The following is a 144,179-nucleotide window of genomic DNA, read 5'->3' as shown; positions in this document are numbered from 1 at the left end:
ACCATGGCCTGTGAGCTCTGGCCCCTGCCCATGTTGGCTACTGCTTTTCCTTCTCACTGTACTTCACTTAGTTTGCTCTTGCTTGCTTGCTGATCTTTGAATGTTCTGTACTTGTTGTCACCTCAGAGCCTTTGTGCTTACATTCCCTCTGTCCGAAACGCTCTTGTGCTTTATCTTTACCTGGCTGTCTTCAGGTCTCAGCTCAGCCAGCCCCTCTGAGAAAGACCTTCCTTCACCATATTAAATTTGCTCCCCAACACCTGCCATGTTCTATCACATAATTCTATTCATTTGTTTCAGGAATTATTTACTTCTTTTTGCTCTGTCTACCTCTGTAAAAGATAAGTTCCATGTTATCTTTTTGTTCACCACAGTATTCCTAGTGCCTAGTACTGTGTCTGGCACATAGTAGGTGTTCAATGAGTATTTGTTAAATGAAGTTTGAGTGAAAGGATTGACATAATCAATTGACATAATTAATCCCTTTGTAAAATGGGAACTTTATAAGTGAAACTACAGTTCCTCAGATCACTCCAAATTGTGCTTTTCCTAGCCAGAGCGCCTTCAGAGCTTACAAGAAAACATGACAGTAGAATTCCACCATCTCCCAGTTTCCCTGGCCCCATATCCCACCTGCCACTCACCTGTAATTACTGTAGAGCTCCAATTTGCTTTAGCCGAACCAACAGTTCCCCACTCTGCTGCATGTTTATTAGATCAGTACATCCGCCTATGCAGTCTTTACCGAGAAAGACTCGAGGTACCTAAAAAAGCAAACCAGCCAGGGTGTTTAAGGAACTTAAATTATTAGGCTAGAGAGAATGACATTTTATCCTTCCTCTAAACATTTCTCATGATCTAAAGCTTTGCGAATCACTTTGCAATCTCCTCATATATATGCTTTCAGGTCAGAACTTTATTCTAAGCATAAAATTATCCATTAAAGAATGTTTTTAAGCCAAGATGTTTTTCGAATTGAGTGTGCTGTACATGAGATTGTCTAACTTGTCAAAGTGATTTAAAAATTTTGCTCCGATTTCCGTTGGCTGCAGCTAGAACACCATGATTGAATTATCTGCAGCTGGGACCACACCTGAGACTTTAAAGTGAGCCACGGTGACCAGGAAGGAGTTTGTTTCTAAATGTAGCTGGAAAAATTTTGCATTAGGTCTCTGTCCCCGAATTTTACATTCAGTCATCTCTCTCTTCCATAGGCTCTGTCCTCAGCTGGGAAAAGGGTGGTGGTATCTGAGACTCCTTCTTTCATTTCTGGCCTGTCATCATAAGCTGTTTAAGTGCTGCAGCTCTGGGAGAAAGGCCATTCTTCCACTTTAGTTTCACACCTGCATGGGTGGGGCACCCAAGACAAGCCACGCGGACACAGTCGTTATACTTGCTAAATGCATTCAATTCCAGTCATACTCAGGTTCCCTCCCTGATGCTTGGTACAGGCACATTCCAGAAGTCCAAAGGGCTTTTGGAATTCTGAAGGAGGAGGCAATTCTCTCACTGTGGCCCAGACAACTTCCAGGCCAAGGGTGTCACAGAAAAGCTGACTGGCAGTGAAGAAACAAGCACAATAGGTCACCTGAGTGGTCAGAAGCAAGCGAGTCGTCTTCCTGAGCGCTAGAACATACCACAAGGGGTGGGAGAAATGGAAGACAAGCAGCAGTAAGAATATTTTCAAAGCTTTTGGTTTTCCTCAGAATCATGATAATCAAGTGATTTTTTAAGAAACAGGTGAGACAAAGGGCTGAATTATTTTGGGTAAGTTTTTACATTATTTGTAATAAGGGGGTCTGGGTAGATGTGGGCTTTAAAAATCAAGGCCAATTATTAAAAAGGAAACCCATCACCACATTTCCACAGCTATTTTCTGTACCTCTAAAGGGGGAAAGGGTCCTCATAACTGCATTCTGGAGAGGAAGCCTGGTAATGCCTTCTTAAGTCACAGAAGGTGCTGCCTGCTCCCCCAGCACCACATGGCTGTGTGGGGACTCTGCAAATGGAACGTGCCATCAAGGCAGCATTGCTTTTATCGGGCTGAAGGAATAGCTGTAGAAAATCGAGATCAGAAACTTAAGTTTTCCCTTGGGTCCTAGCCATAATTTTAGAGAAAATAAAGCTTCCCCCACAAATTGTTGGGGCCTTTTGGCTTCTATCTCCCCAGGGACACTTGGCTGTGGTCAGTTGTAACAGTAAATAGAACAGAATCCTAATGTAGTTCTAATATAATGACACTGCAGAACTCCTGTTAAGGCAATGTCTGATGAAATAAAAATCACCTGATCTTTAAATAAGGACGAGATGTATTTATCCTTGAACTTTTATTTTTTCAAAAAGAATTGAGCAATTATCACCATTCATACATCTTGTGCAGTCTCCGCCTTTGACAAGGGTGTTGGCCAAGAGGGCCTGAGTTAAGTTATTTGGAGACAATGCCTTGAGGGACAGGCGCCCTCATCTCAGACTGTGGAAAGTGCACCAGAACCGCCAAAAGGCTTGTAAAAACATAGATTTCTCCCCGCCAATATCAAATTTCTGAGACAGGATATCTGCATTGGGGCCCAAGAATTTGCATTTTTGACAAGTTCCCAGCTGCTGTTGCTGCTGCAGGGATCTTGTTTGCAAATGACAGTTAGACACTGAGCAGTTGTTCACTCCTCCCATGGTAACTGAGGCTTTGAAAACCAACAGCCTTCCAGCAGCCCCCAGACGCCCCAGGCAGGCCCCAACATGTGGTCAGGCTTTCTCGAGGGCGGAGTTCTGTGTACACTCTCTGGCAGAGAAGCTGATTTACCTGAAGACTGAAAGGCCCCTTCACCCTTACACCCCCTCGTTAGTCTCTGTAGCAGCAAAACCACATTAAAGCCACCAGTTAGTTACAGGCACCCCCAAAGGAAACTGAATTATAAGCTCCATAGGACAGTGTGGGGAGCTGTGGTGACAAAACAGGAAACTTGATTCAGTTGAGAAAAGAAGGGGAAATGCACCTTCAGTGCCTCCCCTCCAGGCCCCATCCCACTTTTCCTGTGAACTTGAGTCTTTACTGTCAAGAAGCGAAAGAGAGCTGCCACCATAAACAGTCTTGGTAATATCGGGCCCTTATGCTCCTGGAGTAGGTTTCTCCAGTCCCAGCCTCAGCAAGGTGGCATCATCTGTGCTGTAAGGTTCCTCGGATGCAGCTACTCAAAGCTACTTCCCAACACTCCTCGCCACCTTCTTGGCTACATCCCTGGCACAAGCCACCATCATTTCTCATCGGAGTGAGAGCTATAGATAGCCTCCAGGTGTCTCTCAGCTTCAACGCTCACCCTGTCCTTCCTGTAGTTTCTTTTCCCCACAGCCACCAGAATGATCTTTTCAAAACGAAGGCAGGCCATATCATTTCTCTGCTCATCTCATCACCAGCCACAGTCCTTATGATAGCTTGAACGGCCTTCCCAACCTACACCTCATTATCTCCCGGACTGTGTCTCCTGCTGGCCCCCTGGCTTACAGTGCTCCAGGCACGCAGGCCTGCTTAGCAGGCACACTTGTTATAGGACCTTTGCACTTGCTATTCCCACTGCTGGAAACACTCTTACCCCTAAATTTCTGAGTGTCTTGCTCCTTCACCTTCTTTAGAGATCTACTGAAATTGATGAGGTCCCAATGGCTCCATTTAAAACCGTACCCTGCTGCCAACTGCCTACCTCCCTCTCCTTAGTTTGTCTCCTTAGCACGTACACTTTACCACCTTCCAACACTCTATTTTATTTAGGGTATTTACTAGAATGTAAGTTCCACAAAAGCAGTTTTTGTTTTGTTCATGCAGGTGTTTCCAATGTTCAGAAAACTGCCTAGTATTTAGTAAGTGCTTTAAAATATTTGTTGTACCAGCAAAACTATCCTCCAGAAGTGAAGAAGAAGTAAAGACGTCCTCACACAAAAATCGAGGGAATTTCTTGCCAGTAGACCTGCCTTGCAAGAAATGTTCAAAGAAGTTCTTTAGAGAGAAGGAAAATAATAGAGGTCAGAAACTCAAATCTACATGAAGGAAAGAAGATTTTTAGAGAAGGAATAAATAAAGGCACTGATTTGGGAGTTGTGGCTATAGCAAAACCGAGACAGGTTTCTCCAGGCACGTGGCCTGATTGAAGGCATGTTTCTGCGATCAGTCAAATCCTGCTGGGCCCCTACTATATGCAGGGCACCATAGGTCGTTACAGGATAGGTACAAGATAGCCACGGCTTTCAAGTTGTCAATCTCTTCAAGTATAACCCCATCACTCCTGGGGATCATGGAGCATAAAACTTTAAAGGGTTTGTTCTTTCCCTTGGAGAAATGCATTTAGGACTTAAGAACCTGTGGAAAATATTTTTAAAAATTCAAAAATAAGCTTAAAAGACCATTAGGAGAAAAATTGTTGCTTTACAAAGAAATGAAAAAACACCTGCTGAATGAATGCATAAAGAGGTTTATTGTTCCTGCTAGAGAATAGATGCTGCTCAGGTGAGAGCCACGGCTCCCAAAACTTACTGCACGTTGAGATAATAAATATGGGAAATAAACTCTTCAATTTTTTCCACCTTCGCTGAGGAATAATTGACAAATAAATTTGCATATATTAAGGTGGAAAATATCATGGTTTGATATACGTAAACATTATACAATAATTACCACAATCAAATTAATACATTTATCACCTCACATGGTTATCATTTTTATGTGTGCAATGAGAACACTTAAGATCTACTCTCTTCTGAAATTTCAAGTATACAATTCAGTATTATTAACTACAATCACTATGCCGTACATTAGTTCCCCAGAGCTTACTCATCTTATAACTGAAAGTTTGTACCCTTTGACCTACTACTGAGGCCTGGTTCCCACCTCCAACATGGTGATTGAATTGATATGGGGTATGACTTGGGCATTGGCATTGTTTAACAAGGCCCTCGGGTGATTCTAACGTGCAGCCACATTTGGGAGCCACTGGCCGAGAGGGACCCATCACAGTGGGGGGCATGGCAGTACTGATACAGTCCTTTCCCCCTCAGGGCCCAGGCAGCCTGGACAGCTGGTGGTCCAGCTAAGTAGCCAAAGTCCCTCTCACATTTGTGTCCCCTGCCCCAGGTCCTCCCAGAGACTAGAGTCCTCAGCTCGCAGCTGGGGCCCTGGAGGCAATGGGGCAACATGCTTAGACTCCCTTTCCACCAGAATGCTGATTTGTCATTGGAGAGGGAGAAACAGCCTGCCGTGCTTTACACTGAGAAACCACAGAAAACCCTGTAAGCCAAACTAAAACTGAACGAGGATGTGTGCTCTGCAGACCCTGTGTCCTAGACTGTGCATCCTGAGAGAGTACTAGGTGAGCGGGCAGAACACCATTCACCCCAGCCAGACCCGGAACGGACACAGGCAGTCTGCGTGGCCTCACATCCCACAAGAAGCCGTGGGTCCTGAGGACGTTTCAGAGAGAAGACAGCAGCTCTTAGAGAGTCCTTTGGTCTATTCATAGCAAAGGGGACTTAGAGCTTGCCTACTCTGGTCTGGTCTTGCAGCCGAGGGGGTCCTTGAGGAGCACAGAGTGGTGACTTGCCCAGGCTCACACGACAAACCACTGCGAGAGCCAGGCTGGAACTCTGGCCTCTGAACTTCCTGCGGTGACCTGGAAATACCCACAATTTAGAGCAAGGGGCAAGTAATGAGCCATTAAATTTTTCCAGTGGGAGGAGTTAGATAAGAATGAGTGGAACTGGTGAGGGCTAAAGAGAGCCTCAAGAAAAGATGGAAGAACAGCGAATCCTACTCGGCCATGTGAAATGTAAGAAAGAATGCACACGATTCCCATGTCGACAACAGAAACCTACGATCACACTTGGCCCCTCCACCCGCAGCCCTGCAAGCTGAAAACTGTCACTTCGCAGCGGTGCTGAAAACAAAGACACCAGATAACTCCTTAATGACTCTGGACAGCTACTGGGCCCATGGACCCCGATGTCCAGCACAATCAGCTGTGTCCCCTCCTAGGTTCTAAAAGGACCATGGGCTGCAGTTCCGCCGCCTATTCAAGGGAGCAGTGTCTTCTCTCAGGCGCCCTCCCCCACCCTGCACAGCCCTCCCTGCGACTTGAGCAACAGAGCCCGAGCCCTAGCGGTGTCGTAGAGAAAGACACAGGCAGAGCCGTCCACAGCCCTGACAAGAAAAAGGAACGGGAGAGCCTTTCCTCTCGACCTTTTAGGGCAAAACCCCAAACTCACCGTTCTGGCTCCTGTGAGCTGTTTCAAATAATCTTGAATCTTTTCAGTGTCATCGGTGGCTGTGATATCAACGAATTCCAAAATTCCTTCTTTGAAGGGAAATTGACTGAGGATCTCTTGGGTCTGTCTGCAGTAGGGGCAGGTGGGCTTGATGAACACCACCACTTTCCCAGGCTGGATTTTGCTGTTCACAAACTCCTGAGCCATGCTGACAAGCTGCTGCCTCCTGGGGAGGAATCCTCAATTGCAGGTATTGCTCTGGAGTAAAAAGAGGCCCAGCCAGCTGGCTCTCATTTAAAGGAACCTCCCTGGAGGAGGAGTTTGTCTGGTAATGTGCTCAGTTTTTAAAGGGACAGCCCCAAAGTCATTCCACTGTGGTGCAATTCACCAGCCGGTGATGCCAAGGAAGAGGCATACTTGCATTTAGTCATCAATACCTGTGCCTAGCTTGTCATTATTGTCCTTAGACCTTTCAGGAATGCCTGCCCTTTGACAGAAAGCAGGGTCAGATCGCCCTTTGGAGAAGCACAAAGCACAAAGACCAGGCCCAGGGAGAGTTCCGAGTGAGCAGTGACCTTCTAGGGTAAAACATTTGCCTTGTCAGAGATGCCTGTTTAAAAACGTGCTGGCCAAAAAGAATCATTCAAGAAACAAATCTCTTTAAAAGAAGTGAAACTGCAATTGTAGCTTGGCATCTGTCTTGAAGTTGCTCCCAGGGCCTTTTGCTTAGCCTGCACAGGGGTTTTGTTGTTGCGATTGTTTTTAATGGATGTAGTTCCCAACATTTAAAAATCTGGAGATTTCACAAAAGAATCTGGACTTGCGCTTCCCTGAATAGTCAGGCCTGACAAGACAGCTTGTATTCCTTGTGGCAGCAGCTGGTGCTGAAAGGCTGTTGTCCCCTGTGGGCGGGACAGAAGGTGGCTAGGTTTGCCAGAAAATCTTGACTCTTCCCTGGGGTCCCCACGTTTCCTGGTAGGTGGAGTAAAGCTTCTGTTCTAGGACAGTTCAGACCCCCTCTGTGTGCGGTAATTAAATAAACAAGTCAAGGAAAAGCCATTAAAAGCGAATCATCCTTTTGCCCAGGAAGTTTGACACTGAAACTAGAGTACCTTCAGAGAGATGGGAACTGGACTTCTCCCTTGACTGCCATGTTGGTGAAATCCCAAGCATAATGTGATTTCTCAAGAAAAGAAAGTGACTCCCAGAACCTCCTCTAACTACTACTAAAATTAAATGGCAAAATGAGAAACACAGATTCTGAATCTTGGAGAGAGAGCTAACAGATGAGATCTCTGTCAACAAAAAGATTATGCCAGGGCCAGGAGGCCTGAGGCTCTTGTCCTGGTCAGGGCTTGGGACTTCTCTGTGCTTGGCTTCACTTCCCTCCTTAATAAGTTCACAGAGGAGGCTGTGTTGCCTCTCTTCTTCCTTTAGCTCAGACTTCTGCAGTGGATCCCGCCCTGAGGCCTAGGGTCCCTTCAGGACGCTCAAGGCTGCTTCTTTCCACTCACCCAACCCATGGGTCACTGGGCCATTCCCTCAGAGCCCTTCTCTCTTCTTGGCGTCTGGGGTTCACCTCTCCTTCTCCGTTAGCTCTTTTCCCCCAGCATGTGATTCTGTGCACATCTCTCCCTTGTCGAAAACCACCACCACCACCACCACCACCACCACCATCTCCTATCTCCTTTGGCCCTGCTTTCCAGCCTCTGCCCTTTTCATAACAGATAAGTGTTGTGAAACTGGCCGTTTATGTTTGCTTTCTGTACTTTACTCACCTTCAGTCTGACTTCCTTCTCCACCCTTCTGCTAAAAGTCCTTTGGCGCACACCACTCCTGCCCTCTGCATTGCTAAATCACCTTATCGGGAGGTGTCCTGACTCAGATTGAGAAGTGTGGGTGTGGAGCTTTTGGTAAACTAGTGGAGTGAAACTTTCAAAGGTCTGTTTTGGGGGGTTGGGTACCTGAGGCAGAGGCTGGGGCACAAGGGGACTCCATCACCTGCCCTATAGCTCAGCTCCAGGGAGTAGAGTCTGAAGCCTTAGGACAGATGTCCACAGAACACAGCTGAACAAGGCATTTTCTTGAGGAACTGTGAGACATGGAACACAAACAGGTGACAAAGAGGGGGTGCCCATTTCATTTCTCAGAAAATGCTGTGGCTTCAGCTCAGAGAAGAATTCAGAGCATGGAATATTCTGCTGCATTGGCATCTTGAAGGTTTGTAGCCTTGGCACGTCAGGAGATGGAAACCACAGTCCTGAGGGGCATCTCGGGGTGTGGGGGGAGGGGCTGCCATGGAGGGTCCAAGGGGGCCCTGTCCTCAAGTACTACAAACAATCAAGAAGGGGTGTGTGTGGTGGTGTGTGGAAGAGCCCATAAGACACCCCCAAGCAGTTCAGGCATACTGAGAAATGAGGACTTTTTTTAAGGGAATGGAGGTCCTGCTATGCACATGGTTGACAATGAGTTAGTGTAGAGCACAGGTTATTACTGTTAATATGATCTCATTTATGCCCACAGGTTGATGAGGGCTGGGAAAATTTGGCCACAAATGAACATTTTCAGGCTTTCTCTTTATTTGCACACTTCGCCAGACTTGACCTTGTAGCTCACATCTCCCCGGCTTCCCAAGCTGTTTTCTTCCCAATATCATTTGCAACGTAATCTTTTTTATTCTTCCTGTATCCCTGGGTATTCTGTCTCAGCCTCTTTCTCAGGAATTTGCCTTCCCATGGTATATCCTGGGGCTTGATCCTCTTCTCACTATGTACACACCCTCCCTGAAAGATTTTATCTACACAGCTGGTTTTGATTAGAGGGGTTTGTTTTTCTTGGCTGTTCAGGAAGCGGGAGGTGGGAAGTCCAGCTGTCACCTATTTTTGATAAGCATCATATTTATTTTTCTTGTCTAGACCTCTCTCCTAAGCCTCAGGAGTGAATAGTAGCCCACTGCCTACTGAGAAGACTCATCTGGGGGTTACTTGGGCCTCTCAGCCTCAGTGTGACCAAAACTGAAGCCACCCTTTTCTCTTTTCCATACCTGCTCATCCTCCAGCAAGTGCTGTCCTCTATGCAGTCTAGTGGGGGTTGGGGGGGGGAGGTACAGACAAAAGCAGTGGACATATGGCATAAAATGGTCTAGAAAGTATAATAGAAGTACGTTTTGGCACAACGATAACCAAAAGAGAGCAGTCATTCCCACCTGGAAGCCTAGGGAATGGTTGAGAAAGGTGAGCTAGGCCGAATCCCGAGAGAAGAGATTTGGTGAGTCTACAAGGCAGGGAAAGGCACTGCAGGCAGAGGAGAAAGAAAAGCAAGAATGACATGAATGGTGCTTGGTGCTAGGTGTAGTTGCATGTGGATAGAGTAGTAGGGGTTTGAGTAGGTAGAGCAGGCAGATGCTGGGTGTTCTTTGGCAAGCTACAGAATGAGGACTTTACACATAAGCAGTGAGGAGCCATAATAGGTATGTTTTAAGCATGAGTAGATTGCAGTTAAATATTTGATGAATTAAGGACTTTGTCACATCTCCCAAGGAATGCAATGAATGCTAAATGCAATCTGACTATAGAAGGGCTCTAAGGAGCAGTAGGGATGCTTTGGGGCATACAAAACTTTCAGGGTCCCTCAAATTTTACCCTGAGACCAGTCCTGACTTCCACAAGTCTGTAAGTGGTGCAAAGGGGTAGCTGCGTAGGTGGTGGCCCACCGTTGTGCTATGCTGCCCTCAAGGCTCCCTAGACTGGATCATGGCTGCCTTGGCCCTTTTGATATGGCACCGTAGGCGTTCAGGTGAGTGAGCCATGTTGCCAGCAGCCCTTTCCAATTTCAGACACATGAAGATTCTAGTTTGTAGCTGTGCCCATTTTCAGAGTCTGATCCTGTTTGATGCTCTCTCTCTCTGGACCTCTCTAGATTCAACCACAGAGGACCATAACTCTAGATGCTACCTCCAGATTTGACCATGGAAGACTTCTGACTGTGACTAGCCATAATCTTTCTGTTAGGACTGTTTCCTCATCTTCCATCTCTATGCGGAGCTGCTCGATGCTGAACTCAGTGATAATGACAGCTGTCATTTATGATGTACCTACTGTGTGCCAGGCTCGGTGCTAGAAGCTTCATATTCCTTACCTCAAATCCTCACAGCAACTTTGAAAGGTAGATATTTTAGATTCCAAACTGACTAGAGGACTAAGGAGAGCATCTCTGACTTGGAGGACCTGTAGTTCAACCAAGGTTATGAGTCTGGGCTGCTTTCTAACAGGTTCCACCATATATTTGGAATGTCTCTCTTGTTGCCATCTTTTGTAAGATGTTTAGGAATGGCATATCACCTACGAATACTAGTGACCTGAAAGTCCCTGGATCTCAGTGAGGTTTCTTGCTGTCATTTAAGTTCGAGACTCTATCATTGACCTTTCTAGGTGTTTCATGACACAAAGATCTCTTACTCTTGCTTTTGGCTTCATGGGAGAGAAATAACCCCTATTCCTCTTCTCTCCTTAAGCTAATCATATCAGACAAACTAAACTAAGTCATTGATTTAGTTTGAGTTTATTAGGAACCTCTTCATTAGGAATCTCAAACAGAATTATGTATCTCTTTCTTCCCAGCCCCTGATGCCAAAGGAGCTCTCACAGGGTATCATACCCGTCTCCTTTGGGACGGATATGGTTAGAGATAGATGGAAGGTGAAGGATTCCTCTGGGGCTGTGATTGGGTTCCCTCTAAGGGCTCTAGGGAGCTCTGAGGGACAGCACATAGATTCATATTTCAGGACATCATCTGAACAGCAGAATATAATACCCCTGTTTTTGTAACCCCAGCCTTTAACCAAGTTTATCAATTCAAATATTTTAAGTGGAAAGTAACAGAATACTCAATTAAAATTGGTTTTGATTAGAAGGTTTTGTTTTTCTTTGCTATCAGGAAGTCGGAGGTAGGAAGTTGCCTCAGAGGCTCAGTGACCCAGGGAGGGGCCTGGGTGAGCGTCATTGAGATCCTCCTGGTCGTCCCCTCATGACTGCAGATTGGCTGCAGCCAGTCTGAGCACCTGTTTCATGCAACTATGGTCAAAGGTAGGAGGCAGAGGCTGGCACAGGTAGGGCATTCCTCCTTTCATGCTTTATGACTGGCAGACTTCCCTTATATTTCCTGAGTTGGAACTGGTTCACATGCACACTCTCCAAGGTCAGGGTCTCTCTTCGCTAAGCCCATTGATGTGTGCTTAATGCCTCAATTCTCTGGGCCAGCAAGAAGAGATGGCACACTTGGCTGTAATTGGAGCGCTTACGCATTATGACACATCATAATGCCCCAAAGTTCAGAGTTTACCTCAGGGTTCCCTCTTGGTGGTGTACATTCTATGGGTTTAAACAAATATATGATGCCATGAATCGCCATACAGAGTAGCTGCCCTAAAAACCCTGTCTGCTCTGCTTATTTATTTCTCTCAGGTAAAGGCTTTTATTTTTCCATTGTATACGTTCTTCAGTGAATTTTTACCATATGCATATATTATGTTTAGTTTTTTACTTATCTAAAGCCATGATTGGGCAGTAAGAAAACAGAGAAAACCAGTGCAGAGTAACCTTTAAAGAACTTTGGCAGGAGAAGGAGAAGTGATCTAGTGATAACTTAAGGAAACAGCAGGGCTGGGAAAAAGTATCTTTAGTATAAGGGAGTTTGAGTAGGGTTTTTGTTGTCATTGTTGTTTGTTTGCTCACTTTTGTTTTTGTGAAGACAGCCACCAACCGATGGAGGAAAATATAAACGTGAGTGAAAGGGGATGCCTGTTGGAGCAGGGCGCAGACACAGCTGAGCACAGGGAACAGAAGGCCGGGCAGTGGGGCTAGGAGAGAAGGAGGGGAACGTCTTCAGTGGAAGTGCTGGGGTGCAGGGCACGGATGCGGAGGGGCTTCCAGGGCTGAGGATGGACAAACAGGGCAGCTCCAACGAGACAAGAGACTAAGAGACAGGGGACTCTTGACTCTGACATGTGGCTGGAACAGCCCAGCGTGGGCTCCAGACTGGAGAAGAGGCAGGTGAAGCCAGGAGAAGATGATGCAAGAGCAGAATGGAGAGTGGTTCATGTCAAAATAAAGGTGAAAAACTGGTTCAGTGGCTGGGATTTAAAAACCGTAATAAAAAAGAAGTTATGCTCAGCAACAGGAAATTCAGGCTCATAAGCAAACACTTGGTGGATGCGTGGCTGGTGTCAGAAACGCTGAAATAAAAGTTTTGTTTTTTAAAGCAATTTCACGCCCCTCTTGGGAAAGATGACTTGGCTTTGGCTAAAATGACTCTGCAGCTAAACGAGGACTCTGTGACCAGGGAGGCAGAACCAGAAGAAAGTAAACCACCTGGGGCCAATTGGTTACAATGCATCAGAACATTAAATTAATATTTTCAAATTATCGGGTATATGGCACCTGCCTTACACAGAAGTGGAAGCTACATCTGTGCTCACCTGGTTGTGAAAAAATTCCTTCCCCATGAGGAAATGAATCACTTGGGGACAGAAGGACAGCTTTTCCCACCCAGAGACAATCACTGGGCACATGTGTATGGAGCTGCCATTTGGAATGACTTGTCCAAAATGCTTGCGATAAAACTGAAAGGAGCAAAAACTGGGAAATAAAGATCTGGGCTGAACAACGTCACCTTTGAGTGAAGTTATGAATTCAGAGGGCGCACCAGGCTCTGAGTTCTTCCTCGCCCAGGAATCTTCCCACCATGGTTTCTGTTAAGCACCTTTCCCCACACAACTCTTCTCAGGTCTCGTGGGCCTCCACAGAATATGAGGTGCCGTTATAGATGCAAAGTGTACTTGTAACAAAAATGTCCTTCGGTGGGCTTCTGGTTAATAAATTTTGGCACATCCAAATGCTGGAAAGGATGTCATTAATAACGAAGGAGATGAGAATGTGCTGTGTTTTCTAGGGTCTAAAAATCAAAGTGTAGAATTGTGTGCAGAACAGTCTCTTTTGTATGAATACAGAAATGTAGGGTATAAGGGTATTACATGTGTGTGTGTATTTTCTATCTATCTATATCTATCATCTATCTTGAATATCTATATGTTCTAACATGAAAGATTTTCAAGTGAAAGTTGTATTAATTTTTAAAAGTTACAAAATAACATTTATATTTTAAAAATGAGAAATAAAGCAACGATATGTGTGCATGGATCCACATACTGTATGACGTAAATGCTCAGAAAGGGGGCCGGCAGGTTACACAGCAAATTGTGGGCACTGGGGTCTCTGAGGGGGAGAGTGGCCGAGGAGCGGCTGTTTTTAGCTTTGCTCCATAAACTTTTATATTATTTGAAAGTTATACAATAAGGATATACTCATGTATAACTTAAGAAAAAAAGAGAAACGATAAAGACCAAAAACGAAAGCTATGTGATCAACTCTTGATGCGCTCCTGGGAAATTAGAGAACCAGAAAGGCAATAAAAGACACATGAGGTGGCATGTCCCGGGTTTACTGATCATGACGACGCTGGGAGACCACGAGACCACCGGCAGAGCACCCCAAAGGGGAGGGAACGGAAAGTTTGTATCCATGCCAGCCCCAGTTCCGCAGATGTGGGGACTCCCAGAGAACTGTGAGGAGACTGAGCCTGCGAGCGCACGTCGAAATGCCGTGAGCCCTCAGCAGCCCCGTGGCGGAGGGGCAGGAAGCCACGTACGGCCTTACCAAGGTGGCCGAAGAGGGGTCTCTCTACAGTTTTCAGGAGAATCTGGAATCTTAGAGCTTCTCTTTTGGACTCTGAATTACTAAAAAATCACACTACTTCTGGAGAAGGCCGACTGTCACCCTGTCTGGGCGCAGGAGCACAAGCGCCGTGGCCTTGAGGTGAGCAGCGACACGCAGGGACGGCGACAGCCCGCGTCAGGTTGCATGTGAGGGAAACGATCGACGATCGGAAACTGAGGGTATTTTCTGAGGATGGAACTGTCATCCCAAAGGAAGAGACGTCTGAATCTTGGCTCACATTCAGATTCTGTAAGAGCGACTGGTCTCAGGGGTGACATGACAGCCACTGACGGAACGTCTTCGAGACCCAGCCCTCGAAGTCCTTCGCGGGCCCCAGGTGAGCGGTGCCCGACTCTGAGTTCCCAAGGGGTGAAGTCAGCCTTCTGGACCCCCCACCAGAAATCAAGGAGGAGGTGTCTTTCTAAGCACAAAGGTTAGAAATATTGGTGCAGAGAATGGTCATTAGGGAAGGTTAGGAGGCCAACCTGGGGACCAGGCCGGTGCCTTTACAGTAGGACTGACAGGGCCATCTAGAGTGACAGCTCCATATTCCCACCCAGCCTGACTGACTGTGGCCCCTTCCTGAGGCTTCACCACTCCTGGAGGAACCAGTCCCGTTGTCTCAGTACCAAGAAAGCAGATGTTGAAATAGCAGCTAGTCGAACCGGTGAAGGAAGGGAGGACAGATGAAGTGCTTCTCTATTGCCATGGCTGAAGGGGGTGCAGCGGTGAGGTGGGGGCCCAAGCCCTGACAGCTAGGGAGAGGGAGTGGACCTCGCAGCGGTAGAAACCCTGGACCACCAATGTGCAGCTTTCCCAAAGCCTGCCTTGGCACTTCATCCCTGTCTTGCTCTCCCGCATCTCACTGGCTACCACGGCAAAGGGGGCTCAGCGTTCTTCTCTGTGATGCCTAAGGATGGGTCACTGGCCGGCGGCGGCAAGCTTCCCTTCCAACATTCAGGACAGCACCAGGGGGCACAGGAGGAGGACGGGCCCTGACATGAGAGGGAAACATCAGCGTCTGTGTGGCACGAACACTGTGTGGAAAATTCAGAGAACACACAGAGGGTGTTTATCTGAGGATGTGCTATGGGGAGATGGAGATTGGGGCTGCGAAACCAACTCATAGCCCTGGTGAAATTCAAAGCCTTAGGCCGCCACACGTTCAGCTTTCCATTTTGTCTGTATGTGAGACTCACCTGGGGATCTTTAAAAATACCTGCCTGGGCCCCACCCCGCCCCACCGAATCAGAACCCATTAGGTTCATGTTCCTGCCAAAGACCTTCCATCCTCAGAAGAAGACCCGCCCAAAGATATTCTCTCCATCCTTTGTGCTCAGACTCACCTGTCAAACCTCACGAAGCTTACCAACCCTGGGAGGTGCTGTTTTACTGTGAAAGTTACCCTCCTGTGATATTAAATTCACAAAACTGGGTCTCAAGTGCCCTGGCTAAGCAGGGCCCTTGCCTCCCTGTGGAAGTCTTCCTATTTATTTATGGAATATACTTCCCCTTATAAAGCACAAAGAGTTATTGAGAGGAGGGTGGAACGGAGTAGTGGGCTGATAATTCCCATGTGGAGTTTTTAGTGATGCAGAAAACATCCCCTTTACAAAAGACTGACAGGCCTTTGTGTTCTGAGATTGGATGCCCTCATCCAGGATGGGGAAGGGTCCGGTGTTAGCTCTTTTGCATTTTAGAAGTGAAATATTAATTTTGAAATGTAAGGGGGAGCCAGACAGAGGAGAGGATGGGAAGTGGGTTTCAAAGAGAAGATGGCAATGGCCTGGCTCCAATGATAGAGAGAGGGTAGCAGGCCTTGAGTGGTGGGAACCCGTGTGCCCCTTGCCATCTAGTACCCCGAGCTGTGACACACCTGGGGTTGAGTTGAGTGAAGGAGGCTGTGGAGACCTCGGGTGAGCCTGAGTCTCAGGACCTGGGAGCCAAGGGAGAGGGCCCTGGGCCTGGCCTGGCCGCGACAGAGGCTGTCAGAGTAGATAGCCAGTGGCGCCAGGGGGCTGGGCCGGGGGCAGGGAGAAGGGAGCGCTGTGCAGTGCACCCAAGGTTCCCGCCCAGTGGGCGCAGATTCTGGAAACTAGAATGCTAGGGTTCTCTGGTGACCCCAAAGGGGGAACTGGGACAGCGTGCCTGGGGACTGAGCCAGATTCCTTTTTCTCCAGAAGAAACTAAGAAATGTGGCAATTCTCATGGTCTCAGGTAGTGGAGTGATTCCCATGGTGCGCAGAAATTTTTTGGTAGATCGCTGGGGAAGGGAGTTTCCATCCAGTGGCTTTAAAGGAGGGGCATAATTGAAGTTTGGGCGTGGAGAAAGGAGGACGCATGAAAACAGACAGCAGAGCTGAAGGTGTGGTGGGAGACCAGCAGAGGAGCTGCAGTAGCAGGTGTGTAAAAAGGGATTTGGGGGCCAGAAATCTTGGCAGCTTTCTGTGGGCATAAAGCCCTCCCCGCCCTCCTCCAAGACATCCTGGGTGAAGCTGAAACTTGTTACTAATGCTTTTGTGAGGGTAGCTTTTCTCCTTAGAAATGTTTTTAAAGTAACTCTGGTTTGTTGTTACAAAAGATGATACACTAAAGAGATGTGCTTCCTCTCACTCCTGACCTGTATCCAGTTCCTGTATCCACATGTAATCACGATTACCTAGTTCTTTCTGGAGATGGTTGTTTATGTATTTTTTTCCCTAAATCTGCCCAGGGTCCTGCCCTTGCCTTCATCATGTAACAACTTACCTAGAATATGTGTAGCTCCAACTCATCTTTATTAATGCTACTTAGTATTCCAATGATACTTTTAACCATTTCTTTTGTTGGAGTTTGGGTCGTTTCAGTCTAGCGGAACCGCTGCCTTATGGTGTGAGTGTTGCTTCCTGCTGGAGCCACGGTGTTGCAGAGATAGCCGGAGAGGACTCAGGAGCTTGAAGTCAGAGGACTGAGAAAGATTAAATCACACAGAATTGTCAATGCTGGGGCACTTTGGGGCTTTCCAGCTTGGGAACTGGCGATCCTACACATCTCAAGGACTGATGATTGAGTTTCTCCCTCCTCAGAGTCCCAGAAATACCTGACTACCGCCCCTACCCTCCCGCCCCACCAATATGCTTGCAGTGGGGCCTCCAGCAGAAAAACTCGCTTTAATGTTTCCCACTCACCCTCCATAAAATTTGATTGAACTGAAGGTTCCTTAATTTTTGTGAACAAAAATATAGCATCTCTTTCATGGTTTTTGTTGTTTGTTTGTTTGTTTGTTTGTTTTTGGTCTCTGAATCTCCCAGTGGAGAATGCAGCCCTTGCAAACACCTTCCAATAATTTCTAAGATTCAACAGGGAGTATTTCTCATAAACTCAATAAATCTTTTCAGCAGCTGCATGATTTCTCTGATATTTTTTACCTTCTTCCTGACTGACCCCATCTATTTTGGGTCCTGCTACTGTTTTGCTGAACAGTGTTCCTCACTTTTAGTGTCACCCAAAGGCTGTGAGCTGTGTTCACTTTTCCACAGGAGGAGCACAGGACTTAGTTTTTAGCCATGTCATCATGCTTTCCTTCTAACTCAGGCAAGAGCAGAAATGCTCAGGTTTGGGCGTTGGCTTCTTCCAGGCCTGGGTCAATGTTCGAAGATAACGAAATCAAGTGCTTCCTTTCCTCATGACCTCATGAAAAGCCAGTGGAGATTCCTTTGGGAGAAATAAATGGGCGGCTGTTGTATAGACACCTGCTGCGTTTCATAATAGCTGAATCGGCAATGAGCAGTAGGGCGATGCCACCTAATAGCTCCCTGATGGATTTCACAGTCTCATGCTGACACAACAACACACCTGGATGTTGTTTCTTACCTTTGATAATTCCATCCCCTATACGAGAGAAAATTGGTTAGGAAGGAAGGAGAAAGAGAATTATGCAGTTTTCATTTTTGTTTCTTCCTTACCTAGTGGAGTTCTGTGGTAAGTTAGCAGAAACACTAGGACCTCTTTCAGTCATTCTCAGCCGCGGTGGTGGGCAGGGTGCCCTCAGGAAGCCCCGCAGGACGCCCGGGTATATGCAGGACCCATGTTCTGCTGGTATTTGCCACTACGCTGTAAGGACCAGCAGTGTTCCGATTGGTTGGGGCCCATGTCATCTGAGGTGTTGAATGTTTTCAATGTGTTTGGGTTTATTCTGAAAATCATATTAAATAGTACACAAAAATTTTATGGATGGAAAATAAAAAGGAGTTTCTTTTGTAATTCGAACTACAGTAAGTGAAGCTCAGCAAAATCCACTGGTTGGTGAGATGGAGAAACACAAAAGGCAGAGTGGGAGGGAAGAAACCACTGGGGTCATCCCAGAGTTTGGCACCATGGTAGGAAGATGTTTGCACTGACCAGAAGGGTACACGGATAAAATAAGGTTGAGAAACACTCAACTACCGAAAATAGAGGTGATTCCGGTTAAGTGGGGGTAACATGAGAAAAAAAAAAAAACCCTATCTTAACCGTTTCTGTATATGTTGGTTGGAGAGCATGTGTTGTCAGACATTTAGATTGAAATCACTCAGCCTGTGGTCATCAGAGGTGCCAATGTCCTCCTTGTGTTTTGGGGGCTCCTGAGTGCTCTCTGATACGCCGTGGCTGGTTCTTATCATTCTGCGGCTTCGGGTGTCCCTGCTGGGAAAGAACTTCCTGAAGCAGAGGTCTTTGGAGGCTGGTGTGTCGTGGTCAGCAGCGCTGGTTCCAGTCCCTTGGTTGCCACTGACTGACCTGCATTCAGGCAAGTGACTTCATCTCTCCAGCTTCCAGTTTCCTCTTTGGTGGGTGGTATTACATTGGATGGTATTGGATCCTCCCTCAGAGGACAGGTGAAGATTACGTGAGGTAATACACTGAGGTATTTCCCATAATGCCTGGCTTGGAGTGAATGCTCAGTAAATGGTAGCTGGCATTGCTAAGACACAAGGTGGGAGAGAGATTCTGGGAGTTTTACTTCACGCGCAAGAGACAGAAACGTCATGAGGTTCAGGGACTCCCTAAGGTTAGGAAACTGTAAAGGGTGATGACTGGAAATAATGACCACGAGAAAACTGTAAGGTTTCTGAATCTCTGAAGTTTTCCCAGTCCTCAGTGTATCCCCAGTTCTAATGAAAAAGAAAACCTTGTTTCTTATTTTTAAGAATATCAAATGTAGCTGGAAAGACATGTCCAAGGCTTAGGCAAATTTACGAAAAGCAAAACTTCCAGGGAACAAAGTAGGCAGAAAAACAAAATGGCTGATGCTCTGGGACCTGCAGGGAAAAAAAAGTAGTTGACAGCCAACCAATGCTCAAAATACAGCCTGGGGCCTTGGCTGGCCCAAAGCCTGCTGTACTTCCTGACACACCGGCTCCTGGAAGCCAGTTTATCCAACTCACTCCCCACATGTGCTCTGTCCAAGTTTGTGGTGTACTGCAAATAAGCATCTGTTTAAGGAACACATCATTGAATGGGCAGGCTAGCTTAGCTAATCACGTGTTACTTAGCGGCTCTCCAGCCCACCTCAGGTGTGTGTTATCTGATCAGCACAGAGCACAGCATTGCTGGGCAAGATGAAGCGAGTCCATAGCTGTGGTTTTTCTCTACTCAACAGCCCTCTTCCAGCAATGGAACCTGTCTTTTCCTTTTTGGGAAACATCCCTCCTCTACTCTTAGCCCTTGGTTTGAGTTCCATCTTTTAAGGTTCAGTTCTAGAAGAATGTGACCTCTGGCAAATTCTCAATTCCCAAGGGTGGTCATGTGACACAGGCTGACCAGCTGGAATCAAACCAGTATGTTGAAGGAGAAGCATATGAGTCCAATTCAATGAGATGCTATTCCCAGTACCTGGAGCTATTGGGACACAGGTGTTCTCTGCCTGGAGGGCTTTAAGTTTGTATGCCTGCAACCGTTAGAGTTTTGCTATCCCTTCGGGAGAGCCTGGCGGGGATGAAGTCCATAAGAATTAAGCCGAGGCAAGAGACAGAGTGAGAGAGAGGCCCGATGACATTTGAGCGCCTGCCTCTGGTTGAGTGTGATCCACCCCTGCATTTTTCCATCGCCTGGGCTGGTAAATTCTCTTTTTCACTTAAGTTGGTTTGAGATGGGCTTCTTTCACAGAAATACAGCAAGCAACTGAGGGGACGCCTGTTTTCTTTTCACCAGTCAAGTAGAAAAGCAGCAGGGGCCTTTTCCTTGTGACCCGGGTTATAAATTTCCCACCACTTTTTAAGAGTTAATCTCTTCCTGCTGATCCTTGGTTTTCCTAACTCATTTCTTAGCTCAAGCTCTTGAAGCTAGTCTGAAATTAATTCTACATTTTGTAAAATAAGGAGGAAACAGAAGTTGGTAAGTAAGTAAATATTTTACAATGAGATAAGACTTGGGGCCAGTGTCTACCAGCACACCCACTGCCAAGCCTGGATTAGAGCCTGTTACATCACCCCAGGAGGGAGTGCTACCTTTTTCTTAATTGTATTGGAGGCATTTTGACAAAGAGTAGAATATAACTTTAAGATAGTAAGTGAAAAGAGAAGAGAAAAAAGTCATTTATACAATGGAAATAAGTATTCACTTGTCAAGTTCTGTGGGTATGGTGTGTGTTGCATCTGAGGCTCTATGTTTCTCTCTCTGGTAAGAGAAAATGTGTCTCTTAATTGAACCGGAGAGGCAAATATAAACTGCTTTTACGTTCACATGGTTTGACAAACATGCTGTTCTCATCTGCGAGTCAGTTGAGATGTGGCTCTTTCTTATTTTCATGTAGACACCCTGTTCTCCCTTCTTCATCATATTCAAAAATTTTGAAAAAAGTCCCCAGTGTGCTTCAACACAGTGTACATCTGTAAAATGAGCAATTTAGACTAGATCAATTTAAAACAAATGAAAACAAAAAACAAAAAACAAAACCAGCAGAATTCTTTTTTTCAAAAATAGCTTGTGCAGAAACCCACCAAAGTGGAGTTATTTGGGCTGAGGTGGGGGTGATGGGCTGGGACTCCTCCCTGCTCAATCTCCAGGTGGCTCCTGAGGGAGCTCCCCAGATCCCTAGGACTCCGAGGGACCATTTCAAACACTCTGTTCAGATGTTTGCCAAGGCCCTTCACAGCTCCAGACATTAAGAGTTCTGCCATTCTAAGTGCCACCTTTCTCACAAAACTTTTCTAGTCCCCCAGCCTACACGGATCACTTCTTTTTATGTGCACTGTAACATTTGCTAGCATATCACACACCCCAGCCATGTTTGTAAAGTGACCTGGATATGGAGGTTTGTCTTTCTTTGAAGCTGGCACATTCATGTGCTTCTTTTGGGAAGTGGCTCAAAACTCACTTGGGAAACTGAATGTAACTGAAAAAACTCCAGGAAATGGGGAGAGAAGCTTTGTTCACAGACTGGAGAAATCTGGATCATTGCCTCCTGCAGTAAGTCACCTATGCTGACAAAAGCTGAGCTGCTAGTCCAGAGTACATACCAGAGAAGAGCAGGGTGCCCACCCACCTACGAACCCCACATTGACCCTCCACCCAAACCTTTACCTACTGTGGATGTTGGCCAGGCCACGGTAATTGGAAGGCCATGGAACATATCTGTATGAACTGGGTCATGGCCTCACCTTTCAGTAGTACTGGGCCATTCCCTGGCGTGGGAGACTAAATTTCTATTGAAGGCATCACCAGGAGGAAAAGACCGGACTTGTCTCTGGTACCCCACCTGCCTTAGTCATTTCCTTCCCACTGTGGGTAAGTTCAGGTTTCCTGAATAGAGTACTTGACCACTGTCATCCTCACTCGAGGGTTCTGTGTAAACTTTAGTGGTTTTAGAAATGTACGTCACATGGTGTGATTTTATTCAAGGCTAGATTTGTCCAGTGTGGCCTGTCCTAGGAAGGTGTGCCACAGATTCCTGAGGCTCAGGTAGAGACATTGTGGTTGGAGCACCACCTAGTGGTAGCAAAGAATAATGCATATGATTAATGGATCTTTTCAAGGGGCGGATAAATAGCACCCAGGGATCTTTGATTTCCAAAAAAGTTCCATTGAAACTATGCTTTAAAGCAAAATTATACTGAATATAATTTTTAGCCTTTTATTAATGATTCCAAAGACATGTCAGTGCCATCATAATGAACACTAGTCATTATTGTAGAGTGTTGTAAATGTAGGAGATTGGGGAAAAAATCTATAAGAAACTTTTCATCCCATTTAAGTTTCTATTTTTAAAAATTTGGTACACCCAGAAGTAAGATACTGTGTAACCATTAAAAGGAAAGAGGCTTATGTATGATATTAACTGGCTAAAAGAAAAAAGGTATAGAACAGTATCAATAGAATGTTATAATTTATGTGAGAAACACATTAGAAAAAATATATATATGCCACCTCTTTATGAAATATATATTATATATAATGTTTCATCAAACATTATATATCTCTATCTCTATATGGTATTTTACAATATATCACTATATTCTTGTTTTGTTACCTTGGAAAGATACCTAATAAACTAATAATTACGGTGGCCTTAGGCCAAACCAAGAGCCTAGGGAAAAGAATGGGAAAAAACTACCATATACATACATACATGAATACATACATATGTAATTTGCTTCCTTGTTGTTTTTATTTTTATTTTTTTTAGATTTTAATAAGTAATGTGTTATCCATTCAACCAAAAAAGTTTTAGTACAAAGTCCTCAATAGTACTTATCAACAAATTGTAGACACTATTATTATTAGTAGTAGTAGTAGTAGTGGCAGTCACAATAGTCATAATATTGTCATTTTGTTCTTCCTTCCAGAAAAGCTGAGTGCAGAAAGTACCCCAACCCCGCCCCAAGCCAACACTTTAAAAACTCTGACGTTTTCCTTTCAGTGGACTTAATGAATTTCTTCACTCGCTGATGCATCTTTATCTGGCCAGTCAATAGACTTAGCTTTTTATTTTTATCTGTCAATTAATCAATTGATTGATCTAACCATCCACTCACTCATCCATCCATCCATCGTAATCCATCTCTTCACTTATTATTTATTAATGCTGGTTGTCTTTATTGACAAAGAAATAAATGAATAATGTTAAGTACTGGTATGCGATAACTGTTCTTATTCGCTCACTGGTATCCTGTGCATATCATAAAAACAACATGACTGAAATATTTAAATTTATCTCATAAAAGTATATGTGAATGATAATACATAGACTTCAGATGATACACTGTTTCTAACCCAAGTTTTTAAGTAATGATGTAGTACTTGGGATGTAGAGAAATGGCTGGGAAGATTTTAAGCCCCTCCAGTGGGAAAGAGGCTGATATATTCAGGTCTAAGTTCAGGGTCAGACACTTTGAAGTTTGGAAGACCATTCAGATTCTGATTTATAGACTTTTGAAAATTATAACTCTTTAAGGAAACAGGGTTAAACAGTGGTTTGTTGGTATATGAGTGTCTGCAAGACTTGTTTTAAAAGCTCAGCCTGTGCACACACATTCACACATACACATATTTATTTGGTCTTACACTGTAAACTCCATCATAGCACCCAAGGCAGGGCCTGGTTACCAAGGAAATGTCTCTGTTTCTCGGAGCAAAACAATACTGAGGACACTTCTCAGTAAGTGATGCAGAACAAGGCCCTTTTGTTTCCTAGACCTGCTGTTCGGTGTAACCTGAAACTCTGGGTCCTGTCCCTGCCCACCAGGTCAATTGCAGCAACAGCCTCCAGCCCAGGCTGTGCTGGGTAAAGTTCGGCCTGTAGTCAACATCCACACTCCCTTCTTAGCCACCTGGGCAAATGTGTTTGAACTGACCAATGAAGAAATGTCTTGGACGGGTTTGAATTAGACACCACGTGCTGCAGAAACAAACACAGAAACGGATGAGGTCAGTGAGCTCAGGGCTCTAGATGCCACTGCCCGGTGGTCAGATCATCTGCTCCTGCAGGTCAAGCGAAAAACCACTGGGGACTGCATGACAAGGATGATAGCGGGTCACTCAGAGCCAACAGTCCAGACCATCACGAGCTGCGAGCCAGCTCTGCTTCCCATGTGAGTTATTCCTTTTATAAATGTGCTTTTAGTTGAAATTAATTACTTACTTGGAATTTCTATGTTTGCCAATTGTCCAACTGGCATGGCTGTACCTCCCTTCCCCAGACCAACACTGAACAAACTATGGAATCAAGAAGTAAGCATGGATCCTTAAAATTAGCAACAAACCACCCACCCTGGTTATACTTCTCCCTAAGGTTAATGGCTCGAACTCTCATATTACTGTTAAGAAAGTATTCAAATGTTCTTTCCCCCTTAGACTTTCTCCCTCCTGCGAAGAGTGCAAGGAGCCCCAAAGGCCGCTTGATCTGGTCGATTTCCAGTGGCCCCATCTATGCTGCTCTGGGCCTTGTGGGTTGTACCAGGAGTTGAACTCAGGCCCTGCTCCCTGCTGTGGGGGTTGAGGCACAGAGGTGAAGTTCATCCTGAGCTGTGGCCCTGACTGGTCCGGCAGTGAGAGAGAAGGCCCTTCTCCCCAGCCTCTTACTGGTGTTACAGCTTTTTGTTAATATCTCTTACACACACATCCACACACAGCCATTGCCTCCAAGGTAACCCCATAGTTCAGAGTGTCTAGTTCTAGCTCCAACACATACTGGGACAAGCCCTTCCCGAGAAGGCCCTGTCCAAGGATTTAAACCTGGTCAGCAGTCCAGACTCCACCATTCCTCATGAGCCTCTACCCTGATGTTGCTAGTCTGTTGGCCACACAGGGCTGCTGCGACCCACTGAGAGGTTCTAATAACACTGAACTTAAAAGGGAAGGGGTCAGGGGCTCCACCTGTACACCCTCTAGAAAACCAGCTCCAGATGTATGCTGATGGGCAGCCTTCATGACATCCTTCCCCCATGTCCTTTTTCAGTTTTCTATCACAACAAACTTACCTAGAAGGAACCTCTGGAGGTACCTGCTCTGGAGCAAGGATCATCTGTTTCAAAGGCTCATTGTAACATTTGAGTGATCATTTCTCTTGATTAACATTTTTCTTCACCAAACAATCTATGATATGGATTATCATTTAATGTGTGTCTGTGGTCATTTTTAAACTTAATTTTTAGGAACAGAACTATTTTTCCAAAGAAAATGTAAAGAGAATCGCAGCATTAAAAATATTAAAGTGGGAGTGTTTTGCCTGAATGTGGGGGTGAGGGCCCCGAGCCCTGATCTCTTACCCTTCTGCTTCCTCTCTGCAGAACCCTGTACTCTGAGAACATCACTTCAAGAGTGTTCACACAGACCTCTGAGTGTAGGATAGAGAACGAGAAACCTGAGTGTGTGACCATAGGTCAGTGCCCCAGGCTGTAAGCAGAAAAGAAATTTAGCTCACCACACCCCTGGGAGAAAGAGAAGACAGACTTGGAAGCAGGGACAATGGCCTCGAATCACAACACAGCGATGATACTGCTGTGGCTGGGCTGGGCGCGGAACTGCAGTTTACCTCACTGACACCTGGATATGAGACCCTGATGCTGGAGCTGTGGCCTCAGGGACTCTGGAGGGTCCATGCTGTTGAGGTTACTGCTGCCACCACCCGCATCTTACTGTGACGGAGCCTGAGAAACCCTTGCTTCTTTACCAGTTTCTGATTTATAGTCTGGGACAGGAGTTTCTAACTGGAGAGTCTTGCGTCATGTGCTCCTTAGCTTGAAAAAAGACTGGGGAAGTGGGTGTTGGGTATATTCAGCCTCTATAATGTGAGATGGATCTATTTTACAAGTTAGGGAATTCGCCAAAAGGAGAAGGAGATTCAGGTGCTGAGGGAGGAGGGAGAATGACAAATGTCCTCTCTAGTAGCTTTGACAAGTTGCTCTATCTCCGAGCATTATTTCTCTAGAAAAGACAATGGCCCTGCTAAATCATCCTTCCATTCATCCATTCATCCATCCATCCGCCCACCCACCATCCATCCATTCACCCACCCATCCATTCATCAGCAAACATTCATTGAGAGCTGTTCTAGTTATCTATTGTTTCCTAACGAAACTATCCCAAAGCTTAGGGGCTGAAACAACCATTATATTATATCTCATGATTTTGTGAGTTGGAAATCTAGGAAGGGCTGAGCTGAGTGATTCTTCTGCCATGTGGAGTCAACTGGGATCCTTTGGGACATTCAGATGGTGGCTGATCTAACTTGGAGGGTTCAAAATGGCTTTCCTCACTTGTCTGCTCTTTGGCGAGGATGGCTGGAAGGCTAGGCTCAACTGAGCTTGTCTCTACATAGTCTCATGTCTCTCCTCCTGGGCTCCCCAGCAGGGTACCTGGACTTTTTACATGAAAAGGCTCCAAGAGCCTTAAGGCTGGACTTGGAGCTGGCGTAATGTCACTTCCGCCATGTTCAATTGGTCAAAGTAGTCACAGGCCAACCCAGATTTAAAAGGAGGAGAAAGAGTCTCCATCTCTTGATGGAAAGTGTCAAAGAATTTGCAGCCATTTTTAATCCACCATAAGAACCAACTATGGGCCAGGCATACCTAGAAGCAGGGCATACACAAATATTTAAGACATAGCCCTGCCTTTAAGATGCTCAGAGTCATATAAGATTAAGTGACCAGGAAACAAATAAAAGCTGTAAATGAGATCTACTCGAAGATGCATTGTAATTTGCAAAACAACTCTAATAGGAAGGATTAGCTCTAAAACTATGTTAAAACAAACTCCTCAAACTCCTCTATCAGAATCCATTGATCGATGAGTTTGCAAAGAATCAGGAACTCAGCCAAAAGTTTTCCTCCCATACTCACCCCCAATTCTCAAACCAACTCTACCGCTGCAACTTCTACACAGTAGAGCACAGCAGAATCAGTGCTTCTTGTTTATTACGCACCATCTTGAGACCTCGTTTTATATCAGCACCCATCACTCTCTGCTCATTGATGCCATTTGGTAGATGCTTTTCAAGATGCCACACAGGCCTCTAGCTACTTAAGAAGGGATTTTAAATTGGAATGACCCACCCAGGTAATCCTCGAGGGCTCTGATTTCTTCCTCTCACAGTTATTACTTCAATCTGCTACCCTCTCCCAAGCCACACAGCAACAAATCTTCAGGGTACAGGGTGACAGAGTTGAAGACATATTTAAAGGTGCTTATGTTTTATAGCAAAATTTATTAAGTTCCTACTGTGTACAGAGAATTAGACAGTTGACTGCTTTGAGCATATACAGATTTTGCCTCAGAGAGTAGTTGCCCAGACAAGATTTTAAAACTGTGCCTTTGTTTGACCTGATTGATCAAGTGACACATAAAATAGACAAAATTAAAATGTAGAAAATCTGAAAAGTGAAAACAAGAATAGTCATCATTTCCTCATCCAAAAACGGCACTATTAACATTTTGATTTATTTTCCTTTTTTGTTTGTTTTCAGTTAATGAAAATAATAGAATTCATTTTTTTAGAACGGTTTAAGGTTTATAAAAAAATTGAGCAGATAGTATAAATATTAATCATGTGTTCTTTCCTGCACACACCTCCCCTATGATTAAGACCCTGCATTAGTTGAAATGGTCGTTACAATTGACAAGCCAACATTGAAATACTGTTGTTCAAGATTCACCCTTCCTGCCGTAAACTTCTATGGGTTTTGAAAAATACATAAGAGCATGCATCTACCATTACAGTATTGTACCAATTAGGTTTACCATTTATGTTTTATATTGTCAGACCATACCATGATACACTTCGGCACACAGCTTTTTCCCTGTTTTTCACGTCAGAGGCTAACACAGACCTTTCTTTACGTTATTGCACGCTTCCTCTACATGCTGACAAACTCAGAAATGTCATAGGAGCCTCTAGCCTTTATTTAACCATTCCCCAAAGGTAAACATTCATACTGCTGATTATTTTTCACTTATGGGATATTTTAAAATCAGTTCATGGAAATAGATTTCCAGGATCTAGATAGCATTCAGGAAAAAAAAAAATTAATTTCGGAAGAAAGAGTCCCCCAGCACCTCCCAGACAAAGGCTTCTGTGTGAAGGCGTGGGGCCTGTGCCACCAGGCGAGGGCCAGTTTCCCCGTGGCTGCCCCACACCCGTATGGGAGGGCGGGTCCTTCCTGCAGGCCAGGGAGGGGAGAGCCTGGCTGGGTCTAAGTGTCTCTGTCTCCACTCCTCCAGGGGGAACAGGTCTTCTGGATCTGTTCCCCTCTCACCCTCATCCAGCCAGTGGCCGTCAGAGCCTTAGACGGAAAACTGGCACTGCAGCCTTTCCCCCTTATCCACAGCTCTGCTTTCTGAGGTCTCAGTTACGCTTGGTCAACCGCGACCTGAAAACACTAAATGGAAAAATTCCAGAACTGCACAATTTGAAAGTTTACAATTGCAAGCCGGTCTGAGGAGCATGATGAAATCTCACGTCATCCACTCTGTTCCGCTCAGGACGTGAGTCACCCCTTTGTCCAGCATGTCCATGTGGTGCATGCGCCCCACCCGTTAGTCACTTGGTCACCATCTGGGTTATCAGATAGATACAGCTGAGGTACTGTAGGGCTGTGTCCAAGTAACCCTTAGAGTTGCCTTATGCCTGTCTGGATGCCTATGTGATTCACTTCACCTCTTCTCCTCATGGGGGCATTGCAGCCTCCCACAATACGAGAGGGGCGGATACAGTACAGTAAGGTATTTTGAGAAAGACGAGGCCATATACACATAACTTTGTTACAGTATGTTGTTATAATTGTTCTATTTTTATTAATCTCTTACAAATTTATAAATTAAACTTTATCATAGGTATGTCTGTATAGGAAAAACACAGTATATATAGAGTTTAGTACTATCTATGGTTTCAGGCATCCACTGGGGGTCTTGTAACATTTCCCCCACAGATAACAGGGCACTACTATAGTTTCTTTTGTCGTGAGGACTGGTTGACTTGATAGGAAAAACAGCACTGCCGATGATGGAAGTGAATTTGCACTGTGCAGGACAGCTTTGATGAACACGGCGTTTTGATTATCCAGTCAGGTCAAACTGCCTCATGGAAACTTCAACCTGTGTAATTCTGTCCAGAAAGTTTTAACCAGAAGGCAAAGGACTGCAAGGATAGTAGTGTCCCTTTGCCATTTCTCATGTGAGTGCTCCCCAGAATTAATGAGAATAATAGTCCTTTTTCGCCCCTGGGGAACTGATAGCCGGAAAGCTCAGTACCGGAGGCCGAAGCGCAGCAGCGTTTTCTTGTACATTTGCTCGTGTCACCCACGACCATTTAGCACAGTTGTCATTTGCAGCACTTGACAGTGAGAAGCCTTGGAATCTCCGAAGTCCTCAGAGAAGACACTGCTACATGCTGCTTTTCATGTGTGTTCCCCAGTTCCACAGCTGGTATGTGGCAGAACTGGAAGTCGAATCCAGGCCGGTGTTTTGCTCATCTTCCCCCAGCCACATAAGAAGGGGCCAGGACGCCCTTCAGACCCAGTGCATCCCACTCAGAGAAACGTGCGCAAGCCTCAGCCCGTGGGTCCCCACGTGGTACCGAGAGCTGCTGTGAGAAGCCTGTTTTGGTTTTGCTGTACTTGTGCAGTCTGTCCCCTGACCTCTGACCTAGAACTATTTGTTCCAACAATTCTCCAGTTTGTCATCCTGGCTCAAAACAAATAAATAAAAACTCTTTCCTCAAGCCCTGTTTTCATACTCAGGGGGTCAAAGAAAATGAGTGGGATGGTCATGTGGCTGATGAATCATTTTGACCCTGAAATAGACTGTAAAATATACTAGTTCAGGGCCTAGCAAGGCACGAACAGCTGGGAAGCAGTCGAGTAAACATTAGGATCATAGTCTTTGGGCAATAGAGACCTACCTTTATTCCTCTGGGCTGCGTATTCTTAGGCAGTTCACTTAACATCTCTGGGCTTCAGTTCTCTCATCTGTAAAGAGGGCTGATTACAGGCAGTTGTGAGGATTATGTGAAGAAAAAAAAAAAGGCAAAGCACTTAGCCTAATGCCTGGCAAAGTAAGCCTTCGAGATACTGTAGTTTTTGTTATTCAGTCATCAGGAAAATACAGAAGAATCTCTCTGTTGGTCACATGTGGTCCTGGAACTGTCAAACACCTGCATACCACACAGTGCCTTTCAATGATCACCTTCGCTTTGCCTTTCAGGCCTCCTGCTTCAACAAATGTCCTTGGTTTTAGGGTAGGAGCCTCTTAGGCGGGGAAAGTCACCTCACGATTGTGTCATATGTGAGCTCATCTCTAAAGAGCCAAATTGGTTCTGACAAAAACCTACTCATGCCCACTTGTCTGTTTTCTGCCATACCCACTCCCAGCTGCCTGGAAGCTGCTGAGGTCTGATTTCAGACTTCTCCTTCCCACAGATGGCTGGAATTTACTTCGTCTCAGAGTCAGCCTTGATCTCCTGCATGCTGACGGGCCATTCTGCCTGGCCAGGGGGTTGTGACAGTCTTTGTTTCCAAGAAGGCAAAGTCTTTTGCAAAGGTGGAAAGTTCATTAGTTAGCTGTGATCATCAAACATGATTAGGTTATGAGGAGTTCTGCCGGAGAGGCAGTTCATTTGCTTGGGACTATTTTATCCACTTGTAATAATAGTGAGAGTTCAATTAAATGGGATAATTTATGTAAAAGTCTGCCAACTACAGAATTCCTTATAAATCCAACAAGGAGGATGTCACTTATCCTACTTTTGTGAGATGACAAATATGTGTGTGTGTGTGTGCACACCCCCCCCCCCAAATGCACAACCACACTCACCTCCACACACATGCACGTGCTCACCCACCACACCACATTCCACAGTGAGGAAAGACTCGCATGTGGCCCTGAGGGCTGGTTTGGATAAAGGATGCTATTTTGACCAGTGTTTCTGGTCTCCTTCCAGGCAGGCCTGGCTGTTGCCTCAAAGCAAACAAGGCCCTGGCAGGACTTTTTGGTCTCTGTGGTCAACTCCAGTTTTCCTCCTTTTCATCACTCAGCGTCCAGCAGGTGGCGCTGCGCCCTGCGGGGACCGGCCCGTCTGCCTTTGTTCCGGAGGCGGCCAAAGAGTTACTGGGAAGTCGGGAAGTGGGTCTGCGCGCGTCCCCACCGAGCTGTGGCCCTGGCAAACGCACATGATGACACACCGCTTTGACGAGGGGCTTTGTCAGAAGCAATGGGGATCTGGCGTCACCGCACAATGGAAATCAAAGTGCTTCCGCCTGCCTGGCCAGGGTTCACATTTACTCACCATTGATTCTGGGGCATTTACAGGCAGAATGAGTGCATGTGAAATTTCAGAACTTTGCCGTGACTCAGATTCACCTTCTGTAAACCAGGGTCAACATTACGCTTCCCCTCGCTTTGGGCCATTGCTTGAAATTTTGGGTCACCAACTGTATTTGTGCTAACTGAAGAGATACGAGTATTTCGTAAACATTCTTTTTTGAAGGACAAAACTAATGGAATAGATTTGTAGTTTGAGATTTTTGTCACCCTTGGCTCCAAAAATTGGTTGGCCTTATATATTATTTATATGTTTGAAAGTATGGCATGTAGAAATATTTTTTTTTTGCAAGTAAAACCTGCAAAATATTATTCTGTCAGGAAGCCTGGAGGAGATTGGTATTGGAGACAATGGTGGCGGGACCATGCATGGGGGCAAGAAGTGTAGGTGAGGAGGAAGTGAGTGGAGGATGCCGGCGCAAAGTTTTCATTTATTTCTAAATTGTATTTATTATTTTATTTTATTTTGCATCTAGAAAGTGATGTAGATGACTGGAGTTGATCTGTTCTGAGAATTACGGCAGGATTTTGCTATTGAGAGAAAGATGAGATGGTGTTAGAAGTGTAGAGAAACAACAGACCTGGGAGGGTTTGAAAGGGTTTGAGCAAGTGAGCAAGAAGGCGCCTGGATAAGCCCTGGGTTTACATCAGGTGCAACACCTGAAGAGAATTACCTTGGGAGGAGGAGGGGGCATGGGAAAGCTTCTCTGAAGAAAGTTAGGAGAACAGCAGCTGGCCTGAACTTGAAAGCACGTCAGGTAGCGTTCCTGGGCCACGAAAAGGTGGTTCTCATACCTGCCTCTCTCTACCGTGCTGCTCTTGACTCTTCTCTACCACATGTAGAGGGAAATGCATCCCCTGTATCCCCGTTCCCCTAAGATTTTTTCTACTGGATAGCCAATCACCTTTCTCATTGTGTGAAACCTCAAATCGCATTGTCTCCGAAACATTCTACAGAAATCTCTATGCCTGGTTTAATTTTTTGTGCTTTTAATTATCCTTCCTTCCTTCCTTCTTTCCTTCTCCCCTCGCTCACCCCATCTGTCTTTCTTGTCTGTCTGTCTGTCTTTTCTTTTTTTCTCTCTCTCCTTTTCTTCTTTCCTCAAGAAGAGAAGGTAGGAAACTGTCTGAGGCTTCTCTTGAGCTCACTTTACCTTCCAAACCTGGAGCATGGGGGCTCTTCAGCTACCCTGCTGATCTCTTGCTTTAGTGGAATTGAGTGGGGGCCAGCAGGAGGGGTGTGAGTACATACACCGAGCAAGAAAAAAGCACAAGGATATGGCTGTTTCAGGTGAGCGAACAAGCAAATGAAGAAACAAACAAAAACCCCAGAGTTTTAAAAACCAAGTCCAGCAGGTTTAGCTTTGTCCAACCAAACTCAGGCCCATCCCCATCCTCATCCCTCAAGGCACACGGGAGGATGATATTCATTTGCATAATAGAGTCTCATGGATGTATGAAATGTTATGGGTAATTCTTGGCTTGTGATGAAAATTGTATCCTTTTCTTCCTCACTCAGAGAAACATTGAGTTTAAAGAAAATGAAAGAATTCTGCTTCTTCATGAGTATGTGTATTTGTGTTTTATGTGAGAGAGGAAAGAAACACAAAATGAAACTGCCAGCAATAGATTATGGCTGATCCTAACGCATCAGGGTAGGAATAGTAAGGCCGACAAAAAAATAAATAAATAACAAAAACCCCAAAACTGTTATACACAGACACTCTCACACACACTCACTCACACACACACATAAAGAACCTTGCTTTGCTGTGGTATTTTAAATATCTGACTTTGCAGATTTACATCATTTTGTAAACTCGCAGAGGATTTAAGTGAATTTAAATACCCGAGACTATGGTATGTCAGGTGCAACTAAGTCTTTTGACTTCCAATTTAAATCTTTAAACTCCTGTCTCTTATCCTTTGCGAGGTAGCTGGGGAAGAACAGGTGCAGGTCTGATAAATGCCTCCTTCTATTTTCAGAGTTGCCGAGGTCAAGTGCCTCCTACGATTTGAGAAGGCTTGCCAAGAAACGGTGGCGTTCCTCAGCGCTCAGGTGAGTGTTCCTCCCTGGGTGATAGTGCCTGAAATGCACAGGTGGGGAGACTGCCTAACTATTACTCAATACTCTCTGGTTGACAGCATGGATTTTATGTCATTTGAGAGGAGCGTGGCATGTCAGCCAGGCTTTTATCACACACCCCTCTTCCCATCGTGAGGATTGTTTGCATTGTGGAGATTTCCTGTCTATATTTTTAGTGTCTAATTCTCCATGGTTGCTCAAGTATCTGTGACCACCCTTCACTGACTCAGGCAGACGCCCTGATGCCCCTGGTAGAACTGATGACTATTGAGTGGAAAGTAGTCAGCGCGGAAAGCCCAGGGATTGTCTCATAGTTTGCCTTATTGGTTTCAGGTGATTTTCCACTTGCTTTGCAGATATAGTTTTATCTTTCACAAGTTTTTTCTTCCAGAATTACAGATTTTTCATTAGCTACCTTTATTCATGCTGAATCAGGAAAATAATATATTTCGGGATAAAGAAAAGGAAATGGGTGCAGCAAATATTTATATACCTTTTTTTCCAGTGGCCTCTCTCCCTGCTGCTTTTTTCTTGCCAACTGGAGGTCTGAAAACTGTGTCTGTGGGCAAGGCCACATGGTGAAACAGCTGAGTCACAGCTTTGCTTCTCTGTAATTACACAGTTTATCACCTCATCTGACACAAAGGGTGTTGGTTGGAAACGAAATATACATTAGAAATAAGCTCTTTAGAAACAACAAGAAAAAGAAGACTACGAGGAAGAAGAAGAAGCAAAAACAGCAAAAAATGGCTTTCATAACATGAAAGGTTTTTTCCAAAAGTCTGGAGCTAAGGTTATGAAGAGACAGGAGTCATCTCTTCTTCCCACCTGTGCAATCGTGACAATTAAAATGTCAAAATAAGCAACACTATAAATTTCTCAATCTATCAATACATCTTCCAGTTATTTTGTTTCCTGTTCTGTCTCAAGACCTTATTCAAAATCATCCTCACTATGAAACCTTCTTGTCTCTCCACTAGATATTTCTTCAAGATATGTTATTTTGCTTCTAAAACTTAAACAAATTGTTCTCAGGCTATTCTCTGTCTCCGTCCCATCTCCACCAGATCGGAAGTTCTTTCCGGGCAGAGGCAGTGCCTTTTCAGGCTTTTAACTCTCCCTGTGCTTCTTCCTGCCACGGGGTAGCTAGCCTTCAGTACGAGCAGCGCCCAGTCTCAGTGCTCTCTCATTTTCGGCTTAGGCCAACCACATGCCCCCTCCACCGGGCTAGGAGCAAAGCCCTCTTCCCAAATGCACAAGTAAACAGCGCCCTTCCCCCGCCCCCCCCAATAGCCAGGACATGCAAACTAATTAACTTTCCTCCTCCATCTCTACCCAAATATGACCTTGCCAACACCATTTCCTATTAGATGATAGATCTGGATGTTTCTATTACATGGTTGCTGTTTGCCACATGCTTCCTGAGCAGGTTTCCAGGTAACCTTAATGGCTGTGCTTCTGGGGAAGGAGGAGTAGGAAATAACTCACCTCATCAGTAAGTGGTTTTAAAAATATAACAGCATTTAAAAGCTTTTAAAGAGCAGCTCTCTCCTTCCGGCAGCTCAGGCCCTGTTTGCTGATAGGAGCCTCAGTAATGCTTCATGGCAACCTCTGACTAGGACAGAAGGCAGATTTAAAGGCCAGAAGATTGATTTTTCTGTGGAGCGCTTTCCATGAGGGACATGGGGAAGTGAGGCTTACTTCTCCATATGCTCTTCATTCATGTGTAAGGCTGAACAAACTCATCTCCGTGAGCGAAGCCCGAACCATGGAGGGGAGGAGTTTTGCCTGAAGGTCTTAGGGTGACCGGGACCTGGAGGATAAGAGGCTGGGGCTGTCACAGCCGTTCCTTCCACTCGAATTTCCATCCAAAACTGGCAGGAGAAATGTTCCCAAATTGCTTGTGTATTTTGCTTTAATGTGGCCTCCGTGTGGCCACCCAGGCGTCCTTCGGTGCAGCTGGATCCCATGGTTCAAACTAGGCCTGACTGTCCAGTTTGGGAAACTGGGAGGAGTTTTTCCCTCTGCCAGGGATGGGGTTTACCTTCCCGAGAGCATTGAGCAAGAACCTTGTGTTTATAAAATTCCAGGCCCCACGATTTCTTTTTGTCAGGGCAATAAGAGAAGTAAGCACATAATGTCAAGTAGACCTTGCAACTTCTGCCCCTTCTTCCTGCCCAGTGCACGAAGTTACCAGGGAAAGGATAGGTATGGGTGGGGTGCGAGGGTGAAGGCATGTACTGGTTGTTTGAGCTCTGAAAATAAAATTTTAAAATTCTCATTGTAAATCAAGTCATTAGCTCTTCTACATATTGTTTTATTTTTTTCCAAAACTATTCATAAAAGCTGTATATAAATTGAATTTTAAAACCTAAAGTATATTTTAAATGCTCTATGCAATATAGTGGTTTTTTGTTTTATGTGTTTTTCTTTCTAGAGAAGTGCTGTTGTAGATACTCTCCACCTGGTTTATTTTTGTGTAAATTCACATATTTTTTAATATATCAAAGGTTTTAAAAATCAAGCACTCACATAGTATTGGATGATACCTACCAGCTGCTAAGTCAACCCCTTGAACAAAAAACCACTTCTGCATGCAGCCACATCCCCATCTGAGTTGAACATATTGGTGGTGGGCTTTTCCACCATGGGGTGCAAACTGCTTGTCACGGTATAGGAAGAGCTTGTTTACATAGCACCTCCCAGGGCTTAAAATAAAAAATATCAATGTCCTTTTTATAGAGTGGGTCTTGTGGGACCTAATTAAAATATGCATATGTCTTTTAAAGGACATGAGAGGTAGGGGGTCATACAATATTTTATATTTGTGAAGAGATAACCACACATATTTTGGTGTTCATAACTCTAAACCACCATCAAATTATTTGGCTTTAAAGACAAAGTATTGGGTTTCTACAATTTCTGTAGGTAAATGAGGCCACGCAAGGGTTGAATCGTAGGAGCTAAATAGTTCATTTTATAGAAGACTGAGGCTCAGCAAGTCCCAGATTCCAGCAGGATTGAATAATCTGAGTCACATCAACTTTGGGTGGAAGTTTTACTGGGGAGCAGGGAATGGCAAAAACCAATCTGTAGGACACTGGAAAGCAGGGCTTGATGAGGACATTCAGAGTCCCCATGAGTCAAAAATATTAAATTTCATTTCCCCCTACATCACCATATATAATGCAAAATAAAGAGCACTCAACGCCACAAAGAAATGTAAAAATTCTCCCAGGGCAACTACCTGGTTGGGTAAAATAGTTTTAATTTTTACTTTCTGAATTGCTGCTGTCCTAAGCACATGCTTGGTTTGCCTGTTAGCTACCTTAGCAAAACTAGCAAGGTAGGGCACTCAAGGTGGGGGACGGCAGCTATGGAGGTGATCATTTGAGAGAATGTAGGTGTAAGGCCGTAGACAGCTCTAGCTAGAGGGTAACACACCTGTCCAGCCACAGGGCAAAGAGTAAAGAGACAAATCCAGCAAGAGCTCTAGTGGGGGTAGATTTTAAAATGTATAGAATAACTCCTTGTAAGTCTCAAGTGTTCGGTACTTAATTAACGATTTGCACACGTTTATTTTCTGGCTGGAAGTCTGAAGGCAAACAGATAGTTCATTAGGAAAATAACCAAAGAGCTAAATATATTGGAGGAAGTAGGCAGCAGATCCCAGACAGATGAGCATGGCTGAGTCCTTCATGGGAGATCAGAGGCCAAGCCAAAACCAATGTGTCTGCCTCTCAAGGTCAGTCATGGAAGGCTTTGTCAGCTCAGGAAGGGAAAGTTGTTTGAAAGGGCCTTTTGTGGAACACACACAGCTCAGGCCCCTGAGATTCAATTCAGGTTCTGGAAACGTATGTAGCAACACTTGCACACACAGTGCTTAGAGACCAACCAGGACTCTCCATCCTCTTTCTTTTCTTTTTTTTTTTATGAACACTAAGGCTTCTCTGTAATTGGGAAAGAGGTCATTAAAAAACAAACAAAACAAAAATAACCAAAAGATGAAGTTATTTATTTTTGAATCAAATCAAACAATGTTACATAATATTTTTTGTTGGACATTATTCAGACAACTATTTAAGAAATATATTTTAAAAACCATACAAGACATTATTATCTGGATCATAGATCATACTGTCTAGTGGGTAATGCAATATACATTGCATATATATAAACATAGGTTTATATATATATATATAAAATCTCAAAATAAACCAAATCTAGGAGTAGAGTAGCAATCAACTTGTTAAATATTGAAATATAATTTAAAGTAGATTCTGAATTGTTTTTAACCTCCAGTTTCTTTTGTTGGATCCTATTATCTATATATATTATCATTTCTTTCTTTTGCTTAGAAGAGCAATAATGCTTCTCTATTCTTTTCTCTTTTCAGTATTTAAAACATCAGGCATAACCTTGCTCAGAAAACCTGGGAATTGTGCCTATGTTTGCTATTTCGCTCATGAGTCTCATTTAGTTTTTAACCAGCACACAGTTTTTGTTTGTTTTATTTTATTTATTAGTTTTCTTAGCACAGCACCCTCAAGGGCTCTAGGCTCTTCAGATTTTGTGTTGAGGAGAACTCATGTCCAGGGAGCAGGAAGCCTCCCTCGCCCCTTGCCTGACTGGTGCCCCATTTCCTAGTCTAGGGCCTATGGCTGGTCCTTTAGGTTCTCTGAGATTCAGCTTTTGTAACTGTTTACAGAGTTGTTATGGACATCGAACAAAATAATGATGCTGAAAGCATTACCCAAGGTTAAATTCTGTGTTGTTATTAAAGTTTCCATTTTTTTCCAAGACAAAGGAACGCTGGTAGTCATTCATTTGGTGTTTCTTTTATTCCTAGCATTCATTGCACATGTTTCCCTCTTCTATTTCTGTCCATGGTCCTCTTCAGATTTTTTAAGTTTAAAATAATATCGTCATTACTGAGTCATGACTCTGACTCAGCCACTGAGAATATGAATCAGCTGAAATTAAGGGAAGAATCATCTCAAGTCCAGTAGGACCTGACTCTATGGAGTCAACTTCTGTTGAAGACAAAAGAACCTTCTTTCATTGTAAAGTTGTAAATGAAACCCTCAAAGTAATAAGCTAGAACTCCTAGGGCAAGAATTAGGGAACTCAATAGGCAATGAATAAAGAGTCAGACGAATTTACAAACAGCTGCAGAGAGCAATTTTAAACCTGTGGGCCCAGTAACCTATCATCATCTTTGAAGACAAGAATATCATAATAATCTCAGCAAGCTGAAGGAGGTGAACCAGTGAATCAGGCCTGTAGTTACGCAGTGGCTTGCCTTGCAGTTCTGAAAGCTTGCTGACAATAGTTTCTCTTTCTCTCCACCCTTTCATTGAAGGTTCTTGACCCAGAAGGGTTGAACACCTGTTAGAAGCCCATACCTAAATTAAATTCCTTGAGCATTGATCATTATCATCTGCCATGATTCTATACCAGCAATTCAAGTTTGTCTGTGAAACCCTAGGGAGAGCGCTTCGATCTTTGATTTTAAGCCATAGCCCCTTTGGAACTCTGGTAGAACCTATGGATTGCTTCTCAGAATGGTGTTCTTAAAAGTATAAAACAAAATACATAGGATACTAAGGAAATCAGTTAGATCTAAAAATAGTTATCGTGAGCAAACACTTTTAAAAACTTCTGATATAGTAACATAGATGCTTTCTTATTAATACATTACATAAGATCTGTTGGTGTGTTTAGTAAGTCTAATACCTTCAAAATAGTGATGAATGTTAATGATATTTCAAGGTACTGGCAAGAACTATTGAGGACAAAATTACAGGTAACTATTGTGGTTTGTTACCTATTTTCATAATTGAAAGAAATGCTGAATATTAGTTACAGGTTCATTAAAATAAATGAGTTAGTTTTCCACATCCAAATTTATAGACCCCTGGAATTCTATCCAAGAGCCCCTGGGGTATCTGTGGACTCTAGGACAAGAACTCCTACCAGAGTGGCTTCTTCACTACTGGTCCAAAGGGTAGCCACATGGACTAAGAACACCATTACTTAAATCTTCTTGGTGTATCTATTTATAAAACCCAGGTTTCACAGCTCATCTCCAAATGGCATATTTTTTTTTGTTTAATGGCAAGATATGAAGGTACAATTCATTTGGGAATTAGAGTCAATGTATATTTGTGCCTTGGTTAAGGTGACCAGATATCCTTACAAGAGGTAGCAAGGTTTTAGAGTACTTGTCTAAACATTGAAAGTCATCTTTATTTGAGGGCTTTCAGACCCTTTATGGAAGCCACGAAGGCTAACACAAAAGTTGACTAATAGCAAGATCAAGATAAGCTGAGGCCCACATTAAGATATGACATGAGAATGGGAACAGGAAGGGGCAAGAAATGTTTGGGCTCAGGCATTGAAATGAGCCAGGCTGGGCAGAGTTGTGCACAGCGTCATCCACCGGCCATAGGACTGGGGCAGCCACAGAGCGTGGGCCAAACAAGGTGTTTTTACCAATCTCACAGTGGGCACATTTGCAATCCCTTCCTCGGCACAAACTAAGTTACCACATGAGTAGAAATAAAAACAAAGCCTACTGTTGTTTGGTTTGAGGGAACTGGTTTTATTTTAGAGTCTAAAAGCAAGCAAAGAATGTACTGATGTCCACAATTAGGCAATATCTGATGTAGAATGTGTGCTCAAGAAAGCAAAAGGATTTAATAGATCTTTAGAAATAATACGCTTTAATCTTTCAATGGCATAGTTTTTAAGTTCGTAATTTTTTTAGATGTTGCTACAATGTTTTTCTTTTAATATGCACAACTATTGCAGTAAATTATATTGGCATCAGCCCAATTTTATATACATATATGTATAAAATAAGTATTATATATGTATATATCTATGTATGAGTATACATGTACATAGCCTTGTTTTTGTATGCATTATTAGTCAATACCTGGATAATGAAACATCCCTTTTAGAAAATATAGGGTAATAAAGCAAAGGGATGATGCATGAGTGCTCATGTTTATTTGTTTGTTCCTGAGTCACATACACAGTATTTCCAGACAAACGTCTGAGGGAATGACACATGCTTTGATAAACGTTGAGTCGAAACTGGATGAGGAAACTGCTATGAATGAAAAAAAGGGAATTTGAATTGTGTGGTAGTGTTAGGAAATATACAGAGAAAAACAAATTTACTTTTCAATACGGCCGCTTTTCTGAAGTGGTAAACAGTGTGTCATCTCGCTGGTGGACAACAGAACCGCCAGCGTCTCTGGGAAATGGGCTTGGTTGGCCGAAGGCAGAGATCTGGGGGTAGCTGGCCGCTGCTCCTCATGACAGGTGGGAATGCTGAGGGGACGTTAGCCTTGCTGTTATCTCTGCACTTTGTTAGACGCCACTTATTTCATATCAGTCTTGAGTGTGCCCCCTGGCATTCTGTTTCTTTTGATTTGGAGGTTTCTGAGAAGCAGTGTCGTCTCACTCTGGCCCCAGCTTGGTGGTCACTGGGTTTAGTGAAAACTCTCCAGCTGTGCTAATACTACCCTCTGCACCCGTGTGTGGTGGCACCGACCCACAGAACCCTCTCATTTTCCATTCCCTTTCATGGAAGTTGAATGGTTTAGTCTCAGCCGTGGTTCTATCCAGGGATGTAGTTCTAAAATTTAACTATAGGAAAAACACCACTACAATGTTTCCCTAGAATTCATCTTTGCAGTGTTTTAAGTAGAACTGTGAAACATTTGGGGTCCCTTGCTCCCAAGAAAAATTTGTTCCTTACTTTGCTTTATAGAAGCCATTTCCTTCCTGGAACATTGAAAACACAGAGTGTTCTGGGGACTGCAGGAGGATTAAGAGTGACCTTTAGCTGAGGAACCAGGCAGCACAACTACAGGAGGTTCTGACCTATTTTCTTTGTATGTGTATAATATTGCATCTCTTTGGAAAACAGTGGCAAGGTCGCAGGCTAGCCTCCAGCAGATTTTACATATTCTTAGATAAATGGCCTTCAGTCAGTAGAGAAATAGCCTAAATATACACCAGGGAAAACCTAGTTCAGATCTGCTAAGTGTCTCCTATTCAAAGGAGGGGCTGAGATTTCTTTTTAAAGGACAGTACATAAGACATATGTTGTGATTCTACCATTTCCTTATACCGGCTATTTCTTGGAAGTTTGAGGAGCATTTTCATGATTGTCTCATTTGATTTTTTTAGAGATAGAGTAATAGAGCAATGAAGTAGTTGAGTTGTATAATTATATAACAGATATAATTAACGAGGGGGTAAGAACACTCATTAAAAAAATCTCCATATGTTTAATTAATACAACAGATATGGCAATTAAGGCATGAAGTATGAGAAACAAATAATTAATTCAGAAAGACATTAAACACTTATGAAACATCTGCTGTAAGCCAGGGACTATGCATGGATCTTGACATACGTTATCCTACTTGATCCTTATAACAGGTTGGTAGTACTGTGTATTTTACCAAAGACAAAACTGATGTGGTCAGAGAAGTGGTTTCGCTGAGGGCATATAGTAATTGCATGATATGAGAGGTGAGCCCATGTCTGCATAACTCCATAGCCCATTGCTTTGACATCAAACCATCCTGCCTCAAGTTACTTAGGATGAATGTCACCTTTTCATCAACTGGATGTGATCAAACTCTCTACAGTTCCTTTCATCATCATTATCACCATCATAATAATGGTAGTAACTCAGTGACCCCATTTAATACAACTTACTGTTGTTAATTTAGGTTTCTTGCCTTACTCATGTTATACCATATGTTCCTTGAAAGTAGGTCTCAAACCTTACTCATTTCTATGTCTTAAGTAGCATCTTACATACTGTTCTGCATCTAATATCTACTCAATAAACTTTTTGAATGAAACTAAGTGAAGCAAAATGCTTACAATCAAGAGAGCCTATTAAATAGAGAGTTTGAAAAAAAAAATATTCTAGCTAAAAGATGGTGATGTAAAGTCATGTTTTATTTACCCCATCCATGAAACCTACAAAATCGATGAAATTAAAAAGGATGGAATTTTGATAGAATAAGTCCACTTGCAACGAAACTAGGAAATAGCTAAAATTTCAAATCACATTATCTGCCAAATACAGTGAATCTGGACTGAGTTAAGGGAGGCTATGGAAAGCTGAAAACACCTTCTGTTTTCCAATTAGAATTCAGCTTTCTCTGAAAGTAAGTGCTGAAACAGGCCCAGGTGATGATATTTTACTAAGAGCAAGGGCTAAGGGTGTGGATGGGACACAAGAGAAATGAAGAATATATCCCTCAGGGGGTTTGTTCTACATTACAGAGAAGAGAGGGTGGTCAGACAGATGGAAGGATGTTATTGAGGAAGACACGTTTATTCCCCCAAAATAGAATTCCTATGTACGAGGGGAGGCCAGGAGGATGAAATAGTAATGGCAACCAGCTTTGCCATGGTCGATCAGATTCAAACAAGAAGGTACGAATAAACATAAATAACCACACATAAGATTCGAGAGCTGGAAGTCTCCACTGTGATCCTTACTAATATGTTTCTTGGGTGATCCATGCACTCAAGAGGTCAAAGCCCATAGTAAATATGACTAAAACTTGTGAGTGATCAGACCCAAGCTAAAGCCTGCAGCTGCTCCAGCTCCTCGCCATGGTTACTCTTCTCTCCAAACCAAGGGAGAACTACATTCCGTTCAGAGCAGTGTCAACATTTTCACACACTTAGGCATATTAATAACACCTGAAGCAAACAAAACCCCCACAAACCCAAAAAACAAAAACAAAGAAAGAAAGAAATTCAACAATCAAAAGGTAGATGATGAATAATGTTCTTAAGGAAAATTATTCCTTCAAATCAAAGAATTTCAGATGCAGATTTACCTCCACTCCTAGAGAATTAAAAACAAATCCACTTCTTTGTGAAATAATTTATAAGTGAAATGTAAGAGAACAAGAATAGACAAAAGAAGACAAAGTAAGCCAAGAGTAATGAAAGAAATAAAACCATCCTAGAAATGAAGATCAGAACAGATAGTGTTGAAAACATATTCAGTGATGCAGAAGTCAGACTAAAGAGACTAAAATAGCATTTATAAGAAAAAAATTAATAAAAATTAAGTAGGGAGAAGATGATAGCTATTAAAGACAGCCAACAGCCAGTCAGCATGTGGAATAATGGCGTCCCTGAAGTAAAGAACGGAAAATATGGTGAAGGAAATAAAAATGTCAAAAAATAAAAGAAAACTTCACCAAAATAAATATAGATCTAAAGATTGAAAGGGATTTCAGGGAAAAATAAAACCCTGATAACAGAATAATAGTAAATCAAGTTGCTGAACTTCAAGGGCAAAAGAAGAAACCCACAGACATCTAGGCAGAAAAAGCATGTTTCCTATAAAGGGAAAAGAGCAGGCTGACCTTAGATTTCTCAACAGACATATTCAATTAGAGAAAAAATGGACAACAAAATCTAGTTAATTACGAGATGGATAAAAATAGTTTTAGTGCTAAAGACTGAGGTGGAGCCTTGAATCCATTTAATCATAGAAGTAAACCAAACACACGCAAAATTATGGTTAAAGAACAGAATGTAGCTATTGCAAATCTTAAACATAAAGAATAAGATAAACATGTAATAGTTCAAAATTGTCAGTAGTGAAATTAGCTTTTTCTCTCTTTCATAGCATGGAGCCACAGCTACCATTAAAGTTTACTGTATTCAAGAAATAAAATGTGCTTAATCTCTTTTAGAAATTGAATTTCTGCATTTGTAAATAATTTCTGAACATCCTCAGTCTTTACATTTTTTGGTTTTCTCATACTTTAAGATGATTTGGTGAGTAAAGCAAGGTGAAGTAGAGACTGTCAGCAGGGATAGTGACTAAAATGTTAAACCATTCAGTTAAAAAGAGGATTTATCTGGTCATTGTGTATTTCATTTTTTCACAATTAAGAATACTCTGCATCTCAGTCAAGAGTGTTTAATTATGAAATTATGATATAAACAATGAAATACCATGCAGCTGTTAAAAAGAATGAAATAAGTCAAAAGGGATTAACATGGAATGATGTTTGAGCAATGTCGTTAAGTAAAACATTGAGCTACAGATCTATGGTTTGATATCCCATTTGAACAAAAAGAAACTGCATATGGATATGCATTCTTAGTGGCTACCTCTGGAGCCTGAGGTATTCAAGAATAGGGGGCTTTTGCTTTTTAATTACTTTGTATCATTTGAAGTTTTGTAAAGAGCAGAAATGACTTTTTTCTTCCAACAGATTAAGAAAAAGACAAAGGACAAACTTTAATTTTTTATTGGATGACCATTAATAGTCATGATCAATGAGTTAGAAAGATAATCTGGTGGAACCGATTTGCTTAGGAGTGTCCTTTAAGATTCTGTTTCCACCACCAGGTGGAAACTTAATCTGGCTATGATGGAGCAATTTCCACCTCTGAGCAGATTACAGGAGGAAGGGATGGTTACAACTGTGAGTGGGAACCTTGGAAGGCCATCAGTGACCTGTGGAATGGCCTGAACTCAGAAAAGGAGGCCAACACCTGGTTGCAGAAGCCAGGACAATGAGGAATACCTGGCTCACGGGAGAGGCAGGGAACTGGAAGTTTCACCTCCTGAAAATAGCAGTTAACTTCACTGCTCTTAGAAGACAAACTGATTTCAAGGAGGCAGAACGTGAGTGGGCTGTGAGACCTTGCTGGGTCCCCTCGGTCAACAGGTAAATCTTGGGAATCAGCGCCAAGACCAGGAGGGCGAGCCCCTGGAGCACAGCGGCAGGAAGTGGGGTACAGCAGAGTGACAAGATCTGCATTCTTGTTCCAGTGCTGATACCATGTGACCCCTCTGGGTCTGTTTCTTCTTGGTGGGCTGTCCCACTTCACGCTATAAAGGGACCAGTTGCGAACATCAGTGAAAATACTTAAATAAGGCACAAAGCACTGTATGTTATAAAGTTGTCTATAAGAAAATATCCTCTTCACTTCCCTACTTTTGCTCATTTTCATTCCCAGAAGTGCTATTCTTCAGTTTCTCTCATCTTCTGGCATCTTTCTCTCACCGCTCTTGTTTGGGTTTCCTGCTTGCCCACCAATTACCTTGTCAGAGCCACACCACACAGACAGCTGGCCTGGCTGCTGACAACAGAGAGAATTGGTTGGCAATTTTAGTAGTGCAAATGCTATTTCCTTTTTTTTTCTCAGAGAAACTGCCTCTGGCTGATAGGGCTCTATCAGTGTGGCCAGGACTTCTTCCTATAACCCCAGATACCTCCAGCAGAGGAGGGCAGCTGTCAATCTTGGCTCCCTGTGTACTCCTTCTGCACCGGCCTCCGACCTCAGGGGAGACGGCAATCTTGCCAGTTCCTGAGAAAGGCAGTCACTGTTCTTCCCCAGCTTAAACTTTCCCATGTGAAAGCTCAGACCGGTTTGAGATCGACTGGCCACTAAAGTGATATCTATTTTGGAAACTCCCCCAAGAACTTATTAGCAACCTGAGAAGGCCACCAGATAAGAACCCCAAATACCAAAACGCCTCTGATAAGGCAATAACCCGAACTGCCTGGTCCTCAGGAACAAGTTGTGTCTGGGCTTCATCTTCCCAGAAGTACTTAGAAGGGCAAAGCAGCAACAGAGGGAACAAGTTCAACAATGAAAAAGCAAGACCCTAAATGGCTTTCGTTAATGAAAAATGATTTGGATAAACATGTACTCAATGAGAGCCAGATGCCTCTTCTCAAGGCCTTTCCAGCGTGTTCTCTTTGATACACTCTCCTCTCATCCACCTCCTATCTATCCCTCAAGTATTAGCCTCCATGCCATGTCCTATATCCCCTTATCATTCATTCTCATGGCTACTCTTTTATTCTGCAGTATTTACCACAATTGGAATCAAATAACATGTGTTAATTCACATTTGTCTTGTTCAATGGTGTATTCCCACCACCTAACACAATGCCTTGGTACACATAAATATTTGTTGGATGAATCACAAATGCTATGACTGAAAATTCACAAATGTATATAATAGGGTTTAACACAGCAGTCTTTCCGACAGTGATGACTGAAGTGAAGGCAAATTGCTCTGAGTCGCATGTTGTTAAATCTCAGAACTAGAACTTGGATCCAGGGTGTAGGACTCCATGTTCCATTCTTTGCTTTCTATTCCACAAAGCATTTTCAATTTTCCTTCCCAGACTTTTTCATGTCTTGCCTGCAGGTCCCTGGTTCTGAACTGGCCTCACTATCTGTAAGCCAAGTCATCTTTAACCAGAGACAGGGAAAAATGATAAGATGTGCACATTAACAGAAGGGAGGAATCATAATAGTTCATTCAGGCGAGAATAGTGAGTTAAGGAAGGAGCAGGTGGGGTGGTGGTAATTGGCTACAGCAATAAAGACTTGTCAACAGGGGCAGAAAGAGAGGAAGGAAGGATGAAGGTAGAAAGGCGGCGGCTTTGCCAAGAGTCCCCAGTGTCCCCTTACAGCTGTTTTCGGCTGCAGAGTTCTGTAGCTCAGGTGGCCATGAGACCCCTGGAGACCCCCTCGGCACTCCTTTGGTAAAGCTGACTTAAATGAACTCTATCCTTGGGAGAGGGAAAATATTACAAGGTGTGAGGATCATTTTCATAGCAGACTTTTCCCCAAAGCATCTTACCTGAAATGAACCATGTCAACCTCCCCTAGTAACTAGGTGGCAAGAAGCACCTAAGCTTACAGAAAAAAAGGCTCTTTTAAAAACTCTCCCCTGTGAAAACAACTGGAAGAGAATCAATAGAGAAAATATTAAAAGTTAAGCTCCAGTTTGGAACGACTGCATCAGCACTAAGTGACTGGTAGCTGTGATGTTTGCGGCAGCTAATGTGGTACTTGAAAAGATTCACAGAGAAAATTTATTTCATAGAGCAATCAGGAGCAGATACTTTGAAATGTTCTGGGTTGTGTTTACCTACCATAGGGACTCAATCATTGTTACGAAAAAAATCTAAACCCAGTAGAGTTTTCAGTTCTGGCTGGCTACTTATTTATCAGGCATATTGCTACAAAACTCCAAATCAAAATAAAAGATGGAAAGAAATAATTAGAAAATAAACAATAAAAATACATATAGAAAACTTACGAGGTGCCATCACCACTCTCCATGTATGTTATTCAACAGTCCTCTGAGGTGGGTGCTGTCCCATCCATGACTGAGACACAGGCTGGAAGGCTTCCAAACTTGCTTAGTCTGTTGCGTGAGTGGCAGAAGCAGGGATTGGTAAAGCCGGGTGTTCTCAGCCCCTCCCTGGGAGGAGTAAGTAAGCTCCTGGGGTCTCATCCAGCTCCACTGTGGGCTGCCTTTCAAACATCTTTTCATCATCGATGAAATGAATGCAGTTGTTCTGGATACTGTTGGTGGGCTCTGTTAGCTCTATCATTACAGGAATCCCAAAGTCCTTCAATTATCCTCAAAATGGCTACTGCATAGGAGGTTACAGAAGTGCTAGGCATAAAAGAAATGTCAGTAAAAGCGCATGTTGAATTTAAAGCAACATCAGGCTAGAGATACTTTAATGAAGATGGAAAAATGATATATAGCACTGTCCTTACACCACTGTCCTCCCCACATTGTTGAGAAGGGAGAGAAAGCTACTGAAAAAATAACTGAGACGAAATTAGAATCTGTCCGTTATGATAAAAGTCACTTTTCAAATCATTTCACTTTATATTCTAAACCATTATAGACCAATATAGATGCTCATATTCCAGAGGCAACTAGAGGGTGAATGCCAATGTTGGAAAGAGATGTCCCCTTCGAAAGTGTCCAGTTAATCATGGCAAAGGGATTCCCAAAGTCAAGTCAGTCTGCTATCAGTAACTAATTTCTAAATCCTGACTTTGGGAAGAGAAAGTGGCAAGGCATAATGAATGACAGAACGAACTTTTCTGGCCATGTGAATTTTAAATATGACATGAATTATCTGCTTTGTTCATTCTTTCGATAAATAATTATTGAGTACCTTCTGTATACCAGGCAATGGGCAAGGAGCTGGGGACACCCTAGTGAACAAGAGTCTCTACTTCCATAGAACTTATTCCGTTAGTCACAATGCACTCAGCATTGTTATAATTGTGTTCAGTGGCACAAAGCAGCATAGCATGAGAGCATACACCAGGGTGACCTGAGTTAGTCTGAGGGGTTAGGGAAGTCTTTCTGGAGGAAGTGATGTTCGAACAGAGATCTTAAGGGTAAGGAGGACTTAGCTAAGTGAGAAAGGGGCAGAGGGGAGAGCTGATGGTGCAGAAGGGACAGCAAGTGCTAAGCAAGGCCTTGGGATAGGAGGAGCAGGGGTTATTGGAGAACCTGAGGCAGGGTGTGATTGGTGTGCAGAGAGTGGTGTAGCAGGAGATGAGACTGGCAAGGTAGATCATGCTGCCTATCCAGACCACAGCGGAGTTCTGTAAGGCCCCTGGAATCCACAAATTGTAGAAAGGCCATTCCTCTAGAAGCCCCAGCTTTAGAACTCATACATGATGGCTAATTATGTGAGCTCATCTTTAGGATTCTACATTTCATTGACCCAGATATGGAATTATCGTCCATCTACAAATGCTCACATTGTACCAAGTAAGACAAACCAGCCTGGCTGGCTAGTTAAATTAAGCAGACAGGAGTTCTAAATGATACAACTCCACCATCACACACAACAGAATCATCTGACCCCAACCTGAGAATTAAGCAATCATAAAATATCAGAGCCACCTATTGCCACTGCTAGCTCCTGCAGAAAGCTGAAACCAATGGAGCAGGTACATGAAGGCCTAGCATTAAAACAAACCCCAGACACTCCACCTGGAAACCTCAAGCCTCTCTCTGCCTTTGTCCCCTTTGCAATCAGTCAAAACAGACCCATTCTCACCTGGAAAATAATGCTCCAGCACTCTCCCTATTGCATGCAGCAGATAATCTGTAATTTAGATAGCTGCTTTTCATGGAACTCCCAAGCGCTTTATAAACAATAATTAAGCCTCTTCCATACCCAGTAAGAAGGCATATTTTCATTCTGCAGCTGAGGAAAGAAGTTAAAAGACAAACACAAGGTTAAATGTCTGGTGGGAGGGGGACAAGGGAGGAGGGAGGGAGCTGAGAGCTACTGCCACATTAGGAACCTTATTCATCTTTGAGACTCCTCGTAACCCTAAACACTGTGGGCACTAAACATTTTTAATACCAATGTTTAATTGAGGCTTTCTTCCCTTCTTCTTCCATTACTCCTTCAGAAAACTTGTAGAAACTGGAAGGTTGAGGATTCAGCTAGGAGAATGTCCTTACATCTAATTCAGAAAGGATACTGAGACAGCCTTTTTTTCATATGAAAACTGTGATTACGAGGCTGTACTCAGCCTCCTCTCTCTACTTGCACTGGCCCAATATCTTTCAAATAGCCCATTAAGACTGCACACATTCAAAAAGAAAAAAAACACATTTTCTCAAAAAGTATTTTGGCCTTCCTTCAAATTTAGCTATCACTTCTGATAAAAACATCTCACTGAGAATAACCCACTAGACATCACCTCCAAACCCCACGTTCCAGTCTCCTTTGAATCAAGAGAGTTCATCTGGCCTGTGTGGTATTAGTAGAATTGTCATTTTGTGAAAATTATTCTAACCCCAAAGAGGAACCAATATATAAGGGGCAGTATGGAAAAGTGGTTAAGAACAGACACGGAGTTCAGGCTTTCTAGGCTCTACCACTTAAACCAGCTGTGCCATGGGCAAGTTTCTTAACTTCTCTAAGCCTCAGCTTACTCACCTGTAAAATGGGTATAACAGGGTTGTGGTGAGGAGAAACAGGACAATGCATGCGAAGTGTGTAACCCACAGAAAACCCTCAATAAATGCCATTATCATTGTTTCCCAAGTGGATATTGCTGCCAGCAGCATGTCCTGGAGCAGATGTGCTGCTCCCACATCCCAGAGTCACCAAGAAGTACTAGTTCTGTCCCAGGAAGATCATTTACATGAGGGCACAGAGAGCACTTTGTTGTGGGGTGGGTGTTCCTTCTTTTTTTTTTTTTTTTTTTTAAGACAAAGTCGAGGGCTTTGAAATGAGACAAAGGAAAAACAAGTACCAGAATTGCAAAGTTAACATTTTTATTGAACTGAAATTGGTGTAGAACAACAGGGGCCGCCACAGTTGCTGAGCTCAGTAACAACTGAAGAGTCCCTGTGACATTTTACCTTCGAGAGTCCTAACATGGTTTGGTTGGAACAACTGAGAAACAACATAGATATATATATATATATATAATTGTAACACTTCAAAATATTTTGAAATGAGCCTCACAGCCTTGTTCAGTTTTCAGATTACAAAGAGCATGGATAACATCTTCTGTTGCCTTCATTTAGTAGTTTCAGTTAATATCCTTTTCCAAAAGTTTCCTCTCAAAATGCTGGCTATAAATCCCCCCCCCCATCTGTACACATAAGAAAAGGATTTAGTAATACTTAGGCAAGTAATAAACTGTAAGAACTTTAAAAGTAGTAAAGGCATATACCAAGCATACATGACTCAATCAATACTCACACTGCCAGAAAGACAATGGACTGGCTAAAGAGTTTTGGCCAAGTCCCTGAAGCAAAGAAGGAAGTGATGAAAGGCATACGGCAACCCAGCAGTGTGTCTGAACCAATGGACCATTTGTGTCTAAACCTCATTTCAACATCTTGCTTCCAACATGCAAATATGCATTTGTTTTACATAATAAGGTGAAATACTTAATGGAAAAGAAAACTCCGCTAATGGTTAAAAGATCAGAGATGAAAGAAAATTAATACGGAAATTTTATAACCAATGCATGGAACAATGATATAAACTGACCACACCAATTACTTTTGAGACAGCCAGTACTGAACATCTATCGCTGAGTTGAAAGTTAACACTCTAAAGTATTCTAAGAGAAATAAAAACCAACAAGATAGGAAATGAAATCCCCACATAAAAAACAAAACCATATCTAGTTAATGTTCTTTTTGATTTGTATTAAATTAAGCTGCTCATTCAAACTAGAGTTAATTTTTGAGTGTTGGTAAAAATCTTCAAGAGTGTTTCAAATTACTTTAAATGAAATGTGATATGAATATAACATAACTCATTCTCTTATCTTGACAATGCTATTTTACATGGTTTCTCTCAAAAAAACTAAATTCTTCAACCAGAGTAACTAAGTGGCCACCCATTCTTGCAGCAATTATTTGAGAGTGTTTAAAAATCTAGCAATAGAGGATGAAGAATAATCATAAATATTTTAATAGGCTTATACCATCTTCAAAAGAGATGCAGCCTCAGGTAATAGTCTCAGAGATTTACAACTCTCAGGTTTGCAAATGATTTGATAGACAGATATACATTTTGTAAGGATCTGCCCAATGTACACAACAGACACCTAAATTAAGGCTTTTATAGATTGGTGGTCAAGTCAATGGGTATGCAATGCTGGATTTTTGTAAAGCATCTCCAGCTTCTATTATTACCCAATTTGTAAACCGGAAGATATGCTGATGTAGATGGGTAGGCGCTCCAAGGGCTAACAAACAACTGGAAGGCTTGTTTGTAAACAAGTCCTGAAATAAGAGGTGGCAGTGAAACAACAGAGAGTGCCTGACTCACATCATATAGAAGGGAAGTGATTTGTACCTGCGATAGGGATGATCTTAAAAAAAAAAAAAAAAAAAAAAAGCCAATAGTTGGACTTCAGTTCAAGACTCTGAGAATTAGAGACCTAAAGTTTAGCACTGCATCCAATCCAATGGTTCTTCCACTTTAGCTGGCAAAAGTCACCTGGAGGATACTTATGAAAATGTGGATACCTATTCCCGGAGATTCTACTTGGTGATGTTAGTGGTCCAAGCACCTTTCTTTTGAGATATACCATTCAGAGCAAATAGCAGCACACAATCTTTGATTAAAAGGCTGAGATGTCCAAGAAATGACACCAGTGAGGTCATTACCTACAGACAAATCCCTCAGCAGCTTCCACCATAGTAACATGAGGTCCAAATTTAGCCCCAATTAAGTTTCCTATCTTTTTTCTACAGAAAGTTTGAAATCAATGAATATTTAATGATTGTACCAATTCTGAGGTAAAAGGAAGAGCACCAGGGATTTCGATGTTAAAAGAAATAGAATTCCCTAAGGAGGTCCATGCTACAGAGATTTCCGCAGTAATGTTCTAGAGTTATAGTGCACAGGGCCTTGTTTCAGTCTTTGTATAGTCTGTATACTTTTGTATACGTTTACGATATTATCCAATCTTTCCAGTTAGTGTTTTAGAAGAACTCCATAGAGAAAAGTTCATCTACATGCTATCTCAGGTTTTCTAGATACTAACATTTTCTGGTTTATAGCGATACACAACAAAGGTTATTTATTTGTTTGGATGCTGGAGACAAACATTTTTATTAAAGATACTACCAAAATTTTGGCAAACATTTCAAAACAGATTTGTAAACATAATGCTTCCCTTTTTAACTGGCAGCACTTTGAAAAGACAATACAATAAGACAACACAACTTGAATCAACATTAGTTCAAAATCCTTATATTTTTGACATAACTTATGTTCCCACAATAAAACAAGTGATAGTTTAAATCAACGTCAACAGATAAACTCCATGAAATGAAAGTTTGTGCTGTTTGATGAATCACAGTATGTTATGGTAAATATATCCGCTCTTTTTTATATTCCTGGCACCCAGGATGAAAAAAAATCTTTAAATATACATTTCATGTAGGTAATAGTTTCTTTGCATATCTCTCTTCAAAAAATACTTTATAGTAGTATATAAATAGGTTACCTACACATTTAATTTTATAATTTTACCCCAAAACTATAGATCTGTTTCATTTTCATAACATATCAATTTTGCCCAACAATAAAGCTGACCAACTGTTGAAATGGAAATGCTTTTGTCTTCCACAATAGAAGTAGCAATTTGACAGAAAAAAAAAAAAACCTACAGTAACACTCGTCAGTTGTTTAACCTGAGCGTTTGGCCTACTGAAAGTAGCAGCTTTTTTCCTTCATGCACGCTCACATCCACACCACCTCTGCACACATACAGGTTGCGCACACGCTTTCAGACGCTGGTAGGCCACAGTATGCTTCCCATTACTCGAATCAAGTGGGAAGCAGTGTAGCTAACAATTAACCACACTATGTACACAACTAGCAAACACCTTAAGGCAACCATTGCAATGGGGGGTTAACTGGCAGGGCGGATTTACTGTTCTAGATCAAGTCAGCCTGTATATATATATGTGTATGTGTAGCTGTACACATACACATACTCATACATCTTTCTAGATTTCTTAACCCTCCAAAACAATGTTTTATTTTTATATTTTGTGCAAATTTCTAAATATTCTACCATTTAAGGCAAAGAGTTCGCATTAAGAAAGGTCAGAAAATAGGCTTACGTTTATCCAAAAGCATTTCGACTTGCACATTACTGTTTTTTTTTTTTTTTTAAACACGCATACCTTGAATTGTGGATACTGGATCCCCAATATCTAAAAAATTACTTCTAATGACAAACACAAGTCTTGAAGGGGGAAAAAAAAGGACCAGAAAAAAGCAGCTTCAAAAATGCAAGGAAGCAAAGTAAAATGGAAAAAAAAAGGTAACTCAAGTTTACAAATACTGAAACTTTCAACAGGCAAAGTTTCATATTTTTTAGACTCTCAGAGAAACTCATTTGGAAATTTAAATAAATAAGATTAAGTTTATTCACATCTTCTTGTCTAAGCAGAACTCTAGTGCCATGACTCAGTTCCATGACTCGGCTTGCTGTTGGTCAAATTCACCTATTAGTCTTTTGATGTGAGCCAGCTTGTTATGAAGATACTCGCATCTGTATTTTTCTTCATGGTAATTGGGACTAGACTGCGGATGAAAAAAACAGTGAGGAATCAGGTTGCAAATATGCAGCACTTCCCAACTACAGGTCAGAAAACCAACAGTGATGATACCTACCTGCTTGATCTTCTGATATTCTTGTAAGACTTCTTCATGAACATTCTACAAAATTAAAAGTTAGAAATCAGAATGGAACTTTTTTTTTCCCCCCAGTATAAACAGCTAAGACACATTTGGCAAGGGCGTGGGAAAATACTGATGATGGGAATATAAATTGGTATAATTTTTTAAAAAGGCAATTTGGCAACTGCTATCAAAATAGCAAATGCAAAACTGACTCAGCACTTAAACTTTTCTTTTCAGATATACTTGTGCCTGAGTAAAATGACTGTGTAGAAGGTTACTGGCTGGAGCACTGTTTGTAAAGCAAAAGACAGTGAAAAATATCTAAGTGCCCATTAATCCATCCATACAAAGGAATACTAAGAGGCCATTAAAAAAGGGGGGAGTGTTTACATACTTATATAAAACAATTCTCTAAGATGCATTATGTTGTTTATAGCAAAAAAAAAAAAAAAAAGCAAAGTGAAGTTTGATATTAAAGGAGGGAGACAGAACATTATATTCTAAGAATTTCATTACTTCTGAGAGGCACATTTCTTCTCATTTTAATGAAATCAGATAAAAATTAATATAGTTTAACTTACTGGAAATAAGACAATGGTGCATCTTATAATTGATGACATCTTAGATTTATGTGAATTTGTTTGTGTATATATACATCTTAAATAAACACACACATGTATCTCTGAAAGAATACACTGAAAACCAATACTACCGATTCCCTCTGGGGAGGGAAATTGGGTGGCTGGGGAAAACAGCTAATCCTTCTGTACCATATAACTTGATGTATGATGGATCTAAGTAGTTTTCGCATGCTTACATTTATTCTGCACAACTCTATAATCACCTTATTTTATGGATAGGGATTTTGAGGATTTTGAGGAAAATTAAGTAACTTTCCCAAGGTCACCTACGTATTAAATGGTAGCAGAGCTGGGACTCAAACCCAGGCGTTCTGGCTCTTGATCCTACTCCTAACCACTAAGAAATCATTGGAATTACATTTTAAATATAATCATGGCATGCTGGTAAAACTACCATATCACTGACTTCCTGCCCCCTCCCCTCCTCAAAGACCAACTTCTGGCAAAATCTTCTAAAATTCTAAGCACTTTAAGAAATAAAGGCCCACTAACAGGAGACACAATAAATCTCTAGGGCATAGAGATTTGCCCATAGTGGGAAAACCCATCCATTCTCACGTAGGTTCCTGTCAGAACAATGGCAGTGGGCTGGGGTGAGGGCACCACCTATGCCTGTGAAGTACGACAAAGTTATCTGGCTTACAAGAAGAGAGAAACATCTATATTAACCCTTTGCTAAGAACTATGAGAACAATCCGTCAGGAGTCTACTGCTCTTGGTTAGCTGTAGAAATATTACCACTTAAAGTTGAGAAGTGAAAACAGATCAATACCTGTTAACAAAAATGTCAATCTCTGGAAGCTAGAAGCACCAAGCTTTTCTTCACTTAAACCCCAAAACTCTACGGTATTAAGCTCCCTTTATATTCTATGTCTATATCTTGCCTATTCTATGCCCAATTTAGGTTTAAAAAAGTTAATTGAAATATTTACTTGAAATAGTAATTTTGGGAAACAGCACCCGATCTAGGAGCTGTAGTCTGAGTTGAGCTGGCAATGTAATCAAGTATTTCAATGAATCCCAAGTCTAACTTCTTTTTCCTATTTAGCTGTGTTTGGTATTTTTCTCAGTACACCATATATGATAGTAAATATAAGTATATATTATGCATTTTATACATGTTATATAAAAAGTTATTTTTCCCACTGGAAGAAATGCAGGTTCATTGTGTTTACTTATTTTCAGGAACTATTTCAAAATATTCAGTTTTCTGGTTAATTTTAAATGAAAGCCAAAGCTGGAGAGAAGCTGGTCAGCGAGCAGTCTTTCTCTGAAGGCTAATAGGATGCCTGGGGATGGACAGGGCAGAGAAAGAATGAAAGAAAAATATGAAAACTCAGTCCACTTAGGAACAGATGCATTTACCTGATACTCTTTTGAGCCTGGAGAAAGGCGCTTTCGTTGCGCATCCAGTTTGATAAACCTCCTAGCTACAGTCTCCATTCTGGCGTGCAAGGCCCGGTACTCATCGTACTCCGCATTGAAGTCATCCTTGTAATTCTGACGTTGCTCATAGGAGACAATAGCAATATATTTTCTAATAAGAAAAAAAAGGTAAAAGATAAATTGAGAGTAGCTACAGAGTAAACAAAATGAACAAATTCCAAACTTAAACAAAATCTTTAGAAACGATATGTTTCTCTAGATTGAATGTTGCTTTGTCACCGTTTGCTGCCATATCACCACTTCGAAGAACTTCCAGGTGAAATTAGGCTACAGAAGAGCTTAAAAGCTTCAATGAAGGAGTGAATTAAAAAAAAAAAAAAAGAAAAAAAATGTAGAATTAAAGTGGAATTAAAGTGAAATCATGTAAAAAGAAAAAAGAAAACAATACTCATAGACATAGCTTCCTAAACCTTTCTCTTCTCCAAATTATTCACTACCGCACTAGCAGCAGAAACCAACCCCTCTATTATGAGTCACATGAAGACAAAAGGACTCGCCTTGATGGGTAACTGAAACCAGGAAAATGTCACATCATCACTTAGTGCTGAAGTCAAAGCTCTCTCTAGACCTGCTGCTTTATGAAAGCAAATCTGTCTTTTGGCCTTTCACACCTGATGCCGTCAAGGTGCCCCAGACTTGTTTCCTCTGTTAATTTCCTCCCATTTTTGACTAGGCAAATACACAAAATACAAAGGGGGGATTATTTATCATGTTTTTAAAATGAGAGACCAGGAAAAAAAAAGTATTTTTTTTTAGTTCTTTTCAAACATTTAAATGTCATACTATGCATACAGAGAGGCAGTGTTATACTATTAATTTAATTTACATTCTTCAGAAAAGTGCCACAAATCCATTTTACTTTGTAGTGTGAATTGAATACTTCTAGGGACCTGTGAAGAGTGTCCCCAGAGTGTCAGTTTATTCAGTGTTAAGTAAATTAAAATATCACTTTAATATTAAAACAAGTTAATATTTGTTTTTGGATCTGAGAACTGAGACCACATCGGGGTCTGGTCTGGGTCTTTGTACTCTGTGCTTCTGTCATGGAATGCAAAATTCCCTTGACTTTTCTGAGATAAAAATTGAGATTTCAAAGCAATTTAAGGCAGGTGACAGAAGCTTCAGAATGCCCCCAGGGGTTACACAACATTATGCAGTTCAGTGCTCTCCAAAAACGGTTTTAGATAATCTTACTGGTTTTACTTAAAATGCAATAGCACAGATGCCTAGTTGGAAATATGAGTAAAATGATGCAGTGAGGAACCTTAATGTCCTCATTAATATTTTTATTCATGCTGAGTTAGACAGTGTGGAGGTTTAATTTTCCAAGTGTAATGGATATAACGGTCGTATGCTGATTTAAAGCTGCCCTGCTGGTGTCTTTGCTGTAAAAGGAACACCGCCAGCCAGCCAAGCAAGCAGTGGGCTGTCCTGACTGCAAGCCAGAGGGAGCTCAGTGGGGAGCAAAGAGATTCCTAGGGATCAGTATATGTAAGCGAAATGTCTAAATGGACCTAAAACTCAGGTTCAATTTGTTACACAAAATATCTACCCTGCTTTCTCAAAACCACACCCTTAGTATTTGCATTTCATTTAATAAATTCTTTACGACAAATAACAAACTGGCTAACAGTTGTGTTGCTAGTATAGAAGATTACTTGATTATACTGGCATTTTAATGAAAAGCATTTCACTATTTTAAACAAAAATTACGAGTTTTACAGTTGACTCTTAATGCAGTGATGGAATAAAATTTTAAAACAGTGGATAATTCACAACCACAAGTGGCAGAAGTATTCTTATTATATAAAAATTAGAAATATTGTGGTTAAGTAAAAATTATTCGGAGGCTAATCATTAAGGTTTTATGGTATGATCTTTTGGTTTCTAATGAAGTAGCTTAAGTTTTATATTTTGGGTGATATTTCTGAAAATTCATGCTTTCTCACCATATTTAGAAAATTTTCTGTATATAAGATTTAGTTTTTGGTTAAAATAAATTGCTTTTACTTAAGTAAATTAAGAAAACAATCACATAGGTTATATACTTTTGTGATTTTTAAAAGAGCTAGAAACATGACAAATATACAGAAATACACTGAGGCAGATGCAGCAACCATCCTTAGATTGGTAAGTTAAAAAATTTTTAAATGTAGAATTTACTGACTAAAGTTGACAAAACACAGACTGAATCCATGAGGAAAAGGTTAGAATTATTTTTCAGTCTCCCCACATGATCTGTCATATACCAGTATACTCACTATGACAAAAAAAAAAAATAGAATTCAAAATCTGTCCCAAGAGAATGAAAGCACAGTACTGAGGCTGTTATTTGAGGGGGGCGGAAAGAAGTGGGTTTGCAGTTGGAGAGGTGAACACCCTCATCTGTGGAGACAGGTGCTGTCCCCAACCACCCCTTCCTGGGCCAACTTGGTGGTGGTGGCTGCTTTTCAAAGCTCCCCCACACGACTCTAAAAACTGTACACTACCTCAGATGAGGATACTCAGCATGGTTTCTTGAGTTCCTTTTAGTTGAGAGATAAAAACCAGCATTATGGTTTCATGCTGCATCATCCCCCAATAAGTATAGCTTTCACACTACTGTTAAGCAAAAGTAACACATTTTAAGTATAGAATGTTCTTTCCTCTGGAAATGAGCATTTCATAGGACATGGAGAGCTAAATAGTACAGTTTAACTTTGTCCATCCTGAGATGCTACTAAATACAGAAAAAAATGTTTATACAACCCAGATTCCATTGTCCATTCTACATTCAAGCTATTTTGCACATTTGTTCATTTTTAAAGCTATCGACAGTCAGATCTGTTTGTTCTTTCACTCTCCATTTTTTCCAGGCTTTTGCAACTTAATTATTTTCTTCTTATAGAAGCCTTTGAGTCTGTAAAAAAGCTAGAATTATGTGTCTAAGTTATAATTTCTGTGATAACCAGTTACAAAAATGTCCGCAGCTCAGCGACTTGTCATAATGAGAAAAACATTATATATTACCCATATAAAGTGAAATGATCAAATTTTAATAGTCTCTCCTCTTAAAATTAATTTGATGGCAGAGCTTTATTTAAATAAAAATCAACCTATCTTTACTTGTATTAACTGCAGAGATTTACATACTTTATCAGTAATATGCACAGGGAATGACTGTGCATTGACAGACTCTCAGTTTTGAAAAGTCAGATCCTTGAAATCTTCCATAATCGAATGCTTAGCCTGGCCCCAGAACAAAGGATAGGCTTCTCTATACTTACAGGCCACCAAGCAGAGCTCAGAGCAGGGGGAGGCACAACCTGCTCAGGCCGACACGGGTAGATTTGGGACAAGCAGTCTTAATGGCAGCCTTTCAATTGCAGGGGTGGCTCCGGGACTCTATTTCTGGAACTTCTTACTTTTCTGATTTGCAAATTATGGGAAAAAGAATTTGCAAATTTTCTAAAATTAAACAGTTCTCTCTCATTGGCAGACATGTGAACTTACATCAAATAATCTGGGAGTTCAATTGTTGAAGAAGGCTCTGTGGAGGCAGGACAACCCTCTTTAACTCCTATGAAGAAAAAAAAAATTCAAGTGTTCACCAAAGAGTATGGTAATAAAATGCCTATAATTCTAAAATAGATCAGAAACATCTGGAACACTTTTCCTCAAATTCTATTCTTCCATCTCAATAAGCAACAGTGAGCAAGGAATACAATTGAACACGAACAATAGAGGCCCTATGACCAGCGCCAGCAGAACCACGCCAGGCATTGAAAGCACCCTGGCTACTGCAGTGTCTGCACAATAAAGGAATTCCATCTTAACCCAAGGTCAATCTTCTATTCTTTCAACAACAGTTGTGGCATCTGCCCAGCAATTCAAAGATTGTGGTGGCAGATGCAGCCAGACAATAGGAGATACAAATTTTACATCAACATCTGCTTTTCATAGGATTCAAAAGAGGCAGATGAAACAAAGTCAGGTAGCAGACTGTTTTGGTCACTGTATTTTTACCAGTACCCTTTTTGTATGCAGACAGTGGAATTGGGTGGAAAGTTTTCCCATCAGTTTAAAGTAATTTAAAATAAGTTATTACTGAGTGATGATTTATACTCCTCTACTCTCTAACAGATTTGTTTATAAAAGGAAATAAAGCGTTAGCCATTCAGGACTAAGCTGTGAAAGTGTACAAAATCCCTCCGTATTCCATTTGTTTGAATGCACCATTTCTGGAGGGTATGTTTAGACTTTTTACCAGGGTAATTTTTTGTCATTCAAAGTAGAATTAAAGTAATAACTCAAACCCTACCGCTGGTCTGCTGGCAAAACACACATGTTTAATGTAAAACAAAAGTGAATATCTGATAATTTTTTTGGTTTAATATTTTAAAGAATGAAGCATATTAAACACATTATGTAGACTCTGTGGACTTACTGTTCATATTGTTTGTGTACATACACATATACACACAGTAGTCCTCCCTTATCCAAGAGGCAATACATTCCAAGACCTTCGGTGGATGCCTGAAACCACCAATAGTTCCAAACCCTATATATACTACATTTTCTCCTACACATAGACACACTTTATGGCTTCTCTTTGGCATATCTGAATTGCCTACGTCACTATTATTGTGCAAGTAATATAAGGGTTATTTGAACACAAGTGCTGCGTTAGCGAGACAGTTGATCTGATAACCAAGACGGCTACTAAGTGACAGGCAGGTAGCATACACAGGGTGGTGACGCTGGACAAAGAGGTAATTCACATCCTGGGTGGTACAGAGTGGTACAGTATGAGATTTCATCACGCTACTCAGAACAGTATGGAATTTAAAACTTATGAGTTGTTTATTTTCAGACTGCGGCTGACCGAGGGTAACTGAAACCACGGAAAGCAAAACTGTGGATGGCAGGGGTGGGGGTACTGTATATTTGTTCCAAGTTTTGGTAAAAGCTTGTTTTTACAACAGGCTGAGTCTTAAAGGAAAAGGCATCAAGTCTATATCACCTAGCTTCTTTGCCACAGACAAGAGATAAGTTCCAACGGATAAAAAGGAATTTGGGTCTGGATCAATCTTCAGTTTATAATAATCTCAATTGTCTTTGAAAGGTACTATATCTTCATCGAAGGATTCAGAGACTAGGCCTCCAACTCTGAAAAGATCTCAATATACTAGGATACAGTCCTCCCAGAATGAGCCTCTGACTCAGGATCGGCATCTACCGGTTTTATTACCACTTGCCTTTTCCTGATCTCACAAATTCAAGTGCGATAGTGTTCGAGAGAAAAAGCTTACACCTATCTCTTAGGCCACTATATAGTATAATACTGATCTAAATGTTTCAACAGATATGCTTTGACATTCAATATACTCAATCCGGGTCAATAAAGGCACTATATCATACTATTCTACAATCGAAGCGTTTTCTTATGTTAAAAATGGTCAGTTAAATATAAGGATTGCAGACTTTGAGTATTATGAACAAATTACAGAAAGACTACAATCCTTAAACTCTATTCATTAAAGTAACTTTTCTTAAGTTGTATTTTCCTGGGGAATTTTGCCTTAGTTATGCTGGGTTTAAAATTGGCAGCAATGCTAAATGATGGGCTTGAATCTCCTATGTGCTGGCAGGTAAGACATTAAGTTTTAGATGACAACTCTGTTTTTTTTTTTAATAAGAAATATCTAATTCTGTCATCAGGTTTAAAAAATCACTATACCTCAGGTAAGTAAGGTTAACTTTTCCTTAGAGGCAAAATATTATTTTAAGTTTCTTTGAGACTCTAGATATTTGGCTTTGAAAACATCCAAAAGCTTGAAATGATTGATTTTATTAATAACAAATGACATTAATTTACTATAGTGTTCTCAAAATAAAGTTCTTAAGATCTATTGAGCTAATCGCCAGAAGTCTTGCACAAGACAGATTGCTTTTACTCTGAATGAAGATGATGTTATGGCTCTATAAATGTAATTTTACCTTGCTTGCTTTATAAAGATTTTAACATTTCCCCCATGCTAATATTAATTAAAGCAAGGGTGACCCTGTTTCTTTGGCAAAGAAGGAAATAAATATTTTTATTGCTAATTGTATGTCTGGCCAAATCAGTTCAAGAATGGCATGTAATGTTGAGATTGTACAATACCATGACAGTTTTGGAAAAGAGCAATGAAGCCCACTTCTAAATGGGGTCTCTGGAGGATGACAGGGTCATTTTCAAATATCACCATCTTACTAACAAATACAGAAGCCATATTTAATAGTTGGCTAAAAAGAGACCAAAAATGACTGCTGTAAAATCTGCTCAAAAACAGAATACTTAGATTAATAACTAAATTAGCTCATTTGATAAAAAAGCATCACTAATTAAAAATGGCATAATTTCACACTTATGACATTCCCCTCCTCCCATTCATTTACATATGTAGTAGATTTTTACAAGTGTAAAATACCTTCACTGGAATCCGGGCTGGAGCTGTTCAGCTTGGCAACTTCCTCATCTCTCTTAAGGTCCTCTTCCTTTATCTCCATCATCTCAATGTCATGCTTCTTTATTTGGTCTTTGTCCTTGTGTTTTTTAGACTTCTTTTTGGACTTTTTGTGAGACATTGAATGGTTTTCTTCCATAGGCTTTGGACACTTTAGTAGAACTGAACCAGGGGGTAAGGTTTCCAGAGAAGTCCTAGAGGTATATTTGTCTTGCTGGTCCTCATAGATACTACTGTTTTGACTAAAACTGTCAACAGGTAGGTCTTGAGTCCCCCGGCCTTCTGGAGTGCTAGGGGAATTGGAGTTAGAATTTACAGTCTGAGGAGGATTGGAGACAGGCAGGTGGGTTGAAGGCAGTGGTGGAGCACTGGGGATGGCAGCAGCTGCAGGGGGCGGCGGCAGGCCTGCAGCAGATTTTTCACTGGTGGAATTCAAATGACCATTTAATGTTGGTGGCACTCTACTTGTCAGGTGAGATATTCGAGCTTTTTTATTCATTAAAGGATCAATGAAATCTGAATCTAAAAGTCGTTTCTGGCAGGAAAAAAAAAGAAACAAAAATATGAGCCAGTGTCTTCTAAAATTCAATAGATGTTATCACACTGGTTACCATAACTGAGTAATTTTATTCATACTTAAGTTTATCGCCGGTGTTGTAGTAAACCTTTCTCCAAGCTTAAGCAAAAACAAACAAGCCACAAAAACAAAAATGAAACAAATTGTTATGTTTAATGTAAAAAAAAAAAAAAAAGCAGAATCTGGCAAATATGTTTCTTGGAGTACTTAAACTTTCTGCTCACATAGCTCCACCCTAAGTTCTTTGAGAGACTACGCCAATTTATATGAATTATACCACTCAGGAGAGTATTAAATAGAAGTGGCCTCCTTCCTCTGCAGGCCATGGCTGACCTATTTGTATTAAGTGAGAGGAGGAAGCAGCTTGCACCATTTCACTGTCAGAACTAACAGGAGAAGGTAAAAGGCAACAAGTCTACACTTACTTAATCCCCTCTAATGTGCAAAGATGTTCCAGTTATGAATATTTTGGTTGTCATTTATTACATCACCTAATTGAAGATGGGAACAGCCAGCATTGTCAGAATAATTTCTCTTAAGTATCTCTGTCATTGTTGAACTACTATTCATTTTTTTCCCCCCTTAAATATCTCTTCACTGGATTTAAAATAAGTCTAAATAAATAGATAGATAAAAATGATATGGAATTACTGTTTCAGGAAATTTTTAAATCATGCTAATATTAGCCCAATCCAGCAACTACAATAGTATTTAAATTAAAAAATAAATCTAGGCAGTTGAAAAACATAAAGAAATACTGTGGCTTCAACTTCAGCTTGAAAGAAAATAAGTTAACAATCCCATTAATTTATTCTGTTTTCGATTTAGCACCATCGATTTGACACCCAATTTATAATTAGATCAGAACTCTAAGTGGCTTCATAGTGGTCAGCATCAAAATTAGGGCTTCTATAGACAGTGCACATGCAAGGACTGAATTGCTTTTATTTTGTGCCTCCTCTGTTCCTTACAATGAGTTGCTAACATTTTCTGATGTGTGAACGGCCTTTGCCCAGGGCATGCTTATAGTTTTCCATACATCTGTCTGGTCTCCCTAATCCTTGGGAAGAGAGTCCAGAGAGAGGAGCACTCTGTTAGCAGTCTCGGGTAGAGAGGTCTGTCCTACTGTCAATTCCAAAGACCCAAGAAACTGAGAGAGTTCAGGCCTGGCCAGGTCCTCTGAGAACTAGTCAGGCTTAAACTCTAATACTATCCAGGATCTTCCCACCTTTTTCCAGGATAAACTGACTCTGTTGGGGGAAACTAAGCTAAAGTCTAATTTGAATATTCAGATTGGAATCTAATTTTAAAAATGCTTTAAGAAAACATATATGAAAATGGCAGAACTTTTTGCTTATTTCCCTATTTTAAAAGTATTTTTCCTCAAGAATATTTTCCTGGGGCATGTTTCAGATAAAATTAATTATCTTCAATTTTCTGTAAAATCTAGGACTGTAAATGAGACTGCCTATGTCTTATAGGTAGTGACCAAGTGGGAAAGCAGATAATCTCACAACAAAATATAAACTTTAACGATGGAAAAGCAAGGTAGACATTGAGTGCTTTGATAAACAGTGCTGGGCAGCAGAGGAGAGCTCTGGGCTGAATTGCCGAGACCTGAACTCTAGACTGAGACCTGCCATGAACTAGGCATGTGACTCTGGGTGGGCAAGCTGTGGAGCTTCTGTGGGCCTAACTTCTCTCAATACAAATCAGAGAACCTACACTAGATGTAGATGGCCCCTACATCCATTTCAAGACTATGGTTATATAATTTTATAAAATACCTGAGGAGAAGATGCAGTATCTCTATTAGAACACACAGGAGATTCTGAACGGCTGGTGCTGGCAGCATTCTGAGATGGATTTAGTTTTCTGTAAAGGACACACATGTTCTAGTTACGGAGAGAATTTTTAAATGTTCACGATGGAAAGCTTACCCTTGCTTTTCTTTTCCCATCTCAACACTAAAATAACTGTGACTAAAATAATTACTTATTTGAATAATTTTTAAAGAAAAATATAAATAACTTACCTTGAGAGCACTGACTCTAATGACCGCCTGTCTATGTCACTGTATCCAGGCCAGTCTCTTTGAAGCTCTTTAAAAACATAATCCTTTAAAGTATATGAGAGGTCCTTAGGATTCAGATTGGCTACCTGGCACATGGTGTAAAAACAGAGCATTAGATATTTCTGCTATTTCCTAACCTAAAACAGGCAACTTTTGGGATTTATACTGAAAATAACTTTTCGACTGGCCTCAGAGGGACTACTAGTTTTGCAAATGCCAGATCTCAATAAATGCTGTTCAACTACATTGGGAAAATTAGAACTTTATATACATAGCTAAATATTTTTTCCTAAATGGCCACTGCCTTTGTCATATTCCTAATTAAATAATAAGCACACATTAGGCAAAAAGTAGAGGAAGATTTAATCAATTTTTTTAGTCAAAGGAATCCTAAAACAGTTATGTTATCAACTTCATTACTATTCATTATTATCTACTTTTGAGTCAGTAAAATTCCTTGGTCATTTCTGTTAAGTAGAAACCGAACACTACACAAACGTTAGGTTAAAAATTTTCCCTTCAGTAATCAACAGAAATTATCTCCATAAACAGTACTGATTCTGATAACTGCCATTTTCTTGGATAGCTCAGCTTGCTCCCTGTTGCTGCCAGTTCTCCTGAAGAACCAATTCTTCAAAGTCCTTGAAATTCTTGAAAACCATTAAATGGAAATAATAACCAAAATAACCCTTAAATTACTGTTATTAGTCGGCCAGTTTATTTCCAGTATAATCTTTTCTTATCCCTTAACTACAATTCCTAGAGGGTCCAGGACTAGAATCCATTTACACAAATGTATAGATTGAGGTGCCAAACCAAGACTCATTTTTAAGGCTGGCAGAAAGATTCCTCCTGTCATTTCCTACTGGAAAGGTCTTTTTAATAACTTGACTTCTTTCTGTATCTTTTAAAAGTACTATCAAATATATTATGATAGAATATGCTTTTCACACAGCTCAGCTGAATAGTAATCTAATATTACTGTTGTTATAAAGTAGAAAATGGTAGGCTCATTTTAAAATTCAAATTTGCAAATAAATTAACATGAGATACAACCAGATTTTTCAAAGTGGAATAAATACAACGGTCCTTAGATTTTCTATTACCCCAGGGCACTATGAGTACTAACAATAGTCAAAAACTAGAGATTATGGTTTTATTTTTTCATAGCATTTAGTATCATGCTTTGAATGTAAGAGAGGATTAAAAAAATAGACTTAAAAGTGTTATTCTTTGAATAACAGATGAAAACCTGCAGGTTTTTTTTTTTTTTTTTTAAATAATGAAATTTAAGAACAACTTTGGAAATGTCACTGCTTTAGGAAAAAAGCAAACAGATGGACTACCATTTATGGTGGATTTGAATGCTAATCAACTCTATGACCCAAGGTGAGTATGAAAAAGATAGAAAGTTACAGTCTGACAACAGCTGACTTTAACAAAATCAATGAGCTACTTTTACACTTAAGCTTATGATAAGATGACTGATCAGAACTAATACTTTATACATTCATATTCTTGAATGAAGACAAGTGACTGATTTCAACATACCCAATAGTAGAAAAATGCAGACTAAAAGGCAGCAAAAGAGTATGCAGGGCAAGACACTTTCTAAACTATTTAGTAGGTAAAAATATTCTAGTTTATACCAACCAAAGACCTATGATACATTACACAATTTCGCCTATATAAACCAATAAAAATTATAGCAATAATTTAGGTGATTTGAGACTAAAAACAGATAAAAACGTCTTGCTTACTTTTCTTTTATGGAAATTCAGGGCAAAATTTATTTAACCCAAATGAAGATAATGACTCAAAATTAATTTTTTTTATTTTTTATTATTAACAATTCAAAAGTCTAACTTATAAAACCTAGTAGTCTACAGCCATGCCACCCTGAACAAGCTTGATCCTGTCTGATCTCAGAAGCTAAGCAGGGTCGAGCCTGGTTAGTACTTGGAAGACCTGGTGCTGTAGGTGTAAAAAATAAAAAATAAGGGATTGTAAGGTGACAAGGTTCTTGCAGTCTGTAAGGTTAACCAAGGGTTGCCTCGCCTAAAATTAAATAAATAAATAAACAAGCAAATAAATAAATAAAAATAAAATAAAGCCTAGTATAAATGACCACATTTCAAGTAGTTTTTAACTAAATGTTTAAAACAAGATGATTTAACTTAATATTCAAGAGTTACATTTCACATAGCATTATCGAAACAATCTTGAAATTTCTCTACCTCAATAATAATACTAACAACAACATAAAGCCTTCTTAAATAAACTTCTCAACAAGAAGGTAAGTGGAAGGAACTCTTTCCAGCTGTCCTTACCTGTTGCAGAATTGCTCCAAGGGAGTTTTTGTCTTTTTGATTGACACCATCTTTCTGCAGTCGAGCCAGGAGCTCAGGTTTCTTGTAGGCCTTCAGTGCCAGTAAGTGAATCACCCTGTCCCTATATGGCCGCTGAGAAACACTGCTGCTGCTATATGTCTTTCGAATAGTGTTTGCAGGATTCATGGGGGTTGACCTTTTCCTCTCAGGCACTGCATCTGAAACAGCTTGAGGCGCTTTCCGAATTTGCACTCTTTTCCCTAAAGTCCAGTGGAAATGACACTGTTACACATTTGTGGGTAACAGTAGTAATATAATGAGCACCTCAGTTTCCACAACTCTGAGTTAGGTACCTGTTCATTTCTGGAAGGAATAAAGACTACTGAATAAATTACCTAAAATATAAATTAGGAATTTTTTGATGAAATCATTTATTTATTGGAGTAAATATGTATTAAGTAAGTATTTTGGCCACTTAGCTACACATAGATGATATTTAGTGACACACCATACCAACAGACTAGAAATTTTAAGGTTGTGGGTATTTAATGTTCACCTATGCTATTTACAGAACTTAAATCTACATGTTATATGTCATTTCTTTGGCAGATGTGAATACAGCAAACATGTGGAATGTGAGAAATATCTGTTGCACCCCACTAAGAACACACCTTTGGCAGAGCTGCAGCATTACCTTAATTTCTGATTCAGAAGCCACAAAGAGGGGAGTCAGGTATAATCTGGGATCAACATCCACAAGGGCATCCCCAAATGATATTTCTTTTCAACAGGCCACAACAAATTTTAGAAAGCAAAAATAACACAATACAACATATATGTATATATGTTGCGCACGCGCGCGCGCACACACACACACACACACGCCTTACTGCTAAATTGTACACCTGAAACTTACTGGATTTTATTAACCAATGTTACCATAAAAAAAATAAAAAGACTTGACCAAGAGAAAAAAAGATCAAAAACAAAACCAACGACCAAACAACCAACCTCAGAGGGCCAGATAAACAAGATCTCTCCCTGTGGTGCTGTGAGTTAGAGGAATGGAAAATGGTAAAAAGGTAGCCTTTACACCGATCCCAGTGACATTCACATAATTAATTCACTTTCTGCTGAGACTTAACATGGACAAGTGTTTGGCAAGTGGCTACTTCTGGAACCCGAAGACACATTGAAATTCCTAATGTGAGAAATGCAAAACCTACCAAAGCTACCATTTCTCAGTTGCAATATTGTTAACCAACAGTACTATTCCTTGAACTTTTAATAGGGATTTGTAAAAAAAAAAAAAGAAAAGAAAAGAAAAGAAATAGGATCAGGGTCACAGAAGTTTAGGAAAGGCTATAAATTCCATACTCCCCTCCCTCTTGTTTAACTTATCCTTCCCTAAACCAAGGGGACTGTGGAGCACCGCTGTCCCAACTCTTGGGAAGGGGGATGGGTAGAGAGTGTTTAGCTAAGCTCACACACACTATGACTGGTCATTTAGAATAAATTTAAGCTAGCAAAGAGGGCAAATAAAAATGAAAACAGAAGGTAACAGTATTACCACTTGTGTTGTGGTCTGTCCTACCTCTTTTCTGTACATCTGACCCACCTCCGATCCTCAGTCTCAGGAGAGCCCCAAATTCGCCTGAGTTTACCTCCACCTCTCTATGAAGTAGACATAGGGAAGACAAGTAAGGTAGGCTAACTCTGCCCGTAAGAGTGTGTAGAATGTTTGATGAGCACTTAGAATCTGGTCAAGGCTATGACAGTCGTACCTGGGGCCTAATGCTAGGCTTTCATTCATCAGTCCATGAATCTCCTACCCCTAATATACTCATTTCACCTTTACCTCATTTTTCTTTTAAATAGTCAGTCATGGAGTAAACCCATTTATTGCAAATGCTGAAAAAACAATCTAGCCACATTGGGCCACTGAGTTTTACACAAGGATCACTTGTTCACTGACTCCCAATCAATTTATGCCTAGTTAACCAAGAAGGAGTCTTTTGGTTAAAGTCAGAGAGCCTACAGGTAAAGAAAACATTAGTGCTGTAAGTAGTTAAAGAACCAAGATGCTAAAGGAAAAAAACGAAAGAAAAAAGTAAAGCAGAAAAATGTCAGGTTTAAAGTAGGCAGAAGAAAAGCTTTATTTTTATTTTTTACATGTGCCTCAGAAAAGCCCTTATAATAAAGCCTATGGGAGAACCTAATTCTCTTCCCAGACCTGACTGCTAATCAATTCCCTGGGCTCCATATATAAACAGTAGCAGTGGGTCCGACAGGGCTAGGTAATCTGGGATTATATCTACACTGTTGTTTCATAACAAGAAGTCCACTTCTATCTTCTTTATTTAATATGAGATGGTAAAATTATTTATCCTTCTATCTAATGGCTCTGAGTAAACGATCTGAAAGGAAGGTGTTAAAACAAAATATCAAAGAGAGGGGGGATTGCAGCCATCTCTCGTAGTTGTTTTTCTGTTCTGTGGAACCTGACCAGAAGCTCCGGCAACACTGACCAAAGGCTTTAAAAACACTCGCAGGACCTTGATGATGGTGTGTGTGACTCTGTCATGGTTAAATACATAACCTGTCACAGTGGAATCGATCTCCACCACTTGGCACTTATGATCAATTTTCAAAAGGTTTACTATCAAAACATATATACGCAAGTCACAAAACGTTAGAGATACAAAGAACCTTAGGTATTATCTAGTTCAAATACCTCTTAATTTAATATTTTGATGAAATTAACAAAGTCACTCAGACATGTACTAACTCATTAGAAATTAGGACGATAGAGACAGAAGTTGGGAAAATCAGGAACAGAATGAGAGATCAGAGTGGTTGGATTGTTTTATATACCTAAATATTAGCATGCATAAAAATGTACAATTTAATAAGATTCCAGAATTTAGGTAGAAATCAGTGAGCAGTCTTAAGATACTGGTAAACTTGAAGCAGTGGTGATTAGTGATTCTTTTTTAAACAAAGAGAAGGATATTAACAATGCAATGCTTATTACTGATATAAATGCTATGACCAGAAGTGAAAATATTATTAAATAAATAATAATCATGTTTTCTAGGTTAAAGCCTCTCCTGCTCTTCTCCAGGCAAAACAGTTTTTTTTTTTTTAAAGCCCATAAGAGGGTTGTAGAAACTCATATTCTTGGGTGACTAGGCCAGGTGACCCTTCAGAGCAGAGTCTTCATTCTCTTAAGCTGGACCTGTGCCCTAATTCAACCGTTAAGAGGTCTTGCCCGGCATTATGCCAGCACAACCCCACAGTGGGGCCAGCACTATTCCCAACTGTCCTCTGTCTAGGCTGACACTGTTGAAAGAAACCTTGCTATGCAGGTACCTCTAAGCTGGCATAGTGAGCTTCTGGTACCATTTTATATGACATATTCAATTATGAACTAAAGAGCTATCTCCTATTGTCTTAAGAAAGTGACACTACTTGTTAGTGAGGCCAACCCCATATCATTTGCTATTTGCTGATACTAACAACTTGATATGCAAATGGAGAGGTAATCATAATCTACCTCACAGGGGAGTGCGAGATTTAGGGGAGTAACTATATGTTAAGTGATAATCAGTACATCTCTAGCACTCAGTAAGTGTTGGATAATATTAGTATTAAAGGATGACTGACCCTAGTTTAAAGAACTGAATGAGTCATACAGTTTTGAGAAACTGAAAAAAGCCAGAAGGTATACACTGAGCTAACCAAAAGGGAACCAAACATGATAAAGGACTGGCAATGGATAAAGTTAAAAAAAAAAAAAAAATCAAAACATGCTGTAACACAAGAACAATAAAAATCAAAAGAACTGAAAAGTTTTAGGATATTATTTTTTGGCTCCTCTATTCAGAATTGATCACACTTTTTTCTTAAGAGTAATGTGTCCAATTTTGAATTCTGAGGTGAAGAACTGGAGGTAGTCCAGAGAAGAGCAATAAAAATAATTAAAGGGTTGGAATACAAGTCATATTAAGAAAAGTTAAAAGGAGCTGGGGTTTATTTGACCTAGAGAATAAAAGGCTGAGGAGGTTAATGACAAGATTTAAGACCAGAGAAAAACACTGTGCTGTAATGGTGAGTGGCTGGGGGTACTGAGGACAAAGCACAGAAGAAAAGATTAAACAGAGCCCTTGGGACGGCAGAGAATACTGCAGGGCTCTGAGGTGGGAACATATGTGTATGGACAGTGGCCATCTCTTCTTAGAAGGGCACAGATGTAATTTGGTTCAGATTAAAACTTAGATAACCTCAAATTTTATGTGGTCACTCTCAAAAAAAAATATATATATATATATTTAAATTATCTGCAATGCCTAAAAGAAACTCTGCAAATCCTAAAATTACTGTACCATTAGGGAGAGTATGGCCTACAAGATTCCGGGTGTTGAAGTCTGTGTGTGTAAGCTGTAAGGGAACTGTACCTGACTCTATCAAAATAAACAAAAGCACATGAACACAGGGGATACCCAAGGGTCATTCAATGGAAAAGCACAGTAATCATCACTGATTTTCAATCTTTGGAATAAATCAAGGTAAGAATTTTCAGTTAGTTGTATTGGGAGGGGGGAAAAAATCATTCTGATGGCTTGAGTCTTTTATTCCTTTGTCAAACATGCCAGTTCTCATCTCACTGTTTTAAAATGGTGGTATCAGACAGAGTAAAAACCAACCAACCAACTAACCAACCAACCACAACGAAAAAAAACACTTTCAAAGCAACAGGGACAGAAAATTCATAGTTTGTACTTAAATTTAAGCATAGCAGATCTTGTACGTTTTAAAAATAATTTGAGATTTAGCCTACTAATAAGGAAAGTTAATTATTTGTGAGGATAAAGAAAAAAAGAAAGGAAGTTGGAAGTTTCTACCATATTCAGCAGGAAAGAATAGGTGAAAAATCTCATTGCTAGTAACTTACTGGGCAGGGAGCTGGGCCCCATGGGTAAAGATATCTGGGGAAGCTATGAATTGTTGTTAAACCAAACTAAATGTATCTAAGCTAAGCACCAAGTCCCAGGAGCACTGGCTTTGTTCCAAGGAAATACTTATTAGTGGAGCTTTTCAAAGCTGAATGTATTGTATCTGGGTTGACAATGGGAAAATGCAGAAGTAGAACTCTACCGAACCATGGAAAGATATTAAGTGGTTTGGTTCTTCAAAAGGCATTTACATTTACAAATTAATGTACGTTCATCATTTACTATACAGTGACTTGTGTTATTAAACTGACCAAGGCCTCTAAGAGCTCATTCTCACTCCTGATAATTCTCTTTATTACTGTTCACAGTCACTGTGAACCGACTCTTTAAACTTGTTAGGGTCACTAAACACAAAGGAGAGTCTCATCTTGCTGGTCTGGTCTTCCTTCCCTTCAATCTGATGGATATGATGGGGTCGGGGCAGGCTTTTAATTAATGGATAGGTGAGGATAACGATCCATAAACAATATCACAATTGAGGTACCAAGGAGGAATGACTTGATAACGCTTTGCTATAAGCACATTATACTTTTGTAACAAAAAATTCCTATTGTGTAAATATTCTCTAAAAACATAAGCAAAAGCTGCAACAATGAGGTTATCAACTCAAATCCTACTAATATTTTTTTTGTAAAAATAACCCTACAAAAGTGGAAAACAAAAACCAAACCATCCACCATTGAAATTACCTCATCCAATGACAAAGAAAACAGTGGTACCATTATTACAACCTCACACAGTAAGATAAGTTAACCAGATCCCAGTATTATAAAATAATAACAATTAGCTAACAGAGGATTCAGGATTTATAAAATAAAAGTTTAAGTCTGTTCTTCAATTAACCAGCAGTCTGAAGAAAACAAATGACTTCTGACCATGTTATCCAAAATGTTTTGAAAACTAATTTTTTCTGTTTTCATGAAATTAATGTTACTAATATTTACCTACAGCGATCTTGAATTATTCCAACCAATCAGCGAGAAGAAGAAAGATATCTATACAAACCTACATATGGTCCACCGGGTTTGATAACTTTTGTGCTTCGGTTGCGGGATTCCTCTTCTGCCTGGGTCATTCTTTCTCGTGTCATCTGATACGAGTCGTTTGTTGCACACACTGTAATTTTATCTTGTATAAATCCCAGGCAATTGAGCTGGGAGGCTCCAGAGCTGTCAAGTAAGACGGCGGCTTTATTAGAGATGTCCCTCATTTTGCACAATTTTAAAGGCTAATGAGAATTGTTTAATCCTAAAATCAGCAGTCCAAATAACTTAGCAATCCTAAAATATCTGATATTAGTAACTTTTAAGTGTGAATATTATTTAAAATATTTGAGTTTCTCATCTTCATTTCATGTCACATTTTTTCCATATTGAAAAAAATGAGCTGAATGAGTGAGTTGAATGGATAAACTGAGCTCTGAGACCAAATCCATGAAATTTTGAAAAACACCAGTATTTGACGTGAAGATTGGAGTCCTGATGAGTAATATAGTTCTACTTTCATTGTCAGTCAACTATTTTTTAGAATTATCTATCATTGATCTGAGAAATGTTAAAAGTTTAACTATTAGTGAAACCATAATATGCAAGTTTTAGAACTGACTAGATGAAATAGACTCACCACAATTCTTTTTATTTTTAAAGAACACTAATTTTAAAGCTAAAATACTGCCAAACATTAAACCTTACTTTATGATTATTAACCCAAAGATACTAAACATTTGTAGAATTTATATTTATCACTTTGTTAAATCTCTATAAGAGGATTGGACTATTTACATAGCAAATATTGAAGAAAATACTGGACAAGAGATTTTGGCAGAATACCTTAATAAACTTTTACACACAATCATTAATATTAATGTTGGCCCAGAAGATGGCTCTGTTTCAAAATATTATGCTAATATTAGGAGATCACAGTAATAGTTATACTGGCATTTTAAAAGAAATAATTACGGCCTTAAAACAGACTGGAAAATAAAAGTAATGAAAATGCCATTGCAGCTCCGATACTCTATTTCTAAACTTAATTGGAAATAGTTTTGTTATGATGCTAATAAGAGTTGATAAAATTTTTAAAGATTACCAATAACTATACAAATACTACTTTTTAAAAAATCAGTTCATTCATCTCATAAATATTTATTGGGCAGGGACTGCATGCCAGGCAATGTGTGAGGTAGGCAAGCTGTGATAAAGACTGAGATAGATGTAACTCCTCCTTTGAGTTCTCTGTCTAATGACTAACAAGGATGAGCAAACTAGAAATTATGACATGATATGAGAAATGCCAGGGGGTGGGGAGGGAAGGGAATTCCAGGAAAGTACTTCGGCCTGATGTGTGGGTGAGGCAAAGCTTCCTAGAGGAGGAAGTGATGCCCAAGCTGACCTAGAGGAATAACTAGACAAGGGGGAAGGACAGAAGTGTTCTAGGGGAATAACCAACTTGTGCAGGCCCAGGGAGAGCAAGGAAGAGTTTTTCAGTTAAGCCAAAGAGAGTTGTAAAGGACGATTAGAGGTGAGGCCGAACAGAGTATGAGAAGTACATTACACAGAGCTTTGGAGGTCATAGTATGGATTTTGGACCTTATCCCAAGAATGACAGAGGCTGAAAATAGGGTAGAGAAAATATCTCATTTATACTGTAGAAAGATCAATCTGGATAAAGAACAGATTGGGAGGAAGGGGATACAAGAATGAAGGCAGGAGAGCCCTTAGGAGGCTACTGAAGGATTATAGGCAAAAGTGATGGCTTGAATCAGAGTAGGGCAGTGTGAATGCAAAACAGTAAGCAGATTCGAAAGACAGAGAGGAGGCAGAATTGGCAGGGTTTGGTTATTGTTTAACCACAGGAGGAGAGAATGTGTGTGGAGGGGAGGATGGGTTAGTTAAAGATCATGCCCAAGTTACTAGGTGTATGGAGCTACCATTTATTGAGACACTGGGGTAGGGCTGGGAGACAGAAAATGAGTTCACTGTTGAACATGATGATTTTGAAAAAATGAGGGAATCAACTGTGAAGAATATTAATATTTAAAGTAAGCAATAGGAAGACCACAGACGACTGAAAAGGCACAGCCAAAGAGGTAGAGGGAAATCAGAAAATCAGTGTGTCATGCAAGCCACTAGAATAGAATACATTAAGAATCAGAGTGGTCAACAATGTGAGATGCTGGCAATAAATCCAGACTAATAAGAAATGAATAAGCATCCACTGGATTCAGGGGCAAGGGGTTCAAGTCCTCCTTGGGGAAGCAGTTTCAGTGGAATGATGAGGACTGAATCCAGACTTTGGCTCCAGAGCGAGTGCAAAGGAGATTCTTTGTCTTTATATTCTTTTTAAATGAGACTCGCCTGCTGAGCATATATGAATACTGAAAAACCAGTAAAAGGAAGGCAGTGGAGAGGGAGAAAAGAAGGGAGGTTTTTAACCCTCAAGGGAAGTGGGATGAAGGAGAAGAGTAGGAAAAAAAGATTGCAGTAGAGTACAGAAAAGATGAAGTATAACGGTCCGGGTGGCGGGAAGTTTGAATTTCAATATCTCCCCTTATTATTTACTAAGTAATTTACATAGTAAAAATAAGCTGAACCTATTGCCAACCATGATGAAGTTTTAGTTTACAGAATTCAAGATCAAGAAACAGGTCTTTACTGGAAAACTAAACAGAGACCATCCCTGCAGGCAAGAAGATATTCTCTAGAATTCTCACCCCTTTTCAACTGAGTTACATTAAAATTTAAATACCTTGACATATGTGTATAAATGTTCCTTTCTATAGACTTTCTCTAGCCTAGCTCACTGTGTCCCACACTTGAGTGTGCATTACTGTACAGGGCTGTTTGCCCCAAACTATTTTCACTAGGCCTGTGAATGGACAGATTTAAGGAATTTTTTAAATTTAATTTTGACTTTGAGATTTCTTCCATCTTATATGAGAAAAATGTGGCTTAAGGAGATTTAAAAAGAAAGATAAGAAAAGAAACAAGTTAATATGTAATTTTGAGACATCTACTGAGCATTCAGTTTGAGCTTCACCAACACTGTAAGACTAGAAAAAGGGCATAAAAAAGCCCCTGCCTTTGAGGAGCATGAACAATTGCAGGAGAGACAGGTTATGAAAAGGTTTGCTTGCCAGGCTGAAAACTAAAAGTTTCAATGTTTTTGTTTTTATAGTTGCAAATTTCAATTTATACCACATCATTTTAAAAGTACCTTGGATCATAGTTTTATACTTGGATCATACTTTTTATAAAGCATACTTAGATCATACTGTTGCATTTGCCCCAATTTTCTCACAATAATTTCTCTTCTCTTACTGCATCACGTATAGTTTTTTTCAGGTGAGCTTAAAACCTTCTCCAAATAAGCAAGGTAGAAATAAACACAGAGTATTTTGATGAAAGGGAGAAACCATATCACCTATAATGATATGACTGGTTTTGAAGAGGCGATTAAGTTCCTTAACAAAATTCCTAATGGGACATAGTTCAATTTGGTGTCAAAATGTTCTCACTATAGTAAAACAGTTCTCTAATGCCAAGCAATCCAGGTGATGGCACCGCAATTCGAAATTGATGTGCCTTGTGGTGTATAATGAACACTGAGAGTTAGGAGAGCTCAGTTCCCATCCAGCCCAGTCACCAACTAACCAGCTATATAACTGTGGCTAAGTCACCTGTGAAAAGAAAGGGACGAACTACACAATTATCAATGACCCTTATACTTGGTGATTCTATAATTTATTGTAATACTTCCCATAGAACTTTCTATAATGGTAAAATGATCTGTATCTATGTTGTCCAGTATGACAGCCACTAGCCATGTGGGTATGTGAGCCCGCAGTAATGTGTGGTTAATGTGAGTGTAGAACTGAACTTTTTAATTTTTTTTTTCATGTTTATCAATTGAAATAAAAATAGCCACATATGGCCAGTGGCTATCACAGTGAATAGTGCAGAAAGGTCTATATAATCAATAACATATGCAATTTATACCAAAATATATAAGTTTGGGGATGGGCAAACTTAACGTATACTCAGGAAAATAGCAGATTAAGATCAAAAGGTTATTTAGTCACTTTAAATGGGAGGAGAAATTTATAGAACTTTCAGTGATTTGTCTTATTTTATATCTCTGCCTCCTATGCTCACCTGAAAAACAGCTTTCCTTTCGTCTTTCTCTCACACACAGACAGCACTTATAGTTTCAAGTACAGCACAGGTGAGATAGGGATGGATGGCCCCAGGATACTTTGGGCCAACATATGGTTTCTTGGAAGGCTGGGGGCCTAAGGCCTTGTCTTTAACCACAGGCAGAACAAACTCCCTCTACTCTAGGGGCCCATTCTTTAATCAGAAACAACCACCGCAAAGAATAGTGAAAACAAGCAGCCTATTGTTTACAGAGGTCCTAAGTAGATAAGGGTTCCATGGTACTCTGGGATGTGCATGTGTATTCTTGTCTACCCTGCCTCCCCCCACCCCCTTTTAAAATCAGAAGGGACTGCTGTACTGGGGTTAACTTCTTATTTCCATTCTGCTGCAGAATAAAGATTTTAAAAAATCTACCTTAGAACAAGGCTTGCACAAGGAAGAAAGGAATGTACAAGACACACACACACATTTTTCTCCTTTACCCTTGGATGTGAGCCTTGAGTATACTATAAAAACACTCTTATTTAAATGCAGTAAATAAAAACTTAAAAAACTGCAAACTTGTCTTTAATTAATTTAAAAACACCAACCATGTTTTATAGGTGAAAAAATCTGTACCTTGAGTGCAAGAATGTTAAAAGATTTTTTGATTATATCCTACAGTGATAAATATAACCTCTGGCACACAGTAGATGCTCATTATTTCTTAAATGAATAAATGAGCTTTGCCATTCAATTCAAAAAAAAAATTTATAAGTGAGCACTATGCATTTTATTGTTTAATTTTTAAAAAAACCTCGAAGAAAAATTATTTTCCTTTTAGTATACCTTGAAATGTACTTACCTGGAGAACCTTTGTTGGATGCAGTCAAAGCTGCCCTGAGGGTTGTCTTTACCCACATTTGACAAATAGAAGTTAAACGTATGCACTTCATTGAGGGGATCATTTTTGGGAATTTTGACAAGCTAAAAAGACAGAAAAAGAGAGAAACACCTCAAATTATAAAATTTCCATAGAATGATCTGATGACTGACTTACTTTTTTTCAAGTAACAGTCACTTTATACCCAAGTTGCCCTCTTGAGCATTTAAATTTATAGCATTTAAATTACCAAACCATCCAAGGAATCTGGCAAGCATGTCTATAACTCACCACATTCTCATGTCTATTTTCTACCCTTAAGTGTCAGTAATCACTTCTACTAATTAGTTTTTAAGAGGAAGCCTCTTCATTTTAAACAAGCAAATAACTAGTTTGTTTATTTTTTTACAGTTACTAGTGAATTGGCCATAAAGCTCTTTCTATTTTGAGATACACAGGTTCTGTCAGGCTGACATGACCCCTGCTGAATAGCTTCTAGATACTTAAATGGTCTCTGAGATAGAATCCACATTCCAATCTTTTGCTCTCTTTTTATATACATATTTCATTTTAATTCTTGCTTCTTTGAATAATATTTTTGAAGGATAACTAGCAGTATAGGTGAATGCCATAATTATATTCACATCACCATGCAGCTGGGTGTTTCTCTCTACCCTATGGTTACCTTATTCACCTTTAAGTTTATAGAACAGGGTCAGTAGTCTGCAGAGATGATTCTGCAGGGCACTTCAAGGCTGATCTATGGGCAACACTGTGAAATAGGCAGATGTTTTCTATGCTCTTGCTCAAGGTCTGGTTTCTCCACTAGATGGAAAACACTGAGTGAAGGGCCAGGGTTGCTCTAGATGGCTGAGCCCCTGCACCAGCCACATTTTATTGGTATATGGTAGAAGCTCAATAAACATCTTTGAACAAATGAACTAGAACCTGCTCACTGTCTTTCAACTGCTCCACCTTTTCAGCTCCTGAGATCTGCAGAGCCCACCATGGTGATAATTACAAAAAGGTTTAGTTAGAAAGAATGTAAAATATGACATCCTGCTCTCCAGCCCTCAAATGCATTCTTAGTGATTTAGCAGATACCTAGGGAGAAGAAAATGTTTTATAATTCTCATTCTTCTCCCCCAAATCTGTCCCTTCCATGACTGGAAAATTAAGACTCAGAGCAAACTGGCTGCTCTGTGCGTGTGTGTGGGCGCACACATGCGCATATTTCACATACTCATATACATACACTCATATTTGACCTCTGCTTGGCCCTGGAGGACACCCTGAAACTCTGCCTTGCTCACTTAAAAAAGACTCCTAACTTTTGACCTACAGAAAAGAATTTGGAGCCATCAATTCCAACCCACACTCCACATCTAAAAATGTAAGAAGGGAGACAATCTGCAGTGTTTGGCACATAGTAGACACGAAATAAATGTCTGTTAAAAGAATGAACAAGGAGATTAAGAAGTCAAAGAAAATCATGTTTTCAAAGGAGAGTCATAAGATTCAATGTAAAGCTTGTAAGGCTACATTTCATCAAAGATATTGAATATTTGATAATATTCCATAGAACCTCCATCATCCACGAATTTAAACTCTTTGGTTCCCTATTTTAGATTAGTTCCCATTCCTAGAGTAACAAATTTCTGCGTTTATTACTCTACAAATCATATCTCTTGAAAGCTCTAAAGTTACTCCTTTTCCCCCAAATTTCCTGTAGTTCTAAACTGCTGGGACTTTGTGAACAGATCTTAATTTATTGTCTTTAAGCACACATTAGGACAGCCCCCTCACCCCCCTCCCCGGCCAACAAAGAATCACCCAGTCTAAAATGTCAGTGGGACCCAGGTTGAGAAATTATGGATTAGAAATAGGTCAGTCCCTTAGGAGAGAAGTCAGAGAATTGGGACGCCATTGACCTCAAACTTAATAAAGAAGTAGAGGGACAAATGGTATCTTCAAATAAATGAAAGTACCCGTCTTATTTAAAACTAAAAGGAGCCATTTTAACTTATTTAAAATACTTATTCCAGTTTTTAACCTCCAATCACAAGACAATGAAAAGTAAATAAGTGCACATGATCCACATTTACAGTATATGTAGCCATAGAGAGAATGTGAAGATTTAAGTATCTACTGCAACCTCTCCTAAATTTTACAAAGGCAACAAATAAACAAATGGATTAATAGGAATTATAAACAAGTACTTCATTTGGAATGCCCACTTTAGATATCTAAAAAAGAGAGAGAGAGAGAGAGAGATCTTGAAAACATACTATGAATTAACTCTCAAAATGAGAAAGGATCACTTCAGGATGGAGAGAATGAATCTTTGTAGTGATGGTCTCTGAGAACTGTTCCCCTAGTAAGTTCCAAAAGTCTCGTTGGCAAAAACAATCAGAAAAGACTAGTATAGTTTTCAACTTTAAAAAAGACTAAATAGAGTAATATTTATCTGGAGAGTACTTGTAATCCCTACACTTCCTCCTTATTCTTACATATACCATGCCTTTTGATAAGGTTCTCAGGCTGTTAGCTATCAGAGACAAACAAGCTTTGTCCTTGGCTCTGTGGAAGAAAGGTAGTATGACGGAGAATGACACCAGGATTTCTCAATCCCTCCTACTCACTGTCCCACTTTGTGGGCATACGTGTGTGAACGGTGTGTGGATAGAGCCAGGGGTAGGCATCAGGGTAAACTGTATTAATTTGAGACCCAAGGGTAAATCTCAATGCATATCATGGTATTTTTTTCCAGCTATGGAGCTGAGGTGGGGGTTGCAGGTTAAGGAATGATAAGGGAACAGGGTGTGCTGAGTTTCTACAGTACTTTTCCTCAGTGGTTTTCAGAGCAGCAGCAATACAGATAGTACAGACTGACCTAATCTCAGGCTCTTCCTGTAAAAGATCTGAGAGCAAGATGTCGCCAAGCAATCTTTATATCTTTAAAATTTCAAAATTGCATGGTCTACGGATTTAGTATTTGATTTCCTGAAGATGGTACAAATTATACACAAATTTTATTTGTATCAAAATCTAAATATACTCTTAAGAATAAAATGGTTGTACAAAGGAGCACTTATGTTTATAGCTGGTAAGTCTGTATAACAGTTTGGCCTGATGGGCAGTAAAGGAGATTTAGTGGAAATAGCAGGTTGTATATGACAATTAGGGCAGGCAGGTGTTGGGGGTAGAATGGGAGACTGGAGGATTCAGAACTAAACCAAGGGGACCTGAGTGAACCACAGCTTGTGGGACCGTGAAAGGCCATAGCTAAAGTGGGATCTGAGACCTTGCCTCATCAAGGGTAACAAGTGAGCCATTTCAGAGACTAGACCTCAGAGGAACTCATCATTCATCTCTCTGATATACAGGCGCCTCTGCCACAGCTTATCTAGATACTGAAACAGGAGTCCGTCCCTTCTTCCAGAATGGTAACAAAACATTTTCTTATTAACTGACCTTTGAATGTATGGAACATGATAAAGGGGAGATGAAAATGAAATGACTATCATTGTTGGGCCTTGGGTCAGCTTCTGGGGACTGGGCTAACCACCATGGGAAAAGAAATTCTGAAATCTGATATAGAAACAGACGTGGAAGAGCATCTCTTTGTGTGATAGGAACTTTTCAATTTTAATTATACTATTTTAAGCTTTTGTACAGGTGAGTGGAAATACCTTTATATTTAAGGATCCACAGTCTAGTCGAAATTTTTAGTTAAATGCCTTAAGAATGAAATCTCATTTAAAAAGCATCAAAGACTATGATTCCAAACAGCTTCATATTTAAGATGAAGATAGAAAAGCAGATTTAATTTACATACCAAAAATGAGAGATTGAAAATCAAAGATTCAAGACCATAATCCACAACCCTCCTCCCAAATCGTAGTCTGTCTTCAATAAAAAGCCATGAAGAAAAAGTTTCAGGAAACTTTCAGACATTTATAATTAACATAAACACTGTATATCAAGATGTGTAAGTCAAAGTTTCTAATTATTCGGAGATACAAGCTCAGGCATGTGGCAATGGAATACTGGCTGAAAGGTCATTTCAACATCAAGTCATGGATCTCCTATTTACATAAGGATGTAGGGCAGAAACACAATGTGCATATTGCTGCAAGTTTCTCACACTTGCTAACATGTGCTTAAAAGCTATTGGTACCTTTATTGCAGAGGTTTCTTGCCCTTAAGTCAAATACTTTCTACTCAACATTGGATTGAGGTACACATTAGATTAAAAATATGACCATCAAGACTTTTTTCACATTTATTCAAAATAAATGTTTTGTTCTTATTTAAACTTACAGGAGCTTTTCTTTGAAAGTAATTTTATGGGTTTTACTATTCAACCTTTTCTGCTAAAGTGACCGTAAATAAACACTTAATGAGATGCTCATGACCCAGGAGTATCACAGTTTGATATAACTCTTGGTCCTTAAAGCAGACCCACAGTGCTGACAGGGCTTTTGAGATCATGTAGTTTAAATTTCTTCATTTTGTAGAATAGGAACATAGAGAGCCTCAGTGACTTGCTCAAGGTTATGATTATATTCAAAATTGCATACCTTGTAACTCCTGAACCCCTCACCCTGCTCCATGTTTGTCTGAAACACTTGGTGCCTGTGCTACTTACAGATTACATTTATTGTCTTTTCCCCCTGACTAGAATATAATCCTTGGAAGGACAGAAGTTTTTGTCTAGTTTGTTCCCTGTATATATCACTAACATTTTGAATAGTGTGTGGCACAAAGTAGTTATTCCTTACATGTTTGCTGAGTTGATAAAAATGTTGATTAATGCTTGAGCCAGGACTAGAACTGAAGTGTCTGCTTTCTTTTCATCAATATTTCCAAAGCATGTGGAAAAGTTTCCTTATATGAAAAAGGGATTATATCCTCAAATAAATTTGTGAAATTCCAGGTTAAACAAGACAACTTTCTTTGCTGTAGGTCCTTTGATACTAAATAGTAGTTTCCCAAATTGTATGACCTAAAAACCCATCTCCTTCTATTCCTCTCATATCTCTGGAGACAAGCCTATCTCTTAATATTATTTGACTAATATATATATTATTTTACTATACATAAACTATATATCTTAGCTTAGATAAAAGATTGCTACAAACATTTAAACATTAGAATTCTGTTATTCTCAAATCCTTCTCAAGCATTTAATGATTCTGTGATTTCCTAAACAATCCAGAAAATTCAGTTTAGCTTGAGAAATATATTTGCATGTACTGTTCAGGTTCCAGAGTTCAGGGGCAGAATAAATAATCTAGAATCAAAACAGAAAATAGAAACCTCAACCTGAAAGCCACAAGTCCTATTTTTCAAACTAGAGCTGCAGTTATGACTTTAGGCTAACATTATGGGTTTGGGCCGGGGGCGGGGGAAGGGGGGAGAGCCTCTCAGATCAGCCCAGATGTAGAAACCAATGCCAGGTGGGTGTGAGGGAAAAGGGAGGGGAAGGTATCTATCACTGGCAATAGAAAATGTTAAGTAGTAGTAGAGAAATCAGTAAGAGCTAAATCATGTGAGGCAGCAGAATTCCTAGACATATTGAATGTGAGGGACGAAAGAAAGAGAGAAATCAAGGATGACGCCAAGGTGTTTTCCCCTAAAGGACTGTGTGTGTGTGTGTGTGTGTGTGTGTGTGTGTGTGTGTGTGTGAACATATAAAATCTTGAATATGATGATAAATATCTTACTGTAACTGAATCCATACTAGCTAAGTGCACTAAAATACAAATGACCAATTGTGGTTTCACCAGCAAAAAGGGGGGCTTCAATGTGAGTTTTGTTATGACTCATTCTGTAACTTCATGGCTAAAAATTATTTAGAAAAGACCAGGTGGCTGAGTGTAGTTGGTTGGTAGCTGGGCATTTCCAGGAATAAAGGAGGGATGACAGTTATTGGCAGGGGAAAGATGCAAATAGCAGATACTAGAGATAATGTATCAAGGAAAAGACATACAAACTATGTAGCATGAAATAGAAAATCTATATTTAAAAATGACTGTAAAACTCATCTAAATGCCAAAATAGCTTTTAGAAGACAAGTGAGAGAGCTATTAAGAATCTGAGAAGTTTGTTCAAATTTCATGGCTGAGCTATTCCACAAGTCTTTCTTTGATGGCTAAAACTAAAACTTCCCACTGAGTTCTGTAACTCATCATAAAACTGCTTTCTATTTTCATTTCATTAACTAATCTCTTCTAAAATTTAAGTATATTCCATAGATACAATGTTTATATAAAAAAAGAATTTACATCTAATCCCTAAATCTGCCCACCCTTCCACATTGTCTAAGATCCTGTTAATAAACTGCCACTCAGTTATTGAGGTTATTGGGATCCTGGAGAGTCAATCTTTTCTCTCACACCTCCGAACACCCTTCGACATCCAGATAATCACAGGTCCTACTGCTTTTACTTCCTAAATTATCTCTCAAATGTATATCCTCATCTTCCTCCTCTGCTTTGGCTCAATAACACCTTTTGTTTGGACAACTTGTCTTTCGGCCTCCACTTTTGCCCATTCTCAGTCCTATCCTCTAATTATTCAGCAGCCAACACTAGTGCCACAAAATGCCAGTCTGACCATGTCAGTCCCAAGAGTTATTTCTACATATTAATGGTACAGTCTAAGCTCCTTAATAGGACATATGAGATTCCTTCTCAACAGACTTGGGCCTCAATCTCCACGTGTATTTGATGTCCCTCTTCCTGCCTTGGTTTGTACTAACTTATCCTTTATGACATCTCAGCAGCCCTTCTCTTAAGAAGTCTTTCCTTCCTCAGGAAGGTGGGTTTAGAATCCATCTTGGGGTCCCCACAGCCTCTTGGGCCCACCTCTACTGCTGCCTTCACTACACTCCATGCTAAGTACCTGTTTCTATATCCTCCTCCCCACTAGACTGAGTTCTTTGGGGGCAAGAACCATGGTCTTATTTTCATTTGTATCTGGAACATAGTAAATACTGAGTTCATCTGAGGAAACTTGGGATTTGATTAAGTTCACTCAGAAGAAGCTTTATGCTAAGGATACTAAAAAATTAGAGATGTATCTGAAATAGATCACTTAAGAGTCTGTGGAAAACCAGGCCTCCCCAGAGCAGGGAAAAAAACAAAATGAAAGGGAAAAAAAAAAAAAAAAATCCCACACAGCTGCCCGCCTTGTGATACAAACATCAGGATGAGAAATTTCTGACCTCTCCTGTGCTATGTTTAGCCCCAAAACCTAGGCTAAGTGGTTTTCTGGGTTTGTGGAACTTAAATTTATAAGTTTTTCTTTTTTAAAATGGGTATCTTCATCTTTATTAAACACTCACAGAATAGTCTGGCCTCACCGAATTCCATCTGAAAATATGATCCAGCATCTTTAAAACCACTTTGTATTTTAAAGGACTTAGGGAGACCATACTAAATAATTCTAAATTTAGTAATTCTCCTGGTCAAGTAGGAAGCAGAATTTTGTTTTAAAAATGCTTTATTCCTCAGAAACAAATCCCAAACCTCAATTCTACAAGGGGGAAAAAAAACCATCTTAAATATGTACATCAATTTCCAAATTCATTGCCAATCTTTTCTTTTTCTTGCTCTCTTGGAATCTTGAAGAAAACTCTGCTCGTATTATGCCAGGAGGAACTGCTGAAGAAACAAGGCTGAGAAAAGAATTCATACATGGCCGTCAGCAACAGTTGTGTAAATCTAGGGGAGACACTGGTACCTGACAAATGTGAATTCTCAAAATTAGTTGCTAAAAGTGACCCAGGCCATAGATTTTGCAAAACACATGATTTCACCCAAACCCAAACAATGTTACCATAAAAACTGGTAAATTCAATAACACATATGATATTTAAGTCTGAAGAGTATTTACATATTGATTTGGAAGTATATTCAACTCTTGATTCTCTGTTTCTCAACATCGATAATATTCAAACTTTTTTTTTTTAAGCCAGAGAGTAGTATTTTCAAAAATCTTATGAGGAAACCCACCACATATTACAAATAGAGTCCTTGCTTCTCTGGCTGAGGAAAGGGATGACAACTGACTGGGACTGCTGGGCAGCTACTGTGGTAGCATCACAGAATAATCCCCAGGCTCTGAGGCCCAAAGACACAACAAAACCAAGGCTCTATGCTGACATTCGTCACAACTTAAATGACAAATACAAAAGGTTGTATACAAAATCTGAAACTCTTATGTGCCTTTTAAAAAAATGCTAATTAATGCCAAATACTTGAAGGATCCCAAAGATAGAAAATAGTGTCCTGCTGCCTTGTTCTCTTTCCTTTTTATTTTTTACTTCTTTATACTTTTATTATCATTTATGCCTATAGCACCTCGTCTTCCTAGGTGGTCTCCCATCCAAGTACTAACCAGGCCCAACCCTGCTTAGCTTCCGAGATCAGACATCAGGCCTTGTTCAGGGTGGCATGGTCGTAGACCATGGACCATGGCTCCACTGGGGTGTGAAACTTGGACCTCCTGCGTGTAAAGCAGACACGCTACCCTATGGAACCATGTCCTCTCTTTTTAAAATGCTTTCTTTATTATTGAATCCTCTGTATTTCCAGTTCAGAGTTGGGTCTCCCTTAATGGTTTGGGGCAAAAAAAAAAAAAAAAAGTGAGAACTCTTTTACACACAGCACAAATAGACCCCATGCTAGATCATGGGGTCTAGAGGAAACTGCTCAGTTTTCAACTCTGGCTCCAAAATCTATTGTCTGTGTTACCTTGGTCAAGTAACTTAACCTCTTTAATCCTTAGTTTCCTCATCAGTACAATGTAGATAATGATATTAACTCATATAGTTGTTGTGGAAGTTTAAAAAGATAAACCATGTTAAGATACTTGGCAAAAACAATATTGGGGAGTTCCCACTCTGATTTTGGCTTGTTTGATTCAAGCACACACATGCCTTCCTTAACATAATTATGTGTTTGATTTTTAAAGTAATTTTCAAATGGTTAAGGACTGTCAATAAGTGCCCTGTGGATAATCAAAAGTTGACAATACTTATTCTGAATTCTTGGTATTTACAAAGGTACTGGGCTAGAAACCTTCAAGGTCAAAACTTAAATATTAGCTTAAATAGAAGCCAAGGAAGCTATCTGGGAAAACAACCAAAAGACTATCAATATTTCTAATTGTTCCAAGCCCAAAGTACAGATGCAAAAAAATGAATCGTCGTCACAACAGGTGTCCATGGAAGGCTGAAAAATTACAGAAGCCTGCTGCTACTCTAGAAGGGTAGCAAACATTGCTTCCCAAGTGCCTTATCCATAAAAAAAATATGCCGCCGTCAGAGCCCCAGAGAGCCCTAGATACTAGCTACAGCACAACAAAGAAACAAAGAAAATAGAATTAAGGGTTCTCAAGGGAACCACAACTTTGTGACTTTAAAGCATTCAATCTTCATAAATGCAAACAATATTTTAAAAGTTAGTTTTATTCTCTCAAAGCTTACAGTATTTTTTTTTAATTTTTATATCTCTTTTCCAAACATCTACCATGAAAGTAGGTAAGATCCATTTCATAAAATTTATTTCTATTCGATTTTCACTTGCTAATTTCCTTTAAGACTACATAAAAGAAATAAACTATTTTTGATTTTACATATATAAAGTTATTAATATGCACAGTGTACCAATAGCTAAATTAGAAACTGCAGTTCTGATTTCTAAGAGACTTGGCTTATCTGATGTAAATGAGAGGGCCCGTCAAGTCTCTTAGATCAACTGATTTATGATTGCAAGGAATAAATGAAGGATAGTATGCTTGAGTTGTTGGAAAAGCCATTAAACCTATGTCTTCAAATAAAAGATATGTTGTGAAAGAAAGGGCAATATTTTACAGTTAGACAGCTTAGGCAATTACTGTATTTGGATAATTCATATTACAAAATGTGTTTGCTTGATTATCTTTTAGATAGTTATTTAATTCTGTTAGAAGGCAAAACCACACACACCAGGGTTGCTCTAGAAGAATGAAACTATATGAAGCAGCAAAATATTTTATCCCCTTGCCAATAACACTTCATTGCTGCATAAAAAAGATATCTGTATCACTAGGCTTCATGGGAAATTTGTAATGTTCTTACAAGGAAGACAGACATTTAAAGGTAAAGGTGGAAACTCAAAAGCATTAAATTATCGGGACCATAAACAATGGTAAAGAGAAATGGGAAAATAGCAAAAAAAGTAAAAAGAGAAACTATTTTTAAAAACTTAGAGAAATATAGTAAATATTTTAAAGAAAGTCCATGAACTACTAAAATAAAAATTTCTCCCTACCAAAATGGGAAAAATAAATTAAAGATGAAAACTCAAAACCACTCCCAGCAATAGTAGATAGAGACTGCAAGACGTGTGATGATACTTCAGACTGTAGTATTTTACTCATGCCAGATTTTACCAAGCAAATCAGTTTTTAAACATTATTAAATTATTAATTTTAAAATTAAAAAAAAAAAAACCAAACAGGTATTCAATATTGGCCACGGGAAACAGCTAATGAAAGGCACTTTAAAATGGCTGTGGAAATAGCAGCAGCAGTGTTCTGAGAGTAAGGGTGAGGGTTAGGATGGCAGAGGGAGGGGCAACTGGGTGACAATAACTTTCATTGATATAACTATGAAGTTATCAATAACTTTAAAAGCATTCATATCTTTCACCTTAGTAATTCCACATCTAGGAATCTAATCTCAAGAAATAACTAGAAATGGAAATAAAGATTTACACACCTGATGTGCTTCATATCATTACTGTTATTGAGAAACTAAGTAATAGATGGCTAAATGCTAGTGTATCTATAAAATGAAATGTTAGGTAGGTATCTAAGAGTGATTTTTCCATTTAATGACACAAATTCTATATGTTAAATAGGAAAAGGCTATTTAAAAAGAAGTGATCGCAATTTTAAAAAACATATGACTATGAAAAAAAAAAACCTAGAAAAAATCCAACACTGTTTTTCACTGTTAGGGACATTTATTATTCATCTTTATCCTTGTATGTACTTTTTATAATTCTCAAATGTACATTAATTTGTTTTTCTATCAGAATAACAACACAATGTGCTTTTTAAAAAACAATCAGAATTTAAGTTGTCACTATGACACTGTCTTTCATGACTTAATCACCTTAAATATTCTTGGGGAAAAATATATATATATATTTTTTACAGAATCAGAAATTGTGAAATACTATAAGACTATCCAAAATTAATCCTGATTCATAAATATCTTGTTTTTCAAGTTCTCTGTGGAAGGAACAGAACACTATCTTCTTTTAAAAAACAAAACAAACAGCAAACATGCCTAGTACAAAGTTTTTCTTTCTAGCCAAGTACAAAACTCTTAAACATCTGTGGAAATACAACACCCAAGTACCTTTCCTCCTTCGTAATCCATGAAGACTGATTTTAATGATTAAGAGAAAACTAAAAATCATTCAAATTAGTCATGAGAAAGAATTTCTTAGAGTTGATTAGCATACTATTAGTACATTCATCAATATGGCTATACCTTATATTCTCACTCGAAAATAAGATAGTCCCAACATAACTGAGTGATGATTAAACACTATAAGCTTTACAAGTATCATAAAAATCTGCCCTTTTCCTATGGCTGTTTAAGTACCAACCCACTGATACTATGGGCCCGATTTAGTTCTCCTTAATTAGTTCTCTATTACATTCTGAGTTTTATTACCTGAAGTTCCCTAAGAACCTTATCTTTTAAAATTTAACTGACTACTACTTTCCATTTCCATAATCTGTCCATTCGAGACTCAGCTCATCCTCAGGACCCTTCATACCGCTGCTCCAAAATGTCAACTGTTAACTCAGAAAGAAAAGTGGACTCCCATGCCAATGATAACTCTGCCTGCACCTTCCTTCCATTTGGGAGAAAGATCATAGATGGGGAGAAACCTCTCTTTCTCCACTGATAGATGACAAAGCAACTCTATCAGTAGCTGGCTAGCAAGATATTTAGCTAGTGTCTAGCTGTAGATAATGTCTCAATATCTGTCTTTTCCATTTTCCTTTTCAAATTGTTTTTAAAACCTTGGCTATTTAGCCTTTCTCCTAGAATCTTCGCATACTTAAAGTTGGCATCTCAAAACATTTCTTTTACGTACTTAGAACAATTAGGAAACATAAATGAACATATATATATATGTAAAATGCTGCACATCAAAGTGTCATAGATGGTAACTTATATAAAATTAGTAACTCATCATCTATGAAATTTTGGAATATAGCATTTCATATTTTCTTTGTGGGTTTATATTTGTTTGCATATTTATTCAGTTTTTAATTATATAATGGTTTTTGATATACAAGGTCTTTCACCACCTTGGTTAAATTTATTTCCCATTTCATTCTTTTTGATACAATTGTAAATGGGATCATGTTCTTAATTTGTCTTTGTGATAGTTCACTATTAGTAGGTAGAAACACAATAGATTACCCTCTATTGATTTTCTATTCTGTAACTTTACTAAATTCATTTATTAGTTCTAACAGTTTTTTGATGAAGATTTAGGGTTTTCTATATATAATGTCATCTGCAAATAGCGACAGTTTTACTTCTTCCTTTCTAATTTAGATGCCTTTTATTTCTTCTTGTCTGATTGCTCAGGCTAGGACTTCCAAAACTATGTCAAATAAAAGTGGCATGAGTAGGCATCCTTGTCTTGTGCCTGATCTTAGAGGAAAGGCTTATAGTTTTTCACTCTTAAATATGTTAGCTGTGGGCTTATCATGTATATGGCCTTTATTACATTGAGGAACAGTCTCTCTACACCTTGTTGAGAGTTTTTTTAAATCATAAATGGATGTTGAATTTTGTCAAATCCTTCTTCTGCATCTTTTGAGATATGATTTTTACCTTTCATTTTGTTAATGCAGTGTATCATACTAATTTGTGGATGTTAAAAATCATCTTGTATTTCTGGAATAAATCTCACTTCATCATGATGTATGATCCTTTTAAGGTAATGTAGAATTTGGTTTGCTAATATTTTGTTGAAGATTTTTGTATCTGTGTTCATCAGGGACATTAGCTTATAATTTCTTATGGCATCCTTGTCTGGTTGTAGTATCAGCGTAATAAAATGAGTTTGGAAGAATTCAAGCCTCTTGTACTTCTTGGAAGGTTTTGAGAAGGACTGATATTCTTTGAATGTTTGATAGACTTCACTAGTGAAGTCACTTGGCTGTGAACTTTTATTCGTTGGGAAGTTTTTGATTACTGATTCAATATTGATAAGCTGTATGTTTCCAGGAATTTATCCATTTCTTCTAGTTCATCCAATTTGTTAGCTTACAATTGTTTATAGTAGTCTCTTATGGTCCTTTGTATTTCTGTTGATATCAGCTGGAACATGTCTTTCCTTTTTGATTTTATTTGAGTCCTCTCTCTTTTTTTCTTAGTGAGTCTAGCTAAATAAAGGTTTGTCAATTTTATGATTTCAAAGAACTAGCTCTTGGTTTCATTGATCTTTTCTATTGTCTTTTTAGTATCTATTTCATTTATTTCTGCTCTAAGCTTTGTTATTTTCTTCCTCCTATTAATTTTGGGCTTAGTTTGTTCTTCGTTCCTTCAGGTGTAAAGTTAGGTTGTTTATTTAAGACATTTTTTTGTTTCTTGAGGTAGGCATTTATCGCTATTAACTTCTCTCTTAGAACTTCTTCTGCACTCCATAAATTTTGGTATGCTGTATTTACATTCTCATTTGTATATCATAAGGAGCTGATGTCCAAAATATATAGACTCATATAACCCTATAGCATAAAAACCTAATTTAAAAATAGCCATAGGATCTGAATAGACATTTTTCTGAAGGCATACAGATGGCCAACTGGTACATGAAAAGATGTTCCACATCATTAATCACCAGGGATATTAAAATCGAAAACACAATGAGATATCACCTCACACTTGTTAGAATGGCTATTGACAAAATGACAAGAAATAACAAGTTTCGGTAAGGATATGGAGAAAAGGATAGCATTATGCACTGTTGGTGAAAATGTAAATTGGTGCAGCCACTATTGATAACAGCATGGAGATTCCTCAAAAAATTCAAAATGTAACTATCATATGATTCATCATTTCCACTTCTGGATATTATTCAAAGGAAATCAAAACATTGCTTCAGAAATGTTGTGTTCACTGCAGCATTTATTACAATAGCCAAGATATGGAAACAACCTAAGTGTCCATCGATGGATGAACAGATAAAGGTATTATGGTGTGGCCAACTGCTGGTGTGGACCTCAAAGATATTATGCATGCTAAGTGAAATAAGTCAGACAGGCAAAAATAAATACCATATGATTTTTCATGTGAAATTTTTTTTATCTATATCTATACCTATATCTATATTTATATATATTCCCATCAGTTTACAAACATTTTGCTATTTCTTCCACTTTAAAAAAATTTTTCTTTTCACTCTACCCTTCCATTATTAAGCCAGTGATTTTTAAAGTTATTTCTGAACCAACCACCTTAAAGAAGAAATTTATAGTTTTTAACCTAGTATGCTTGGATTATCTGTAGATCCCAGCAAATTTTTCTCCACTTATTATTCATAGCTTTTATTTCCTTTCCTTTCTATAACATTACTGAGCATTCTTGGAACAAGGTCAAATTATAGAGATAAGTGGGTATGTGTATTCTATTGCTAAAATTAATTAGGATATTTCTATTGTTCTAGTTCTAAGTATGGGTTGACAAAGATATTTTTCATTAAGTTAAGGAAAAATACTTTCTGTTACCTACTTAAACTAAAGTTTTAATCCAGATTTAATACTGAAAGGCATTTTTAGCAAAACCTTTTTGGTATCTACTGAAATATGTTCTGGTTTTTCTCATTTATCGCACGAAGATGACAGATTATATTTAAAGTTAATCATAATGAGAACCAACTTTAATTTATGTAATATGTTTCTACTAAATAAATACAGCTTGATAGTTCTTAAACTTGATGACATAATGAACAGCTGTGAACTCGTTGCCCAACTTAATAGAACATTTGTGATAATATATTTATCTGCTCCTTTCTTATCCCTCTTCCTTACTTTTTCTACCAGAGGTAACAACTATTCTAACTTTTGCAATTATCATTCTTTTTTTTTGTTGTTTTGAAGAATTTTATCACATGTTTATATACCTATACAATATATTGTTTGATTCTGTCTGTTATTAAACTTTTTAAAAATGGTGTTTTCTGCTCACTGAGTTTTCACTGTCATGTTGTACAGAGCTCTAAATCACTGCCTTTCACTGTTGTGTACTTTTCCACTGAATCAATATACCAGTTTATCTATTAACCTGCCATTGTTCTCAATTAGTGTGAACAGAATTTGTCAAAAGGAGCTTCAAATTCCCTGTCAGTAACCAAAGTACCAACACTCAAAAATAGTCACAAGTAAACCAGTATTCTTGACAATTGAAAAAAAAAATCTTTAAACATATACAGCTCTATACCTAAATTCCATCTGTAAATACACCCGTTTTGCTTCTCACTATCGGACTTTCGAGTATAATTAAATCCTATAAAATGTCCTTTGGAGTTCCTTCTTGAAAATCTTTTTGTTCCAAATTCCCAAAATGCCAATAGCTCCAACTTGATAGAGCAAAGTGCAATGTATTATCTGAGCACCTCATGTACAGCATGTCCCAAAACAAACACACTCCATATCTCCTGCCTCGATCTGTTCTTTCCTCTATTTCAGATCTCGAATAATGGCCTCAACATCCAACTAAATGCTCATAATAAATATGGAGCCATACTTAGCTCTTCCCTTCTCATTTATAAAGAATAACTAAGTCAAGGCAGCTACTAAATAAGCATGTTAAAATGTAAATCTGACCATATGACTCCCTGGCTAAAAATTTTTAAATAGATGATAATCGTCTGCAGTGTTTTTTTAGATCGCAGATTCTGACTCATTATAAGGTCATGACATTTATTTAGTAGATTGTGACAAAGATCCTTTTGAAATGAAATGAAATAGAAAATATTAGAGTACATGGATGAGGGCTAAATTTTGTGATGTGAAACTCTTGTCTTAGCTATGTGAATGTGTACACCTATATGTGTAAAGGGTCACAATGTAAAATGTTTTTTCTTACTGAATTGTTTCTAGTATGTTTGAAAGTGTCTACTATACAGGTCCCTTTTAGAAAATGATGAAATTTATAAACCTTCTCCTGAGAAAAGAATATACATATACCTATATATATGATATTCTTATCATATTCTTTATCATAGTGAACTTAGATTTCCAGACCTCATCATAGACCCCCCAGGAAGATTTTATAGATTAGAAACACTGATCTCCAAGGTGAAATTCGAATTCCTTAAGAAGGTGAGAACATTTGCCACACCTGAACTATAGCCCTTAAAAGCACTTTCTTCCTTTTTGCCAAACCCTGGTGGTAATCCTTCACACCTCAGTTCAAACATTACCTCTTCTGAGAACTTCCTGACCAGATTTCCCCTTGCTAGTAGTTGGAGAGGTGCTCAAAAATGTTTATGTGAATGTGAGAATGAATAAAATGCTCATTGAACATTTATTATACATAGGTAGATCACTGTTGTAAAGAGAACAGGCAGCATCTGGAATTGGATGTTTAGATTTGAGTGCATGCTTCTTCACTTACTAATTGTGTGAACTGCAATAAGTAATTTAACTTCAGAGCCATGGTCTGCACATCAGCAAAATGCAAGTATCTGCTTTAGAGTAGCAGTCCCCAACCTTTTTGGCACCAGGGATCTGTGCTCCAATGAGAATCTAATGCCTGATGACCTGAGGTGGAGCTGAGGCAGTGACGCTAGTAGTAGTGCTGGGGAGCAGCTGCAAATACAAATGAAGCTTTGCTTGCTCACTGCTGCTCACTTACTGCTGTGCAGCCTGGTTCCTAACAGGCCACAGGACCGGAACCAGTCCACAGCCTGGAGGTTGGGGACCCCTGCTTTAGATCATTCCTATGAGGATTAAATGAGAATAATAGATAAAAAGTGCTTAATATAGGGTTCTTAGCATGTAATATTTAACAAATCTTGACTGTAATTATTGAAAAATAATTGAAATCTACATATGAAATAATAGATAACTGTGCATTTATGCTAAATATAGTACAAATTATAAGACTAGTTACAGTTTTGAAAATTCTTAGCCTAATAAAGGGAACTTCATTAGCCTTAAAGCAAGACTGTGAGTGGACTAATTAAGTCTTTAAGTCAGTAAAACACTTCTTGTAAACTTATTTTCAAAACAAATTCCTTTTATAAGTTAAGGTTTTTGGCCTAGAAACAAATGTGAAAACATTTTAATTCCATACTCTTGTTCCTCCCAGTTTAAATCACAATTCAAGAATGGTTATAAAAATATACCTTCCCTGTAAATTCTCCAGATTATCTAACATACTGGGCTAACAAGCAAGCTGGTCTACAGTGACGTCAGGAATAAAACTTTCAAAAAGATTGTATTTAGATAAAATCTTACTTCAGGACATAGGAACTCTCTAAACATTTCCACTGCATTGTTGTAGTTTACTGAATCTAAGGTGCCAGCAATTAATTGTAAGACTGTTCATGATTTTTGTACCACTGAATAATATAAAATGCTGACAAACTATGACACAATACTAAGATGCCACTAATAATGACATGCATTCCAATTTCAAAGACGTTCAATGTTAAAAAGAAAATACACCTTGGAATCAAGGACATACAGTATTTTTTAGCATGTTAAATATTTTTTGAAATAAGATATGAGGTTTGGACATAGTCTGCTAAGTTGTTTTTCCTGCTTTGAATTTTGACTTTTCTTTTTAAGAAAGCTCTTATAAGCTCATCTTCTATACTAAGAATAGGGCCTTACATATAGTAAGAGGTCAAAAGATATTTAAATAATGCTCACAGTTCAAATTTAGGAGTGGTTTATATATATAAGAACCACAGGTATTACAGAATGATAAAAGACTATTTTCCAAGTTTAAATAAGTGAGTGCTATTAAAGTGACAATATTTGTAACATAGATGACTCAATTTCACAAGTTTCAGTTTTGAGTGATAAACAAAAAAGCAAAGCCATCAGTGGTAGATTTTACTAACAAATAGATGTCAGTTGGGAACAAGAGCTGGTATTTCAAGCTCCTATTTACCTGATCTATACGTTGTCTACAATGGTGCCTGGTATGTGGTAAGTATACATAAATACTTAATGAAGACAGTAAGCTTAACTCACGAAGAATGCAATATATGATATTTGTGGCAGCTTCAGATTTCAAAGTTTCAATCACTGCTTTAAAATAACCAGTTTGGTGAAGGACAGAGCGGGATGGTTTTGCTTTCAACTCCTGCTCCTGATTCATGTTTTGAGAGGACTGTCTTGGCGTAGGCCATACTGGCTGTCCTCAATGAGTACTCTGAGTTTCCCTCAGGCACCATGAACACAGAAAGGGAGTGGGCTGGCTCTCCTTTATGTCACTAGTGCCTGTAGTGAGTGGTACTTGGCCACAATGTTAAGACACAGAAGGTGAATTTAGCTCATTGTTCTCCTTATTTAGAAACCCTGCAGCTAGTTCTTATCCAGAAAGAAAAGGAGGGCAAGCATGTGTGACAACATAGAGAAGCTGGTCAATTTACAATTGCTTTGAACTATGATTCAATTATTATTTGTGATAAACATGAATTTCCAGAATGTCAGCCCATTTTCTGGGCCAAATATGAGATTTTACATATATATTAGATTTTACATATAAATTATATGTTACATATTATATATTATACATAAAATGATAATGTATATAATCTTTGATATATATTAAAGTTAAATATTTCTTTCCAATTAGATAATTTACTATTGTATTAATACCTTAGTAAATTAACATGTAGTTAAAGAATTATATAATTCAGTGCAAATATTAAAATGTTATCTGTACATGTCAACCACTGTATATTAAAAACATTAAAACAAAACTACCATTACAAAAAGATATACCTTTAACATCCTTCTAGTATTAAGTACATTCAGAGCTGAGTGTATAGAGGTAGCTGTTAGTCAGCAACCTTTGAGCAGACTGACTAAACATAACTGTTGGCAAAACCAGTGCATTAGCCAAACCAAAAACAGCAGGGGAAGCAGGCAGAGAGCAGGCATATCATCTAAGAAGAAATGGCAGTGTTGGGGATTTATTTTTATCTCTGCTGCTGTTTCAAGCTGATAGTTATCTTTGCTTCCCAGGAACCAAGTAGGTTAGAAAAGAGTAGTCTGCAGGAAGCATTTGCAGGTGGGCTGAAATTGCCTACTAATTTCAAATGCTGTATAATTCAGTGTTTCAGACCCAAACTTTTCCCCAGACCCTATAAGAAAGAAAATAATTTTAAAAAATTTTCTGAATGCTCTGCTAAGTTTGGAGGTTAAAAAAAAAGAGAAGAAAAATCCAACTTCTGTTCTTTAGAGTTTAATGACTCTGCTGTAAGAGTTTTACAACACTATTCAAGCCTTTAAAATGCAGTTAAATGCTGATTAAATCTTCAGGTCACGGTACCATGTGAGAAGACATACATTTATAACTTGTTTGGCTGGCTTTTCCTTGTTTATTCTTGGAAAAGTGAGTGTGATTCAGTATTTTACAGGAGACACTACATGGTACTTTTAGAAAATATTTTCTATTTTCAGTCCTTTTCTTAAAAATAATTTCTAAATTATAAATGCAAAACTAACTTCTATTTTCTAAAGCCTCTGAGATAACTGAGCCTGGAAAAATTAAATTACAAAGAATTTTCGAACAACATTCTCATAACAAATACTGAGTTAATACTGGGGGATCTGGAATCTCATTTACTGTGACAAAGTTAACACTATTTCTCACTGCGGGGGGTGAGGTGGGGGAGTCCCTGAGGCTGCAGGTAACTCTTCTGCAAGGCCACCACACACCAGCAGATGTGGCCTTTATTTGCTACAGAAAACTTTGCAGATTTTATCTGAATTATAAACATACCACAGATCTACCTTTTTCTGTATGTGTGTACATAAATTGCAATGGGCCTTCTGGAATTTTACATACCTATTACCAGGATATAATATTTTTTTCTACTAAAAACTTTGTTTAAAATGTTGATTCATATCAATCAGAAATACACACTAAGACTTGTTCTTGACAGTCCCCTGTTTCTATAGAAGTTCCCAGTGGAGGGTTCTGGATAAGTCCTACATTATTAATTCTTTTCTATTAGTCTGAATGTGTTTGTCAGACTCTGAGTGCTCTGAGGTGGAGCCCATGTTTTACCCATTCCTGTATCTTTGCACACTAAGCACTTAGCAAAGTATTTGGCACTAGTAGGGGCTGAAACAATGTGCAATAAGAGATAGGCAGAATAAACCTATCAGCAAGGTATCTGTTTAAGTTTATTGTGAAAAATAATTATGTCAGTAGATAACTGCAGAAGTAACAACTGCCATTACCTGAATATACTGAGCTAACTCGCTGTGAGCACCTCTCCTTTTTTAAAGCTCGGCAGTTAATAGTGAGGAGAACTTTCCCCCAGGTTTTGTGGAGACCTAGAGCATAGTCACAGCTCTGCCTCAATCAGCTGTTTGTCTTTAGCCAGGAAACTTTCGATAGATAGAAAAATACAGGGTTTAGTTTTTAAAACGTCACTGGAACACATTTTTTTGGTAAAATTTTCACCTGCCACATATTTAGTGTCCAGTTAAAATAATAAGATTTGGATAAATCTTACCTGACAATTAAGATGTAGCTTTTGGAAACCGGGTGCATTATACCAATACAGCCTTCTGAATGTTGTAACTTGAACACCTCAATACTGTAGCCCATATGAATCAAACTAGCTACCTTTTCTGTTCAATTAGAATGGCCTGTAGAAATGTATAATCCTAGGAAACATTTAGTTATAAATTAGACTAGTTTGGATTAAAACTCTGAGGATAATTGCTTGACCCATAGTCTTCAAAATCAACAAGGCATTTTTGGCTGATTTATGCAGCTTCCGATATTCGTGACTTTAGAAATCACAATCCACTTTTTCTATTGATATTTCCTCTTCTTTCTGAATCCATAAAATGCCTTCAATAAACCATTCAATTTCCTGAGCACCCTCTTCCACTAAGAGAAAGGGGTGAGATATTTGTGAAAGACATAATTTACATTTTTTATGCTAAAATGCTGCCACCCAACTGTTATGCTAAAAATCCAGGTATGTAATGATTCTCAGAATTTTTACTCTTTAACAGCATGCTGCTGTACTTTGTTTAATGCATTTATTTAGAAGAAAATTTCAACCTAAGAGAACATGTTCAGGCACAAAAGTAAATATGCTTAAAAGCTAATCTGCCAAGACCCATATTCTGACCTTCTAAAGACATTACTGAGAGGAATAAAATCCTATAATTAGTACCAAGGAACTGCAAAACCATACAGTACTTAGCATCAGAAAAGCAAGATATAATTTTTACACTAAATGTTCACTTTTAAAATATTTTAACAACACATCAGTTACACTTCAAATATGCCTACGAACGACATTAGCACAATAATTATTGTTTATTTTCAATCACATCTGGTGTAAATTTGTTAGATTTACCAAATCCTTTCTTGGAAAACTTTCAAAGTTTCTGAAACACTGTTAAAAGATGACTAAATTTCTCATTAAAAGTATCTTCATCCAAAAAAAGTATCTTTTGTGGAAAATCTAAATTTAAAACTTCTATTTTAAAGTCCTAAACGTTTTCCACATAGGAAGCTCTGTAAGCATACTTCTTAGAGTTTCTGAAGCAATCAGTACAGGCAATGTTAAATTATCATGGCTCTTGAGAAAAACAGAAGAGTACTGTACAGAAGACCCTCACATTTGTGGCTCTGCATATTCCCTGTGGGCTGTGCCAACCTACTCTCTCCCCTGTAATGACTCTTTGTTTTTACTAAGTCCCAAAGGGCTGGTGAGAGCTTGGCAAAGAAAAGGGGGGAGGGGTGGATGGAATGCAGCTGCAGGCTCTGAAACAATGCTGAGTCCATATATTTTGTTCCCAGTTAGAATAATAAAAAGAAGAGTGTGGTAGAGGTGGGGGGGTGGGAGGAGGTCAAGGAGACAAAACTCAGTGTAAGCAAGGTAAGGCAAGTATCCCATAGCTCTCAGTCAGCAGCCTCCTCCTCACCCAACCCTCCACCTTCTTTTCTACCAAATCGAATAACTGTTAAAAAAAATAACCTAAATAAATGGGTTAAAATTCAATCTGTTGAAATGCAATCACCCATTCAAATTTAAACCTATCATTTACATTTAAGTCACTTTTATCAGGCAAGTATGGAGTAGAAAGAGAGAATGGAGCTTGCAAAGATAAAACTGGGGAAGCTTGGACACATGAGACAGGAAAGCTTGGGGGAAACAGGTAGGGTAATTCAGAAAAGGATATCCAAGGTCTGAAAAATAAACTGCTTGCTTTGCAATGGTACCCAGGGCTTGGTATGCCAGAGAAAACCATATTCTTCTTAAGAGTGCTAAAAGCTGTATGTGCCTGAATCAAGAGTTGAAAACTTGCACATGTTAGTTTCTCCTTATTCAGTCTAATCTAAGAAAATGTCCTTTCTGCTCCCTAAGAAAATGTCCTTCACTTGCATTGTCCTGGCCTCCACCTCCCAACTGGGGGAAAGACAGAGAGAATTAAGGGAAGAAGCAGCCCCTAAACAAGATGACAGCTTCTAGTAAGGGGAAAGCCCCTCAAACCATACTCTTCTCTCCTAGGTCTTGCCCCTCTCCTCCCTGACAGCAAAAGTTTAATAGAAACAACAATCACATAACTTCCCCCAAATGAATAATTCCTTATTACTTAATTGTGGGAAACAAAACACACTCTCATAATACTTCGATGTATATTTCAATAAAAAGGTTAAAAGATGCAATTACCCATGATTTGGGAAAATCTACTTTCAGTAATAAGCGTATCTAATTTTTTAAAAAATAAATCAAGAAAAGAAAGTAATTCAAGGGTCTTAAAGTTGTCAGGAATTTATATTTAGTCACAAACGTCACAAAATAAGTGACATTATATTAAGATGTACAAGTGTGAAAACAAATTTTAAGTTAAACATAATAGCGTGTAAGAACAATAGATTTTCTTGCTAAATCAATAAGAGTACTCACCCCTTGGAGCCCTTGGAACTGAATTGAAGGTCGAAAAGGAATTAAATTCTATTAAAAGAAACATAAGAAACAAACAAGTCAAAGTTGGTTACTGTGACACAGAATTAAATGTTTAAATTTGAAATCTGTGCATTTGGTCAGTGTCATATCTGTGAAAATTTCTTTTCATTATATACTTAGGTTTACATGTCATTTTATTAAGATGCCTTGATGAACAGTATCACACTGTTGACATTTCTCAGAATCACACAACCAAAGCTATCTTTTGGCAGTGTAGCTAATCTGGTTTTTGAAAATGACTGACATAATTTGGCAAAAAATGATTACTATACTAACTCAATTTTACATTGAAAAAACATATTCTTGTTTAGTTGCTTCATATGTTTTTAAAAAGGATGGCTAGAAGGAAGAGATAATTGGGACTTTGCAAAACTCTAAACAGGACGCTAGAAATGTAAAATTACAGAAATATTTTAAAATTTAAACCCCGTCCTGTCTGATCTTGGAAGCTAAGCAGGGTCAGGCCTTGTTAGTACTTGGATGGGAGACCACCTAGGAAGACCAGGTGCTGTAGGTGTAAAAAAAAAAAAAAAGAAAAGAAAAAAAGAAGACATATAAAATTAAAGTATTTGACAATAAACTGTGGTTTTCTTTTTTTCACATTTTACCAAAGATTAGTTTTTAGTTGAGGGTCAAATGGGTTACCATTTTTCTTATAAGATTCTCACCGGGAGAATATAATTTCTAGACCAATGTTTTATTATGAGCTTTCATAGCTTTAATATTTTATCATAGGGTTGTGTATTTAAAAGTAAAGCTGTAATTATAAATATCTACCATAATCTCAGGTATGACTCCCTATATCTAAAGTTACCAGTATGTTTTTCTACGCAAACACCTTTCCTAATTGCTAACGGAAATTCATGGGAAATCAGATTTGCGTAGCATTTAATAATAACACATGAGCTTATAAATTATTCTTCACACCCTTATATCCAAATTCAATGCACCAAAATAGAAACAGTTGTTGCTGGTCTCTTCTCTACCTCCAGTGAAAATACAGAGGCAGGCATCAATGTGCTCCTCCTTTCAGCCACTGCACAGTACCTACTAATACCAGTTACTTCCCAAAACTTCTCTGCAGATTTAAAAGTTTATTAATCAGGATTACAATAAGCTAAAGAGAAATAAGGAAAGAATAACTTCTCTATAAGACAGATCATCTGAATATAAAGTCATGTGGTAGTATTAACTATTCTATTATTTCTATAAGTGGATAAACATCTTCCTTGAGAAAATATAATAGATACTATTATCAATGTTCTATCATCCTAAAATGATAATTTAACTTTAGACTTATCAGCAGAAGCAAAGTAACAAATTCATTACTTGGTGTGGGAGAAGTGGGTTTTTTAAAAAGTGAAGAACAAACGTTAATATTTGAAATTTTAAAATAATTTTTAGTAGTGATTTAATTCATGGTCTTTTATGAAAAAACAAAACATAGATTAACTTTATCTTGAATTTCTTAGAGAGAGAAAACCCCACCCAAACCTACCTTCCATAGCTAAACCTCTTTCTAAAGTAATGGCTACATGTTAGTACAAGCCCAGGGGAACCCCTCAGGGAGGGCCTTTAATTCTTGCCTTTGACCTTGATAAACTGGAGGCTCTTCTAATTTTTGTAGTAAGAAAGTGAATTGCTCAAAGAAGTATTTTCGAGAAAGCAGCTCTTTTAGTCAAGTGTAAGAAAGATGGAAAGGCATGGATTGAGGCTAGGGAAAAGGATTAGAGATCAGCTATAGGGGATGCTTTATTTAGAAATACTCTGGTGATAAAGGCCTAAATATTAGTATGACTTCATCTGGAGCAAAGAGGAGTTGGTGGAATGAGCAAACATTCAAGGAAGAGTAATAAAATGTGCTGAAAGCCTGAATATCAGGCATCAAAGAAAAATGAAGCAAAGGTGGCTCCAAGGCTCCCTCATCATCTCTCGCCAGTCAGCCCCAAAGTCTCCCGAATTAAGCTCTTACTCTCTACTTTGAAAGCTCTTGGTCTATTTCAGGACCCTATCAGTAAGCACCTAACGGCCAATCCTTTCCTTCGACCCTTCCAAATATGGCTCGGCTCATCATTCAAATAGCTGGCAGAAGCTCTATCAGACAACACTCATGTTACACAGCCTACAGTGAGTTCCATCAAGCAAATTCCTTCACACAGAAAACGGACCCTCCATCTACATGACCAACCAATTTCATCTTCTACTTCCTCCTAACTGTGGCTCAGTCATGTCAATCTTTGCTTGTTTTGGAAACGTTCTCCTCCCTATTTCTACCTTCTTCCTGTTCCTTCAACTTGGCATACCTTCCCAAACACATCTTGCCAATCCATGCTAATTGCTTATTTGATGTTCAAGTTTAAGATTAATTTCCTCGACTAGGCCTTCCTTTGGATAAATCAGGAATCAAAGATTCGATGTTTTTAAGGATCCAAGGCAGGTAAATGTGAAAGACTTAAGAGTGTGAAGCAACAGGCAAGGGTGAGTACCAAGAGAATGAACACCCAACCTAGAAAGAACTCAAATTTTAAAAAGTTAAACTTTTTTCAGGCCAAACAAAAAATGGCTGCCACCATTTGGCTAATTATGAACCATGCCCTCTTTGAGTTAACTCCTGTCAGTTGTTTTTCCAGATGCTTGTGTCTATGGTTCCATTACATTAGAAGTGTATTTTTTTCAAGGTTTGTCTTACTCCTAGTCACTAGAGAAGTCTAATACATATTTAACTTATAAGTATTTGTCCATGTTATGCTCAGCTAAAAAAATAAAATAAAAGTATTATAAAAGTATTTAGCCATGTTCTCTCTATATATGCAGCATATACTATATACATTATATACTTTACAGATTACTATTCAGGGTTGTATAGAGAAAACAGTACAACTATGTTTTACATTAATTTAGAAACTTTTAAGAGTAATTTTGACTTTACTCAGTTTTTTTTTTTTTTGCCTCATCACTTAAATTTAGATCCTAGCCTCCTAAATGCTTATAGTTCTATCTGTATTGCTCAATTTCTCAAAATAAATGATAATTTGTTTACACAGCTTTGTAATGCACAGCATTTTTATATTCACTGTCTCAAGTAAGCCTCCTAAAACCAGTCCTGGTTGGTAGGAAGGCATCCTCATCTCCCATTTCAAAGGGAGATAAGTCTCCAGTAGGTAAAGTGTGTTGTTCAGGATCAAGCTAGTGGTTAGCAGTGATGGACCTCAAATCCAGCCTTCTGAATCTCAAATAGAGAACTCTTTCCTCCTCTTGCCTCTGTAGCAGGTTGTCACCTAGTGCTGAACATTTAAAAGCCCTTAAATGCTCGTTCAGTTCTTCTGGCATTTTGTTTCCCAAGGAAAATCATTACAATTTCCATAGTTCAATTTCTGATTAAAAAATAAGTTATTTATTTCTTTATTTTACTTTAAGGACCATATATATAACAAAGGAATATATGTATACTTATGTTAGCATTTTTCATTTAAAAATAATAAAACCCTCACCTATGGAATAGTTGTAGGTGCTTATCTAAACAGAACGAACTAAGATCACTTAATGAAAAATTCTTTTAAGATATCTGACAACCTATAAAAGAACAATAGTAAGAACCTTAAATGTTTTATTGATTTTAATCCCGACTTTAGATATTACTAGGCTATGGTTATTGAATGTCTTAAAACATACAACTAAAACTGTACCATTTACTATGCATTATAAGCAAATGTCTCAAACATGTTAGTTTTTCATCTAAATGTTTTTAAGCGTAGGTTTAGCTGCAAAAACATGATCTGAACGCATTGTATATTTTTTAAATGCAATTCAATTTTGAAAGACAATGTAATTATAGCTGGCAAATATGATAGGACATGTTTTAAAATAATGTTTAATTTACTAAGCACATTCCCATTCAAATGAGTTTCAATAGGGTTTCAACTTTTGATTTTCTGCTTTAATTAAATATTTGCACCAAGCATCTTTTAAAAAATCAATTAACTCTAGGGTTCGTCCAGCCAAGAAACAATGCAGACTGGACTGGCTAGGGAAACTCATTTTCACAAATACTTCAATAGCCTGTTAAAGGTGATGTTTTGCAGTCAAAAGGCTCTGTGAAAATCTTAGTCCTTTCACTGTTTTTAGTGCTCCTTGAATTAACTCTCTATATCTCTTAGAAAATGTAGGGCATTCTTAAACATAGAATAAAAGTGCAGACAATACTAAAATGATCAAAAGTTGGCTGATACTCTTGACATCTGCCATTACAAGCCAATTCTACTGCAATAAAATTTGCTCTATGACCAAAGAAATCTATGTACATTATTTCCAGGAACTATTCTTTGCAATAGATCAGGAGTATAAGAATAATATATAATTTACTACATAATCTTAATTTTACTGAGTAAATTTCTGACATGATTCTTTTAGGGTGGGAGACAAGGAGCAAGGCTCAGTTTCTTTGGATTTCAATAAAAGAAAGTTATTTATCCTACAAAAGTTGTTATAATCATCTCGATTATTTACATATTGTTTATACATGTAAACAAATTATATCTATGGTTACTTTTACTCTATCAACCACACTGTTTTTGTGCATATGCAAATATAAACAGCATTCTGGAGCTAGAAAAGAGTGCTTTCTTTAAAAAATAAGTTACAGAGATCTTTCTAACTTTATTCTCTAAGGTTAGAGATGTACCTGAAACACAGTTTCTGGTTCCCTTCTGAAGCCGTCATGAAACTTTGACTTAACTCAAAGCTAACTCTTGAATTATTCTTGAAGTACTAATTCGAGAATTCTTGAATTATTCAAAATCAACCAACAGGCTTTATTAAATACCTGATATTTATCTGTTATAAATTCTGATATAGTGTCAAACAATTTCAAAGTCAAATATAATTTTGGAACTTCACCCAAACCAAAAAAGTTTGTATAAATGGTGATGGGTCAGTGACTGCTTTAGGTAGAATTGTTTTAAGAAACAATTATAGCTACCTAGTTACTATTTATTGAGTGCTTAAAATGTGACAGGCACTATAATCATTTTTACTACCACCTCTGGGGATGCTCAGAATACCGTTGTGGGGCAGACACTATTATTTCCACTTCTGAGGTAATCCTATGAATTACCTAATGTTTCATAGCTAATAAGTGACCTGGGACTCAAATCCTGGTCTATCTCACTTTAAGAACTGTGTTCCTACCTACCACGTTATATAGCTAGCTTCTCCAGGCCCCCTCCCAATATTTATATAAAATGTGAAATATCTGAAAGCTAGAGAATTAACAAGTGATAAAAATTGAGAAATTTTGGGCGAATCACTTTTTTTTTTTTTTTTTTTTTTTTTTGGTTTTACATTGTAGCTTAAGGAAAATATCTGGCACTTGAATTTGTTTTCACTTGTGCAAGTAAATATTATGAAATATTTATGATTTTCCCAAGGATAAAGCTGTATATATAGGTCTTTCTTCCTAAAAGAGGTACTATACCATTTTAATAACTTGTAGTTATGACACTTTAAATTAAAAAGTCATTTTATTATTCTATTCTTTAAAACATCTCCTGATAGAGAAACCAAGATTACCTAATAATTATATTTTAATCACTATGACACAAAAATAACCTAGGCAGGGAGAGAAGAGGAGGAAAGAAAATTGGAGCTAAAGCAGGAAATAGCACAGGAAATCAGACTGTTGATACTGAAGAAATCAAATATACTCAAGCGCTAATATCTGGTACATGTTTAGAATGACAGTATGAATGTGAAATTTAGAGATAATCTAAAGCTGGCTTATTAACGGTATCTCCTTTTTTGTACCCAATCTTTTAGATGACAAAGAAAATCATTAAGCTCCACAAAATTTAGTATTTTGCTTTGTGAGTCAATGCAACCTTGCCCTTAGGAGAAATTCCTTCTCTGAAGATTTGGAAGAACCAGATGAAAGAGCATATGGAATAAAGAATAATTTCTTTCTAGTCATTATAGCACAGAAAAGAGTAAAACAGTGAGAAGAGGTAAAAAACCTCATCTATTTAACACAATCCAGTGAGAAGTCAAAACCTAATCTAGTTAACACAATCTTTGTTTTAAAAGATAGTTTACGGCAAACTGCAGCTATTTGATTCAGGCCAAAATTTTAAAAACAATTGTTATTGTTGTCTTAAATCTTATCATTTCAAATACCTCTTAAAGGAATATGGAAGGCAAAAATCTAAACTAAACAATTAAATAGTTACTGTGAACCAGCCCTCTAACCAATAATACTTTAAGCACAATATCCCATTCATTTTTTTTTTCCAAGAGAGAACTTAATGTGAGCATTATAATTGTATAATAAGCTTTACATGTCGAATCTGACTATAAACATAAATGAAGATTTATTACTTGGGATCAATCTCTAGTTCAGAAGTGTAAGGAGAAGCTGTAAAATACACTTGGATTGAAAGATAGAGATTATTTTTAATAGAAAGTGATATAGTAAAGCACCAAAAACACTTTTACAAAGGGAGCCATTAAAAAACGTGAAACCAGAAAAGTACCTCATCATACTTAATGTCTGAAAAAGATCACTCTGGCTGCTGGGTGAAAAATCAATAACGGCGGGAGAGTGGAAGGTTGAAGTCCATCACAGTGGTCCTCAAGAAAGAGGATGGTGGCTGAGACTGGAGCAGTGGTGACGGATGGGGTTAGATTTCAGATGTTTGAAGATTGACAGGACTTGTGGATGAATCAAATAAGTCAAGAAAAGAGGAGAAAAATCAATAATCACTAGTCAATTACTAGGCAATTGGTGAAGAGTACTGCCACTTACTAAACTTGGAAACACTCAGGAAGATTTAGTCTTAAAGAGTGAAATCAAGAATTGTGTTTAGATCTGTTAAGTTTGAGATACTTATTAAACTTTGATGAGGAGATGAGGTGTTGGAGGAAGGTCAGAGCTGGAGGTAAATATTTGCAAGTCAGTAACATATAGATGGCATTTAAGTTGATGGGACTAGATGAGTTCACTAAGGAAGAGTGAACAGAAAAAGCGAAGGGAGCTAGGATCTCTAGCATTCAGAAACCAGTCAAGCAGAGGCTCATGAGCAGGAGAGACTGAGAAAAAATGGGCAGGGAGGCAAGAGGAAAATCAGGAAAGCTGTTTTAACAGGAAGACATGGTTAACAGAACGGAATACTGTTGAGGTCAGATAAGAGAGAAACAGAAGATGACCACTGGACTTGGTAACAAGAAACCTAGTCAGGTGCAACATCAGGAGTGTCATGGAGACAACCCGATGGGAGTGTCCTGAACAGAGGGCTGGAGGTAAAGAGGCAGACAATGCTTCTCAGATCTTCAAACATAATCATTTTCTTTTATATGTCCCCCTTGAATAAAGACTTTATTGCTTTTTTTTTTCATATGTTTGCACTTTCTTGACAACAGGGACTGTCTATGACTTATTCAGCTTCATATCTCCAGTGTCTAGTTCTATACCTAGCACATGTCCGAAGATTAATAAATGTTTACTAAATGAATAAATGAATATTTGGTACTCATAATTCTGACTTCTACTTTATCTTAATCTTTTATTACAGAAAAAACATCTTAAGATACTAAGCTGAGCTTTTATTACATGGACATGCAATAAAAATACATATTGGTTCTCTGAGGCATCAATGGTTTCCAATACTGGAAATTAAAAGCAATACTTAAAGTAAATGCTATTTTAAAATTTGCTAACACAAGTTTCTAGGTAAGCATATTTAGATCCTAAAGTATCTCAGTGAATCTTATTAGAAAGTTCAAGCCTGGCTCTACCCTGAATCAGCTCACAGCAGTCAGTGAAATAGTCTTCTAGCCATGGTTATCTCACGGACCATGAACCAAGCACTCATAACTAGTCCGTGACAATGTGTATGTATGTATGACAAAAGCATTATGTACTCATATTTTTTTTTTTTCACAATGAGACTGTCAAACAAAAAAGAAAGAGGAAAATCAAAACACTAAAACAGAAATGGAAGCAGTCTGGAAGAAGTGAAAAAAATTGACCCTTTCAAGGCCTTTTTAGAAATCATATCAAAATGATGCTTGAAATACATCCAGGCACAGTAATAGTTACTTAACATTTCAATAATCATCAGAGACAGAAACCACAGGTCTCATTTTCACATTAAAATCAAATTTGATTTTCATATTATCTGTGTTCTATGATGGTCTTAAGTGCAAATTGTAGAGATTATTGAATAAAGGATATCCATAAAATACAAAAATTTAAAAATCCTTGCTCAAAACCAAAATTTCTTCTACCTAATAATTTCAACTTCCCCCAAATATCATCAATTCCCAAATTTCCATCCAAATGCAAAAGACTTTGTATGAGACATGTAAACAATGTAGCTTTGTTTTAGTCTAGCCTCAGACCCCTAAATATAATTCTCAAATATAAAACATCTTATAAAAACTAAGTGATTAGAGACAAGACAGTGAATGTTCACAAAAATGGTATTAATCATCTTTATCTCCCCCACCTCACTCTGCCAACTGCTTCTGATTTCCCTTTTTCTACTAAGGATATTCTTAGTACTGATGGCTAGAAATCTCGATTCAATCCTATTCCTTTAAAACTTGTTAAATTCTATAGACTTTATTCGTCTCTAATGCCTCCCATAAGCATCCTCAAATCATCTCTAGCTTGGACCACATATTTTTCATAATTTGTCTACTTCCTTCCAGATTTACATCCAAGCATATTAAGAGTATACAGCAAAGCCAGAATAATCCAAAAGCAAATCATCTTGAACTTCTACCTAGTGTCTCCTCAGTATTGATGGAATAAAATACAACCTGCTCCAATCTACCTTTACTCTCTTAAATCCAACTATATTTTTTCCCTGCACTACAGATTAAGTGGAACAGGGCCGTCCTTACAATTCCCTCTGCTGGAAACTGGTCGCTTATCCAGTCGCTGCCTGCTAAAATCCTTTAAGACCCCAGGATGTTTTTCAGACCAATTAGATGTAGGATCCCCAATAAGAAAAGAAAATTATAGCATTTGTCTAACAATTTCGTACTATGAAACTAGTAGTAGCCAAATGCTTTGACCATAGAGTCCAATTCAAGGTGCTAATTAGATTCATAAATCTTTGAATTATTAATGAGAGTCTTTCTTCTTATAACCTATATTATACTGCCAGTCATGGAAATACTAAGTTTGGCCTTTGCTGGCAAAGTATTAATGGTGGCCCTTAAACCAGTTCTTCCTAAAGATTTAATATGGCTTTATGAGCCATAATTCCACAACAGAAATTACAGATAGCAAATGAACTGGAAGAGGAGAGAAGGTAAATCAGACCTGAATCATGCCATGTTTTTCAGCTTCAATTTGGCTGTGTAGACATGGCCATTGATTTACTGTACTCTACTCCAGACCTTTTTATCTAGATTTTTGCTTAAGTCATAGGAAATGTATGGAGCTGAGGTATGCAGGAGTCAAATATGGCATTATATACATGCATGCATGTTTTCTTTATTCTAAAACAGCTCATCCTAAATGCAGAAATGCCCATAATAGCACATTTTAGGAACATTTTCTCAAATACTCCAAATACATTTAGCCCAACCTGGCAAATAAGTGTGCTGAACTCTTGTGCCAAGGCTTCTGAACCACTCTGCGGTCACCACGAATTGTGAAAATGACCCAGCATTGGTGAAATTCTCATTTTTTTTTTTACAAGTTTAAATGGAGCAAAAGGAAAGGCTTGGATCTGTTGATTGTCCTCCAGTAAGCTTTCCTGTAAATCATTCCAAGAATTCTACGCCCCTTTCCTTTTAAAACCTTTTCTTGAACATGTTCCAGTCTTTCACATATGTTCTTTCTTTCTCCACCCAATTCTGGTGCCAAGGTTCCCTGTCTATCATTTTAGGCAATCTGGCTACTGCTTTTCACAGGCACCCTCCTTTGCACTGAGCACTTGATCATTTGAATAAACTTTTCAAACACACTGACACATGGGGCGCAAACTTGACTTTACTTGATTAAAAGCATTTTAAGATCAAGTTCAGCCTGAAGATATGTCTAAGTTAAAAGTCAGTAATATTAACATATTTAAATTAAACCTGGCCACATTTAAAAAGTACAATAAAAGGAATGTGCTAATGCCAACCTCATTGTTTTACTCAATAAGCATGTCCACTGGCAGTGGCAGCTTTGTGCTGGCAGGTCTGGATGCTTGAGTGGTGCCTTCAGGAGAACAAGGTCTTCTTAGTTTATTTATAAGGTAGATTATTGAAAACACACACAATTGTTTGCGGGAAGGCAGGAAAAGAAAGCGATATAGGACAAGGTAAGGTATGAGTCTTTTCTGTACCTTAAACCACGATTAACCAAATGCTGAAAAGTTCTCCAGACAGCATGAAAGGCTAAGGAAAGGAAATCACCTATTCTATGACCTTTCGGATTAGTATTTTAAAATATCAAGTAACATATTAAAGGGAACTACTGTGAAGGACAGTAACTTTGGAGGTTTAAATAAGACTTTATGCTTTGATTAGAAATAACAGTATCTGGTAATACTGAGAGAAACAGAGTTCCTCATACGAAATTAAATGTAAGTATATTTGTACAAACTTTCAAAACACTATTATTTTCCTAAAAGACACTAACCAAGGTGTCTTGGTTAATTATTATTATTGGTTATTATTGGCTTCTATAAAGCCAATAATGAGTTAATAAGAGAATGTGTTAGCAGAATTCTTTTCAAAGGTATCTGCTTTCTGATCCTGAGACACAGAGAATGAATGGCTCAGTCCCCGCCCTCAAATGCATCTATGCAAGACTTTTTACATAATAGTTGGGTAAAAATGGTATTATTTGAGGTACCACCTTTGAAACTTTCGGTAAGTGTTAAAAAATAAATAGACAGGATCAGCAAAAACAGAATCTAAAAACAATATTTTGATTGTTGTTATTACAAATGAGTTACTCAAATATCAAAATAAAGTCAGCTATATTACTGATATTTTAGAATTTTGGGTCTTAATTTTAAACATAGTTTTAGGATACATTTGGAAGAAATATATGATTACAGTAATATATGTTCATTTAAAATATGTAGAGCTTGTAGAGACCACACAATCATAGACATCAATTTAGAATGATGATACAGTTTTAATTTGTGATTTTATTTAACTTGTCCCCTCATTCAAAATAATCAATCTACAGTAAAAAAAAAAAAAAAAGTGGATTTGTAATATATCCTAGATATCTACATTAGCATGTCTAAAATTATTCTGCAAATTATGAAAATAACATTAAGGTTAACATTTTTTAAACATTCAATCAACTTGAAACTATTTCTGTATTAAAACTAAGTGGAAAAACAACTTTTAGGAGATATTTACTCCAACTGTAACTCCCATTCCTGCATTCTCAATGTCTCTCTCCCCCACCCTAGTCCCTGTTTAGAAAAGTTCCCAAGTTAGCATTCTTCATTCTTCTCTAAAAATAGAAAACTTGAATAATGAAGGTCAATTAGATTTGTCTTGTTTGTTTCCAATTAAAGATTCTGTTTTCATGAACCTTAATAATTTCACATACTTGGTCAATTGTATCTAAATAATTTCTGTATTTTGCAGAATTCAGTTTCCTAAAATTCCTAAATTTACCTCACTGAAGCTTTAGGTCAAGTGGATTAATTTAGAAGATAAAATCCAATGGACAAAATAATCCGATTAAAAATAACTCTGATACTTAATTTAAGAAATTAACCTATTGAAATTTCTAGCTCTTAGAAAAATCACAAGAAGAGGAGGAGTAATAGTTATAGCCTTGGACAAATCAAAGCCACTTGGAGGACACTTTTCAAGCATTAAGCACCTTCCTGTCTGAGCACAGAATAGTGGGAGCAGTTGTATGTGAGAAATTAAGTCATTTTTTCCCCCATAGATAACAGGCTTGACCACCAGGCACTTCTTCCCAATAAGCCAACACGTAGCAACATATTTCCAAACAGCAACTACAATTTAAAGTCACGAGCTCTACTTCTGATAAGGGTGGAAGGTGTAAAATACCAAATAAGTATCCTACTGGATGATAAAAGCTCAGGCTGATGCCTACTGCTGGCAACTCTTACTGTGCAAATGGGGGAGCCCTGGTCTGACCAGAGGCGGGAGAGGGGCACTTAGAGGACACATTTGTGGGAAGCTTATCTGAACACACCAGAGGATCCTGCAATGAGTACCAACAGTGTGTACAGTACCAGAAGGGTCTCTCATTTCTTTTTCTCCGGTCTCTTCCTATTTTTCAACCACCTGGGGTTAAATTCTCAGCCCAGCTATTGTTTTTCCAAGCCCATTAACAAGTGTTTCTGTGGCTGGAGTGACAATGAGGCCTGGGACAGAAGCTGGTTAAGAAACAAGGCAGCGAACGTCCAAGGCAGCTTATTTCTTCCCCCTCTCTTTGCACACCACTGCTTCTACCACCAGCTTTTCAAGAGAAAAGGAATCCTAGGACTAACTCAATCTACCTGGCTCCACAATCAGAAAGGTAGAGGGACTTGGAAGTTGTCTCCCTTTCCCTTCTTTGCTTGTGTACAGATCGACCAGACCCATTAATTTGTATGTACAGAGATGGAAAAAATAGTAATGATATTAATAGGCAAGAGAAGTAGTCAAGAACAAACCCATTGACTTTGGTACCTTTGACTATTAAAAAAAAAATTAAGATTTGAGAGGTGGGTTGGGAAAGAATTTTTATCTCCTGTCTCCTGGAAGATAGTAGTTTATAAATTTGGGGACTTTTGGAGTCAAAACACTCCAATCAATGCCAAGCATATAAACACTAAGGTGTAAGAAGCAGAAATGAAGGTAGGAAAATAAACAGCACTCCCTTCTTGAGGCCCCAGTGGTCATACAGATCAGTGAGCACTGGGGCCTCTCTGTCACCTCACTCTCCCTGGATACCATCCCTTCCCTCTGAGGGACTCCCCATCCCTGCCAACTGTACAGTGTCTGTTGGTCTTCCTGTAATCAACTGTACAGTTTGCCTGTTGTTTTCCCAAGGTGGCTGGTTGACCTACTGTACCCAGAGATGCCTTTTTCCACCCTGTCAGTCTTTCTCTGCTCCTTGGGTCTGTTTCTGACTGGAAGTTGGCAGCTTCTTGCTGGCTTCTTCCTCTCCAGCCTGTTTTTCTTTTTACATCCTCTGACCTACCTTCTTCCCACTGTCATTCCTTCCCACATCTTCCCCTCAGAACAAGCAAGCTTATCTCTCCATCTTGCAGGGCTGAGTTTCACTATAGTGTCTGCCTTTATCCCTCTGCCTGCCTATCTGGCTTCCCCCAGATGGGCCTCCCACTCCATGCTGGTGCTGGTCTCTTCCATGCAGGTGCACCTGTCTGGGAGTAGTTACTGACACATGTAGTTTTGTATTTCTTGTATCTTGTTGCATTTCTATTGCTGGGTGTTCACTGACCTCCCAGCCATACATGAGGCTCTTTTCCCCTGAGATTTCATGCTGTGTAGGAAAGTATCTTTCTCGCTGTGTATTCATTCACTCCTCTTTCTCCTCCCAAGTCTGAGCGTTTCTCATATACTTCTCTGGTGGGTAACACAAGTGCCCTGAAGTGTACATCCATGTGTCCACTCAGTTTTGAGTGTTTCCCTAAGAGCATGCTCACCTCTACGAGCCTCTCCTGACGTTTACACATACACTATCATGTGAGTCATATAATTCCCAAGCTGTACACAATTGTGTGCTTTCCCATGTGGAAGTTTATGTAGGGGCCTCTCCAAAAAAGTTCCCCTTAGCCCAGGTTCATACACTCCCAGTGAACCAGGGTTCACACTTCTCCAGTGGCTCTGCCTCCGTCTTCCTTCTATGCATTTAAAGTGCCTGGCGCTAGTGGGAGCTCAACAGATGTTAAATTTCCACTTTTATCTGAATAACTGAGTCTGCACCTGGGTGTCCCTCTGGTCCTCTGTGCCTTTTTTATGAAATCAGTTAATTGGAGTGTGTTTCCTTGGTATGATCTGGGCTGTCTGTCAGGATGCTCTGTGGGTTATATCTCTTTCCAACTGTTTCTCCTCTTAGAGAAAAGGTTACCCCTCCTCATGGTATATCCCTTCCCTTATGCAATGTGTCCACTCCGGTCTCCCTCATCCACACACATTGCTGCATGTCCATAAACGGCTTCTCCAGGCACCCGGTTGCGGTGTCCCTTCTCTGTGCCCCACCCTCTCATATTTTTTCAACATGAGAACGCGTTCCTGGCTTCATACTCCAATTACGGCGTATGTTCGTCTACATGAGCCTTCGCTGTTCTAGAGCTGTGCATCCATGGGTCTCTCCGGAACGTGGTGCAGGGACAGAGACTAAGTCTCTGCTCGGGAGGCAGTGTATCCTCCTCCCACCCTCGCTCCGGGTCTCTACATCCGTGGGTCCGTTCGAGACGCAGCGTCTTTCGAGAACGAGGACCCTCCATGAATCTCTCTCCCGAGTAACCGATGTTTTGCTTTCGGGAGAACTCCGTGTGTAGCTCTCCAGTACGCGATGCTGGTTTGTTTCTGGGAGCGCGAGGTGCCTGAGTTCCCGAATCCCTGGGAGCGCAAAGTGTGTCCCCCTCCCTGCTCGTATGCGGAGCGTCTGTGTCCAGCCTTTGAGAATACCTGGTGTGCCCCCCATATGCGGAGTGCCTGTGTCCCTATTTCTGCGAGTACACGGAGCGCCCCGCCATACACTAAGCGCCCATGTCCCTAAGTCTCTGAGAATACAAGGTGTGTCCCACTGAGAAACGCGGAGAGCCTGTATCCCCATCCCTGCGAGTACACAAAGTGACCCGCCATACACGAAGCGCCCATGTCCCTAAGTCCCTGCGAGTACAAGGTGTCTCCCACCTGCATACACGCAGCGCTTGTGTTCCTGTGTCTGCGGGGTCCACGGTGTTTATGTGCTACCCCAAAATGCGAACGGCTTGTGCCCGCGGGTCCTTCGGGGTTCGTTACCGGTACGCTGTACACCACCCGCCTCCCTTATCCCCCGCCGTGGGCAGCGTGGTTATCTCACTCATCTCCCTTGTCTCCCTGGTACTTCTCTCGCTTATTGGGACAGAATAAGCCAGGAAACCCACGGCGCCGTCGGAAAGTCCCAGTGTAGGACTGCGGTTGCCCCAGCCCCGCCGCCAGGGGCCGCCCGCCCGCCCGCCTCCCAACGCCCCAGCGCCCGGCTGGCCCCGGACGGCGTCGTCAGCGCCCCTGCCCGGCCCTGCCTAGCCCTGCCGCCTCGGGCGCTGACCGCAGCGGCTGCGAGCCACGACTCCGCCAGCCCCGTGCTGGGTGCCAGGGACAGGAGGAGGTGCGGCGGGGCGGCGAGGAGCGCCCTCTCCCTTCCCGCGCCCGGCTGGTCGGCCGGCCAGCCCACTCACCTTGTGGCTCTGGTAGGTCTCAAGCGCTCGGATCGCCGTCTCGGTGAGCTTCACATGCAGTACAGTGATGTTGTCCTGCCCCAGGCGTCCGCACGACAGTCCATAGCGCTGCTCTTCCCGCAGGCCCGCCGCCCCCCCTGCCGCCATCTTAAACTCCCCGGGGTGCCGCCGCCGACGCCGCTCGGGCTCTAGCCTCCACTGCGGCCGCGGCTGCTCGGGCTTCTGCAGCCGCCGCCACAGCTACGGCCATCCCGCTGCTGACGTACTGTCATATACTGCGCGCAGCCAGACCTTGGGCTGCCACGGCCGCCACCCGCCCCACCCCCGCCCCGCGCCCCGCCCCGCGCCCCGCCCCGAGCTCGTTTCATTGGCCCCGTTTCCCCTCAGGACCGCCCCCATTGGCCGCCATCCACTCTCTCGGGGGCGGAGCCCAAAGTCGCCGGAGTTTTGCTCTCAGGACGCGACGGGACGTCCGAGAGGTGAGAGGCTGACGTCGAGGTGACGCGTCAACTTAATCACATCTTACGTCACATCTAGTCTTCTTGGCTCGCCGTCCACGATTGGCCAGGCTGGCTTGGTGGATCTCCTGCTTATTGGGTGTCCAAGTTGCCTAGTCTGGTTATCTGGAGTTGGAGACCTGCCCCTTGGAGAATAGTGGTGGAGAGTAGGGGAGAGTTCCTGAGATGTTGGTCCTGGGAGGGGAGGACTCTTAGCCCCAAATGTGTGGCCACCAAGTAAGGATTTTGTGCCCCGACGGCTGCAGAAGCTTTTGGAGATTGGTGTGGGCCAGGGCGGATGCCGTAGGTGGAGTCACTGGAGAGCTTCTCAGAACTCAGTTTAGTGCTGTTGAGCAGACAGAATTGAGGAGGACACCCTTCTTTGTCGTTTCTCCCTAACTTTGAAATTAGTGAGTCGACCCTAGATTGAGTTGTGCTAGATTGTGTGGAACACCTTAAGTACAACAGAACAGCATGCCTAAGGCTTTAAAAAATGCCTTTGGTGTGGTGGATACTGTAACTACAGAAAATTGAACTTCAAGGTCTTTCCCACGCCATGCTCGCTTGTGATCCTATAGGAAGGTATTCTGTTCCTCTGGAGCTCACCATAGGAGCAGGGTGGTGCCTTTTATGGGACTTGGAGGGCCTCTCCTGGTTGTAGTGGTATCTCCTTTTAAAGGAGTGTAACTGGCCTCTACCTAAATGAAAAGAAACATCAACACCTCTCGTTCTCTGGTTCTGTTTGAGTTCTGTCCATTTCATTTGACAGCGAGGTGGGAAAACCTAGCTGGCGTTTAAGCTGTTGATGTTAAGTGGGGAATATGGGGGCGTGAGGGTTTGGGGAGGCCGGGCATATTTTCCATTCCTCGCGATGCTCGGTGTGTAGGCGTGGCTAAAGGAGGGAACCTAATCAGGAGCCCTCTTGAGGCTGTGTATGGATAGACTGACAGGATTCCCGTCAGAGAGGATGGATTAACCTTGTGATCAAAAATAACCAGAAAAAAACAGACCATTGAAAGGGTTGAAACTGTTGAAAGGCAGTTTTTAAAAATTACTTTAAAAAAGATTTGAGACGCTTATTGTTTCCCTCAGATTGTAAAACCTTGTTAGGTTTTACAGGGATTCTCCAGAAAAATTTATCAGCATTTTAAAATCAGTATTTCCCATTTTTTAAATTAGAAAGGGCTATATTTTCTAAAAAGGTCCAAGTGGAAGTTTTTAACCCCTCCCCCCCACACACACACTCATGAATAAATCCCTTCCCCAGCCTACAGGTACACTCACTACCTCTTGATTCAGACTCTCAAGCATCGTATGTGTACGATAAGATATGAATTACAGAATGAATTCTCCTTCCATAGAGTATGGGTTAAGTGGAAACATCTGTATTAAGTGCTGGTTACATCACAGAAGAGTATTTTTTAAATTGACTTAATTTCAATCCGCTAGAATTGGCTAGCTGTTAAGATATGATTAACACTTGTTAATTTACTAGAGTGTTAATTACCTTAAATTCATTGAATAGAGAAATTAAGGCAATCAAAGGCAAAAATCCAAAATATAATTTTGTATTTGAATTATTTTTTTTCTTGTGTTTGTTTTACTTTGAGAGAGAAGTATTTATTTTGACATATCCAAAGCTCTAATTATTTGGCAGGGAAGGGGGGAGGAGTTTGACTAGAACAAGTCAAACCTGTATCCCACTGCTTTTCCGGTGAAGGTGGGTAAATCCCCGCCCACATGGCATCTTAACTTGGCCTTGGATTACTCAGAACTTCTGCTGACATCCAAGAGGTGGGGGAGGAGCAAGGGTGGTTTTTACTGTAGTTTTCAAATGTTTGACCTGGAGCCACTTTCTAGTAATTGATTTTCTTAATTGTAGTAGGATTTTTTTTTTTCATGTCCTATTTTAATGGGTAACAATCTTTCCATGGGTAATAAATTATTGTAGTGAGTTATTATTTGTTTGTATTTTCCCTCTTTTGAGCTTTTTGATTCTGGAAGGAAGCAATGACCATATACAAAGGAATATGGTAATCTAATAGCATTGCATAATGCTTACATGAATCAGATGGGCCAGTTGGGACACTGATAAGGGTAATTCTTTTTGAGGAGGCTGTTGAAAGTTGCTCTTTGGGAAATTTGCCATTTTATGGATATTTTCTGTTTCATTCAGTTTAAATAATTAACAATAATTTTCGAATGCCAATTAAATGTAAAAGGCTGCGGGAGATTTAAAAATTAAACAGTATAGTCATATCGAAAGGAATTTCCTGTTTTAATATGGTGAATAAACTAACATACTCAAAGCAAAGCAATTAGAGAATAAATGCTACTTTGGGTGATAAGCTCAAAAATTCAAAGAGAGAAACCCAGAGAAGTCTTGTGGAGGTGGCAGAACTTGACCATCTATCTACTCAAGGGCTGAGTAGATTCTAGATAAGTGGAGGTGGCATAGCTGAGGAGAGCCAGCTAAAAATGATCGTAATGATCATTCTAATTGAACCTATTCATTTTATGAATGAGGAAACTGAAGATACTTAATTTAAAAGCAACCGGCTGTCAACCTTAAAAATTAAAATAATAATGGTTTTTCAAGCAGCAAATGAGTTTATTTGGGAATAGCAGAAAAATTGCAATTTGGGACGTGCAAACAAACTATGGCAAACCATAGGCAATTCTGAAGAGACAAGGGAGGTCAGCTTTCATTGGGTTCCAGAAGGAAATTGGGAAGGGTTGTTTTCAACAGGAGACCATTGGTGGAGAAGGAAAGTTTGGGGTTGTGGCTGTTTTGTATTGACATCAAGCAGAGAACAGTTGCTGTTACTGAGGCAAGCAGAGAAGAAACTGTCCTTATTTTTGCTGGATGTGTAAGCTTCCACTAATGGAAGCTCTCCCTGCATGAGATAATGAGAGCTCTCCCTTCATGACTTCCAAATAATGTGAATGTTTCCTTTATTCATTTTCATCCTGCCTAATTTATTACAACCAGGAGAGGCAGGGTCTGAATCAGCTGTTTTAAGTGTCCTTCTAGTCACTATATACACTGAATAGCTATTATTTAAATCTAACAACAGGAAAACTATGTCTTACGGGGTAATTTTGTGCAAGGAAAAGGCAAAAAGGAAGTAACCTGATGCAGAGCCTATTGCATCTCTGATGTCTACCATTCAATCTGGCAAAGGATGTGAACATCAAGGCCTTTGCTGGCCTTCAAATGCCAAGTCACCCCTTATTCTTGGTTGCCACATACTTAATGACCTTTTCTCACTCACCTTTGGAGCAGAGGTCACCAATTCAGGTGCCTGCATGAACCGTTAGGTACCCAAAATGAGTGAAGCAGGCCAGACACAATGCCATAGGGACTGAAGGAACCGGGCTGTGGTGAGCTGGGGGTATTTAAAGGGCTCAGCGGTTTTCTGGTGCAGCTGATTGTTGCTGGGTGAAGATTCAGGGGCCCGGCATTGTCTAATCACATTTTTCAAGAAAAGCTGGAAATTGCAGGATTTTACATGAACTTTCTGATTTTCGTTGGCTAATTAAAAGTTTTAATAAATGTTTTGAGGACATTAAAAGTCTTTGGGCCTGAGGTAGCCCACCGCTTTCTAGTTTTCAACCTCTGCTTTAGTAAATTCCAGTACGAAAGACCATTTTGTCTTATACCTGTCTTAATAGTTTTATGAGTTATTTCTTGAATCCACTTATGAAAAAGTTTGTACTAATGTCTTACTGTAAGGCAATAGTTATGAAAAGAGCACACAGAACCCTTGAGTTATAGCAGAGAAGCTCTCTGGAAGAAGAATTTCTGGTGGAAATTCTTTCCCCTTGAAATTCTCCCTGATGCCTCCTGCCCCAATTGTGTTTGACTCCCCACCATTGTACTGCTTTCCTGTCAAGGCTGCCGAGTTCTGTGCAAAAATCTCCTCCTTTCCTTGGCCACAGCTAAAGAGCTTGATGGTTTTAAAAGAACTTCACTAAAGGTTTAAAGGGAATAAAAGTGAAATTCCTACAGAAGAGACATAAATATTTGCTGCCTAAATACAGATTTTAAGATGAGCAATTATTGTATCATATATGATTATTTTTTACTCCACTCTGTTTAAGAAATGTTACATTGCATTATTTATCATCATCATCATCATCATCATCATCATCATCATTATCATCATTGCTAAATCTGACTCTGAGGATCCCTCATCTCACTATGTAGTAGAACAATAAATCTACAGGTCTTACAAATGTTCCAGAATATATGAGGAGGCCTCTCTGGTGTTTCTTTGTCTTTCACTCCTGGCATAATTGATTAGAAGCTCAAGAGTTTCCTTTTAGGAAGAGTTTGGAACTGGGTCAATCTTAATGGAAGGAACCAGACGACCTGAATTGAAACTGGGTTTATATAGCAAACATTCTAGTTTTACTTAGATTGTGTATTTATTTGGTGGTGGGATTGAGGGCGGCATACTGATGGAGATAATGAAAAGGGAGGCTGAACCCTCTCTAACCAATACTTTGCAACAAAACATATATGATGAATAGTCTACATGATTTCCTAAAAGGTATAGCTCATCTGGGAACTTTGCCGAGACTGGCAGCATTGGGGTACCAGGTAACTTCTATCTACAGATGTGTACTTTCCTGGGGAGCTGAAAAAACAGTGGACTTGGGTTGTACCCTTCCTGGGATTGGCAGCCTCTGCCCTTTTCCAGTCTTGTGGGAAGCTATCTTAGCCCTAGGTTTCTGAGTCTATACTCTCTTAGTCTCCATAGTTCTTTCTTCCTCCTCTGACATTCTGGCTCTTTTTAAAAACTGTGATCTTAGAGTAAGGAAAGTAGCACCCTCCCCACCATGCCTCTGACATCCCCCCACCTCCAGTTTAAATCCTTTCTTTTTAAGGTTTCTCCCCCCACCCCAATTACAGTTGATATACAATATTATACTGGTTTCAGGTATACAATATACTTGTTAGACATTCATATACCTTGCAAAGTAATTACCTCACATAGTTGTTACAGTATTATTGACTATATTCCCTATGCTGTACTGTAGATCCTGTGAGTATTTTGACAACTGACAATTTGTACTTATCAATTTCTTTCACTCTTTTCACCCATCCCTCCAATTGCCTTCCCATCTGGGACTTTCAATTTATTCTCTGTATATATGAGTCCAAAACACTAATTGAAAAAGATATATGCACTCCTATGTTCACTGCCCCATTATTACAATAGCCAAGAAATGGAAGCAACCTAATTGTCTTTCAACAGATGAATGGATAAAGAAAAGGTGGTACATGTATACACAGGAATGTTGCTCAGCCATAAAAAACAATGAATGAAATCTTGTGATTTGTGACAACGGGGTTGGACCTCAATGGTATCATGCTAAGTGATATAAGTCAGACAGAAAAAGACAAATACCATATGATTTCACTTACGTGTGGAATCTAAAAAACATGATAAATGAACAATCAAAATAGAAATGAACTCAGATCAAATCCCTTCTTTACTCTTCATGGGGTTGAGTAGAAGGCTAGGTGTACAGGGTTCTCATTCTTTTAGAGATATAGAAAACACAAATCTGGCTTCCTAAGATGGTGATACTCCAACTTTACTAACACCTTTCTGGGCTTATGTCCCTCTGTCCTTTGCCTTTCCCCACTTGAAGAGTGGTCTCTAGGAAGTTCTACATCCTTTGAAAGCAAAAGACTCAGGCTCTGTTCTCCTGCACACCAAGAAAACCTTCTGTACTGGTTGAGAAAAATGTCCTATCCACAGAATTGCACAGTATAGTGATCAAAGTGTCCCTTACTCCTCATGATATATATATTTCTTGGGCTTTTAAGCACAGTACAAAGTGTCCTAGAAAGTGTCAAATAAATTCTGAGAATGAGAGGGTTGGTACAGAGTGACTTCACAGCATTTGCTGTTTTCATGCTGTTTTGTACTGAAAAGGAGCATATATGTTTCTGAATACGCTGAGGATGTAGGAAGACTAGGGTGTACAAAATGTTCACCTTTTCAATTTTAAAAACATTAATAGTGGGCCAAATGCCATCAACATCAAGAACAATATAGAACAATATTAATAATAACAGCTAATTTTTTTCAACTTTGTTATTTATTTATTTTAGGCGAGATAACTTTTGGTTGACCTTACAGATTGGAAGGACATTGTTGGCTTACAATGACCCCTTATTTTTTATTTTTTATGCCTATAGCACCTGGTCTTCCTAGGTGGTATCCCATCCAAGTACAAACCAGGCCCATCCCTGCTTAGCTTCTGAGATTAGAAGAAGATCATGGGATCAGGCTTGTTCAGGGTGGCATGGCTGTGGACAATAATAGCTTATTTTTGATGGAGCTTTGCAGTTTAAAAGCAGTTAAGTTACATTATCTCTTTTTTGAATTTTCTCTCTACTCTAAGGTAGCCATTGTTTTATGCTCAATTTACCTTTCAGATAAACAAGGCTCAGAGAGATTGTGTATCACCCAGTTGGTAAGTGACAGAACCTAGTCAGAACCCAAGATTTCCTTTTCTGAATCTAGCACTTCTATCTTTGAACATGGCTCTAAGTTCTGAGGAGTTATCCTCAATGTGTCAAGTTGTCACAGTAAAATTAATAAAGAGGAAATCTTTGGTTCTACTTTTAGGGGCGGCTTGGCTGTTGGTTTTGTTGTTGGTCTTAAAAGCAAGACTTAAGTCATTTGAATCACTTCCTCTACACAAACGCCAAATATGTGATTAAATAGTAAAAAGGCAGATAAAATGATCCATTTAGCATCGGTTTATTATAGTTATCAATATTGACTTTAATGAAAGTTATGGAAGCTAATCTATTTTTATGTGTGGCATAATTTGTGATTAGTGGAACCCTCGGTATAACAAAAATATACGCAGTCATAGGTGTCCATTTGAAAATATTCATAATTTTAAATTATAGTGGTTTATAGTTGTTATAGCTTTGTTTTTTATTTTATGTTGTTCATATTTATGATTTATTTGATTATGAATCTGGTCAAAGCACAGTCTTTAATAATATCACTTGTTCTTACAGGAAAATACCACTTAAATTATAACATGGTTTCTAGAACATATTATGGCAAAAAGTAGAGAATAAATATATCACATATGAACACAGAAGACTTTTCTGTTTTTGTTTAGAGAATTAGAATTGTAATCACCCTGATACCATTTTGTTTTCAGTCGGCTGTTTACTCAAGTGTCATCTTTGATCTTTTGATCTGTTATGGCCAATTTGGGAGCTTTTGTTGTTGCTTTGGATTTGGGAATTTAAGAACCAACATGACCCTTACAAGGCAGAATATTTACATAATTAGGAACATGACAGTGTAGTCTAATAGGAAATGTAAGATATGAGGATAAGGGATATTAGATGAGAAGTATCGTACAGGCACTAATTCAGAGTTGTAGACTTTCCAGATCACAGGGCACTGGGAAAATTTTCGCGAAAGAGTTAGCATCAGAACATCAAAGGTTTGTAGCTATGATAATGAGAGTACTGAAATGTTCTAAGTTTAGGGATCTTATAAGTAATTGTTTGCTATCATAAGGTGTTTTGGGGAAAAGACAGTAATCTGATTTAACTGGCACATGGGGGCACATGAAGATAGTTGTGACTGATGGAGCCGGAAAAGTGAGTCAGAGGCAGATTGTGAAGAGAGCTTTCAATATTGGGTTAAGAGGTATGGACTTTTCTCTGTGAACAATGGGGAGCCTTTGGAGGCCTCTGACCAGGAAGTGGCATAATCTAATCCATATGTTAGGACCGTCCAGGTGATAGCAGTATGTGTAATGGATTGGAGTGAGGACGGGGAAGGGTTGTACTGGAAAAAAGGAAGCTAAGTTAAGAGGCAAAAGGTAATAAAGCCTGTGCTCGGGTATTGATGATGGGATTGGAGAAGAGGAGGCGGATATGAAAGGCTCTGCAAAGGTAGAGTTGACTGATATGACAGCTTTGTTTGGGTATGAAAGGTGTGTGAGCATAAGGAACTCAAAATTACTAGCTTCAGGTTTGGTGTACTAGAAGATTGTACTGATATGAAAAGAAATAAAGAAATCAGGAGAAGGAGCAGGTTAGAAGTAGTGGTAGAATTTTTGGTGAAAATGTTTGGCAGACATTTGGAAATGTGGATCTTAGGCCTCACAGTCAATCCCATTGAGATAATAGTAGGAGTCATGGAATTAGACAGGTTTTCTAAAGGAGATGATGCAGAAAGGAGGAGAAGGGAAAATACTAGGGAATATTCCCAAACCATGCTTACTATAAGGCTGTACATGGCTATGGTAGGCCACACTACTGACAGGGGTATCCTATGCCTGGTGTGTGTGTGTGTGTGTGTGTGTGTGTGTGTGTGTGTGTCCCTGTATATATTTCCAAGGTTGTTCCCAGTAGTAACATCATGTTCAGTCACTTGCATTCAAATGTGTGTTTTGTAATAGAAGAAAAAGTGGGTATATTAATAGCTGTTCCTTAGGCATTGCACTTATTCAGTGCACTCATGGAGGTGTGTTGATTTGCACACTTCATTGGGTATGTTATGACAGAAAATAGGTATTGTGGGCAGTAGTGGGGAGCCTAAAGGCACTTTGATCTGAAATGTAAAGGTAACAAGATTACTGGGGAGAGAATAAGCAGGGAGACCAATGATCAGAAGGCTTTATATCATTTGGGAGTTTGAAATAAGGCACTGTCAGTGGAAATAATGAACAGAGTGAAGCTTAAGTGATTATTTGCATTTAAGAGTAAGAGATCATTGCTATTGATAGTAGTCACATACTGAATAAAATTTGCTGAGCATATGTTAAACATTGCCCATCCTAAATAGATTAAAATATCAGTTCAATCCTAGGGAATATTATGCAACTGTAAAAGGAAAAGAATTCATTTATCCCAAGGGCTGATACTATTGCATAGTATTTAAAGTAGTAATGCACCCTTCAAATTGCTATAAGAAATGAATTTTAAAGGTCACTAACAATGTGTTTGATAATCTGTAATCTGATCTCAGAAGCAGGGCCATTAACTGAAAATACACAGAACTGCTCTCTGTTTCTGGTCCCATTTCTCTAATCCTTGCTTTGAATAAATCACTTTTCCTATGCATAAAATGCTTTTAGGTAATTCAAATACTATAATTATTTGAATTGTGATATTTCTCTACAAAATTTCTCAAGTGTGCTAGCATAAAAATTATAAAAAGTATAAGGTATGACTTGGTTTACTTGCAAAAGATTATTAGCCTTATATTGCAATGTAAATATATCAAATCTGTATGTCGTATACCTTAAACTTACGTAATGTTATATGTCAATTATATTCAATTTTAAAAGCAAGTAGTATTAGCTTCTAACAGAGATACTCATATTTCTTAAAAACAACATCAGGCCAGGACGTTAATGATCTATTATGACTCTGACCCCTTGTGAAAAAATGGTACTAGAGTCTGCAGATGTATTAAACTTCAATAGTATAGAAAGCCAAACAATATGATTTAGCTTTGTCAAATGTTGGTAAATCCTGTATTTTGTATAGAGGAAGAGGTCTGTCCTATGTAGATTTTGACTTTGTTAATATCTTTGCTTCATTTTTAGTTTCTTGAATCTTTAAAAAAAATATTTTTATTTTATAGTTTTAAACTAATCTATTTTTTACATACTCACTCTAAGCATGTAAGTTTGAATAGATTGGTTGAATGTGGTTTTTGAATATTTTCCAAAGTAGAAGCATGGTATTGGAAATTTACTTTAAAAATAGAAAATTTGAAGGCATTTTTTTGGTTTGCAATGACAATTATCCCAGAAAGTGTTCTGTAAAATATTCAAATGTTAGCTCAGAATAAACTCTTTAAAATTTATTTTTAATTTAGATACAGTAAAATTTATTTTTTGTTGTATACATTTGATAAACAGAACAGTTCTTTTACCTCCCCCCCCCCAAAAAAAAAAAAAACTCCCTGATTCTGTTCCTTTGTCAGACCCTATTCCCCCTACTTGTCACCTCTGGCAAGCTCTGATCTGTTTTCTATCCTAACAGTTTTTGCTTTTCCAGAATGTCATATAAATGGAATCATACAGTATGTGGCCTTTTCAGTCTGGCTTCTTTCGCTAAGCAAAATGCATCTGAGATTCATCAATGTTGTTGCATATATCTGTAATTTGTTCCTTTTTTATTGCTGAATACTATTTCATCATATGGATGTTCCATAGGACATTTCCATTTATCCAGTTTTTGGTGATTCTGAATAAATCTGCTGTAAACATTCACAAATGGTTTTTATGTGAACATAAGTCTTATCTCTTGTGGGCGATTATCCAAGTGAGGGAGTCACTGTATATAATAAGTATGTATTTAATATTATAATAAACTGTTAAACTATTTTCCAAAGTGGCTGCACTATTTTGCATTTGAGAGTTTTGATTTCTTTGCCCGCACTTCATAGTGTCAAATTTTTGTTTTTTGTTTTTAATTTTAGTCATTTAGAGAGTGCATATTAGTATCTCATTATGGTTTTAATTTGAACTTCCCTAATGACTAATAATGTAGAGTATCTTTTTATGTTTATCTGTCATCCTTGTATCTTCTTTTCATATCTTTAATTCATTTTTAAAGTTTGGTTGTTTGTTTTCATATTGTTGAGATTTGAAATTCTTTATATAATCAAGATACGAGTTATTTGTGATTTGCAGGTATTTTCCCTCTAGTCTGAGGCTTGTTTTTAAAAATCCTCTTAAAGTGTCTTTTGACGAGTAAAATATACCTTTTTGTAGAGCAAAAAAAAAATTTTTAATTTTGATGAAGTTTAACTTGTCAGTTTTTTTTAATGGATAGTGCTTTTGATATTATAGCTAAGAACTCTTTGCCTAGCTCAAAGTCACAAAAATTTCTCTATATATTTTGTCTAAACCTTTTACAGTTACATTTACATTTACATCTGTGGCCTACTTTGAGTCGATTTTTATATAAAGTGTGAGATATGTCTAGGTTCATTTTTTTTGCATATAGATTTGCACCATTTGTTAAAAAGATAATCTTTTGTCTATTGAATTGCCTTTATACCTATGTCAAAAATCAATTGACCATAGCATTTATGTGAGTCTTTTTCTGGACTCTCTATTTTTTATTGACCTATGTGTCAATCTTTTTACCAATACCATATATTATCGTGATAATTGTAGCTTTACAGTAAAATTAACTTTAAACATCTCTGCTAGAAAGAAAGAAGTTCTCTATAGCACTCTAGTCAATGTCTTTTTCAGCCTTCTTATCCAAGCAAATGTATTATTTCTCAACAATTTTAATGTTTTCTGTCTTCATTCAATGTTTATATTGATTATAGCTTAGAATGGGCTATAGTCCTACTTCTTATATCCCTTCCCTGAAGGAAAAAAGGAACCCTGTGACCTATGGCATTTAACTTGAGCTTTCTCTGCATCAAAGTCAAAATGCAAAAATTTGCAAAAGAATCATTTTCTAAGCTACTATCTGTAGAAGTTCCCTTGAGAAGGCTTCCCTTTCTCTTATATAGGTCCCACCACCTCTCAGCCTGAGCTGCCTGGACAGTTGTGACACTTTACCACCCACTGACAACTAGCTTCCTGTATAGTAGGGTGGCAGTTGGTGGAAACCAGCTGTTATGATTCATTCCATTTAAGATTTGTGCCTTTGAGAAGTGATACAGCCAGGCTGAATGGTGTCTGATTGGGAGAATCTTCTTTATGAAAGAAGTTTGATTTCTAGTGCCTTAGAAATTGGACTTTTTATTTTTTAACAGGTACATTCCAATTTCCAGTTTCTGTGTGAGCTCAGTTAGATAGATAAATGTTTTCATCATGTATTTGTACTGTCTGTTATTTCTGCTTGAAAAACAAACAAGCATGGAAACTTCCATAAAGAAAGGTTCTTGCATTACTAATTCTTTAATATTTTTACAAGTTTTCAGGCTTCTCCAAAAGGTAAAGTATTCCCTGCCCAAGACTTGGTACATTTTGGATTTGGTGAAAGAATTCTCAAGTGCCTGAGAAGACAGACTTACATCATTTATCTTGAGGACGTGGCCTTTCTCTTGGGTTACTGAAGCCAATTTTACTGCCCTCTCTTTTTGTTGTTATTTTGTTAGCTCAAACAGACTTATGAATATTATTCAAAGCAAAATATTTTTTAGGAGTTTGAAGAAGTTTGCAACCATCAGGACAAGTTTTTGTGCCAATCAATCAATAAATACATGGAAAAGAACAATAGAAAAAAAATAAATTTTAAAATATTGGTAAAGGAAAAGTGTACTGGTTTTTATGAGTTACCCCAAATTAACATCATCCTTATTTTAGAGAAGACAAGAGAGCATAATGCTGACGGAGAAAGACAGTGATTAAGTTCGGGACATACTGATCATGATACTAGTTGTGTACATGGTGGGAGGAAAGGGAGCCTATCACCAGTGGCCTTGTTACAGGGTGGGCCAGATTTCTGTAGTCATGCATGTAGCCTCTTTGCTACATGCTGAATCACACCCCTGAATATGAGAAAGTCAATTGTGGCTGGAATATTTCTAACACTAAGAAGTGCTGGTTTCCTATAGCCAATTAAAGTTGTGTTGGAAGGTCAACATTTTATAACACTTGGTAGTAAAAAGCAATTTTTTGCTTTGAATTGGTGATGCCCTAGGGCAGAGGTTCTCAAACTTTTAAGTGCATAAGATTCCCCTGGGGAGCTTGTTAAAGTTTAGGTCCCTGGGCCTCAGCCATCAAAGGTTTGGATTTAGTAAGTCTAGTGAGTGGCCAAGAATCTGCATTTTAACAACCTCACTCTATTTGGTACCGTTGGTCCTCTCTTACGCAGTTGCTAAATTCTCCTAACAAAAACTATTGTCTCTCAACTGAATTTTTAAAATACTATTTCACTTAGCACAAGTAGGTGTTATGAAATCTAATGATTGAGCTTCAGAGTTCCAAAGAGGTTAGCAATAACTAGTTTAGATTCCCTGGGTGTGAACTAATATATATATGCAATGAGCAGTATACAGAGACTTAAGTTCGATTTCTTTCAATTAGAGGTTACACAATTTCAATTTCCAGGTCATCTGCGCATCCACAGATGGTATTAGATAAGGGAGGTAGACCAGGCACAGATACCCAGGGAATTTCATGAGGTTCTTTAAAATCATTTATAGCCTGCTGTGCCCTTAATGATGTTACTCAAGATCCCATTAAGTTAGCTGTGAATATAGTAATTGGTCCTTTGACAATAGCCAAGGGGGTATCAATCCTGTGGCTCCACCCTACTCTGGTCATGTTGGAAATAAGATAGAAATTATTGCCTGTAATCTTTAAGGGCACTTTCCTTTCTGAGGACAAGGCACCTGCTTTCCAAAGATTTCTTAAAACACAGCAGGAGTCCCTAGAGAGTCTACCTCTAATTCAGGCAAGCACTTATGACCTACTTTTAAAAGTAATTTGAAAATCCCATCAAATACAAGTAATCAAATACAGATTCTGCACCAGGTATTCTGTAGACCTAGCATTGCATTATTTCCATCTGTCCACACCAATAGTTTAAATATGTTTTGAACAGAGTTTTTACCTTCCTCTTGTTGATAAGTAAGATGGAGCATTTCTAGTTTTGGGATTCAAAGCAACTTCACAATTGAATATGATAGGATATAAATTGGTTCTTCCTGTAGGTAACAAAGGGAGTAAAATTAACAGACCTGTTGTTCAAATTCAGACAAAGCTTTACAGTTTGCAGGATTAGAACACCTAAGCCAGAAGTATTTTTCCCTCCTTGGAATCTGTGCTTGCGGTTCATGTATGTACCTTATGAAGCTTTTCTAACTTTTCAAAGCAAAACTTTGACAAGGTAAAATGATTTGCAGAATCTTCCAGAGTTGGAAGGTACTTTAAAGAATATCCAATCCCATCACTCACCTAATTTTTAAATCTTATCTTGCTTCTACTTTAACTCTCCCACTTAATTGTCAGCTTATTAAGGAAGTTTCTGTCTTACTCATGCATTTTTTATCACCATGAGATTCTATTAATAATCAAATTCAGCTTCTTGGGGAAGAAAGCTTCATTTTGCACAGTTGACTGTGGATAAAAACGGAGGTCCATGGAAAGTAACCTCACAGGGGTGATCTGATCATAAATTCCTGACTGGGCAGGTCATGGTGGGTAGTCATACCCCAGGCATATAACTTTGTTAGTAAAAGGTTTATCTTTGGCTTAATCAAGTCCTGTCCATTGTTTCTGTGCATTGCTGTTAACACACCTTTGAAATGCCCTTTTTTAGACCCCCTCCTTCCAAAGCTTAACCATACTCATGGGAGGGAATATATTACCTTGTAATCCTAGTCTCTCCTTGCTTTCTTTTATCGTCATATAATCTTCCTTATGTCCCACCTTAATTTCAAATGCATAAAAGAAACCGCAAAACTTATTCTTCAGAGCATTTGAGATCTTGCTCCTCAGCATGTGTCATCAGTTTGTCTCAAATAAACTCGCGAAAATTCTTTACAGGTTTGGGCGTTTCTTTTGTTGGCATGACCTAAAGACTGATGAATATAATCATTAAATTGGAGGATGTCTCTTTTCATTCCCTATTTTCTAGTCATATGGGTTTGGCAGCTACATTTTCTTAATTTTGATCCTTTCCCTGTCACTAATTAGTTGTGTGACCCTGGGCAAGTTATTTAACCTCTCTGTACCTTAGTTTTGATTTCTGTAAAATGGCATTCAACAAATGATAGCATGATTCTAATCACCACCAGCCAGACCATACTGTCTTCATTTTAATTATTTTAGGGTGTCTTTTACAAGATTTCTATCATCTCTCCTATTTGTACTGGTACCTTCAGCTCTGCCTAAAATTAACCTTTATTTTCTGCATTTATTCATTTCTGACTATATTTGCCCAGTAGAATTATGCAGTATCGAGAATTCTATGGCAGTATTTTATGCTCTGGGAACATAGTCTGAAGGTTTAAGAGATTATAAAGCATAACACAAGGTGTGATGCAGCCATGGTGTGATTTTGGATCTGCTGCTTACTTAATTTACCTCAATGAGCCTTAATTCCTTATAAGTAAATGGAGATAATAATGGTACCTATGTCATGAAGTTTAGTATTAAATGATTTAACATAGGTGAAAGTATACAGAATGGTGACTAGTACATCAAATGGATACCATACCCAAGCCCCACTCCGAGATCCTGATTAAATTGATCTGGGGTGGGGCTCAGGCTTCTGTATATTTTAAAAACTCTCTAGATAACTCTAATGTACAATAAAGATTGAGACCCACTAGACTAAATGATTCTCAAAATTGAGCCTAATTAGCAGTGGTACAGGCATGCATGCTTATGCTTCCTGTCCTTTCATTTTATAGTTTAAGTTCTGTCTGGAAAATACTGTGGGAAGACAAGTTATTTGAAAGCTGTTGAAAGTGTGAAAAATTAAGTTATAATTATTTAGTATCTACATACTGGGCATACTTTATTATGGTAGATTCTCCATGATTCTAACTAAGTCAAGCAATTTTTCAATTGAAAATATAAAGAGTTTTAAGGCTGTTTTAATTCACTGTTCTACAACATAATATGGAAAAATAGCTGTAAAAAAATCTACATGATTTAGTTAACAGAGACAAGGTATGTATGCTCATGTAGAGAAGAAAAGTAAATTAATTGTGTGTTTGGAGTCTGATGTGTTGTAATGAATTGGGTTATCAGGTAGTGACTTAATTAGGCTACTGAATGAATTAACACCACTTAAATGTGGCAAGTTCAAACTTAGCTTCATCACTCCTGTCAATGAATTGGTGGCAGTATCCAAAAGTTCAAATTCCATTTCTAAAAAAAATTCAAGTAGTTTGTATGAAAAAATAATGAATATCAGAGGCATTAATGTTAATGTTAATGTTAATGTTCACTGCAGACAAACTGAGAAAGTACCGAGAAAAAGAAGAAAACTAAAATCACCTATATTCCATACCCCAAAAACTACCACTGCTAAGAACTTTGCATATCAGCTCCTCTTGGCCACAATTATATATATTAGTGAATTAAAATTGGGGTCATAGTATTGATAAAATTTTGTATTTATCTTGTTAAACAAACTTGCTAAGAGTATCTCGCAAGACAAAATTACTTAAGCTTTTGCTTTCTCCTCAGTTATACATGAGATATGCTAAATATTAATAAGTTCAAGATAAAGGAGATAAGTAAAAGGAAGATTAACACTACTCAGGGTAGAGAAACAAGATAACAAGAAGAATAAATGTATGTTATTTTTCAATGTCATCTTTTAAATTTATTAATAAATTATGGGAAAGCATTGAAAAAAGCAGGGATTTAAAAATTATTTATGGCAAAAGTGTAGGATCTCAAAAATGCTTCAGAGAAAATTGGTTAGAGTTCACTAGTAATCTTTTAGAGAGTGGCTCAAGGAGTAATTGTTTTATAAATGACTTAAATAGGAAATAAACATATAGGAATATAAATATAGTCCCTAAAACCTTAAAACCTTTCTCTCTCTTTCTTCCCTGACTTATTTCGAAGTCCTACTTTTTTTTCTACATTCTGCCACTCAAGAATTTTTATTTTAAAAAGTGGAAAAAGAGTTACTGCTGATTATATCTACTTTTTTAATTTTTAGAAAATATGGAAGTACAAGTAGGTAATCATAGGTATGAACACAAAGAATTGGAGATCTGTGTAGGTCTTGGTGTATATGTTACAATTCTTGGTGTAGGCTTCTATTTTCCATGATGGAAAGTCTCCTTTAAAGAGGGCGAGCAAACCTTATGTTGCTTAAGAATTCCTAGAGCCGTCCTGTAATGAAGGTTGCTTTCAGTACCCATTAGAGTTCACCAAAGATCCCATGTACTTCCCATGTAGGTGTTAGAAGTTCATCTTTTGATTCCCTATGGCCACTATATCACTGACTACATAATTTACCAGGCTAAGTACAAAATGAAGATGTAGAGCCTCTTGTTCAAAGACCAAGAAAATTATAAAGCATTTTCCTTTCTTCCACAGTCTTTCTCTCAATCCATAATGGTGTTTTATTTGGTTTTTAATATTTTGTATACTTGGGCGTGGGGACACTTGTTTGCAAATGCAGATTCTCACAGGACCCCATCCCGTGACTAACCCACTCACTGGCTGCTGGATTTTCCCTTCTACCAACCACCAGACAGACCCATGTTCTAGCAGGAGGTGGGGAAGTCATTGCCAGGCACCTTTCTTTTCCTTGGGCTACTGCTCATGGGAACCCACAGTGGGTGGGGACCTTCTGAGGGCAGTGCAACCTCCATGCTAGAATGTGCTAGGTTTTTGGATTGAAAGTAGATATAAGAGACTCTCTTCCACTCACCAGTCACCTGTGCACACTCCATGGTGCTCCCTGTCCAGGATGGGAATGGCTGCTGCCACGCCTCGCCCTGAGATGTCTGATGAGCAACAGCAACCCTTCCATCAGTGCCCAGACCTCTGCTGGGCCTGGAGGTCAGCAGCAATCACTGGATGAGGACCAGGAAGGGGAAGGTTGAGTGGTCCTAAATCACCAAGGCAGCTGAGACCCCGTTTCAGTGGGTAGAGAAGTAGGCTGGCGGATAAGCTGAGGCTCCAAGCTCCTAGTGCATGCTCTGTTGCCTCACAGATCTTCACTTACAAAACAGAAAGGCAAAGATAAAATTAAGAATTCCAAGACAGTATTAAACCTCATGAGGGGAGGAGAGTCTTTTGGACCAATATCCAGTGTGACTGAACTGGTAGCATACTAATGAATCAGGCTCTAGACCTCTAGAATAACCTTTATGATGTGAAATGAAGAAAATGAGAAATACTTGAATATCACTTTTGCTTCTTGTATAGCAATGCTTCTAAACTTTAATATGCATATGAATCTCTGAGGTTCTTGTTAACATGCAGATTCTAATTTAGTAGATCTGGGATGGGACCTGAAATTCTGCCATCCTATCAAGTTCCCAGTTGATTTCAAAGCTGGTCTGGGAAACACCCTTCCACTTGCATCCACCCCCCAAAACACACCACATTTTATTCGGAAATAATTACAGACTCACAAGAAGTTGCAAAAATAGTACATAGACTCCCATATACCCTTTAGCCCCTAATGGTGACATCTTATATGTAATACAATACAATGTGTAATATGACTGTAATATACTATCAAAACCAGGAAACAAACATTGGTATAATATTGTTAACTAAACTACAGACTTTGCATCATTTTTTACCTGTACACATTTCTGTGCATATGTGTGTGTATATAGGTATATGTAATTTCATTCTCTGTATATATTTGAGTAACTACCACCATAATTAAGATATGGAACCACTCTATCACCACAGAGGAACTTTCCCATGCTACCTCTTTAATTCATGCCCCCTAAGGATGTATATAATACATCGATAATTTTCAATAATTCATACAAAGCAGTGCCTGTTCTTTTCGCACAGTGAGAATTATTTCTAGAATGCAGCAAACCAAGGGTTTGGCAGTTTTAAGTGCACTAAGGCAATGAGGTGATGTGAAGCTTGAGGGGCAAAAATAACACTGGTCGTTGGAGGGAAATGCAACATTCCTTGTTCTAGTGTCAGCCATTCATCCTTGAGTGTACCTTGTATGACCAAAGTCAAATGCAAATTTTGGAGAATCATTTTACTTAAAAGGGCCACGCTGAAAATAAGAATGAGATATACCTAGTAGATCTCCAGGACTCAGTATGGAAATTGGTAAATATTTATCGATGATGATGAAATAAGATGCTTATCATCATCATGTTCAGAGGGCCTGCTAATTGCTTTATCTGTGCATCAGACAGCCTCTAACCCTCACACATAAAATAAAACTTCTTACTTAAGAAATGCCCTATACAAAGGCAATATATATCAGAATTTTGGTACATATGACTCATAATTCAGCCTCTCTCAGGGCTGTGCGTACCTCTCTTTGTATTTTGGTGGTATAGCCTAGTAATTAAGCATTTACCAACTGTGTGACTTAGCTAAGTGACTTAACATCTCTATGTCCCAGTTTCCTTATTATCTGTAAGTTGGCGATGATTATAGGACCTAACTAATACAGTTATAGAACAGTGTTTTCCAGAGTATAAATGCTTAGTATTGATTAATAGTATCATTAATACTAGGGCTGGCCTTGGGTGCCTTCTACTAAAAATCGCCCCAAGTTTTGCTTCTTCTTTATATTCAAACTACTGCTCTCAACAACTTTTATATTGACCATGTATCAATTTTTAAGAATAAAGGTTCTTTTAAATGTAACCCTTCATCGTACAGACTAAGGTCAAGGACATAGGCTCTGGGTTCAAGTTCCAGCCTTTACTAATCACAGACTAATTCTAGAACTTGGGCAAGGAACTTCCCTAAGTCACAGTTTCCTTATCCATGGTCAGGGGATAGTAACAGTACTCACCTCATAAACTTGTAAGGATTAAATAAAATAATTCATGTAAGGTTCTTGGCATATAATTAATATTTTATTGATATTAGCTGTTATTTTTTATTGATTCTTGGTTTTCCCAGTAAGATAGCCCGTGGAGTTCCAGGGATACTTGGCACTTTCCAGCCCAGGGGCTGCTGGTCACACCTCAAGGACAGAGGAATTGGAGCTCCTAATATGTAGATTCCCAGGTGCTACAGAGACTTTTAATTATCTCCTTATATCTATCCTGGTAGTAGTTGAACCCTGCCCCTTACCAGTTTTAGAAGAGCACATAGCTTGTAGAGCCAGAAACCATATGTTCCCTGTCTGCCTTATAATGAGGCAGGGCCATGTTTTCTGCCAGTGGAATGTACACAACTTCTCTGCTTTCTGGCACATTGCTTGCCCTCTATTTCCTTGCTTTCTCCTTCCCTCTGCTAAAAATGTGATAGCCCCAGTGGACTTGGTAGGGGACCACCTCGTACCATGCAAGCAAAGCTAAATCCTGCAGATTGGCAGAACAAATAGACAGCATTAATTTGATTCCCTGGATAATTTACGGAGTAGAGCTGCCTTCTCTACATTGGCCTGCCTGTGTAATACTGAACTGTTACATTAGATGGAAGTAAACTTGTGTCTTTTTGGTGTCACTATATTTTGGAGTCTCTTGGTTATAGCAGTTTAGACTATATCCTAATTAATTTATCAGGCTCATCTCCAAAGATGTTGAATACTAGGAAATATATATTTTAATAAGATCCTCCAGTAACTGTGATGCCTGCTGTATAGGGATTATATTTTGAAAACCAATATGTTTTAAAGTTGTCTCCTTGCCTCTTAGCAAAATAAAAATTTTGAAAGGGGTCTAAAATATAGAAGATAGGAACATCTCTTGTTAAAATTTTATTATATTAGAACTGAATTTTTTTCAAGAATTCTGAAATAGTTAACATGCTACCTCAATTTACATTAGTAGTAGGGTTTCTTTTTAAATTAAAAATAATTGATTTCTAAAGATGAATGCCCAAGATGTTCTTTGCAACATTATTCATAATGACCAAAAGAGTGAAAATAATTTGGTTACTTATCAGGCTGTTTGTTCAATTTTATACCATGGAATCAAAAGGATGAAGTAATTCCATATATATCAACTAAGATGTCCAAGATGTATTAAGCTAAAAATAAACAAATAAATATTGCAAATAAAAGAAGCAGACACAAAAGAATACATATGGTATGACTCCATTTATTTAAAACCTAACAACGGGAAAACTTATAGTGCTTTGTAATGTGTGCTTAGGCAATAATATTAAAAAGAAAAACAAGGAATTGATTAAAGGTCAGGTTAGTGGAAAATTTTAAGAGGTAGGTGGAGGTAGTAATTAGGAAGAATCATAAGGAGGGCTTCTAAAGGGCTGACAGTTGTTTTGGACACTTATCTCTATGTATATTAGATTTCACAATAAAAACCATATTTTATAACTACATTAAGCATATGTATAATCTATATAGTCATATACATGTATGTGTGTATGTATATATTCTTGTGTATTCATAGAGTAGAGAAAATTTCACTTTGCATTTTACTATAGTTTGTATTTTATCTATAACCATGTGTTTATTTTCAAAGACCCCCTCAAATATTGTATGTGAATATAATCATTCCATTTTTACATGCTTCTGTCTTCTTTGAATTTTCTTGATAACCATTTACTTTAAAAATACTTTCTCAAAATTTACATATGCATATGTGTATGCATATGTATATGTTGGAAATACATATTTACATATGCTTGGAGGAAATACATATTTACATATGCTTGGAAGAAATACATATTTACATAAGCTTGGAGGCTTCTATGATGATACTCATAAAACTTTTGTTGACCTTAGACAAATAACCAGATATTTCTCCAGCAAAATGCATTTATTTCATCACAACAGTGAACTACAATGCAGTCTATGTCATCTAACAGTGAACCACATGCAAGTTCAGAGAAAGCCTAGAAGAATCCTCTTTTATGTACTGGGGAGGAGTAGTTGTAAACGAATCCATTGGAGGAAAACAGAAGTTCAAAGTATAGTGACTTTTCATTGGCTGAGTTATGCCAGTCTCCCATTGGCTGAGCTGTTACTAGGCTAGGAAGAATCTTTTCTTCCTCCTGCTTAGGTAGTAAAGTAGTATCACTCCTGTCAGAGATGCAAGGTACCTCTCTTTCTGCTAGGATTAGTAGTGTGCATTGAGTGGCACCTGGGTGAGAGAGAGTGCTCTCTTCTAGCTTCTTGACTCCATTTTAAATGAAGTTTCTCTTGATTAATATTCCCACTTGGTCACCTCTGTGGGGTGCACCTGGAGAAAATGCATTACCATAGGGGAGAACTTCCACTTTTTACTTTATATACTTCTTTTCCTTTATATATTTTCTTTTACAATGAGCATGTGTTACTTTTAAATTTATAGCATGCCCCCAAAATGGTATATAGTGTATTTCAGCATATTTTATTTTATAGGCAGAATAAACTTGAAGAGATAGAAAGGGGTCTATTTAAAAACGTGTCAGATTTGTGCGGAAGGCTCCTCTATCGCAAGATACCCAAGAATACAAACATACACCCCTGCCCCAACACACGCATGCCTGAACCTTTGATAATAGGCTACTGTGATGGCATCTTTAAAAATATATCACCAAGGCAGGAATCCTGAAAACCAGGCAGTGGCCTGTGGAAGGTATTCATGAGCTATTTGTTGAATTTATAGGAAAATAGTACAGTGTTTAAATGATATTCCACTTTCTAAACTTTCACTGCTCATTGATGCTTTATGCTTTGTAATATGTAAGGTGTTTTATTTGTGAGAGGATTTAGAGGTGCAGACATGATTATTAGGACGCAAGTGGGTGATTTAGTCTGCTTTTTAAAAGCATAAAATGCTTCACAATAGTTAATGAACAATTCTAATAGTTCTATGAAGACCAGAGTAAGTTATCTAAAGTTCAATAGTAATGACTCAGACAAGAAAAATTCACTTGAAGACTGAATGTATTATAGGGAAACAGTACAAGTATTAATAGAAGCTCTGATTCTGAAACTTCGTGAGTAACCTAAGTAGATCCAGCACTTTGTTGCTGATAATTAGATATTGCCAACAAATGATATTCAATAATAATGTTTTGTTTGTAACAGAGGCAATCAAGTATATAGATGCAGAAGTGAGCTATTCACTGAAATAGGTTTTTTGTTTTGTTTTGTTTTGTTTTTAATAATGGCCAGCACTGGTATAAAATTGTGTTGCTCAAAACAGTAGCAATTATCCATGTGTGGCTCCTGAGCACTTAATATTTGGCTAATCTGAATTGAGATATCTTGTGTCAAACACACACTAGATTTTGAAGACTTAGTTTGAAAAATGAATTGTAAATTGATAACAATAGTATTAAAATATGAATAATGTTTAATATAGATTACATGTTAAAATAATATTTTGAGTTGGGATAAAAAGTATTATAAACATTAATTTGATCTGTTTCTTTTTTTTATGTGGTTATTTAAAAAACTTAAAATTACCAATGCGGCTCACTTATGATTCTGTTAGACAGTGCTGGTATAGAAGGTTTGAATTAGAAGCGAGCTAAGAATCAGCATTTTCACCTTTCTTAGTTTCTGACTGGGAAGTGCTTTTCTCAAGGCACAAACGTGGTTGGTAAGAAGTATGAGGAGTACAGCTTCCATTTTTTGATTCTCTGTCTCCTATTTTCTAGCTTACCTGACTGGGTCCTAATGGAAAATTCGAGGCCATGAGAAACAGATTTCCTTAGTACACTTACACATCAGAGACTGTGTTTCCTTAACATTTTAAGAGCTAGACAATGATTTTAAAAATTCTAGGGATTTGGAATAGGATTGAGAGTAGATAGGGGATAGAAGATTTTAACTATCTGTTTTACACACCTCTGTGTTAATTTTAAACCTTGGGCATGTATTACGGTTAAGAAAGAAAGAAAGAAAAAGTCTGGGGTTGGGTGGGCGGCAAAGCACACAGATAAGGTTCAAAAGAAACCTTGGCTTGAAATTCAAGTCTGGAGACATTTGAAGTGGCTTTTTCTACCATTATCTTCTTTCGTATCTCTAAACACCCATAGTTAATTCTTTCTTCTCTTTTTGGGGCGCTTTACTTTTTACATTACGAAAGCAAAATCTATGGTAGAAACTAATTTTTGAATCTGCAGCTGTAGCTGGAAGAAAATGTGTTTTGACTACTTTTATAAGCAGCAGGCAGTAAGAATGATTGGTGATTTCGTTTCAAGAGAATTCAAGTCCTGCCTCCAAAGGGCACAGCTAGTCTTTCTATTCGAAGCTATTTTCTCCAATCATCCTTGAGATTTTTCTGCTCATGACTTTCAGAGCTGTTACTTCTAAAGACAGATTCTTAGAACACAAGTTCATTTAGCTTCAGAATGTGCAGAGCCTCCTAACTGGAGCAGCTGTGCTGAGTTCCTGAATGGAGAGATGATTTCCACAGTACATTTTATAGCCACACGCCATTCCTAAATAATCTAAAACACAAATTATTTTTATTTTTACTCCTTTATCGTAGAAGAGAAGGACATACTTGGCTAGTCTGAGGGGAATGTTTACAGCAGCATTTTCTATTTTCGTGGCAGTTTCCTTCAAGCCCTTGCATTGTTGACTTTTTTCTCAACCTCCGGAACTTGATTTAGTGGTCTCCTGTCCCAAAGCAAGGATAAATGCAGGCCGCTTCTGCTTAACAGGACACCTGGAGTATGGTATAAATTCTTCTGTTTAACTTTTTGGCAATATTCTCATTTTCTCTTCTTAGTTTATCACTTACAAACCTTTTCGGCCCCAGAAATAAAAAATAATCCCATCCTAGACTGGCATCATTCTCTTTAACCATTTTTGTGAGGTAAGTACGAAGGTTCCGAAGGGACTTTTAAATATGATTTAAAAAAAATTATTTACCAAATACATATTCAGATATCTGAACTCATCTATAAGCTTAGTAATCTCAGTCTCTTGAATCCCAAAACCTTTCATTTATTTCACGGTCATAATTTTAAGCAGCTACAATATGCCAGGGTAGGGTTACATCCATTAGAAGTAACCTCGACAGCTCATTACAAGAAAGAAAAAAACAACATATATGGTGATGGATGTTAACCACCTTTATTGTGGAGATCATTTTGCAATATATACAAATATTGAATCATTATGTTGTACACCTATAGCTAACATAATTTTATATGTCAATTGTACCTTAATTGGAAAAAAAGAAGTAACTTTGGCAGAGTGAAAAATGCTGCACAGAAGCCCTCAGACAACGCCTAAGGACTTGAAGGGGCAGAAAGAAGGGCTGGAGAGGATGAAGCTGACAAACCTGGGAGAGCTGAGAATTCCCATCTGTTGAAATAGTCAAATACTACAGCTCCCAGCCTTTGTCTACCCTCAGGCTTTTGCCAAGGGCTTTAAATCCCTGAGCTTTCCTGATCTTAGCTTTTTTGCTGTCCCCTCAACTCCAGAAACTGGAGCATTTACATATAACCCATACTTGGGCCTTGGTCTTAGCTCTATAAAGACACTAGCTTTGTGACCTCAACTCTATCTCAGAGTATGTGCTCTTTGGTCATTTACTATCATCTCCAAAAGGAAGGAGTGGGACTCGTTAGCATTAAACTGTTAACCATGCTTAAGAGGCAGAGGTCGAACTTCATTGCAGCTGCCTTTTGGAAATGGTTATCCACTACTAGGGGGCCTCGGTCACACCGGTGGTGTTGCAAAGTGGAAGTTTCAGAGATATGCATGCATCTGAACCCTGCCTCAGACCAAATAAATAAAAATTTCTAGGGACTGGGACCTGGGGACAAGTATTTTTGAAAAACACTCCAGCTAATGTGTAGCCAGTGGTTGAGAACTGGTAGAGAAAACCTCAGGTCTGAGAGAGATAGATGTGGTTGTTAAGTTACAGAATTTACCACTTATTAGTTGTAAATTCATGAGCAGGTCACTCAATCCCTCTGAGCCTCAGTTTCCTAATTTGTAAAATGGGGACAAAATTGTACTTTCCTCAAAGGTAGCTGTGTAGCACATAGTAGACAGTAAATAGTAGTTATTGAGATGAGGCTATAGCTGTTCTGTTCAAATGATAGCCATTGCCATATGTGAATTTTTTATTAAAATGAGATAAAGTTAAAAAGTTTGTTCCCAAGTCTCACTAGCCACATTTCAAATGCTCAATAGCCACGTGTGGCTAATGAGTACCATATTGGATAACAGAGGTATTAAATATTTCTTTCATCACAGAAAGTCATCTAGCCTGGAAAATGCTAATCTATAGGATTTGCTTCACCAAGAGCTAGGTTTATTCAGGGAAAATTCATTTTTAACTCTGTTCTGGAAAACTTACTACCTTTGTTTCTGTCAGGTAAATAACAGGCTTGAGCAGAGAAGCGAAGGAAAGCCAGTAACCAGCTCTTCTATGGAGATTTTTATTTTTTGTTCCCATATACTTGTAAAT

The 144,179-nt window shown here is 38.9% G+C and overlaps 2 protein-coding genes and 1 pseudogene across 2 annotated transcripts in view; all 3 read right to left on the bottom strand.

Moving 5' to 3' along the window:
* The window catches only part of GLRX (glutaredoxin), a 9,133-nt gene extending 2,607 nt beyond the window's left edge, over positions 1–6,526 (bottom strand). Inside the window, exons 1-2 of the mRNA XM_016159782.2 lie at positions 6,247–6,526; positions 645–764 (exon numbers count right to left, since the gene is read on the bottom strand). Coding sequence (XP_016015268.1) covers positions 651–764; positions 6,247–6,453 — 321 coding nt within the window. The 5' untranslated portion in view covers positions 6,454–6,526 and the 3' untranslated portion in view covers positions 645–650. The remainder of the gene's footprint in view (positions 1–644; positions 765–6,246) is intronic.
* Positions 6,527–50,438: 43,912 nt separating this feature from the next.
* ELL2 (elongation factor for RNA polymerase II 2) lies at positions 50,439–117,980 on the bottom strand. The gene is made up of 12 exons (XM_016159777.2): positions 117,671–117,980; positions 102,222–102,269; positions 78,988–79,109; positions 73,993–74,156; positions 67,973–68,232; positions 65,604–65,728; positions 65,356–65,443; positions 62,956–63,526; positions 59,996–60,062; positions 56,423–56,594; positions 54,408–54,452; positions 50,439–54,317 (listed from the first exon to the last, which is right to left on the bottom strand). Exons 1-12 carry the CDS (start codon positions 117,815–117,817, stop codon positions 54,201–54,203), a joined length of 1,926 nt encoding a protein of 641 aa, XP_016015263.1. The 5' UTR covers positions 117,818–117,980; the 3' UTR covers positions 50,439–54,200.
* Positions 117,981–124,375: 6,395 nt separating this feature from the next.
* Positions 124,376–124,503, bottom strand: LOC118607579 (annotated as a pseudogene).
* Between the last annotated feature and the right edge of the window lie 19,676 nt (positions 124,504–144,179).

The sequence above is a fragment of the Rousettus aegyptiacus genome, unplaced genomic scaffold (assembly GCF_014176215.1).
Source record: "Rousettus aegyptiacus isolate mRouAeg1 unplaced genomic scaffold, mRouAeg1.p scaffold_m13_p_8, whole genome shotgun sequence".
In the NCBI taxonomy this organism is placed as follows: domain Eukaryota; kingdom Metazoa; phylum Chordata; class Mammalia; order Chiroptera; family Pteropodidae; genus Rousettus; species Rousettus aegyptiacus.
This window is presented reverse-complemented; position numbering and strand designations above follow the sequence as displayed.

What these genes read in the sequence shown, in the direction of transcription:
- ELL2 (XM_016159777.2), bottom strand. Translation starts at nt 117,817, where the DNA reads ATGGCGGCAGGGGGGGCGGCGGGCCTGCGGGAAGAGCAGCGCTATGGA. An exon ending in TTAGAGTCAGTGCTCTCAAG is followed by an intron (nt 65,444 to 65,603) that starts GTAAGTTATTTA and finishes TGTCCTTTACAG; the next exon opens with AAAACTAAATCCATCTCAGA. An exon ending in CAGCCCGGATTCCAGTGAAG is followed by an intron (nt 60,063 to 62,955) that starts GTATTTTACACT and finishes TTTTCTTCATAG; the next exon opens with GAGTTAAAGAGGGTTGTCCT.